Source organism: Oncorhynchus gorbuscha, linkage group LG13 (assembly GCF_021184085.1).
Source record: "Oncorhynchus gorbuscha isolate QuinsamMale2020 ecotype Even-year linkage group LG13, OgorEven_v1.0, whole genome shotgun sequence".
Lineage (NCBI taxonomy): Eukaryota > Metazoa > Chordata > Actinopteri > Salmoniformes > Salmonidae > Oncorhynchus > Oncorhynchus gorbuscha.
The window spans coordinates 84682480-84823337 of record NC_060185.1 but is presented as its reverse complement, the minus strand read 5'-3'; the positions used below and the strand labels follow the sequence as shown (position 1 = coordinate 84823337).

General features: G+C 44.0%; 3 protein-coding genes and 1 pseudogene across 6 annotated transcripts; 1 reads left to right on the top strand and 3 right to left on the bottom strand.

Annotated features, from left to right (window-relative positions):
• Positions 1-34268: 34268 nt before the first annotated feature.
• Positions 34269-58292, bottom strand: LOC123993635 (hyaluronan mediated motility receptor-like). 3 transcript variants are annotated; one of them, XR_006831485.1, is made up of 20 exons: positions 58145-58292; positions 57636-57740; positions 57407-57489; positions 52250-52327; positions 51754-51942; positions 51279-51365; positions 50859-50970; positions 50650-50715; positions 50484-50557; positions 48792-48865; positions 48223-48590; positions 47901-48037; positions 47542-47777; positions 40613-40726; positions 39853-40050; positions 38872-39646; positions 38590-38656; positions 38221-38397; positions 37845-37969; positions 34269-34561 (listed from the first exon to the last, which is right to left on the bottom strand). XR_006831485.1 is itself a non-coding variant. In XM_046295995.1 (19 exons), exons 1-19 carry the CDS (start codon positions 58188-58190, stop codon positions 37928-37930), a joined length of 3003 nt encoding a protein of 1000 aa, XP_046151951.1. In that variant the 5' UTR covers positions 58191-58292; the 3' UTR covers positions 36108-37927. The 3 variants fall into 3 exon arrangements, 1 of the variants encoding a protein (XP_046151951.1); XR_006831484.1 differs by lacking the exon at positions 34269-34561 and having other exon boundaries at positions 36108-37969; XM_046295995.1 differs by lacking the exon at positions 34269-34561 and having other exon boundaries at positions 36108-37969; positions 38221-38410; positions 38591-38619.
• A 197-nt stretch (positions 58293-58489) lies between these two features.
• LOC123993634 (cytoplasmic FMR1-interacting protein 2) lies at positions 58490-102366 on the bottom strand. The gene is made up of 30 exons (XM_046295994.1): positions 102223-102366; positions 89850-89999; positions 89531-89620; positions 88768-88845; positions 80958-81059; positions 80630-80811; positions 80015-80111; positions 79026-79154; positions 77899-78003; positions 77072-77160; positions 75977-76214; positions 75655-75807; positions 74655-74794; positions 74168-74315; positions 73830-73983; positions 70738-70894; positions 70396-70492; positions 70210-70286; positions 70005-70113; positions 68793-68912; positions 68208-68407; positions 67940-68027; positions 67688-67831; positions 67454-67544; positions 66297-66427; positions 62663-62735; positions 62308-62402; positions 61540-61778; positions 61178-61325; positions 58490-60749 (listed from the first exon to the last, which is right to left on the bottom strand). Exons 2-30 carry the CDS (start codon positions 89964-89966, stop codon positions 60582-60584), a joined length of 3759 nt encoding a protein of 1252 aa, XP_046151950.1. The 5' UTR covers positions 89967-89999; positions 102223-102366; the 3' UTR covers positions 58490-60581.
• A 1118-nt stretch (positions 102367-103484) lies between these two features.
• On the bottom strand, positions 103485-117995 carry LOC123992380 (annotated as a pseudogene).
• Positions 117996-133208: 15213 nt separating this feature from the next.
• On the top strand, positions 133209-136521 carry LOC123994165 (mediator of RNA polymerase II transcription subunit 7-like). 2 transcript variants are annotated; one of them, XM_046296687.1, is made up of 2 exons: positions 133209-133342; positions 133881-136521. In XM_046296687.1, the coding sequence occupies exon 2, from the start codon at positions 133890-133892 to the stop codon at positions 134637-134639; it is 750 nt and encodes a 249-aa protein (XP_046152643.1). In that variant the 5' UTR covers positions 133209-133342; positions 133881-133889; the 3' UTR covers positions 134640-136521. The 2 variants fall into 2 exon arrangements, with proteins under 2 accessions (XP_046152643.1, XP_046152642.1); XM_046296686.1 differs by lacking the exon at positions 133209-133342 and adding an exon at positions 133351-133627.
• The last annotated feature ends 4337 nt before the right edge of the window (positions 136522-140858 follow it).

Here is a 140858-nt window from a genome sequence, read left to right as displayed (position 1 = left end):
AAATGTATCTTTCTACCACACATTGATTCATTAAAACAGGAAAGCTTGCATTATCACCCCCCCAGAAGGTTAAAACCCATCATTTCCTGTTCTATTTGAAGGATATAAACAGTTCATCTGAGGCAAACTCCAATCAGGACAAATTTTATGACAATAGTGGACCGTCGCTTCAGCTATGCAAAGTTAGTTGACCTTGCAAAATGGACTTGAAAGGAAATTAATTTTCATTGAAATTAACAATAGGCTGCAACAATCGACAGTATTTTTGCATAGTTTGAGAGGTTGTCTATAAGACATGAAGAAATAATAATATTCTCCAAGTAACCTAGTCTCTTGCCCTACAAATGAACTAAATGTTGTCGTTATTTAATCCATAATGCAAACTCCATGGCCTGTTAAGTATTCTTACTGAATGCAATATGCAATACAGTTTACAATATGCAGTCCTGTTTACAATATGCAATACTGTTTACAATATGCAATACTCTTTACAATATGCAATACAGTTTACAATATGCAGTAGGTGGTCATGGCGCTGGAGGGCGTCAGTTTTACGGGCTCCTGACCCATTGTGCTATTTTGTGTATTTTTATGCACCGATCTTACATTTTTTTATATAATGTTTCCGCCAATAATTTCCTATGACCAAAAAGAGCTTCTGGACATCAGAACAGCTATATCATTAACCTTCATTTGGACAAGGAATCTACTTCAATGAGTCGATGGCGAAAGACATATTGATTATTCGGGACCAGGCTTAAATCACCCATGACTCGAAGGAGGAGACAGCGCTATAGAGGCCAGAGTGCGGGATACCTGACGAGAGTACCTAGGAGAGTGGATAAACCACCACTACCCTCCGTTCTATTGGCAAACGTGTAATCACTGGAGAATAAACTGGATGAGCTCCATTCAGGATGATCCTATCAACGTGATCTGAAGAACAGTAATATCCTATGTTTGTCAGAGTCGTGGCTAAACAAGGACATGGTTAATGTAAATCTAACTGTTTTTTCTATACATCGGCAGAACGGTGGCGTCGGGAAAGCTCAGGGGAGTGATGTGTGACTCTGTGTTAACGACAGCTGGGGCGCAATCTCTAATATTAAGATAGTATCTAGGTTCTGCTCTCCTGAGTAAGAATACCTCATGATAAGCTGTAAACCATACTATTAAACAAGAAAGTTTTCATTAATATTTTTCGTAGTTTATTTACCACCACAAATCAATGCTGGCACTAAGCCGGCACTCAACAAGCTCTATAGGGCCATTAGTAAACAAGAAAATTATCACCCAGAGGTGGCGCTCCTAGTGGCAGGTGACTTTCATGCAGGAAAACTGAAATTCTAGCTCTAGATCACCTTCACTCCACACACAGAGGTGCTTACAAGTCTCTCCTCTGTCTTCCTTTGGCAAATCTAACCATAACACTATCCCCCTGATTCCTGCTTACAAGTCTCTCCTCTGTCTTCCTTTGGCAAATCTAACCATAACACTATCCCCCTGATTCCTGCTTACAAGTCTCTCCTCTGTCTTCCTTTGGCAAATCTAACCACAACACTATCCCCCTGATTCCTACTTACAAGTCTCTCCTCTGTCTTCCTTTGGCAAATCTAACCATAACACTATCCCCCTGATTCCTGCTTACAAGTCTCTCCTCTGTCTTCCTTTGGCAAATCTAACCATAACACTATCCCCCTGATTCCTGCTTACAAGCAAAAACTCAAACAGGGAGTACCAGTGACAGACTCAATACGGAAGTGGTCAGATGAAGTGGATGCTAAACTACAGGACTGTTTCACTAGTAAAGACTGGAATATGTTCCGGGATTTATCCGATGGCACTAGGAGTTTACCACATCAATCAACGCTTCATTAATAAGTGCATCGACAATATCATCCCCACAGTGACTTTATGTACATATCCCAACCAGAAACCATGGATTACAGGCAACAGCCACATTGAGCTAAAGTCTAGAGCTGCGGGACAATAATCAGAACGCTTATAAAAGCTACTGCTTTGTCTTACAGCGAACCATCAAACAGGTAAAGCATCAATACAGGACCGAGATTTAATCTTACTACACTGGCTCTGACACTTGTCGGATGTGGCAAGGCTTGCAAACTATCGCAGATTACAAAGGGAAACTCAGCCATGAGCTGTCCAGTGACGCAATCCTACCAGATGAGCCAAAGAACTTCGATGCCCGCTTCGAGGCAAGCAAGACTGAAACATGCATGAGAGCACCAGCTGTTCCGGATGACTGTGTGAACACGCTCTCCGTAGCCGATGTGAGTAAGACCTTTAACCAGGTTAGCATTCACAAGGCCCCGGGGCCAGACAGATTACCAGGCTGTGTACTCAGAGCATGCACTGACCATCTGGCAAGTGTCTTCACTGACACTTTCAAACTCTCCCTAACCCAGTCTGTATCACCTACATGTTTCAAGCAGACCACCATAGTCCCTGTGCACAAGAATACCAAGGTAACCTGTCTAAATGACATTCGCCATGTAGCACTTACATCTGTAGCCATGAAATTCTTTGAAAGGCTGGACATGGCTCACATGAACACCATCATCCCAGACACCCAGGACTCAAATTTGCATACCGTCCCAACAGACCCACAGACGATGCAATCACTATTGCACTCCACACTACACTACCTACGTGAGAATGCTGTTCATTGACTACAGCTCAGCGTTCAAAACCACAGTGCCCTTAAAGCTCATCACTAAGCTAAGGATCCTGGGAGTAATCGCCTCCCGCTGCAACTGGATCCTGGACTTCCTGACTGGGCTGCCTCCAGGTCGCGAGAGTAGGCAACAACACATCTGCCAGACTGACCCTTAACATGGGGGCCACAGGGGTGCGTGCTTAGTCTGCTCCTGTACACTGTGTTCACCCACGACTGGGTGGCCACGCACTACCCAACACCATCATCAAGTTTGCCGACGACACGACCAGGGTTGGCCTGATCACCGACAATGATAAGACATCCTACAGGGAGGAGGTCATATACCTGGCAGTGTGGTGCCAAGACAACAACCTCTCCTTCATCCCCAGCAAGACAAAGGAGCTGATCGCAGACTACATGAAACAGAGGGCCAAGCACGCCCCAATCTACATCAATGGGGCTGTAGTGGAGAAGTTTGAGAACTTCAAGTTCCTCGGTGTCCACATCACTAAGGAATTGTCATGGTCCACGCAGACCAACACAGCCGTGAAGAGGGCACGACAATGCCTCTTCCCCCTCAGAAGACTGAAAAGAGTCGACATGTTCTACAGCTGCACCATTTAGAGCATCTTGACTGGCTGCATCACCACTTGGTGTGGCAACTGCTTGGAAATCGACCGCAAGGCGCTACAGAGGGCAGTGTGTAAGGCCCAGTACATCATTGGGGATGAGGTCCCTGCAATCAGGGACCTTTATACCAGGTGGTGCCAGAGGAAGGCCCGAAAAATGTTCAGACCCCAGCCTCCCAAGTCATAGACCTCTCTGCTACCGCACAGCAAGTGGGACTGGTACACCAAGTCTGGAACCAACAGGACCCTGAACAGCTTCTACCCCCAAGTCATAAGACTGATAAATAGTTAGCCCGGGTAGCTATTTGTTAACTATTGAACTACAGTTGAAGTCGGAAATTTACATACACTTAGGTTGGAGTCATTAAAACTCATTTTTCAACTACTCCACACATTTCTTACACACAGTAATTTTTCCAACAATTGTTTACAGACAGATTATTTCACTTATAATTCACTGTATCACAATTCCAGTGGGTCAGAAGTTTACATACACTAAGTTGACTGTGCCTTTAAACAGCTTGGAAAATTCCAGAAAATTATATCATGGATTTAGAAGCTTCTGATAGGCTAATTGACATCATTGGAGTCAACTGAAGGTGTATCTGTGGATGTATTTCAAGTATTACCTTCAAACTCAATGCCTCTTTGCTTGACATCATGGGAAAATCAAAAGAAATCAGTCAAGACCTCAGAACAAACCTCAGAACAAACCAGAACAACCTCCACAAGTCTAGTTCATCCTTACCAAACACCTGATGGTACCACATTCATCTGTACAAACAATAGTATGCAAGTAGAAACACCATGGGACCACACAGCTGTCATACCACTCAGGAAGGAGATGCGTTCTGTCTCCTAGAGATGAACATACTTTGGTGCAAAAAGTGCAAATCAATCCCAGAACAACAGCAAAGGACCTTGTGAAGATGCTGGAGGAAACAGGTACAAACGTATCTATATCCACAGTAAAACAAGTTCTATATCAAAATAACCTGAAAGGCCGCTCAGCAAGGAAGAAGCCGCTCCTCCAAAACCGCCATAAAAAAAGCCAGACAATGGATTACATCTGCACATGGGGACAAAGATTGTACTCTTTGGAGAAATGTCCTCTGGTCTGATGAAACAAAAATAGAACTGTTTGGCCATAATGACCATCGTTAAATTTGGGGGAAAAGGGGGGAGGTTTGCAAGCCGAAGAACACCATCCCAACTGTGAAGCACGGGGGTGGCAGCATCATGTTGTGGGGGTGCTATGCTGCAGGAGGGACTGGTGCACTTCACAAAATAGATGGTATCATGAGGTAGGGAAAATTATGTGTATATTTTGAAGCAACATCTCAAGACATCAGTCTTCAGTGAAAGCTTGGTGGCAAATGGGTCTTCCAAATGGACAATGATCCCAAGCATATTTCCAAAGTTGTGGCAAAATGGCTTAAGGACAACAAAGTCAAGGCATTGGACTGGCCATCACAAAGCCTTGACCTTAATCCTATGGAAAATTTGTGGGCAGAACTGAAAAAGCGTGTGCGAGCAAGGCCTACAAACCTGACTCAGTCACACCAGCTCTGTCAGGATGAATGGGCCAAAATTCACCCAACTTAGTTTAGAAACTTCTGGAAGTCTACCCGAAACGTTTGATCTAAGTTAAACAATTTAAAGGCAATGCTACCAAATAATAATTGAGTGTATGTAAGCTTCTGACTCACTGGGAATGTGATGAAAGAAATAGAAGCTAAAATAAACAATTCTCTACTATTATTCTGACATTTAAAATTATTAAAATAAAGGCAGAGTAGCAAAGAAAAATCCATATCTCAGACTGGCCTATAAAAATAAAAGATTAAGATGGGAAAAAGAACACAGACACTGGACAGAGGAACTCAGGAGTCGCCTCTTCACTGTTGATGTTGAGACTGGTGTTTTGTGGCTACTATTTAATGAAGCTGCCAGTTGAGGACTAGTGAGACATCTGTTTCTCAAACTAGACACTCTAATGTACTTGTCCTCTTGTTCAGTTGTGCACCGGTGCCTCCACTCCTCTTTCTATTCTGGTTAGAGACCTTTTTAGCTGTTCTGTGAAGGGCGTAGTACACAGCGTTGTACGAGATCTTCAGTTTCTTTGCAATTTTTTGCATTGAATAGCCTTCATTTCTCAGAACAAGAATAGACTGATGAGTATGAGAAGTTTCTGGGCATTTTGAGCCTGTAATCGAACCCACAAATGCTGATGCTCCTGATACTCAACTAGTCTAAAGAAAGCTTTTTTTTTTTGCTTCTTTAATCAGAAGAACAGTTTTCAGCTGTGCTAACATAATTGCAAAAGGGTTTTCTAATGATCAGTTAGCCTTTTAAAATGATCAACTTGGATTAGCTAACACACCGTGCCATTGGAACACAGGAGTGATGGTTGCTGATAATGGGCCTCTGTACACCTATGTAGATATTCCATTTAAAAAATCAGCCGTTTCCAGTTACAATAGTCATTTACAACATTAACAATGTCTACACTGTATTTCTGATCAATTTGATGTTATTTTAATGGACAAGAAATGTGCTTTTCTTTCAAAAACAAGGACATTTCTACGTGACCCCAAACTTTTGAATGGTAGTGTATTTAGCTTGTTATTGTTAGTCATTGTATATTTATTCCTTCCATTATTATTATTTTTCTATAATTTGTCTGCATTGTTGGGAAGAGCTTTAAGTAAGCATTTCACTGTTAGTTTACACCTGTTGTTTACGAAGCATGTGACAAATAAAAATGTATTTGATGCAAGTCTCTCTGGATGGAAGCATCTATGTTAGTGGTGGGAATCTTAATGCACAACATGTAAGAAGACTGGACAGTTAAACACAAGGCAACTGGGACTTTGACATTTGTGATACTGCAATGACCAACTGGTACTTATGTGAGAGAGGAGAAAGAGACCGAAAGAGAGAGAGAGAGCTAGAGAAGGAAAGGAAAAGACAGAGAATAAGAAATAAAGGGAGAAAGAGAGCTCCTTGCTCCTTGACTCTTTCCAGAGACCTTTACTGGACAATAAGTATTGATTGCTGAGGTCGGTATCTCACATCCGAATCCTGTGCACACAGATCCATTTATCTGTTCATCTGTCAGCAGCCAAGCTTTGGTGAGCCAAGGTAGACAGCAGGCCAATACATTAAAGCCTACTCAACATTGTATAAACAAATACATCAACGTTATAGGCTACCTTTGAGAGGACCGGGGGAGACCACGGCAGACTGGGGGAGAACAGGTCATCTGTTGAAGATCACTACTGCCACCTATCGGTGCTTCAATCTTTGGACTGACAATAGGCTTGGGCCTAGATGCTGTTTGGAATGGGGAGGCAGGGGTTGTTTTAGCCAACTCCTGTGGTAAAAGAGACTGTGACTGAGTTGTTTTGTAGCGAAACACACATGAGCATATTGTAACTCTGATTAACTGAAAGGGCACATCAATTAATAAATGATTCCATGTAGAATTGTTATAGAAAAATTACTAAGAAAGTGGTTAAGAATGGGATGGTTCGCTATAGGTCTGTAAGACATTAAACTACCCGCCTGACCCACCACGTCATTTCAACGTGGATAATTGGGTCATATTCGATTGAGACATTGATCAATGAGATAACAACCTACACTGAATGTACAAAACATTATGCTCTTTCCATGACAAAGACTGACCAGGTGAATCCAGGTGAGTGTGACTTGTTAAATCCACTTCAATCAGTGTAGGGGAGGAGACATGTTAAAGAAGTATTTTTAAGCCTGGAGATAATTGAGACATGGATGGTGTGTGTGTGTGTCATTCAGAGCGTGAATGGGAAAGACAAAAGGGGTATTATCATGCTACGCTTTCTACCATCGAAAAGCACCACCAAATTCCAATGAAAAAACCATGTCTGATTTTTTTGTCTATCACTGCCCTTTCAACTATTTAAAAGCACATCAAAGTTCAAATCGGAACACAATGTCAGATATTGTGTTTATTTATACAACCGACTGTGTTTCTGATCACTGTCCTTCATCTAACAGCAGAACCAAATGACTTGGATAGCAATTGAGATGACATTAAAAGTACATGGTACAATTGAGATGACATTAAAAGTACATGGTACAATTGAGATGACATTAAAAGTACATGGTACAATTGAGATGACATTAAAAGTACATGGTACAATTGAGATGACATTAAAAGTACATGGTACAATTGAGATGACATTAAAAGTACATGGTACAATTGAGATGACATTAAAAGTACATGGTACAATTGAGATGACATTAAAAGTACATGGTACAATTGAGATGACATTAAAAGTACATGGTACAATTGAGATGACATTAAAAGTACATGGTACAATTGAGATGACATTAAAAGTACATGGTACAATTGAGATGACATTAAAAGTACATGGTACAATTGAGATGACATTAAAAGTACATGGTACAATTGAGATGACATTAAAAGTACATGGTACAATTGATCAATGCCGTTTGACATTCTGTGCAGATTATTACATCAATTGAGAAGAACTCCACAGACCTGCAACGACATATGCACGCTATCGTGAACATTCTGGCTTTACATGATTACATAAGAAAACATTTATAGTTACAGTGACCTACAGTAATGTGTTACTCATTTTAAGGTGAAATGTTAGAGATAGCCCAGTGCAGTCAAAAACGTGATTTTCCTATGTTTTATATTTTATACCATGAGGTTGGAAGAATCCTGTGAAACTGTGAAAATGATGACGCCCTTTTAGTGTAAGAGCTGTTTGAAAAGAGCACCTGAAATTTCAGCCTGTTTTGGTGGGGTGGAGTTCTGGCCTGCCTTGTGACATCGCCAGGCTGTAAATTCATTAATAGACCAATAAGAAAGAGAGTTCCAACCCTCTCTGCCAATAACATCTCGTTTCCAGTTTTCCCCTCCCCACTCAGACCACTCCCAGACAATTCCTAGCTAAATTGTTGCTTGAGAAATGTATCTTTGTTAAAAAGCTATTTTTGTTTCTTTTTGACCCTTTTCATAGAAAACAATCCCAGTAAGGGACTTCAAAAAGAATTTGATATTGAGATGAACACGGCTGCACTGGACCTTTAACTTTAGACTATTTACTGTATTACACAAGTAATATTGAATTGTGTTTTGTTGACAACACAACCGAATGCAGTTCCAAATGAGACACTGGCTTATTCCCATTTTGTTTATTCACTTTTATCTTTGGTTGAGATGGAGACGTGAATTCAACATATCATTTGTTGTTGTTTTTTACCTTTATTTAACTAGGCAAGTCAGTTAAAGAACAAATTCTTATTTTCAATGATGGCCTAGGAACAGTGGGTTAACTGGTCTAGGAACAGTGGGTTAACTGGTCTAGGAACAGTGGGTTAACTGCCTGTTCAGGGGCAGAACGACAGATTTGTACCTTGTCAGCTCGGGGATTCAAACTTCAAAATACTTATTGTATTTCAAAAGTGATACTGAATTGTGTTTGGTTGTCAACACAGTCAAATATCAACATTTGAAGGAAATTAAGCTTCTGCTTTCATAGTTCCATCTGTACCACTGTCTGGCTTTAATTCCATTTTGTCACCAAGTGAATAATTGTTGTGTTGGATTCACGTCTCCATCGTAACCAGAAATCTAAGTAGGACTAATCAAATCAAACTTTAAATTACCTTTAAATAAAGTTTAATTTGATTTAGTCCTATTCTTTAACTTAGATCTTTGATGAACGTGAATCCAACATATCAATTATTAATTTGAAAACAAAATGGAATTAAAGCCAGACTAAGTCTGTGGCCCAGATGGAAATATCTAAGCTGAAGATACAGTACATTTCCTTCAAATGTTGATATTTGGTTGCATTGATAACCAAACATAATTCAATATCACTCAATTTCATTACATTTGAAATCAACCAGAGCTTGAAACCCTAGGCCTGTCTACTGTCCATTTTTTATTTGAATCCTGGGTTGAATTGAAACAATAGCTGTTAATGACTTTGCTAGGCCTAAATAGCATCATTTGTGATGTATGAGTGATAAAGTATGGTCACATTTGCTCCGTTAAACCGACCCTTTGGAATGACTTTGAAAGAGGAGATCTCTCAACAATCATTCTCACGATAGCACATTGGTAATAGTCAGTGACATCATAGCTAAGCAGGACTGGGCTTGGTTAAAACCTGGAATTCTCCAGTAGGAGATGCTGTCCAGCTTATTGTTATTTTTCTTCTGATAGTGGGCATATGTCGAAGGTCTGACATTATTTTAAAAGGTACAAATTTAACATATTTTATACAAGTTTGTCAATGTTGAAATTTGGTTTCCAGAACTTTTAAATGTAACATTTATTTATCTATGCAAGTCAGTTTTAAGAGCAAATTCTTATTTACAATGGCGGTCTACCGGGGAACAGTGGGTTAACTGCCTTGTTCAGGGGCAGAATGACAGATTTTATAATAATAATAATATATAATATATGCCATTTAGCAGACGCTTTTATCCAAAGCGATTACAGTCATGTGTGCAACATTCTCTGGGTGGTCCCGGGGATTGAAACCCTGGCTACCTACAAGCGCCATGCTCTACCAACTGAGCTATTTTGACCTTGTCAGCTCGGGGATTCGATTCAGCAACCTTTCTGGCCCTACGCTCTAACCACTAGGCTACCTGCCGCCCCCCTCTAACCACTAGGCTACCTGCCGCCCCCCTCTAACCACTAACCAGGCTACCTGCCGCCCCCTCTAACCACTAGGCTACCTGCCGCCCCCTCTAACCACTAGGCTACCTGCCACCCCCTCTAACCACTAGGTTACCTGCCTCCCCCTCTAACCACTAGGCTACCTGCCTCCCCCCTCTAACCACTAGGCTACCTGCCACCCCCTCTAACCACTAGGCTACCTGCCACCCGCCTCTAACCACTAGGCTACCTGTCGCCCCCCTCTAACCACTAGGCTACCTGCCTCCCCTTCCATGATGACAATCCTGTGGTAGAAATGTTACCCTCAAAACAACAGTTTACGTTGATGACTTTTTCAAATCCAATGTATTTTCCACATAGATTCCAAGTCACAATACATTTACAAATTATGTTGAAACAACGTTGATTAAACCAGTTTGTGCCCCGTGGTTAGTGGATACAACCTAGGTGATTCAGCAGTACGTATTCAATCAAATCAGTTCTTTTTCAAAATGAAACGCTCTCCTCACTCATATAACCACATTCTTCCAAAACCTCACCCCAACAAACCAAAACCAATGTATTGTTACTGACAGTGCTCAATATTTTCTTGATCCAGTGCACAAGTGTGGTAGGAATCCCAACATAAGAAGCATCCAAAAGAACAAATCAAAGTATATCACACATTAAAAACCTATTTTGATGTGGAATGAAACAAATGAATGTGAATGCAGTTGCTCCCTGCTCTTCTTCACAGGATAGCGTTGGCTGATCTCTCAGTTTAACTTCATCCATCTTAATGGAACATTTAAATGTTATGGATGCCTGAAATCTGAAGTATCATGGAGAAATTCATAGGATGTATATTTACTATCTGTTGTGTGTATTGATTTGGCAGCACTGGTTTGATCCTTCCATGAACATGAAGCTTTTTTAAAATTTGAATTGGATTGAGGGAGAGGGAGAGGGAGAGAGAGAGGGAGATGGAGAGAGAGACACAGAGAGAGAGGGAGAGAGAGACACAGAGAGAGAGAGAGAGAGAGAGAGATAGAGAAATAGATAGAGCGAAGGAATGGATTGAGGGCTGGAGCTAATGATTGGAGACCTGGCCACCAAGACGTTCTTTCAGGAGGAGGTTTAAGGGAGGTAATGAATCAGACACCAGAATGGGAGATGGTGTTTACCGGCGGGGGTCTCGACTGATGTGATGGATGTATTTGGAGATGGAGGGATGAGATGGAGGGAGGAGAAGAGGAGTGTTAACCACACTTAACAGAATGTGACAGGCGCAAAATGACAGGGTTAGTCCCGGAGTCAGGGCGACATGTGGTACACACACACAAACACGTTAGCAGGGTCTGAGTGTGGGAGGGGGTGGTGGGTGGAGTGGGGGGCAGACGATGGCAGAAGGGGGGCAATTTAATCTGATCCCCGGAGCGCAAATCAGTGGATGCCTCCCAAATAGCACCCTATTACCTACATAGTGCACTACTGTGTACCATGCCCCAATGGGCCCTGGTCAAAAGTAGTGCACTATATAGAGAATAGGGTAGCATTCAGGGTGCAGAAATGCCTCTGCTCCATCTCACCATTCTCCATTTGTAAGCCTGCCACACTGCCAATCAGAAACGAGACAACACTCTCTCAGGCAAGGAGACGAGACGAAGTCATCCTGGTGTCACACCGTTCGCCGGAGTGGCTTCTAGTGGAGGAGGAAATAGATGGCTATTACAGGATGAACCTGGCGGTGGTGTGTAGATGTCCTCTACTCTCCTCCTTTATATTGCGCTGTCCTTTGTTCTCCTCTCTCTTCTCCTCCTATCTCTGTCTTCCTCAGATAGGTCACATGTCACTCTGAATCTCTGTACCTGCGCTAGGCCTTCTTCCTGTCTGTGGTGTACTTACCTGTGTCTCAATGAGAATAACAGCTGTCTTTCTCTTCACATACATGTACAACCACATATACAACCAAAACCACATATACATGTACATCCACATATACATGTACAACAACATCCACATCCACATATACAACCACATCATTTACATTTACATTTAAGTCATTTAGCAGACGCTCTTATCCAGAGCGACTTACAAATTGGACATATACATCCACATCCACATATACAACAACATCCACATATACATATACAACAACATCCACATCCACATATACATGTACCACAACATCCACATGTACAACAACATCCACATATACATATACAACCACATCCACATGTACAACCACATCCACATATACATGTACAACCACATCCACATATACAACAACATCCACATCCACATATACAACAACATCAACATCCACATATACAACAACATCAACATCCACATATACATCCACAACCACATCCACATCCACATATACATCCACAACAACATCCACATATACATCCACATCCACATATACAACAACATCCACATCCACATATACATATACATCCACATGTACAACCACATCCACATATACAACAACATCAACATCAACATCCACATCCACATCTACATATACAACAACATCCACATCCACATATACATCCACATCCACAATACATCCACATATACATCCACATCCACATATACAACAACATCCACATCCACATATACATATACATCCACATGTACAACCACATCCACATATACAACAACATCAACATCCACATATACAACAACATCCACATCCACATATACAACACCATCCACATCCACATATACAACAACATCAACATCCACATATACAACACCATCCACATCCACATATACAACACCATCCACATCCACATATACATGTACATGTACAACCACATCCACATCCACATATACAACCACATCCACATATACAACCACATCCACATATACATCCACATCCACATATACATCCACATCCACATCCACATATACATCCACATTTAAGTCATTTAGCAGACGCTCTTATCCAGAGCGACTTACAAATTGGTGCATTCACCTTATGACATCCAGTGGAACAGTCACTTTACAATAGTGCATCTAAATCTTAAAGGGGGGTGAGAGGGATACTTATCCTATCCTAGGTATTCCTTAAAGAGGTGGGGTTTCAGGTGTCTCCGGAAGGTGGTGATTGACTCCGCTGTCCTGGCGTCGTGAGGGAGTTTGTTCCACCATTGGGGGGCCAGAGCAGCGAACAGTTTTGACTGGGCTGAGCGGGAGCTGTACTTCCACATATACATGTACAACAACATCCACATCTACAACAACATCCACATGTACATGTACCACAACATCCACATCCACATATACATCCACATCCACATATACATCCACATCCACATATACATCCACATCCACATATACATGTACAACAACATCCACATCCACATATACATTTACATTTAAGTCATTTAGCAGACGCTCTTATCCAGAGCGACTTACAAATATACAACAACATCCACATCCACATATACATCCACATCCACATATACATGTACAACAACATCCACATCCACATATACAACAACATCCACATATACATGTACCACAACATCCACATCCACATATACATGTACCACAACATCCACATCCACATATACATCCACATCCACATATACATGTACAACAACATCCACATCCACATATACAACAACATCCACATATACAACAACATCCACATCCACATATACATGTACCACAACATCCACATCCACATATACATCCACATCCACATATACATCCACATCCACATCCACATATACATGTACAACAACATCCACATCCACATATACAACACCATCCACATCCACATATACATGTACATGTACCACAACATCCACATATACAACCACATCCACATATACATGTACATGTACCACAACATCCACATATACAACCACATCCAAATATACATGTACATGTACCACAACATCCACATATACAACCACATCCACATATACATATACATGTACAACAACATCCACATCCACATATACATGTACAACAACATCCACATCCACATATACATGTACCACAACATCCACATATACAACAACATCCACATCCACATATACATGTACAACAACATCCACATCCACATATACAACAACATCCACATCCACATATACATGTACAACAACATCCACATCCACATATACCACAACATCCACATCCACATATACAACAACATTCACATGCACATATACATGTACATGTACCACAACATCCACATCCACATATACATCCACATATACATGTACATGTACCACAACATCCACATATACAACCACATCCACATATACAACAACATCCACATCCACATATACAACAACATCCACATCCACATATACATATACAACCACATCCACATATACATGTACATGTACCACAACATCCACATCCACATATACATCCACATCCACATCCACATATACAACCACATCAACATCCACATATACATGTACCACAACATCCACATCCACATCCACATATACATGTACATGTACCACAACATCCACATATACAACCACATCCACATATACAACAACATCCACATCCACATATACAACAACATCCACATCCACATATACATATACAACCACATCCACATATACATGTACATCCACATATACATCCACATCCACATCCACATATACATCCACATATACATCCACATATACATGTACCACAACATCCACATCCACATATACAAACACATCCACATATACATCCACATCCACATATACATGTACCACAACATATACACCCACATCCACATATACATGTACAGGTGCTTAATCTTATATACAGTGATCTTCTAAAGTATTGGGACAGTGACATAGTTTTGTTTGTTTTGGCTTTGTTGTTCAGCCATTTAAAATTATACAAAGACTTATACAATGACTTATGCAGTGACTTATGCAGTGACTTATGCAGTGACTTATACAATGACTTATACAATGACTTATGCAGTGACTTATACAATGACTTATGCAGTGACTTATACAATGACTTATGCAGTGACTTATGCAGTGACTTATGCAGTGACTTATGCAGTGACTTATACAATGACTTATACAATGACTTATACAATGACTTATGCAGTGACTTATGCAGTGACTTATGCAGTGACTTATGCAGTGACTTATGCAGTGACTTATACAATGAATTGAAGTGCAGACCACCAGCATTCATTTGAGGATATTTTCATCCATTTTGTGTGAACTGTTTAGAAATTACAGCACTTTATGTACATAGTCTTCCCATTCCAGGGGACCAAACAGATTTTGGTACAAATTCACTTGTATGTGTATTAAATTAGTCAAACGTTTGGTTTTTGGTCCTATATTGCATCATAGCATGCAATGATTACATCACGCTTGTGACCACAGCTGTTTGTTTTGGCTGTGTTTCAGATTATTTTGTGCCCAATAGAACAGTAAATAATGCATTGTGTCATTATGGAGTCACTTCAATTGTAAATAACGATAGAATATGTTTCTAAACACTATATTAATGTGGCTGCTACCATGATTATGGATTATCCTGAATGAATCATGAATAATGATGAGTGAGAAAGTTACAGATGCATAAGTATCATACCCCTAAGAGATGCTAACCTCTCCCCATTACAATAACAGGGGAAGTTAGCATGTCTTGGAGGTATGATATTTATGTGTCTGTAACTTTCTCACTCATCATTATTCACGATTCATTCATGATTATCCATAATCATGTTAGCAGCCACATTAATTTAGTGTTTAGAAACATGTTCTATCGTTATTTACAATGAAAGTAACTCCATAATGACACAATACATTATTTACCATTCATTTCTATTGGGCACAAAATAATTTGAAACACAACTAAAACAAACAGCAAATGTATCCAACAAGTTGGTAGAGTTACAAGCTTGATGTTGTCATTGCGTGCTATAGAATCAGCAGTAGTGGAATTAGACACAAGCAGTTTAACATGATGAATGATCAACACACCAGACTACAAAGAAATACAGAAAAGAAGTGTATAAAAAATGCTTTATGTCTGCAGATGTAACATATTTGAAAAACCAAACCAGTACCGTATAGAACTAGTGGATTTACACCAGCTAACCAATATGACTACATGTGATGTTCCAGGATAAAATACACCTCGAGCAGGAGGAGGAGAGTAGAGCAGAAGAGGAGGAGAGTAGAGCAGAAGAGAAGGAGAGGAGGAGAGTAGAGCAGAAGAGGAGGAGAGGAGGAGAGTAGAGCAGAAGAGGAGGAGAGTAGAGCAGAAGAGAAGGAGAGGAGGAGAGTAGAGCAGAAGAGGAGGAGAGGAGGAGAGTAGAGCAGAAGAGGAGGAGAGTAGAGCAGAAGAGAAGGAGAGGAGGAGAGTAGAGCAGAAGAGGAGGAGAGGAGGAGAGTAGAGCAGAAGAGGAGGAGAGGAGGAGAGTAGAGCAGAAGAGGAGGAGAGTAGAGCAGAAGAGAAGGAGAGTAGAGCAGAAGAGAAGGAGAGGAGGAGAGTAGAGCAGAAGAGGAGGAGAGTAGAGCAGAAGAGGAGGAGAGTAGAGCAGAAGAGGAGGAGAGTAGAGCAGAAGAGAAGGAGAGGAGGAGAGTAGAGCAGAAGAGGAGGAGAGGAGGAGAGTAGAGCAGAAGAGGAGGAGAGGAGGAGAGTAGAGCAGAAGAGGAGGAGAGTAGAGCAGAAGAGAAGGAGAGTAGAGCAGAAGAGAAGGAGAGGAGGAGAGTAGAGCAGAAGAGAAGGAGAGGAGGAGAGGAGAGCAGAAGAGGAGGAGAGGAGGAGAGTAGAGCAGAAGAGGAGGAAAGTAGAGCAGAAGAGAAGGAGAGGAGGAGAGTAGAGCAGAAGAGGAGGAGAGGAGGAGAGTAGAGCAGAAGAGGAGGAGAGGAGGAGAGTAGAGCAGAAGAGGAGGAGAGTAGAGCAGAAGAGGAGGAGAGTAGAGCAGAAGAGAAGGAGAGGAGGAGAGGAGGAGAGTAGAGCAGAAGAGCAGAAGATGAGGAGAGGAGTAGAGATGAGGAGAGGAGTAGAGCAGAAGAGGAGGAGAGAAGGAGAGTAGAAGAGGAGGAGAGGAGGAGAGTAGAGCAGAAGAGGAGGAGAGTAGAGCAGAAGAGGAGGAGAGGAGGAGAGTAGAGCAGAAGAGGAGGAGAGTAGAGCAGAAGAGGAGGAGAGTAGAGCAGAAGAGAAGGAGAGTAGAGCAGAAGAGAAGGAGAGGAGGAGAGTAGAGCAGAAGAGAAGGAGAGGAGGAGAGTAGAGCAGAAGAGGAGGAGAGGAGGAGAGTAGAGCAGAAGAGAGAGAGTAGAGCAGAAGAGAAGGAGAGTAGAGCAGAAGAGAAGGAGAGGAGGAGAGTAGAGCAGAAGAGAAGGAGAGGAGGAGAGTAGAGCAGAAGAGGAGGAGAGGAGGAGTAGAGCAGAAGAGGAGGAGAGTAGAGCAGAAGAGAAGGAGAGGAGGAGAGGAGGAGAGTAGAGCAGAAGAGGAGGAGAGGAGGAGAGTAGAGCAGAAGATGAGGAGAGGAGGAGAGTAGAGCAGAAGAGGAGGAGAGTAGAGCAGAAGAGGAGGAGAGGAGGAGAGTAGAGCAGAAGAGGAGGAGAGGAGGAGAGTAGAGCAGAAGAGGAGGAGAGGAGGAGAGTGGAGCAGAAGATGAGGAGAGGAGGAGAGTAGAGCAGAAGAGGAGGAGAGGAGGAGAGTAGAGCAGAAGAGGAGGAGAGGAGGAGAGTAGAGCAGAAGAGGAGGAGAGAAGGAGAGTAGAAGAGGTGGCTCTCTCTCACTCTCTCTCAGTGTGTGTCCGTTTGTGCAACATGTTAATTGCATCAATGATCACTCCCCGCCACTCTATGTTCCACTCCCTGCTCATATTTATAGTTGCGTCCACTTTCCATCATGTTCTTCATTATGGATCATAAATAATGGGTGTAAATGTGCCTGGGCTCCAAAATAGTCTCCATAACATTGCCAGGCGTCATTCATCTTGTATCCCAGTCATTCAGCATTACCTGTTCTGAGTTACGGCTTGTTAACTACTGTCCGTATGCACCTCCTTACCTCCACATCATGGTTTCACTAGGGAGAACACACACACACACACACACACACACACACACACACACACACACACACACACACACACACACACACACACACACACACACACACACACACACACACACACCAGCATTAACTTTTAAAGGCTTTATGGCATCTTCTTTACCCAACACACACCATCAATCTGGGTAATGTCTGTCTCGACCCCTCATCCCCTTTCATCAAATACAAAGATATGAATACAGCCCATTACAGCCTCTATTGAGGAGAGAGGGGATAAATCAGACAGGTACTTTTAGAGGGATTGGCTGGGCGAGGACAGGTTAGCCAGAGACATTCATCTAGTCTGCTTGGTTTATAGGAGGTCTCTCACCCCCGGTTTAGTGCTGAACAGTCCAAACTAAGGACACTGAAACTGAACATTTTTTGCAGTAAAAATGAAGGGGGAAAAGAAAGGAGGGAGGGATTTTTTTTGAATAGCAGTTGGCCCAACTGGTATGGAGTAAGTCGAGGTTACGTGAACCGATTGTGTATTCTGAAGATGCTTCGTCAACACAAATCTGATGCGGTTTTTCTTTGCCGTTTCTCTGATCCTCTTGTTTTCAACGATTTAAATGTCCTTTCACTCAAAACAGAAAAGTAAAGAAAATGTACTTTAGGGTGAAATCAGTTAGAAAGTGAAATGTCACATATCATTTCTACATTGAGACAAAGAGGTCAGTTAGTTTTCATTGTAAATGTGTTGGGTGCTGTTTGGGACACAGGTATTGGCCAAACAGAATACGTGACAGACAAGAGAAACAATGCTCTGCTAATCAGCATATCATATCAAAGCTCAACTTCACAGCATCACCACTCCTAAGCATTGAATGTGCTCTGGTGAATTGATTGGTTCTGACCTTAGGTTTGACAGCTACTGCAGCAAAAGCATTTCTCATTCTCCACAATCTAATACAATGCTGAAATCCCTCAAATCTCCCTCTACCTCTATTGCTCGCTCCCTCTCTCTCTAAATAACTTTTTATGGTAGCTGCAAATCCAAGTCCTCTCTCTCACACACACACACACACACACACACACACACACACACACACACACACACACACACACACACACACACACACACACACACACACACACACACACACACACACACACACACACACACACACACACACACACACACACACCACACACACAGACACAGGTTTATCTCCTGCAGCGTGGGAGTTGGACCCAGGGGAGTGATACAAAGATATCGATTAGCCGCACACGCACACAAACTTTGGCACGCGCAATCCCATTAAAGATCATTGATTAACCCCACCCACCCTCCTCCCTCGCTCCTGTCCTCCCTCTAAAGAGCCCACCTCATTACGCTCTCCTCCATTGTTGTTCTCTGCTAATCCTCCACTCCTCCGCCTAAACTTAACCGCTCCCCAACTTCTCTGGATTCCTCCCTCTCCATCTCTTGCTGCTCCCTCTGCCCCCACACATATCATAGGCTAAGTACACATATGACATCACACACACCAATCTATCTGTTTCAGGCAATAGTCAAGGTGAATTCCCACTTCTGTCAACAATCAGACTGATGCACTTCATACTCATCAACAGAGAAACAACCTTTGGTCTGTGGGGAACACAACACAAGGAGCATATTTTAAACAGGCAACACCTTATTCCTGAAACATAGTCTCATGGCAGAATTAGACGTTAAAACAAAAACAAACCAAAACACTGCTGTCCACCACTGGGATCAAACACAAAACCTGATCCAGAGCCGTAGTGGCCGGATTTGAAGGCATTTCCTGACATCCTCAGGACATGGAAAGACATCCAATTACGAAGTCACTCTTGAGCGATCTGCCTGTATTCCACAACCTTAAGGTGTAATAATGGACATTTGTTGAGGTTACTGTATGAAGTGACTCCCGAGAGAAATGACACTCAGATAAGAAACATAACATTGATAGAAAAGAGCACTCGTATCAATCCATCAAACTACCACCCACACACCCACCCACCCACCCCCACCCACCCCCACACACACACACACACACACACACACACACACACACACACACACACACACACACACACACACACACACACACACACACACACACACACACACACACACACACACACACACACACACACGTACGCACACACACGCACCCATGCACGCACACACACACGCACGCACGCACGCACACCCACCCAGCCACACACACCCACACACACCCACACACACACAGTAGCGAAGACAACCCGCTCTTCTAAATGTTGTTTTCTCTCCATCCATCTCACTAAGTACAGGTCCAAGAGGGCAATCATGAGAGTTTAAATAGATCTATTTCTATGGTGAGAAATCAAACGAGCTTGTCGTCTCATCTCTCCAGGGTGTTGTCACATTCATAACATGGAGTCATTTTCTCATTTTCTCAATCGATTGTCATAGTCACACCCTCCTCTACCACTGAGCAGAATACTCCAATTTTTCATTGTAATCGGCCAAAGATACATTTTAGAGAAGGCGTGTGTGCTTGCAAGAGCATGCAAAGAGCAGACAGTATTAAAATGAATATTACTTTTTGCATCCTGCTCTTTAGTTTCGAATGAGGGAAAGTGGATTTTTTTTAATCTCCAGAAGAAAAGCCATCATTAAACTATTCTCACTTCAAACTTTATCTTCGGGGACAAGTGTGTTTGGAAAGAGAGCGAGTGTGTGTTCTACTGGTCTGGAGAGGGGTGTCATGGCACAAAGCAGGTCGTGACAGAGGTTAGTGCTGCATTAGTAACTGTCACTGGCTGGACAGAAGAGAGCAGACAGCAGGGCACCCTGTCACACACACACATGCTCGGCCATACTGACTCTGACAGAAATGGACACTTCCCTCCGCTTCAGGCAGTACCCTCCATGTGAGTCACACCCTGTTGGCTTTGATCTGTGACACAGTGTGTGTGTGTGTGTGTGTGTGTGTGTGTGTGTGTGTGTGTGTGTGTGTGTGTGTGTGTGTGTGTGTGTGTGTGTGTGTGTGTGTGTGTGTGTGTGTGTGTGTGTGTGTGTGTGTGTGTGTTTTTACAAACCTCACAACAGCCTGGTTCAAATAGGACATTCTAAATGTTTGTCTATATGGCTTTGGAAGCTTCCGGTCAGGGTTCTATGTAATTCAACTGTAATAGGTTGAATTGTTTTCTCATCACGTTGAGATAGAAAAAGCCTGGGAAGGAAGATACATTTGTGCCTGTAGCTTCCTAAAATCCATAATCCCTAAATTGACCCACTATGGCATTTTTTTTCTACAAGAGCTTTATGTCATTATCACACTGTGTTGTCCACCTTTACAATGTTCGATTTTTAGCTTTGTACCAAACTTCAACAAAATATGTGTGTGAATGTGAGTGAGTGAGTGAGTGAGTGAGTGAGTGAGTGAGTGAGTGAGTGAGTGAGTGAGTGAGTGAGTGAGTGAGTGAGTGAGTGAGTGAGTGAGTGAGTGAGTGAGTGAGTGAGAGAGAGAGAGAGAGAGAGATACAGATAATATATTCCAATTGGCTCTACTTAAAATCTTTAACATCATCCTTAGGACTGATCACCCCAAACCACAAAGCGGTGACAAATTTGACCCCAATAACTACCGTGGGGCATGCGTCAACAGGAACCTTGGGAAAATCCTCTGCATTATCATTAACAGCAGACTCATACATTTCCTCAGCGAAAACAATGTACTGAGCAAATGTCAAATTGGCTTTTTACCAAATTACCGTACAACAGACCATGTATTCACCCTGCACACCCTAATTGACAACCAAACAAACCAAAACAAAGGCAAAGTCTTCTCATGCTTTGTTGATTTCAAAAAGCCTTCGACTCAATTTGGCATGAGGGTCTGCTATACAAACTGATGGAAAGTGGTGTTGGGGAAAAACATATGACATTATAAAATCTATGTACACAAACAACAAGTCTGTGGTTAAAATTGGCAAAAAACACACAATTCTTTCCACAGGGCCTGGGGTGAGACAAGGATGCAGCTTAAGCCCTACCCTCTTCAACATCTATATCAATGAATTGGCGAGGGCACTAGAACAGTCTGCAGCACCTGGCCTCACCCTACTAGAATCTGAAGTCAAACGTCTACTGTTTGCTGATGATCTGGTGCTTCGTTCACCAACCAAGGAGGACCTAAAGCAGCACCTAGATCCTCTGTACAGATTCTGACAGACCTGGGCCCTGACAGTAAATCTCAGTAAAATAATTGCCCTTTATGGTTGTGAGGTCTTGGGTCCGCTCACCAACCAGGAATTCACAAAATGTGACAAACACCAAATTGAGACTGCATGTAGATTTCTGTAACGATATCCTCAGTGTACAACGTAAAACACAAAAAAACACATGCAGAGCAGAATTAGGCCGATACCTACTAATGATCAAAATCCAGAAAAGAGCCGTTAAATTCTACAACCACCTAAAAGGAAGCGATCGCCAAACCTCCCATAACAAAGCCATAACCTACAGAGAGATGAACCTGGAGAAGAGTCCCCTAAGCAAGCTGGTCCTGGGGCTCTGTTCACAAACACAAACACAAACACAAACACACCCCACAGAGCCCTAGGACAGCAACACAATTAGACCCAACCAAATCATGAGAAAACAAAAACATAATTACTTGACAAATTGGAAAGCTTTGACTATGTACAGACTCAGTGAGCATAGCCTTGCTATTGAGAAAGGCCGCCATAGGCAGACATGGCTCTCAAGAGAAGACGGGCACAAAATGAGGTAGAAACTGAGCTGCACTTCCTAACCTCCTGTCCAATGTATGACCATATTAGAGACACATATATCCCTCAGATTACACAGATCCACAAAGAATTCGAAAACAAACTCAATTTTGATAAACTCCCATATCTACTGGGTGAAATACCACAGTGTGTCATCACAGCAGCAAGATTTGTGACCTGTTGCCACAGGAAAAGGGCAGCCAGTGAAGAACAAACACCATTGTAAATAAAACCCATATTTATATTTATTTATTTTCCTTTTTGTACTTTAACCATTTACACATCGTTACAACACTGTATATAGACATATGACATTTGAAATGTCTTTATTGTTTTGGAACTTCTGTAAGTGTAATGTTTACTGATAATTTTTATTGTTTATTTCTCTCTTTTTTTTCTACTTCACTTGCTGTGGCAATGTTAACATATTGTTTCCCATGCCAATAAAGCCCCTTGAATTGAAATAAATTGAAAGAAAGCGAGACAGACAGACAGACAGACAGACAGACGGGACGGACGGGGACAGACAGGACAGACAGTGTGTCAGTCAGAAATAGGGCAGGCTCCTTGCCTTTGTAGAAAGCGGACCTGGTCTTTCACTTTCTGACATACATCATCTCTTCCTGTCTCTTTGAACACACATCATCTCTTCCTGTCTCTTGAAATACACATCATCTCTTCCTGTCTCTTGAAATACACATCATCTCTTCCTGTCTCTTTGAACACACATCATCTCTCCCTGCTCTTTGAACACACATCATCTCTTCCTGTCTCTTTAAACACACATCATCTCTTCCTTTCTCTTTGAACACACATCATCTCTTCCTGTCTCTTTGAACACACATCATCTCTTCCTGTCTCTTTGAACACACATCATCTCTTCCTGTCTCTTTAAACACACATTATCTCTTCCTGTCTCTTTGAACATACATCATCTCTTCCTGTCTCTTTGAACACACATCATCTCTTCCTGTCTCTTTGAACACACATCATCTCTTCCTGTCTCTTTGAACACACATCATCTCTTCCTGTCTCTTTGAACACACATCATCTCTTCCTGTCTCTTTGAACACACATCATCTCTTCCTGTCTCTTTGAACATACATCATCTCTTCCTGTCTCTTTGAAATCCCGTCTCTTTGAACATCATCTCTTCCTGTCTCTTTGAACACACATCATCTCTTCCTGTCTCTTTGAACACACATCTCTTCCCGTCTCACACATCATCTCTTCCTGTCTCTTTGAACACATCATCATCTCTTCCTGTCTCTTTGAACATCTCTTCCTGTCTCTTTACATCATCTCTTCATGTCTCTTGAAATACACATCATCTCTTCCTGTCTCTTTGAACACACATCATCTCTTCCTGAACTTTGTCTCTTCCTGTCTCTTTGAACACACATCATCTCTTCCTGTCTCTTTGAACACACATCATCTCTTCCTGTCTCTTTGAACACACATCATCTCTTCCTGTCTCTTTGAACATACATCATCTCTTCCTGTCTCTTGAAATACACATCATCTCTTCCTGTCTGTTTGAACACACATCATCTCTTCCTGTCTCTTTGAACATACATCATCTCTTCCTGTCTCTGAACACACATCATCTCTTCCTGTCTCTTGAAATACACATCATCTCTTCCTGTCTCTTGAAATACACATCATCTCTTCCTGTCTCTTTGAACACACATCATCTCTTCCTGTCTCTTTGAACACACATCATCTCTTCCTGTCTCTTTGAACACACATCTCTTCCTGTCTCTGAACACACATCATATCTTCATGTCTCTTTGAACACACATCATATCTTCATGTCTCTTTGAACACACATCATCTCTTCATGTCTCTTTGAACACACATCATCTCTTCCTGTCTCTTTGAACACACATCATCTCTTCCTGTCTCTTTGAACACACATCATCTCTTCCTGTCTCTTTGAACACACATCATCTCTTCCTGTCTCTTTGAACATACATCATCTCTTCCTGTCTCTTGAAATACACATCATCTCTTCCTGTCTCTTTGAACACACATCATCTCTTCCTGTCTCTTTGAACACACATCATCTCTTCCTCTCTCTTTGAACATACATCTCTTCCTGTCTCTGAACACACATCATCTCTTCCTGTCTCTTTGAACACACATCATCTCTTCATGTCTCTTTGAACACACATCATATCTTCATGTCTCTTTGAACACACATCATCTCTTCCTGTCTCTTTGAACACACATCATCTCTTCCTGTCTCTTGAAATACACATCATCTCTTCCTGTCTCTTTGAACATACATCATCTCTTCCTGTCTCTTTGAACACACATCATCTCTTCCTGTCTCTTGAAATACACATCATCTCTTCCTGTCTCTTTGAACACACATCATCTCTTCCTGTCTCTTTGAACACACATCATCTCTTCCTGTCTCTTTGAACACACATCTCTTCCTGTCTCTGAACACACATAATCTCTTCCTGTCTCTTTGAACACACATCATCTCTTCATGTCTCTTTGAACACACATCATCTCTTCATGTCTCTTTGAACACACATCATCTCTTCCTGTCTCTTTGAACACACATCATCTCTTCCTGTCTCTTTGAACACACATCATCTCTTCCTGTCTCTTTGAACATACATCATCTATTCCTGTCTCTTGAAATACACATCATCTCTTCCTGTCTCTTTGAACACACATCATCTCTTTCTGTCTCTTTGAACACACATCATCTCTTCCTGTCTCTTTGAACACACATCATCTCTTCCTGTCTCTTTGAACATACATCATCTATTCCTGTCTCTTGAAATACACATCATCTCTTCCTGTCTCTTTAAACACACATTATCTCTTCATGTCTCTTGAAATACACATCATCTCTTCCTGTCTCTTTGAACACACATCTCTTCCTGTCTCTTTGAACACACATCATCTCTTCCTGTCTCTTTGAACATACATCATCTCTTCATGTCTCTTGAAATACACATCATCTCTTCCTGTCTCTTTGAACACACATCATCTCTTCCTGTCTCTTTGAACATACATCATCTCTTCCTGTCTCTTTGAACACACATCATCTCTTCCTGTCTCTTTGAACATACATCATCTCTTCCTGTCTCTTGAAATACACATCATCTCTTCCTGTCTCTTTGAACACACATCATCTCTTCCTGTCTCTTTGAACACACATCATCTCTTCCTGTCTCTTTGAACACACATCATCTCTTCCTGTCTCTTTGAACATACATCATCTCTTCCTGTCTCTTTGAACACACATCATCTCTTCCTGTCTCTTTGAACACACATCATCTCTTCCTGTCTCTTTGAACATACATCATCTCTTCCTGTCTCTGAACACACATCATCTCTTCCTGTCTCTTGAAATACACATCATCTCTTCCTGTCTCTTTGAACACACATCATCTCTTCCTGTCTCTTTGAACACACATCATCTCTTCATGTCTCTTTGAACACACATCATCTCTTCATGTCTCTTTGAACACACATCATCTCTTCCTGTCTCTTTGAACACACATCATCTCTTCATGTCTCTTTGAACACACATCATCTCTTCCTGTCTCTTTGAACACACATCATCTCTTCCTGTCTCTTTGAACACACATCATCTCTTCCTGTCTCTTTGAACACACATCATCTCTTCCTGTCTCTTTGAACACACATCATCTCTTCCTGTCTCTTGAAATACACATCATCTCTTCCTGTCTCTTTGAACATACATCATCTCTTCCTGTCTCTTTAAACACACATTATCTCTTCATGTCTCTTTGAACATACATCATCTCTTCCTGTCTCTTTGAACACACATCATCTCTTCCTGTCTCTTTGAACATACATCATCTCTTCCTGTCTCTTTGAACACACATCATCTCTTCCTGTCTCTTTGAACACACATCATCTCTTCCTGTCTCTTTGAACACACATCATCTCTTCCTGTCTCTTGAAATACACATCATCTCTTCCTGTCTCTTTGAACACACATCATCTCTTCCTGTCTCTTTGAACACACATCATCTCTTCCTGTCTCTTTGAACACACATCATCTCTTCCTGTCTCTTTGAACACACATCTCTTCCTGTCTCTTTGAACACATCATCTCTTCCTGTCTCTTTGAACACAGCATCTCTTCCTGTCTCTGCATCATCTTCCTGTCTCTTTGAACACACATCATCTCTTCCTGTCTCTTTGAACACACATCATCTCTTCCTGTCTCTTTGAACACACATCATCTCTTCCTGTCTCTTTGAACATACATCATCTCTTCCTGTCTCTTTGAAAACACATCATCTCTTCCTGTCTCTTGAAATACACATCATCTCTTCCTGTCTCTTTGAACACACAGCATCTCTTCCTGTCTCTGAACACACATCATCTCTTCCTGTCTCTTTGAACACACATCATCTCTTCATGTCTCTTTGAACACACATCATCTCTTCATGTCTCTTTGAACACACATCATCACTTCATGTCTCTTTGAACACACATCATCTCTTCCTGTCTCTGAACACACATCATCTCTTCCTGTCTCTTTGAACACACATCATCTCTTCCTGTCTCTTTGAACACACATCATCTCTTCCTGTCTCTTTGAACACACATCATCTCTTCCTGTCTCTTTGAACACACATCATATCTTCCTGTCTCTTTGAACACACATCATCTCTTCCGGTCTCTTTGAACACACATCATCTCTTCCTGTCTCTTTGAACACACATTTACATTTACATTTAAGTCATTTAGCAGACGCTCTTATCCAGAGCGACTTATCATCTCTTCCTGTCTCTTTGAACACACATCATCTCTTCCTGTCTCTTTGAACACACAGCATCTCTTCCTGTTTCTTTGAACACACATCATCTCTTCCTGTTTCTTTGAACACATATCATCTCTTCCTGTCTCTTTGAACACACAGCAACTCTTCCTGTTTCTTTGAACACACAGCATCTCTTCCTGTTTCTTTGAAGAACAACAGCTCAAATCACAAAGCCCGACGAAGTAGTTATCACAAGAATGTGAGATTATTAAAAAAAGAAAAGCTGGGCACTTTGTGGGCTTCACAGCTGACTGAACTCCATGTTCCCCTGTTTTCTGCTCAGACGGAGGAGAAGAAAAGAGACTGAACTCCATGTTCCCCTGTTATCTGCTCAGACGGAGGAGAAGAAAAGAGACTGAACTCCATGTTCCCCTGTTATCTGCTCAGACGGAGGAGAAGAAAAGAGACTGAACTCCATGTTCCCCTGTTATCTGCTCAGACGGAGGAGAAGAAAAGAGACTGAACTCCATGTTCCCCTGTTATCTGCTCAGACGGAGGAGAAGAAAAGAGACTGAACTCCATGTTCCCCTGTTATCTGCTCAGACGGAGGAGAAGAAAAGAGACTGAACTCCATGTTCCCCTGTTATCTGCTCAGACGGAGAAGAAAAGAGACTGAACTCCATGTTCCCCTGTTATCTGCTCAGACGGAGGAGAAGAAAAGAGACTGAACTCCATGTTCCCCTGTTATCTGCTCAGACGGAGGAGAAGAAAAGAGACTGAACTCCATGTTCCCCTGTTATCTGCTCAGACGGAGGAGAAGAAAAGAGACTGAACTCCATGTTCCCCTGTTATCTGCTCAGACGGAGGAGAAGAAAAGAGACTGAACTCCATGTTCCCCTGTTATCTGCTCAGACGGAGGAGAAGAAAAGAGACTGAACTCCATGTTCCCCTGTTATCTGCTCAGACGGAGGAGAAGAAAAGAGACTGAACTCCATGTTCCCCTGTTATCTGCTCAGACGGAGGAGAAGAAAAGAGACTGAACTCCATGTTCCCCTGTTATCTGCTCAGACGGAGGAGAAGAAAAGAGACTGAACTCCATATTACCCTGTTATCTGCTCAGACAGAGGAGAAGAAAAGAGACTGAACTCCATGTTCCCCTGTTATCTGCTCAGACGGAGAAGAAAAGAGACTGAACTCCATGTTACCCTGTTATCTGCTCAGACAGAGGAGAAGAAAAGAGACTGAACTCCATGTTCCCCTGTTTCTGCTCAGACGGAGGAGAAGAAAAGACTGAACTCCATGTTCCCCTGTTATCTGCTCAGACGGAGGAGAAGAAAAGAGAGACAGGTGTTGCTCAACCCCCACCTTAGGGGCCTGACCGACTTTTCTCCCAACTTCTGTCTGAATGTCTCCATCTCTTAGTCTAGGTGTCGTTCTATATTTGATGTGTGGAGTGTGTGTGTGTGTGTGGTGTCGTTGTGGTGTGTTTGAAGCCAGAGTGAGGGTGTGTGTGCCTGTACGTGATTGTGTGTGTTGTTCCATTACATCTCCATCTCTCCAGCTGCTTTGCTCCCGTTCCCCTGAGGAGCCTCTTTCAACACTAGCCAGCGTCAAACCTCTCCTTGGTTCCACATTTAACACTCTCCCTCTCACTCTGCCAAGGTGCTCTGTCACTTTCTTCTCCTCCTCCTCTTTCATCCCTCTCTTAAAGAGGCTTATCTTTCATTACTCTGTTTTTTTAGCAGACCTTGAGGTCCTCAGTCCCGGACATCTGTCCGCCTCAGAAGAATCCTTCCTTCTTGAATATTGTGACCTCAGTGCTTTGTTAGAATAAAGCGTGTCAGCCACGGACGTGCTCATAGCTGGTCCTTTCATAGACACAATCTATAGCCATGCAGTACCTCTCATCGTCCACTAGTGGTCAGCAGTACCTCTCATCGTCCACTAGTGGTCAGTAGTACCTCTCATCGTCCACTAGTGGTCAGCAGTACCTCATCGTCCACTAGTGGTCAGCAGTACCTCTCATCATCCACTAGTGGTCAGTAACAACACTCCATGTAATAGGCCTCTGCTGTCATAAACACAGACTGCAGTCAAAGCCCTTTACCTCAGCACGAGCAGCACAGGGGCTCCTGGACCAGCCATTCCATGTATTTGATCAACTCCAGCGCTAACACACGTTATTCATCCTGTCAGCCAATCATCAGGCCCTTGACTAGGTGAATCAGGTGAACTGGTTCAGGCCCTTGACTAGGTGAATCAGGTGTTTTACCCCAGTGTTTTACCAAAAAGGCTAAGATGTTTCCACATCCACGGCCCGGTTCGTGACTCACTGGGCCATGGCCTCTGCGGACCTGCTGTCTTTTGGCCAGACGAGGACGCTGCGGACTTTTCGGACGGCCTTTCCATAACAATAAGTGACTCAACACCATCCACGGTTAACACCTCGCAAAGCAACTGTTGAAGATGCAGAGGATGTCGATTCTGCTCTTCACAGGTGTTTAGTGTCACACTTCCATATAAATAACACGAGAGCTTAACATTAAAATAACTGGAGACACTCGGGTGCTGCTACGGAAATAGCCCATATAAATCTCCCAGTATCTCTTATAGCAGCTCAACAGACAGCTCATCAAAGCTCAAAGGGTTTAATGACAGTCAGGAACATATCTTTTTCAGCTTATGCTGTCAAACAAAGGCCTGGCTGAGGGGAAGAGAGAGAAAGAGAGGGAGGGGTGGACAGTCATGCGTTCTCTACCTGTTACCTGCCTGCTCTTCTCACCTCGCCTGACTGGCTGGCTGTTTCTCTGTACTGGCCTAGCTCCACCACAGGTAAATGGGTTCATAACAGGGTTGGGCTCAATTGCAATTCAATTACAGTCAATTCAGGAAGTACACTGAAATCCCAATTCTCTTCCATGCTTTTCAATTAAAAAATAATAATTTGGAATTTAATTTAGGGGAAGAGAATTGGAAATTCTAATGGAATTGACCTATACCCGGGTTCATAACCTCTTTACATTTCTCTGTCTGTCCATCTGTCTCAGGGTATTTATAATGTCTATCCTGGATTAATAATGAGTTGATTAGTTGAATCAGGTGTGTTGGTGCTTTGGCTGGAACAAAACCATGCACACCCTACCTGTCCCTGTGAAATGGGCAGAGACATACTCACTCTCTCTCTCTGTTGTATACTGGGTCTTATCTATACTGCTCTCTATGTTCTCTCACCCAGCTCTTTTTCTATTGTATATGTCTGTGGTACTATGGTCTCTCTCCAGATTGTATATGTCCGTTGAAGTATGGTCTCTCTCTCTCTCCAGATCATATATTTCTGTGGTACTATGGTCTCTCTCTCTCTCTCTCCAGATCATATATTTCTGTGGTACTATGGTCTCTCTCTCTCTCTCTCTCCAGATCAGATATGTTTGTTGAACTATGGGCCCTGTCTTTTGTTACTGCTGATCCTGCCATCCACCGGGTGAGAGACAAACAGGTGCCTGTTTGTCTCTCACCTGGTAGATGCCCTGGTCTGTGGGGAACAAGGGATCCTCTAGAACCCCAACAGAACCCCCAGAGACCTACACCTACAACTCCTCATCTGTGAGACTGAGACCAGGGGTTGATTTGGAGGATGCCACTATGTTCAATACATGTTGCTCTTATTATAAGCCAACATTTTGAAAGAGAGGGTATATTTCTAAAGGGATACTTCAGGATGTTGGCAATGAGGCCCTGTATCTACTGCCCCATTGTCATATGAACTAGTGGATACCATTTATGTCTCTGTGTCCAGTAGGAAGGAAGGAAGTTAGTTTTGCGAGCCAATGCTAACTAATGTTAAATGACTGGAAGTCTATGGGTATCTGCTGGCATGCTTACCTGTAACCTTGAATAAGTCTGTAGCCCCCCCTGTCCACACTCCTCTCTCCACCCCCCTGTCCACACTCCTCTCTCCTCCCCCCCCCCCTGTCCACACTCCTCTCTCCATCCCCCCCTGTCCACACTCCTCTCTCCACCCCCCTGTCCACACTCCTCTCTCCATCCCCCCCTGTCCACACTCCTCTCTCCATCCCCCTGTCCACACTCCTCTCTCCATCCCCCCTGTCCACACTCCTCTCTCCATACACTCCTCTCTCCATACACTCCTCTCTCCATACACTCCCTCTCCATACACTCATCTCTCCATACACTCCTCTCTCCATACACTCCTCTCTCCATACACTCCTCTCTCCATACACTCCCTCTCCATACACTCCTCTCCATACACTCCTCTCTCCATACACTCCTCTCTCCATACCCCCTCTCCACACTCCTCTCTCCATACACTCCTCTCTCCATACCCCCTCTCCACACCCCTCTCCATACTCCTCTCTCAATACACTCCTCTCTCCATACCCCCTGTCCACACTCCTCTCTCCATACACTCCTCTCTCCATACCCCCTCTCCATACACTCCTCTCTCCATACACTCCTCTCTCAATACACTCCTCTCTCCATACCCCCTCTCCATACACACTCCTCTCCATACACTCCTCTCTCCATACACTCCTCTCTCCATACACTCCTCTCTCCATACACCCCTCCTCTCCACACTCCCTCTCCATACACTCCTCTCTCCATACACTCCTCTCTCCATACACTCCTCTCTCCATACACTCCTCTCTCCATACCCCCCCTGTCCACACTCCTCTCTCCATACACTCCTCTCTCCATACACTCCTCTCTCCATACCCCTCTCTCCATACCCCCCTCTCCATACACTCCTCTCTCCATACACTCCTCTCTCCATACTCCTCTCTCCCCCCCCTGTCCACACTCCTCTCTCCATACACTCCTCTCTCCATACACTCGCATAGCTTTTCATATCGATCTTTTGGAACCACTCCTAATTACCACGTTCGTGTGAGAAATCACGATAAGGATCGTGTGAATTCTCCAGATTATACTCTCTCCTAGAACATGATCTATGTGGATCTATCCAGATCCCTCATTATATTCTCTCCTAGAACATGATCTATCCAGATCCCTCATTATATTCTCTCCTAGAACATGATCTATGTGGATCTAAACAGATCCCTCATTATATTCTTTCCTAGAACATGATCTATGTGGATCTAAACAGATCCCTCATTATATTCTCTCCTAGAACATGATCTAAGTGGATCTGACACCTCAGTTAAAATCCCTTTGACTTGTCTGAAGTTAACTTTACTTTAGAGGTAGGAAGTTGTGACACACCTGTCAGACCTCTTCTCTGAAGGATGTGGAGAGCCTTATTAAACAAGACTAAACGGATTGTGAAGATCTGATTACACGCCCATTAAGTCTCTGTTAAACAGCCAACAGTCTAAATAGTATTTTGAAGGAGTGGAGGTTTGCTGATATGCTTCACTTCACAGCTTTTGGGAACTCTCTCTCTACATACCCATCCCTTTTTCTACAAGCACTCTCTCTCCATCCATCTGTCTTTCTACTTTCCTCTCTCCCTCTACTTCAAAGGGTCCCTGTCTAAGAGGAGCAGACAGGGTTGGAGGGTGAAGCAGGAACGTCCGTGAAAGGACCATAAAGATCAGAAGGTGAAGAGAGGCATTGTGGAAGAGTGCTGTCGTACGCCAAGTAGCTTCAGCCACCTGCAGAGCTACTGCAAATCATATCTTACACTATTGACAAGAGTGCAGACTAACCTCAAGTGCTACTGGTGGAAGGATGGATAATGTAAATCTAGTATAGAAAATTGGGGGGAGTAGAAAAATGAAATGACCAGTAACCTTTGGGTTGGAATGTCGACAGCAGGTCTTAGATCCAGTGTGGTAAGTTAGGAAGGAAAAGGAAGGAGATAAAGGTTTTTTACCCCCAGATTCTTGAGACAAGACAATGTCTGCAGAGTGTGATGGGATTGCAGTCATAGAGTGCCCTCTACTGGCTACAGAGGGATATAGCTGTTAACATCAGGAGAGAAGCAATAGAGCAATGTATTTAAAGAACTGGGACATTGAGGTTTTAGCCAGTGTGAATTTACCAACGTACCCCATTAAAACATGGGGATTATAAATAATGATATGCAACAATGTCTAGATTTAGAACAATATTCAAAATTCACTGACTGTACAAAACATTAGGTACTCTTTCCATGACATACTGACCAGGTGAAAGCTAGGATCCGGTTATTGATGCCACATCATATCAGTGTAGATGAAGGGGAGGACACAGGTTAAAGAAGGAGGTTTAAGCCTTGAGGGCTCCCGAGTGGCACAGGGGTCTAAGGTACTGCCTCTCAGTGCTAGAGGTGTCACTAGAGACCCTGGTTTGATTCCAGGCAATATCACAACTGGCCGTGATTGGAAGACCAACAGGGCGGCGCACAATTGACCCAGCGTCGTTAGGGTTTGGCCGGGGTAGGACGTCATTGTAAATAATAATGTGTTTAACTGACTTGCCTAGTTAAATAAAAGAAAAAAGAAATGAGACATTGATTGTGTATCTGTGCCATTCAGAGGGTGAATGGGGTATGGTAGTCGGTGCCAGGCGCACCAGTTCCAGTATGGTAGTCGGTGCCAGGCGCACCAGTTCCAGTATGGTAGTCGGTGCCAGGCGCACCAGTTCCAGTATGGTAGTCGGTGCCAGGCACACCAGTTCCAGTATGGTAGTCGGTGCCAGGCGCACCAGTTCCAGTATGGTAGTCGGTGCCAGGCGCACCAGTATGGTAGTCGGTGCCAGGCGCACCAGTTCCAGTATGGTAGTCGGTGCCAGGCGCACCAGTTCCAGTATGGTAGTCGGTGCCAGGCGCACCAGTTCGAGTAAGTCAAGAACGTCAACGCTGCTGGTTTTTCACACATCAGTTTCCTGTGTGCATCAAGCATGGTCCACCACCCAAAGGACATCCAGATAACTTCACAACTGTGGGAAGCACTGGAGTCAACCTGGGCCAGCATCCCTGTGGAACGCTTCTGACACCTGGGAGTCTGTCCCGAAGAATTGAAGGTGTTCTGAGGGCAAACATGGATGCAAGTCAATATTGCGAAGGTGTTCCTAATGTTTATACATTAGTGCATATGCTCTTACTAGCATGTACGCTGATTCACAGTAATGTCAAATCAAACTAGAATAGGAGTCTAGAAGCCTTGGATGTTTAATACATTTAATTTCTTTATTTCTAACACTTTTTAAACAATCAAACAGGTCCCTGGCAGACAAGGGAAAGGTATAACAAAGTAATTTCAACAGGCTTTGTGTGGGATGATCCCACCGGGATCCCTTATCGAATACAACACACTCGGTACATCAATACATTGAAAACAATCCTCCCGCTTCTCTCAGAGTGAAGGAGAAGGGCAAACATTGAGTTTTATTTAGAAAAAAAAAAAAAAGTGTTAGTATTTTGGAAGAACGTAAAAAAGTATTATCATTTTAAAGTCAAGAGACGTTTCCGCCTCTGGAAAGAAAATAACCAAAAATGTTGATTACACAAAAAAAGTCATGCTAAAATAATTCTAGCTGAAACGTACAGTGCCTTCAGAAAGTGTTCAGAACCCTTCCCCTTTACCACGTTGTTACGTGACAGCCTTATTCTAAAACGGATTAAATTCATGTTTTTCCTCAATCTACACACAATATACCATCATTACAAAAAGAAAACAGGCAAAACATGTTTTGCTCATTTATTCAAAATAAAACTGAAATACCTTATTTACATATGTATTCAGACCCTTTGCTATGAGACTCTAAATTGAGCTCAGGTGCAGCCTGTTTCCATTGATCATCCATGAGATGTTTCTACAACTTAATTAGTCCACCTGTGGTAAATTCTATTGATTGGACATAATCTGGAAAGGCGCACACACACCAGTCTATACAAGGTCCCACAGTTGACTGCATGTCATAGCAAACACCAAGACAGGAGGTCAAAGGAATTGTCCGTAGAGCTCCGAAACAGGATTGTGTCGAGGCACAGATCTGGAGAAGGGTACCAACACATTTCTAAGGTCCCCAAGAACACAGTGGCTCAGTCATTCTTAAATGGAAGTTCAGAACCACCAAGACTCTGAGCAATCGTGGGAGAAGGGCCTTGGTCCGGGAGGTGACCAAGAACCCGATGGTCACTCTGACAGAGCTCCAGCGTTCCTCTGTGAAGATGGGAGAACCTTCCAGAAGGTCAACCATCTCTGCAGCACTCCACCAATCAGGCCTTTAAGGTAGAGTGGTCAGTCGGAAGCCACTCCTCAGTAAAGGGCACATGACAGCCTGCTTAGAGTTTGCCAAAAGGCACCTAAAGGACTCTGACCATGAGAAACAAGATTCTCTGGTCTGATGAAACCAAGATCGAACTCTTTGGCCTGAATGCCAAGCACCACGTCTGGAGGAAACCTGGAACCATCCCTACGGTGAATCACGGCGTTGACAGCGTCACACTGTGGGGATGTTTTTAAGCAGCAGGGACTGGGAGACTAGTCAGGATCGAGGGAAAGTAGAGCAAAGTATAGAGAGATTCTTGATGAAAACCTGCTCCAAAGCGCTCAGGACCTCAGACTAGGGCAAATGTTCTCCTTCCAACAGGACAACGACTCTAAGCCCACAGCCAAGACAACGCAGGAGTGGCTTCGGAACAAGTCTCTGAATGTACTTGACTTGAACCCCATCGGACATCTCTGGAGAGACATGAGAATAGCTGGGCTCCGACCCTCCATCTGACAGAGCTTGAGAGGATCTGCAGAGAAGAATGGGATAAACTCCCCAAATACAGGTGTGCCAAGCTTGTAGTCTCATACCAAAGAATACTTGTGGCTGTAATTGCTGCCCAAGGTGATTCAAGAAAGTACTGAGTAAAGGGTCTGAATACTTATGTAAAATGTGAGTATTTTTTATTTTAAAAAGCTGTTTTTGCTTTGTCATTATGGGGTATTGTGTGTAGATTCAAAGAAGAAAAACTAAAGAGGTAACATGAAAAAGTCAAGAGGTCTGACTTTCCAAATGCACTGTGTATTTGCATGATGTCTGGAGTTACTGCTTCCACAGAACGTGGAGGCTACATTTCAAGCCGTCTTTGAAAAGCCAGTCAGGTAAAAAGCTTGTGTCTTAATAAAAAGTGGCAGTGTTGAATTTTGAGACAGACTTGAATATGCAAATAAGCCCATATGCAGAGGGCTTGTCTACATTTTCTAATGCTCTGTATAGTAATAATAATTCATTATATTTTGTAAAGTGGTTTCTTGCATCATACAACACAATACAATTTACAGTCACCTATTTGGCCCACGGTGTTACAGACCAGGTACAAAATCATTTATTAATGTCAAGCTCTTGATAATGTAAGTCTCATGCAATGTAGGCCTGCATTGACCACCACATGTAGGCTATGTCATAGAAATCAAAAGTTATTTCCATGTGAAAATGTTATGGGATTTGCTCCATTGGTTTTGATGGAAGGCCTACATAATGCTCCAATAACCTATTGGCTACTGTCTAGATCTGTAAGGCTACAGCCTCAGCACTAAACCATGCAGGACGTTACACATAATTCCCACAACGTTTAAGTTTCCGTTCAAAAAAGGGCTCGTCGCCCCCAAAGTGTTGGAAACATTGATAATAGTTAACTCATGTAAAAAAAAGGCACCATGTCCGTAAAATATAAATAATGTAAAATATATATATATATATACACTTTGTCCTCCGATGAGGGGAGGGGGGGGGCTGGCAGGTGGTGGTAGTATATTTTAGATTTAAAAATGTCTTCTGAAGTTTGCAATTTCAACTTTGAAATTTCAGACTTGATTTTCCCTCCCGAAAAATGTATCAACCCCAAAAAGAATGTCCAATAATCATGATCCACATAATAATTCACATTTCCTGTTGCTGCAGGACTATTTGCCTGCTGTAGCAACCTGGCTCAAATGAAGACCCTATATCTGTAGCGAGCTAACCTGACTTACAATGTTAAATAGGCATTAGTGGACATTTCTGTCAGTTCTTGGGAGGTTCAACTAGAAAAAGCATTCATAAAATGCATGAAGACTTCTCCCCTGCACAAACAAAAACAGCTGTGTATCACAGGTCAGACCATGTTGTTGTTGCAAGTCCACTATGGGAGGACGAACTCTAGGCAAAGGCAGAGGCAGAGTAGAGGTGATGCCATTGATAGACAACTTGAACAAACCACAATGCAGCCGATGTGATTGGATATTCTCTGTCAAACAATGTTTATGTGCCGTTTGTTAAGTCTTAAAAAAGAGAATAATACATCAATTTAAAAAATGTCCAAAAGCTGTCAATTACCCGCTAAAGGAAATGCTGGTGTGTCTGAGAGGTGTGGCAGCAGGTTCTCCTTCCTGTCCTGGTTGTTGAAGGCTTTTCTGGGGTCAACCCTGACGGGACACCTGGGCACGCAGCTTAGACAGCTCCTACACACACACACACACACACACACACACACACACGCTTTACAATCATGCGTGACTGTAGTACACCCAAAAAGCTTTTGGCAACACCCAGTCCCTTTGTGGATTTAAAAGAAGTAGATATATGAAAACAATACATGGTGAAACTCCTACTGCACAATTTGGTGGCAACTAAAGTGTAATTGTTACTATAATTATATTTTGTTTACTTTAAACAATATAGCCCATGCTTATATTTAAATCTGCAAACTGACCTGTTTGAGGGAAATGTTCTCATCTTTGAGCTTCACCACGTGTCTGATCTTCTGTTTCTGGTTCTGGTAGCCCAGCAGACGAGCGTAGGCGTCCGCTAGCCGTGTTAGCTCCTCCTGGTTCGCCCCGTTCTCGTTCAGTAGCGATTCCCGCTCCGCAGTAAACCCATTCAGCTGCTCCTGCAGGGCCAAACCAACCGGAAGCAGAGATGGGGGAACATAGAATTTTTCAAAACTGTGAATGGGCCCGTCTTTAAGTCAATGACCACTTCTACTCATACTACTTCTTTGGGGGAATATAATTCAACATTGACAACACATAAGAAAACACTCAGATGAAGTACATTTCCCACAACGCAGCAGTGGACTGACCTGGAAGGGCCTGACCTTGGCGTAGAGCTCCTCGTACCGTCTCCTCCAGTGTTCAGTCTCTGCATCACTGAGAGAGTTATAACAGTGTATTTAAAGCCTATTGTCTGATAATACCATTGTCTTCTACTTGATGGGTCCATATTCATAGTCTCAGAGTAGGGTGCTGCTCCAGAATCAGTTCCCGCCTGTCCATGCAATTGTACTTATTTATTAATTAATCTAAAAAGGGGAAACAACCTTAAGACAGTTCATGAATACAGGTCGGTCAGTGGTCCTCCTCACCTCTTGTCTCGAGTCTCCAGCAGCATTCTCTGGAAGTCTCCTCTGTTCCTCCATCTCCCAATAGAGAGTCACCTTCTCCTGGACCACCACATCCACCTGGCTCTGGAGAGAAACCTCCTGGACCACCACATCCACCTGGCTCTGGAGAGAAACCTCCTGGACCTCCACATCCACCTGGCTCTGGAGAGAAACCTCCTGGACCTCCACATCCACCTGGCTCTGAAGAGAAACCTCCTGGACCTCCACATCCACCTGGCTCTGAAGAGAAACCTTCTCTTCCATCAGTTCTACCTGGTTCTGAAGGCCCTGTTTGTCTATTTCAAACGTTGCTTCTGTTTTCAGATCATCCCTCTCTTTCTCTACCTCATTCATGTGGTTCTCTAGAGATGGCAGATATTTCTTTACCTGGTCCTCCACCTTCTCCAACTGGTTTTGAAGACTCAGTTTCTCCTTCTCTACCTCCAATACCAAGCACTGAAGAGTTAGCTTCTCCTCCTCTACCACCTCCACCAGTCTCTCTCGCCCCCCCACCTCCTCTGACATCCCTTGCACTTCCCCCTCTCCTTTCTCCTGCTCCAGTAGCCTCTGCACCCCCTCTTTAGTTTGCTTAAATAGCCTTTGAAGCTCCTCTTTCTCCTCTCTAGCTTGCTGGAGTAGCCTTTGCATCTCCCCTTTCTCCATCCTCTCCTCCTGCAGCTGTCTCTGCACCTCCTCCTCATCCCTCTTCATTTCATCATCTCGCTGAGCTAGACGTGTCTGTACCTCCAACAGAATTCTAGAGATGGGGGGAGAGAGAGAGAATGGACAGGGAGGGGGGGGAAGAGAATGGACAGGGGGAAGAGAGAATGGAGGGGGAGTGAGAATGGACAGGGGGAAGAGAGAGAATGGAGGAGGGGGAGTCAGAGGGGGAAGAGAGAGTCAAAATCCCATCAACATGCACATTCAATCACCAGATATTGAAAAGCCTTATGATGAGCTCACCTTGCATACTCCTTTCTGGCTTTCTCCTGACCCCGCTGGTTAGCTATATGTTTCTCATGTTCCTCCTCCATCTCCTCCCTCAGCCTTTTCACCTCCTCCTCCTGTTGATTCACTCTCTCCATCTGCTTAGTCACCCTGTCTACCTCGTCCTCCAGCGCTCTACTCCTATCCTCTGCTCCCTTCAGGGCCTGTCTGGTGCTGGTGGAACAAAATACACATTTTGATGTCTAAAAGACGATTTAGGCTCGATCCGGAAATGCAGTGCGGAGGCTCTGTATGGAGGCTGTGACAATTGTGGAGGCTCAGGAGGCCAAATCAAGCTCCGTACGGCGATACCGTACGGCATTGTAACAATGCTGAGGGCTCTGTATAGCGCCGCAGGATTGATTGACAGTAGGTGGGGGCAGTATATCCTGTATAAAACACAAACACACTTTCTTGACAACTTCATTCATAACAGCTCAGCTCCACGAAGCACAAGAAGTAGGACTGTCTTGAACGGTCCGTAAATGCTGTTCTGACACTGTAGATTCTGGATTGACCACACAAATTGACTTTACAGAGCCATGACTGCTAACACTTTGCCTCAAAGTTAAAGGGACAGTTCACTTAACATCTGAAACTGCATTTTTTAATCTGTCAAAAGATCACTCTTGTTTCACTAAAGTTAAATGTTTTTCCTTGTGAAAGGTGAGTGAAAAACAAAACTGTCCCTTGAAGCACATTTGTACTAGACAACAGGGCAGGGGCAACTCCTTACCTCTCCAGTTCCGTGGCCATGTGTCCTATCTTGCTGAGGGAGGTGGTGTGTTCCTCCTGCAGCCTCCTCGTTTCAGCACCGTGCACCTTCAACGCTTCCACGGCACTGCTTCTCCTGGAAGGAGATGCAACGCACACCGTTGCACTTTGAGCAAAGGTGAGGTGCATTATCCCTAATCTTGATAACAAGGCTCGACATTAACACTTGTCCGCTTGCCCGGGACAAGTAAATCAAAATTGTCGGGCAAAAGTAGAATATAGATTTAAGTTGTCTGAATGGAAAAGTAGAAAAATAAAATAAAAATCCCAGTATGAAACTTTTACGCAGATCAGAAATAGGATCAGATCGACCTCTGGATGGATGTTTTAGTAACTGCAGACCGCTTTAGAGTACAACTGCATTGTATCTTATTGAAATCACCAGGGCCGGTTGCTAGGAGCTACGCCCAGGCATACATTCTAAGCCTAGTAGGGAGCAGGTGTAGGGTGTTGAAGGTTTCTGATCAGTGATAGATGAACCAACAAACAGATGGGCTGTACCCCCTCCACTTATTAGCCCAGCCAGAGAATTACGGCGATTCGGTGAAACAAAATCCCATTGATTGATGAATCTATCACACAAGTCATGGGTGTTTGGTCGGGAGCAGGCTACTACACGAGTGAAGAGGAAAATAATACACTCGTTGAGATGAGCAAACTAGACTAAAGACGATAATGGGCATTCAACCTCAGCGAACATTTTCTCAACCGAATTGTAATCAAATATCCAAAACGGAGATTCAATGACAACCACAACCTGACATTGTTTGATTTAGTGAAGACGGGTACCCCGTGGCCCGACACTCCCCGCGAATGTGAGATGCCTTCAAATACATTAGCCTACTTTATTCCAATATTTTCATCATTCAGTGATAATCATTACCATAGAATATTATAGAATATTTTAGCCTTACAAGGTTATAGATACGCATGTCTTAATTAGTCGTCTTGCTTAGAAGTAGCCTACCACTGCAATTTGATCCCTGATTAATTGAACGAGGCAATTATTTTATGAAGACAAAAAGCATTTGGTTGTAATGTTGCAGTATTTTATAGGCTATGAAGGGTGGCTAACCATCCTCCAGAAGAGCCTTAAAGCGGCAGTGATATATTTTGAGACAGACTTGAATATGCAAAGAAGCCAATAGGCAGAGTGAAGCCTACATTTATGTCTGATTCCCTATGGTTGCAATAATAATGATAATAATGCATTTTATTTGGTGGCTAAAAAAAGCCCTGCATGGAGACACGTGATGCCGCGGAGCTGAGCAGAAGTTGACAAACCGAGCTCTTCAAAGTTATTCTATTTTTACCTAAATAACAACGTTGAAACAATATTCTAACATCGGCTGAAAAATTGTCAAGTACTTACCTTCCCAAAGAGCCATGGACCGCCGACCGAGAGGCAAGAAGGACGACCAAAACGTCGTTGATTCCCAAGATAACGATAACGCTTACAGCTAGCAAGATTAGCATTTGCCCTCATAACTCAGACGACAGTTCCAGACTGTTGCTCTCAGCAGCCTCTTGCGAGCCTGCCGACATGCTGGCTACTCTCCTCCAGGAAATTCAGGATGGTAACAGAGGTCTTTCTCTGAAATCGATAAGAAATCGGCTGAACTCCATTCTTCCATTGACGACCTGAAATCCTCCATGAATGATCTCCTTTTGAGAACGACTGAGGCAGAGCTGCGCATTAGCACAGTTGAAGATACCATCGCTAGACATGACCAGGTCTTGACACAACTGCAAAAGGACAATGCCTACCTCAAAAACAAGGTAGATCAGATGGAGAACCAGAGTAGACGTAGTAATATCCGTGTGGTGGGATTGAAAGAGGACAGCGAGGGCCGTGACCCGGTCCGTTTCTTCACTCAATGGATCCCGGAGGTCCTAGGCATAACCAACTTCACCAAGCCGCTGGAAATCGAACGCGGCCACAGAACATCAGCGCCGAAACCCCGGCCAGATGAGCCCCCACGAACCGTCCTGATCAGGTTCCTCCGTTTCCAAGACAGAGAGAAGATACTGCAACTCGCAAGAGCCAAAGGGGACATCACCATCGATGGAAAGAGGGTCAGCCTTTCCCAGATATGAGCGCGGACCTCGCCAGACACCGCAAGCAGTTCAGACCTGCCGCCAAAGCTCTGAAGGAGAAGAACATCACCGGCTACCTCATCCACCCTGTGCGGATGAAAGTTCAGTACAAAGGCCGAAGCAATCTCTTCAACACACCGGGAGAAGTGCACACTTACTTCAAAGAACTGAGCAACGTCTGAGTCTGAGCCAGGACGGTCTCTCTTGGGGATAAAATGCAGTTTGTTTGTTTTCTCTTATCCGGATTGAACTGCTTTGTACATTTTCAACTAACCGTATCTTCCCGGGGTGAGTTCTATCACATTTACAGGAGAGTATATTTTGGTTTAGTCCATATCTACTGGGCGAAGCAATAAGTGGGTTTAGGCCCACTGCTTTCCCCCTCATTTATGTTAATCTTTCGTAAAGTGACTCAAGCAGCCCTTACCGTGGGCAGTAAATATTCAGCCATAAATATCTATTCACAACGTTTGTTTTCAATTTAGAGAGCTCGCAGGTTTTAGTTTACGCCAAGGTTTAGCTAGTAAGAGCAAGATGGAAAGCGAGCAGCAACGTATCTCTACAAGTGTATTCATGTTTGATTGTTGGGACTGTTGTTCTAGTCTGACAATCGGAGTGGGATTTTTATTATTTTTTTCTTCCTTTTTTCTATGTTTATTGTTTCCTCCCTAAAGAGACACACAGGTCACTTTTGTGCTCAAACCAAAGTTGAAACATTTCCTAATTATCTGCATATGATAGATTTCTATTCAGTTACATATTTGAAACCCAACCTATGCTTAATCCTCTAAAATATGTCACATTCAACGTAAAAGGTCTTAACAGCCCGATTAAAAGTAAAAAGAGTTTATACATACCTTAAGAAATTAAAGGCTGACATTGTGTTTTTACAAGAAACACATCTTACAGCCAGTGAACACAAGAAATTGAAGAGGGAATGGGTAGGACAAGTTTTTGCATCCTCTTTTAACTCCAAAGCAAGAGGAACTGCAATTTTGATAAGTAGACACATCCCCTTCTGCGTCTCTGATCCCTCTGGCAGGTTTGTTTTGGTGCAGGGGCATATGTTTTCAGAGTCTTGGACGCTATTGAATATTTAGGTTCCTAACTTTGATGACCATATGTTTATTCAGAATGTCTTCCTTCAGGTTGCTCAAGCACCACCAGGATGGCTACTGGTTGGAGGAGATTTTAATTTTTTTAGATACAGTTCTTGATAGGTCTTCTGATAAATCCTCACTTCTTACCAAAGCCGACAAGCTCACCATGTCATTCATGAAAGATCTCAATTTACTAGACATCTGGAGACAGTTGCACCCACAGGATAGGGACTACTCTTTTTATTCACACCCACACAAGACACACACACGCATAGATAACTTTTTACTTTCGACACAACTGTTTCATAGAGTGTTAGATGTCGAGTATCTCCCCAGATTGCTTAGTGACCATTCTCCTCTGGTATTCTCAATCTCCATTCCTACCAAGGTAAATGGAGCATATAGATGGACAAATTCTACACTTCTAAAGCAACCTGAATTTTGTGCATTAATCAAAGAGCAGATCAATATTTTTACTTTGACAAACAAACCCTCTGCTCCTGACAGCATCATTCTTTGGGACACATTGAAGGCCTACCTGAGGGGACAGATTATTTCCTATACTAAAGGGCTGAAGAAAAAACACTGTGCGGAACTGAGTGCTCTTGAATCTGAAATCTCAGAGCTAGAGAAAACCTACCAAAGAAGCCCGACTAAAGATCTATACAGGCTTTTGGTAAATAAAAAACTTAAATATAATATTCTGAACACATATCAAGCTGAGAGGGCCATCACTAAATCAAAACAGCGTTATGAGCTTGGAGAGAAAGCTCACAAAGTATTGGCATGGCAACTGAAAGCAGAGGAAAGTAAGAGGACAATTAATGCCATAGAAACTCACTAAAGAGATATCTTTCGACCCTACTGAAATTAATAATACTTTTAAGAAATACTATGAAGACCTCTACACTTCCCAATCAAGCGATGATCTATCAGAGATAGACTCCTTTCTCTCCTTCTCAACCTCCCATGCCTGTCAGGGGAAGACAGCAAGCGCCTGAGTGAACACTTCTCAGTCCCTGAATTGTTGGAGGCCTTCCCTCCAGAGTTCTATAAAGAATTTAGGGGGCTGTTGGTCCCCTACCTTATGGAGGTACTTAAAAAAGCCAGAGAAGACAACTGCTTTCCAGAGTCGTCCTCTCAAGCAGTGATTACTGTAATCCACAAGAAAGGGAAAAACCCGCTAAAGTGCACCTCCTATGGACCAATCTCTCTCCTTAACACAGATTGTAAACTGGTCACCAAGATGCTATCTAAGAGACTGGAGTCATGTCTTCCCCTGTTGGTCAACCCAGATCAGACTGGCTTCATAATTAATAGATTGTCCTCCAATAATCTCAGAAGGTTCTTTGATATAATTCACCTTGCTAACAAAAACAATACCTGGTGTCCCAGTCTCCCTCAACGCTGAAAAGGCCTTTGATAGGGTTGAATGGCCATACCTCTTTCGCGTCTTGGAAAAGTTTGGTTTAGGTACCGTGTTTGTAAATTTGATAAAAATCACTCTACAAATCTCCTAAAGCTAGGATTGCTACCAATGGGATTACTTCCTCCTCTTTCCCTCTTTATAGGGGGAACAGACAAGGTTGCCCAATTAGCCCCCACCTCTTTGCCCTCGTCATCGAACCGTTGGCTGAGGCTATTAGAACGTGCCCTAACATACATGGCTTTGAGGTGGGCCCCCATACCCATAAATTATCACTCTTTGCGGACGACCTTATCTTATTTCTAACAAACCCAGAACACACCCTCTCTCACTTGCAGATCCTACTACAGTGTTATAGTTCTTTCTCTGGATATAAGGTCAATCTCGATAAAAGCGAAATCTTACCGTTGTCTGTCTTTGACCATCATACCATCAAGCACAAGTTTCCTTTTAGATTGTCGCCTATGGGCTTCACATATTTGGGCATAATGGTGGATGGTAATCTGAACAACCTCTATAAACTCAATCTGGCCAGTTTTTTGCAAAAGGTGGAGGTTGACCTTTGTAAATGGATGGACTTACCTCTCACTCTACTGGGTAGAATCAATGTAATTAAAATGAATGTCCTGCCCAGGTTTCTATATCTGTTTCAATCTCTCCCTATCCCTGTTCCCGCAGCATTTTGTTCCTCTCTTGACAAGCTGACCAGACGGTTTATCTGGCACGGCAAAACCCCTAGGGTTGGCCTGGATAAACTGACCCTTGATTACAGTCAAGGGGGCTTAAACCTCCCCAATTGTAGAATGTACTACTGGGCTGCACAGTCTAGCCCTGGCTCGGAGAGGGACCATTGTCAAACCTCTCTCATGGTTGAACATTGAAAAGCTTGAGGTAAATGATGACACTGGGGCAGATCTGTTTTACAAATGGGACAGAAAATCTATAAAAACCATCACAGACAACCCTTTAATCATACATTCTGTCCTGGCATGGTGCAAACTGCATGAGCTGTTCGGACGAGGGGGATTCCTTTCCCCTAAAACCCCTTTATGGAACAATAGATTGATCCCTATGTTTTTCCAGAATAGTAACTTTAGACCATGGTCTGATAAGGGAATCACTCTTCTGGAACATTGTTACGAGGAGGGAGTTCTTATGTCTTTTGATCAGCTGAAACAGAAATACCACTTGCCTAACAGGGACTTCTTTAGCTACCTACAACTACGAAACTTTATTAGGGTGACTCTCAAGGGACAATGGAACCTACCTAAGATGTCACCTATTGAACAACTCTGCCACGCAGACCAACCACTATTCAAGACCATTTCCCGTGTTTACAATGCTCTTATGTCAGGACTAACACTGCCTGGGCTAGATAAACCCCGACTTAGAAGGGACAAAGATCTGGGTATTGATCTTGATGAGGGTCTATGGAGTGACCTATGCAGGGATGGGGTTACATCCACATTGAACTCCAGATACAGACTGATCCAGTTTAATTTCCTCCATCAGCTCTATATCACCCCATCTAGACTGCATAGGTTCAACCCAGATATCTCCTCCCTATGTTTTAGATGTGGCTCAGATGAAGGAACATTCCTCCATTCCACTTGGCAGTGTTCAAAACTACACGGTTTCTGGCAGGGGGTATGCGATACCATATCCTCAATTGACAGGGTTGCATTCCCTGTAGACCCGGAGGTCTGTCTACTGGGTAACTTTACTAACACCAATCTTAGGCAAAGCCATACTATAAAGCTAACAGAAATATTGCTAGCGATTGCCAAGAAATGTATTGCCTTGAAATGGAAATTGGATTCCTCCCTGCCAGTTGCAATGTGGCTTTCGGAAGTTAGTTGTATCCCTTTGGAGAAAATCACTTACTGCTTGAGGAATAAATTAAAGACATTTTACAGAATTTGGCAAACTTTTATTGACTATATGGAGAATCTCCCCCCACATCTCATTGATTGAATCTATATATAATCCTCACATAATGTTTCACACGTAATGTATATTATGTAGCCTATGGCAGGTGAGCCAATGTCTCTGTATTTTTTAAATGTATTATTATTGTATGTTTGTTTATATAACTATAATTATAATGTATTTTTGTTACGTTCGTCTGTTACTGTCACTTTGTCCTATCGTTGTCCAATATCTTTTCACTTTTGTATTGAATGTTCTTAATTGGAAAATGCAACAAAAAAAATATATAAATTTTTTTTTAAAGCCCTGCATAATGAGTAACCCCCCCATCCTCCTCACCTGTCTAGCAGTGCTCTGGTCTCAGTCAGTTCCCTCTCCATCTCAGTCTTCACCTGCTGGAAACTCTGTAAGGCCTCCTCTCTCCTCTTCTCCTCCTCCTCCCTCCTCTCTTCCTGCAACTCCAGAACTGACAGCTCCACTAGAGCCTCCTCCAACTTATCCTCCAACTGTTTCCTCTCGTCCTCGGTCTCCTCCCTAACTCTCTCCAGCCCCGAGGCCAGGGAGGCTGCACGCTCCTGGGGAGAAAGAAAGACACAGAACCAGTAAGTAGTGGAGGTGAGTATTCTACTCTGCAGAGTCAGGTGTGGGATTTTAAATGGGGGCCATATTGGAGCCAAGTCACCTCCAACGCCACTAACCTTTTCCTTCTTCAGCTCCTCAGTCAGGGAGGTGTGTGCCTGCGCCAGCTGCTCCTGCACCTCCTTCTCACTCCGCCAGTTCTCCTGCAGGAGGCTCAGCTCTGCAGTCAGCTCCTCCACTCTCCCCTGGCCCCTATCTAAAGACAGATACACAGACACTTGGTATAGAGCCAACACTGATAACAGCAACCTGGAGACATTTCCCCAAAACCCTGATTCTTCCTGATAAATCTGCTTAAGATAAGTTTTAGACCCATTCTTCCCATTAGTTTAGGGTATGTCGGTATTAGAATTAGAGAGTAGGCTGTATGTATTCGTTTACTTCTCTCCTCCTCCAGGATTTTGCACTTCTCTCCTAGATGAGCTATTCTCTCATCCAGCTCCTTCACGGTCCTCCTCAGCACCTCCCTCAGACGCACTACCTCCGCATCCTGTTGCCGCACTGCACTCTGGGAGTCAGACACTTCCTGGTTGGCCCGCTGCATCTGTGTTTCCATATCTCCCAATGCCTTCTGGGAGGACGTCAGCTCCGCCTCTCGCCACTCCAGAAGCTTCTCGGTCTCCTGCAATGCATCCCGGGAAGCCTGCAGGTCCTGTTGACCTTTCTCTGACTCCTCCTCCTTCTGACGGAGAATGTTCTGAGAGATCCTGAGCTCCGCGGTGCACTGCTCCAGCTTCTGCTCAAGATGACTGAGAGAAAAGAACATGGCATGAGGTCAAATGCTTTTGTTTTGCATGTCAACCAAGACCATTAGGAAACTGATGTCATCCATTTCAACACAGAGAGCCATATAAGAAGAGGTCGAGAGGACAGCATTCTTCACAAATAAAGCCATTTATTTAAATTATTCTGAAAGCAGTTGTTCAGGGAAGAGATGTGCATTTGCTCACCCCAGTTTCTCGTGCTGAGACTCAGACATGCTGTTCTCCATCTCTGTCTTCTCACGAAGCTTCATACGCAGGTCCTAAGGAGACATAACAGTATGTTTTAACAGTTTAGAACTACCTCTAAATGATCATTTCCACACTCCGATGTAAGCACGATCATGGGCGATTCAGGTAGTTTCTCCATACACATTTCTTCCTTCAGTAAACAGTATTGTGTTAGGATAGATACAGTTGAAGTCGGAAGTTTACATACACCTTAGCCAAATACATTTAAACTCAGTTTCACAGATTCCTCACATTCCCAGTGGGTCAGCAGATTCAATACACTCCATTATTATTTGGTAGCATTGCCTTTCAAATGTTTAACTTTGATTAAACGTTTTGGGTAGCATTCCACAAGCTTCCCACAATAAGTTGATGCATTTTGGCCCACTCTTCCTAACAGAGTTTGTGTAACTGAGTCAGGTTTGTAGGCCTCCTTGCTCACACACACACACTTGTTCAGTTCTGCCCACAAATTGTCTATAGGATTGAGGTCAGGGTTTTGTGATGGCCACTCCAATACCTTGACTTTGTTGTCCTTAAGCTATTTTGCTACAACTTTGGAAGTATGCTTTTCCTACCTCATGATGCTATCTATTTTGTGAAGTGCACCAGTCCCTCCTGCAGCAAAGCACCCCCACAACATAATGCTGCCACCCCCGTGCTTCACGGTTGGGATGGTGTTCCTCAGCTTGCAAGCCTCCCCCTTTTTCCTCCAAACATAACAATGGTCATTATGACCAAACAGTTCTATTTTGTTTCATCAGACCAGAAGACATTCCACCAAGAAGTATAATCTTTGTCCCCATGTGCAGTTGCAAACTGTAGTCTGGCTTTTCTATGGCGAATTTTGGAGCAGTGGCTTCTTCCTTGCTGAGTGGCGTTTCGAGTTGTAGATATAGGACTCGTTTTACTGTGGATATAGATACTTTTGTACCCGTTTCCTCCACCATCTTCACAAGGTCCTTTGCTGTTCTGGGATTGATTGGCACTTTTCGCACCAAAGTACGTTCATCTCTAGGAGACAGAACGCATCTCCTTCCTGAGTGGTATGACGGCTGCGTGTACCCATGGTGTTTATACTTGCATACTATTGTTTGTAAGCTGAACGTGTACCTTCAGGAATTTGGAAATTGCTCCCAAAGATGAACCAGACTTGTGGAGGTCTACAATTTTTTTTCTGAAGTCTTGGCTGATTTCTTTTGATTTTCCCATGATGTCAAGCAAAGTTTGAAGGTAGGACTTAAAATACATCCACAGGTACACCTACAATTGACTCAAATTATGTAAATTAGCCTATAAGAATCTTCTAAAGCCATGGCATAATTTTCTGGAATTTTCCAAGCTGTTTAAAGGCACAGTCAACTTAGTGTATGTAAACTTCTGACCCACTGGAATTTGTGATAGTGAATTAGAAGTGAAATAATCTGTCTGTAAACAATTGTTGGAAAAATGACTTGTGTCATGCACAAAGTAGATGTCCAAGCCGACTTGCCAAAACTATAGTTTGTTAAAAAGAAATTTGTGGAGTGGTTGAAAAACGAGTTTTAATGACTACAACCTAAGTGTATGTAAACTTCTGACTTCAACTGTAGATAGGATATATACACTAGATACATGTTTCTTCCCTCAGTGACCAGTATATGTTTATACCTGGATGTGGTCGTTGGCTGTGTCCAGGTAACCCTTTAGAACATTGACCTCCTCTCTCAGCTCCTGGATCACAGCTGAGACAGGGATACAGAACATTGTTAGAATGATGCTTTCTAATTATACAGAAAAGGATGGGAGAATGGACACACAGAGACAAGCTACTTACCTTGCAGTGAACCCATCTCATTCTCCAGCTCCTCGTTGTGGACTTTGGTGTCGTGGTGGAGGTCCGCTGTGAAAACGAAACATTACATTTCAAAAACATTTCTCAGAGGCACAGCACTTCAAGCTAAACATCTTTTAAATAGATGTGCTGTTTATTATGTTTAAACTAGGCAGGCTAACGGTGGTGTCAGTGAGGTCAGGTGGTCTCACCCAGGTCCTCGTTCCTCTCCCTCAGGGTGGTGAGTGTAGCTCTGGCTGCCTCCAGGTCTGTCTCCAGCAACATCACCTGGCCCCCTGTACTGATCTGCAGGAAACTCAGCTCCTTATAGGACAACACAAATGTCACTCAACCAACCACACTGCTCAGAGACACTACACATGCAGGAAACACAGCTCCTGAACAAAAACACAATAGCAGCACACAATTTGATTTAGAGCGAGATGTACGCAAGGCAAACACCCCTATACAGAGAGGATAGTGAATGGTGTGTGAACAGGGACACTGAGTAACCAAACATTGCAGATAGAAATGCGATGAATAGAGCCGACGTGTAACTTACTCTACATAGCGTATTTTAATGTGAATGTAAGAAAACCCTGCGTACTACTGACGTGTCCCAGGTGTCGTACCTTGTCCTTGACATCCAGTTTGTTTCTTGCCTCCATCAGCTCCATAGACATAGACTGGAATCGCTTCTTAGTTGCGTCTGCAGAAACCTAGAGGAACACAACGACAACACAGTCAGACATTTACAAAACAAGGTACAAACAGAAAATGTGAACATTTGTTATTGGACAAGCTAGGGTGGTAGCCGATAGCAGGGTGGAAGTATTGTTTTGTCAACTAGACCCAGATGACACATAACCTATAACCATAACAACCAGTTTATAGCTTTTTAACCCTGTAGCTAAAGACTTTTGCTTTAAGACCATTGGGCCAGTTGCCCAGACACAGATTAAGCCTAGTCCAAGACTAAAAATAATTCTAAAAGGAGATTCTCCATTGAAATAGCTTTTAACTCCAGGATTAGGCCAAATCAGTGGAAAAGCAGCCCATTGAGATGAGCATGCCAACTCTTGATTGTACCATCAAACACCACATGACCTTGTTCTTGAAGAAGTCGTTAGTCTTCTTGAGCTCAGCCAGCTGTCTCTCCAGGGTGGTGACGTTAGCTGCCAGACCAGTCTTCTCCCTGACCACAGACAACAGCTTGGCCTCCACCTTCCTCAGCTCCTCCTCCAGGGTTACCAGGCGCCTGTCCTGCTCCCCACGCTGCTGCACCAGGGAGCGGATCTACAGGAGGGAGGAGACGGTTAGTGTGTGCTAAAGCAGTGAATCAAACAAGAGGCTTCTAATGTTGACATGCATGAAACCAAAACTTTTACGGTTAGATCCGCTCCCTGGTGCAGCAGCAGTGGTTAGTGTGTTAGATTGAAGAATGAAGGCATGCAGCAAGGTAGGTGACAGCTGCTGTGATAACTAAAACTTAGCCAATGATAAATCTTGTCACAATTTTTTTTTCTTCAACGGGTAACAGTTGCGACTATTGCGACAGACAAGACATATTTGCTCCTCAAAACACTCTGTATAACTATACAACCTCTTTCTCCAGGAGTTTCTGCCGTTTCATCTTCATCGATTGGTCACTCTTGTCTTTCTTTGACATGGACCCGTCAACCTGGGTGAAGGAGGAATGGACCAATTAATCGCAAAGGAAAACCAAGGGATAGTTCAGGATTTTGGCAATTAAGCTTTTTATCCATCAGATGAACCCATGGATACCATTTGTATGTCTTTGCATTGAATTTGAAGGAAGATGCCAACGAGTGTTATTGCTAACCAGCATTAGCACAATTACTGGAAGTCTATGGGAACAGCTAGCATGCTTGACTTTCAGTCATTGTGCTAACACTAGTAAGCATTGGCTTCCTTTATACATACCGGACACAGACATAAAAATGGTATTCATGAGTTTCTGACTAAGGAAGTCGATAAAGTGCTTCACTGCCAAAATCTCAAACTATCCCTTTAAAGCACCAGGGTGTATTCATTAGTCGGATTCCACTGACAAACATTTTTGCAACACAAAGCGTTTTGCAAGGAAAACTAGAGTTGATCAAGTACAAATTCAGGTAGGTCCCTCCATTATGTTTGCTTCCTCAAGTAAATTGTCTTATGTCACTGTAGAGCCTCCAGCCCTGCTCAATACGCCCTTTTGTTCCCCCTCCCACACATGCAGTGATCTCACCTGGTTTAAATGGTGTCTGGAGACAAAACCTCTCTCATCGTCACTCAATGACTAGGTTTACCTCCACTGTATTCACATCCTACCATACTTTTGTCTGTACATTATACCTTGAATCTATTCTTCCGCGCCCAGAATCCTGCTACCTTAACTCTCTGTTCCGAACGCACTAGATGACCAGTTCTTATAGTCTTTAGCCATACTCTTATCCTACTCCTCCTCTGATGATATGGAGGTTAATCCAGGCCCTGCAGCCCCCAGCATCACTCCCATTCCCAGCTGCTCTCATTTGATGACTTCTGTAACCGCAAAAGCCTTGGTTTCATGCATGTTAGGACATTAGACATTAGAAGCCTCCTCCCTAAGTTTGTTTTATTCACTGCTTTAGCACACTCTGCCAACCCGGATGTCCTAGCCGTGTCTGAATCCTGGCTTAGGAAGGCCACCAAAAATCCCGAAATGTCCATCCCTAACTATAACATTTTCCAACAAGATATAACTGCCAAAGGGGGTGGAGTTGCAATCTACTGCAGAGATAGGCTACAGAGGTATGTCTTACTATCCAGGTCTGTGCCCAAACAATTTGAGCTTCTACTTTTAAAAATTCACCTTTCCAGAAACAAGTCTCTCACCGTTGCCGCTTGTTATAGACCACCAGCCCCCAGCTGTGCCCTGGACACCAAAGGTGAATTGATTGCCTCCCGATCGCTCTTCAGAACTCATACTGTCAAGTGACCTAAACTGGGACATGCTTAACACCCCGGCTGTCCTACAATCTAAGCTAGATGCACTCAATCGAACAAAAATTATTAATGAACCTTCCAGGTACAACCCCAAATCCGTAAACATGGGCACCCTCATAGATATCATCCTGACCAACCTGCCCTCTAAATACACCTCTGCTGTCTTCAACCAGGATCTCAGCGATCACTGCCTCATTGCCTGCGTCCGTAATGGTCTGCAGTCAAACGACCAACCCTCATCAATGTCAAACGTCCCCTAAAACACTTCAGCGAGCAGGTCTTTTTAATCGACTTGGCCCAGGTATCCTGGAAGGATATGGACCTCATTCCGTCAGTAGAGGATGCCTGGTAATTCTTTAAAAGTGCTTTCCTCATTATCTTATATAAGCATGCACCATTCAAATAAAATGTAGAAACAAGAACGGATATAGCCCTTGGTTCACTCCAGGCCTGACTGCCCTTGACCAGCACAAAAACAACCTGTGGCGTACTGCATTAGCATCGAATAGCCCGCGCGATATGAAACTTTTCAGCGAAGTTAGGAACCAATATACACAGGCAGTTCGGAAAGCAAAGGCTAGCTTTTTCAAACAGAAATTTGCATCCTGTAGCACAAACTCCAAAAAGTTCTGGGACACTATAAAGTCCATGGAAAATAAGAGCACCTCCTCCCAGCTGCCCACTGCACTAAGGCTAGGAAACAAACACTATCACCACTAATAAATCCACCCCTACACCGGTCAACAGCTCTGCACCCCCCACAGCAACTTGCCCGAGCCTCCCCATTTCTCCTTCACCCAAATCTACATAGCTGATGTTCTGAAAGAGTTGCAAAATCTGGACCCCTACAAATCAGCTGGGCGAGACAATCTGAACCCTCTTTCTAAAATTATCCGCTGCAATTGTTGCCACCCCTATTACTAGCCTGGTCAACCTTTTTCGTATTGTCCCTCTTCAAGGGGGAGACACTCTAGACCCAAACTGTTACAGACTTATATCTATCCTACCCTGCCTTTCTAAGGTCTTTGAAAGTCAAGTTAAACAGATTACTGACCATTTCGAATTCCACCGTCCTTCTCCTCATTGCAATCTGGTTTCTGAGCTGGTCATGGGTGCACCTCAGCCACGCTCAAGGTCCTAAACAATATCATAACCACCATCGATAAAAGACAATACTGTGCAGCAGTATTCATCAACCTGGCCAAGGTTCTCGACTCTGTCCTTCACCGCATTCTTATCGGCAGACTCAACAGCCTTGGTTTCTCAAATGACTGCCTCGCCTGGTTCACCAAATACTTCTCAGACAGAGTTCGGTGTGTCAAATCAGAGGGCTTGTTGTCCAGACCTCTGGTAATCTCTATGGAGGTGCCACAGGATTCAATTCTAAGGCCAACTCTTTTCTCTGTATACATCAATGATGCCGCTCTTGCTGCTGGTGATTCTCTGATCCACCTCTACGCACACGACACCATTCTGTATACTTCTGGCCCTTCTTTGGACACTGTGTTAACTAACCTTGTGGCGAAATCTGCTCGGAGCCTTCACAGTGCACTGCCACTTTAAGAGCGCATGAGCAGTAAGGAAGGAGGAAATAAAGAGAGCTTGTTCAGCTGTTTGGGGAGGAGCTCTTGGGAGGAGCGACAGTTTGATTGTGTGTGCTGCAGAAGTTGTTTGTTTTCAGCGTTTGTAGTTTATAAAGTATTTAACTCAATCATCGGTGTGATCGCTTTAGATCGTGGTTGTTTTTGTTTGGGACCGCGCCCGTCATGGATCGCATGGATTAGTAGCAACATTGTTGCGAAGTTTTAACAAACAAACCAACAAACCATCGGACAGTCAGACACCGGCAGGCCTGAAGACCACAGCTAAGATTGATATTTTTCTCTCTCTTTCCCTTCGCTCTCATTCCAGTGCTTTACCCTGCAACAGACTCTCTATTTGTTAAATGCACTGCCCATTGAAGTTCATTAGAGCTGGACTATTATTTCCCTGCCAGAAGTATTTGATGATCATTTTAGTAGGTTACTTGCAAGTTGTATATTATGTGAACTGTATTGAGGTGGGGTGTACTAATGACATGTGGCCGAGAAGACTGGACATTTTTAAGGCCTTTGTTGTGTCGATGAACACCCCCCACATTCATACCCTCTGCACTCACCCACTAGAAAATAATACAGATTATTGCAAATCCTATGTTGATGACTGGGTTCGTTCTTGTATGAAGTTGCTGTTGAATTGCTCTGCCATTATTAGTATTAGTATTATTGCATGAGGTATTCGTGTTTGGGTTACCCCTGTGTTGTGATGTGGGTTTTATATGGTGTGTATTCTTTCTCTCCACTGGCTATCTGGTAAACAGGCTACACTCTAGGCAGTCTCTTCTGCTGATGTGTGTGGGTCTGGTAGTGGTACTCTCTATTCTACTCTTTTCCTTTCGGCATGGTTAATACCTGCCTGGCGCCCGAACAAAATCTTTCTTTACCCCTCTTAATAAATACCGCTACAACCTCCAGACGAGCTTCAATGCCATACAACTCTCCTTCCGTGGCCTCCAACTGCTCTTAAATGCAAGTAAAACTAAATGCATGCTCTTCAACCGATCGCTGCGGGCACCTGCCCGCCTGTCGAGCATCACTACTCTGGACGGTTCTGACTTAGAATATGTGGACAACTACAAATACCTAGGTGTCTGGTTAGACTGTAAACTCTCCTTCCAGACTCACATTAAGCATCTCCAATCCAAAATTAAATCTAGAATCGGCTTCCTATTTCGCAACAAAGCTCCCTTCACTCATGCTACCAAACATACCCTTGTAAAGCAGACTATCCTACCGATCCTTGACTTTGGCGATGTCATTTACAAAATAACCTCTAAAACTCTACTCAACAAATTGGATGCAGTCTATCACAGTGCCATCCATTTTGTCACCAAAGCCCCATATACTACCCACCACTGAGACCTGTATGCTCTCGTTGGCTGGCCCTCGCTTCATATTCGTCGCCAAACCCACTGGCTCCAGGTAATCTATAAATCTTTGCTAGGTAAAGCCCCGCCTTATCTCAGCTCACTGGTCACCATAGCAGCATCCACCCATAGCACACGCGCCAGCAGTTATATTTCACTGGTCATCCCCAAAGCCAATTCCTCCTTTGGTCGCCTTTCCTTCCAGTTCTCTGCTGCCAATGACTGGAACGAATTGCAAAATTCAATGAAGCTGGAGACATATCTCCCTCAATAACTTTAAGCATCAGCTGTCAGAGCAGTTTACAGATCATTGCACCTGTACATAGCCCACCTGTAAATAGCCCATCCAACTACCTCATCCCCATATTGTTTTTTGCTCCTTTGCACCCCAGTATCTCTACTTGGACATTAATCTTCTGCACATCTATCACTCCTGTGTTTAATTGCTAAATTGTAATTACTTCACCACTACGGCCTATTTATTGCCTTACCTCCCTAATCTTAACTTGTTTGCACACACTGTATATAGACTTTTCTATTGTGTTATTGACTGTATGTTTGTTTATTCCATGTGTAACTCTGTTTGTCACACTGCTTTACTTTATCTTGGCCAGGTCGCAGTTGTAAATGAGAACTTGTTCTCAACTGGCCTACCTGGTTAAATAAAGGTGAAATAAAAAAAATGTAAAGGTTTTCCGTTGCAAGAATCGGACTAATGAATAGACCCCAGTACTTCAAGGTTATCTTGATGATGTGGCTGTGCCAACCAGGGACAATGTGATTATTGTGTGAACACCAACTTACCAGTCCATCCACAGACATGGTCCTACAGACAGCCACAGGTGACGTGGGCACATCTTTAGGAGATGGTGGTAGGATGCTGGGAGCTGAGTTGGGAGGGAATTTGGAAATTAGAATGGTGTAGAAAGTAAAAACACATCTAGGTTTAATGACAGTCTAATCATAGATCTATTGTCAATAGTATGAGGTATTTTTTTGACAAAAACTTCAGTTGTTTGACAGTTAAACTTACCAACACTGGCCTTGAGCAGTTTGAAGCGCTCTGACCGGAGGAAAGAGGCAGGTCCTTTCACCTCTCCTGGTTTCAGCTCGTAGGTGCCCGGTGCTGGGGCGCAGCCTGAACAAAACGTGTTGAAAACAAGACAGCCTGCGTTTACACAGGTAGTCCAATTCCCATATTTTGCTAAATTATTGTTAAAAAAATAACGGATTGGTCAAACGACAAATTAGTGAGAAAAATAGTAGAATTGGGCTGCCTGTGTAAACGCTGTGGGCTGGCTATCTAATTAGCTAACCAACATGTCATGGCATGTAGCTAACGGAACCGACATGGATATTTTGCCCCTTGCTTGAAACGGAGTAAGGTTTGGCATTCCTAGCTAGCTAGTAAACAATGTTATACAAAATATTGTTGGACAGCTAGATCAGCGATAACGTTATATTAACTGTTTGGCAAAAGCAACACGTTAAGTTAGTTGGCTAGGTTCGCTCAATTAAATCATTATCAATGCTTTAATTTACCGATATTTTCATTGAATCGCTTCACTGGAGCTCTTGAAAAAGACATGGTTTGGAAGAAATAGTTCACTAGAAAATAGGTAGTTCCAGTTTAAGTTATAGCTGGTCACGATAAGTGCCAGAGCAGCGCTCCAAATTCAAAACATCAACACAAACGGAGCCCCTTGAAATTTCAAAACCAGTTACGTCATAACCAATCAAAAAAGAGACGACACATACTTAACCAATCAGGGCAGAGGAAATTAGACTTCCGCCAGCGCCCACCAGCCCCTCATGATCGCTATGGCTATATTCAAATATATTTAGTATTTTTTAATTACAATGAACACGGTCATACATGATTCTTAATAAAAATGTTAGTTAGACATTTATTTAATGGAAATACAACAATTGAATTTCCTTTTGCAGGACCATTCGTTGTACATCTTTATATTCTTATTTTCTCATTTTTGTATTTCAAAACATGATCACTTGTACAACATTATCATTAATATCATCACAAAAACCTAAGGTCACAAATGTATCCGTAATGACAATATTTCGCTTTTCTTTTCATGCAAAAGGTTCGAAAATGATTGATAACCTTTACTTAACATATTCACCCATTGAATGAACAATAAAAGTGTAGTTGTGTGAATAAATAAAACAAAAAGGACCATTGGAACAATAACAAAAAATTAAACAAAGGGGAAACTGAAAATGTGGTTGCTCCTTCATTGATGTAACGATCATTTTCCATCATAAGAATAAAAAACTGGGACAAAATATTTTGATAACACTGCTTAAGCTAAAGGGGGAAAAAAGTCAAACAATAGTGAATACATTTAGGAAAGGTCTCTTTCTCCATTTCTGGTTTGTAGTTCGTACCTAAACTGGAGAAAGGCAACTACTTGATTCCTTTATGTCTTCTTCTATAGGAGGGAATGAACTCTACAGGAGTTCGCTTGGTCCCATTCACTCTCTGAACAAATCTAATACAGTAACATCATCCTGGCCTCTTTTTTTTTTATTTTACAATCAAGTATTTCTAATGTTTTATTACATTAAAAAAATCAAATAAAACACATTAGCGCAGATGATGTCAATAATTAGTAAAATGATAAACAATAACACTAAGCGCACATACAGAATATAAAAACATTTCAATAAACTGACAAGACAGTAGGTGAGGTTTACATCAGAAGAGGCAAGTTATACCAAGGATGAAAAATGAAATTATCTATAATTAATTCAAAACAATAACAATTACAACACTCAACTTATTTTTTTTAGTTCAGTGAAATTTACAATGGAACAGAATAAAAATATACTCAAGAGGCTAAAACCCCCAAAATATGGGTAAAAATAAATAAAAGCAACTCAGAAAAGCAGTCAAGTGTCCTTGTTATGCAGTCAAGTGTCCTTGTTGTGAAACAGTAGGGTTGTGTGAGGAGAGAAGAGGTGAGGTGTGGCTAACTACTCCTATGACACTGGTTTACTATGCTTGGGTATGTCCAGGGAGATTTGGGCTGCATCCAAATGGAACCCTATTCTCTATATAGTGCATTACCTTTGACCAGAGACCTGTAGGCGCTGGTCAGAAGTAGTGCACTTTATAGGGAATAGGGTTCCATTTGGGGCACTCCTGTGTTAGCTTCTGAGATTCATTCATTATTTCGTTGACTTGTGCGATGATCATATCATGGATGTTATGGGGGGAAAATGACACTGATGACATTGGTGTTATTAAGTATCATCGGAATACTTAGCACCGGTGTGGACTTCAATAAGCAATTCAATAGCCGTTAGGTTTGCTTTCGTATGTAATCTACGAAATAATAATCTCAGGTTACAGGTCATTTCAGAATCTGATTATTTGTATGCATTGAGGTTTTGGAGATGATTCCAGCATATCTATCATCTTTTATGTAGGTTGATTGTTGTTGCTCACTAAATGGTTTCTCAGAGATATCTGATAGACTGTTGATTGTGACTAGAGGGGAAGCAGAGTGGTACTGTGATCTGTAACCACTCAGGATTGGCAGTTGTGTGTTACGGAGGCCATCCATGTGACATATCTCTTGGGACAGGAGAAGGCATGCTGGGTGTGAGAGTCACATGGGTTGAGAACAGAAAAACATCTCAAAACACCCACAACACGAAAACTAGACTGTGGTTTTGGGCCAAACATATTCAGAGTTCAGAAAACTCAGTTTGAGATTTAGACTTTTTAATGGACGCTATGTTCCCACCAAAAGTTCCAAGACGGTTGCATTTTAGAATGCAAATTGGAATGTCATTGGTATGGAATATTTGGTGCCAAAATGGTGTACAGTCATACAGAACTCTGGAATCCTAAGGCTCTGAGCGTCTGAGTAAAAGACCAAAGAAAGGCAGAGCGTGTGGTGATGATTTGGGTTGGTGTGTGTGTGTGTGTATTTGTACTGTGTGTGTGTTCCTCTCAGCACGTTGTGGCCAGGGACTGGTGTATAGGTGGCTGGAAGCAGCGGACATGCTCCACGGTGGAACTATCGGTCTCCACAGCCTTCATGTACTTGTTAAGGATGGCAAAGATCTCATTGTTCAGGATCTGGTACTTCCTGATCCGATCAGCCATCTTCTTCAGCGGCTGTGGAGAGAGGGAGAGAGAGAGAGGGAGGGATAGCGAGAGAGGGAGGGTTTGAATCGTATGATAGAATTAAAACCACAGTCCACAGACCAGGATTGTAGTAGCCAAGATCTTGCCACAAAGATGAGCTTCCTCTCCTCATATCAATCTTTCTCGTAAAAATATAAATAAAAATGACCAGCAGTTGACATATCCCTAAATCAGTGGAGGCTGCTGAGGGGAGGACAGCTCATAATAATGGCTGTAATGGAGCGAATGGAAAGGCATCCAACACATGGAAACTATGATGTATTTGATACCATTCTACTGATTCCGCTCTCCAGCCATTATGAGCCTGTCCTCCCCAGTGCCCTAAATCGCTTCTTATTTCTGTGCTAGCATGCTGGTTAAAGTGTGTAGATGCGTGCGTAGCGTCAGTGTGTACCCACCACGTTCTTGATGATCTCATCCTTGCCGTCCTGCCTCTGCACCTTGAGCAGGTGGTAGCAGAAGTCAAACAGGTCGAAGCGGCGCTGCTGACCCAACAGCACGATGATGGAGCAGCCTGCCCAGTTCAGCCCGTCACCAAAACACTGCCTGCAGAGGACACGCACAGGGACGGCTTGCTGTCACTAACTTAGTAAGTACTTTGCATTTGTAGAAAACACTTTACAAATCAAGCTTGATTGATGGGTTTATCTACTACTGTAAATCTGCAGTAAAGTCTTTGGTGCCCTGAGAGGACTACAGTAACTAAATTGTTACTGTGTTTGAGTGTGTGTACACTGCCTTGCCCCCTACAGTAACTCACTCTGCGGTGAACTCGTGAGTGCCGACGGGGATGCAGTAAACAAACTGCATGGCGCTCCAGAGGCGGTGGAACTCCATACACTCGTCCACGTGCATCACTCCATTGGTGGGGGGCGGGCCTCGCCACACGGCGTCCTGCAGGAAACTACGGATCCTCGTAAGGATCACCTCGAACATGGACAGGCCACAGCAAAGACGCTCCTTGGTCAACAGATCTCCCTCACGGGCTATAGCTATTTGCTGAGGAAAGGAAACATTTGGACAGGAAGGGAGGAGGAAAGGATACATTAGCAGAGGAAGGAAGAAGGAAAGGATACATTAGCAGAGGAAGGAAGAAGGAAAGGATACATTAGCAGAGGAAGGAAGAAGGAAAGGATACATTAGCAGAGGAAGAAAGAAGGAAAGGATACATTAGCAGAGGAAGGAAGGAAAGGATACATTAGCAGAGGAAGGAAGAAGGAAAGGATACATTAGCAGAGGAAGGAAGAAGGAAAGGATACATTAGCAGAGGAAGGAAGAAGGAAAGGATACATTAGCAGAGGAAGGAAGAAGGAAAGGATACATTAGCAGAGGAAGGAAGGAGAACAGGGAGTAAGGAGGAACAGGTCAAATAGGGAAAGTAATTGCCTTGGAACTTTGGTGCCAATATGGCTGCCCTTTCAAATTCTACATTTCAAACCAAGATTGCTGAAACTGTCTAATGGCTGTGGGCCAGGACAGAGAGCTAGGTTATGAGGTATGATGGTGATGACAAGAAGGTAGAGCTCACCTGAGGGGTCCCCAGCCTCTCGATGAGGGGCACCAGATGGAGTGGAGCATACTTAGCCTCCAGCCTCTTCATCCTGACTTCCAGACGCTCCCCCTCTACACACACACACACACACACACACACACACACACACACACACACACACACACACACACACACACACACACACACACACACACACACACACACACACACACACACACACACACACACACACACACACACACACACACACACACACACACACACACACGTTACTACACCAATCACATCAGACAGATATGCATAACAATATTGAAGTCCTTATCCCACCCATCTCAATCTGGATCCACACGCCTGGACCTGTATCACATACCTTTGATGTAGACCCTGGGGAGGATGTTCTGGAAGGGAGCTGCATGAAGCAGGTCACACACCTCCTCCTGGGACTGTGGTTAACACACACACACAGACAGAGGCAGAGAGAGGTGACATTGAACACCAGCCAACATCTCTCCTGGACACATGTACACTACATGGGGTAGTTAGTGGTGATGGGAGGGAGGTGTTATACTCATTAGTAAGGAGTGAAGTCAGAGGTACATAAGCAGTGATAACGTGTGTTTAAGTGAGAAAGTAGTAGGCTAGTACAGTTATGATGAGATAACCCTAGGCATGTGTATGACTCGTGCACTAAGTACAGTACAGTCATTGATCTGGTCACCCCCCCCCCCCCCCTCCCCTTAGTCGCACTACAGGCTACTGTCACACAGGTCTGGCTAACCAATAGGAATGACTGGAATATGGAATCAGCAAACGACAAGAGATCCAGATCAGGAAAAGCTCCACTAAAACACTATGGAAGACAGGATGATCTGCATGCTGTGATCCACCAGTACAAACACCCACCCACCAAATCCACCCACACACACCCTGAGGCAGTCAGAGGGAGAAACGGACAGACAGACAGACCAGAGGGTATGAGGGTGTAAAGAGTGACAGTCAGACGTTGAGAGAGAAGTCAGTGTTGACAGAGAGTATGGAGGTAGAAGTGAAGTTGAGCACAAACTCAGCAAAAAAAGAAACATCCCCTTTTCAGGACCCTGTCTTTCAAAGATATTTTGTAAAAATCCAAATAACTTCACAGATCTTCATTGTAAAGAGTTTAAAGACTATTTCCCATGCTTGTTCAATGAACCATAAACAATTAATGAACATGCATCTGTGGAACGGTCGTTAAGACACTTAACAGCTTATAGACTGTTGGCAATTAAGGTCACACTTGTGGAAAACATAGGACACTAAAATGAGTCTTTCTATTGACTCTGGAAAACACCAAAAGAAAGATGCCCTGGGTCCCTGGCACTGCAGATGTGGCCAGGGCATTAAATTGCAATGTCCATACTGTGAGACGTCTAAGACTGCTCTACAGGGAGACAGGACAGACAGCTGATCGTACTCGCAGTGGCAGACCACGTGTAACAACACCTGCACAGGATCGGTACATGACACCTGCGGGACAGGTACAGGATGGCAATAACAACTGCCCGAGTAACACCAGGAACACACAATCCCTCCATCAGTGATCAGACTGTCCGCAAAGGGCTGAGAGAGGCTGGGCTGAGGGCTTGTAAGGCCTGTTGTAAGGCAGGTCCTCACCAGACATCACCAGCAACAACGTCACCTATGGGCACAAACTCAACGTTGCTGGACCAGACAGGACTGGCAAAAAGTGCTCTTCTCTGACGAGTCGCAGTTCTGTCTCACCACCCCTGGTGGTCGGATTCGCATTTATCATCAAAGGAATGAGAGTTACACCGAGGCCTGTACTCTGGAGCGGGATCGATTTTGAGGTGGAGGGTCCATCATGGTCTGGGGCAGTGTGTAACAACATCATCGGACTGAGCTTGTTGTCATTGCAGGCAATATCAATGCTGTGCGTTACAGGGAAGACATCCTCCTTCCTCATGTGGTACCCTTCCTGCAGGCTCATCCTGACATGACCCTCCAGCATGACAATGCCACCAGCCATACTGCTCGTTCTGTGTGTGATTTCCTGCAAGACAGGAATGTCAGTGTTCTGCCATGGCCAGTGAAGAGCCAGGATCTCAATCCAATTGAGCACGTCTGGGACCTGTTGGATCAGAGGGTGAGGGCTAGGGCCATTCCCCCAGAAAGGTCTGGGAACTTGCAGGTCCCTTGCTGGAAGAGTGTGATAACATCTCACAGCAAGAACTGGCAAATCTGGTGCAGTCCATGAGGAGGAGATGCACTGCAGGACTTAATGCAGCTGGTGGCCACACCAGATACTGACTGTTAGTTTTGATTTTGACCCTTCCTTTGTTCAGGGACACATCATTCCATTTCTGTTAGTCAGATGTCTGTGGAACTTGTTCCGTTTATGTCTCAGTTGTTGAATCATGTTAAATATTTACACATGTTAAGTTTGCTGAAAATAAACACAGTTGAGAGTCAGAGGACGTTTCTTTTGTTGCCGAGTTTACTTTACAGACAGCCACCCAGAAACACACAGGTCACCTCTATCATGGGAGCCAAGGACATGGAGAGATACTTTAAGATAATCACTTTTTATTATCAATTTATTTCCAATAATGATAGAATAATGATTGCAATCTTGGATTGTTCTTTATTTCTTACAATAATTTTAAAACCTCAATCTTTGGCTTTCATGGTCCTCCGGAGGTAAAACTTTGTGTGTCAAAGTAAGATGGTGAATATAAAAACAGAGAAACATGGCAGCCCAAACCAACAGAGAGAGAGATGGAGATCAGTCAGGGTGTGTGGCAGCCCAAACCAACAGAGAGAGAGATGGAGATCAGTCAGGGTGTGTGGCAGCCCAAGCCAACAGAGAGAGAGATGGAGATCAGTCAGGGTGTGTGGCAGCCCAAACCAACAGAGAGAGAGATGGAGATCAGTCAGGGTGTGTGGCAGCCCAAACCAACAGAGAGAGAGATGGAGATCAGTCAGGGTGTGTGGCAGCCCAAACCAACAGAGAGAGAGATGGAGATCAGTCAGGGTGTGTGGCAGCCCAAGCCAACAGAGAGAGAGATGGAGATCAGTCAGGATGTGTGGCAGCCCAAACCAACAGAGAGAGAGATGGAGATCAGTCAGGGTGTGTGGCAGCCCAAACCAACAGAGAGAGATGGAGATCAGTCAGGGTGTGTGGCAGCCCAAACCAACAGAGAGAGAGATGGAGATCAGTCAGGGTGTGTGGCAGCCCAAACCAACAGAGAGAGAGATGGAGATCAGTCAGGGTGTGTGGCAGCCCAAGCCAACAGAGAGAGAGATGGAGATCAGTCAGGGTGTGTGGCAGCCCAAGCCAACAGAGAGAGAGATGGAGATCAGTCAGGGTGTGTGGCAGCCCAAACGAACAGAGAGAGAGATGGAGATCAGTCAGGGTGTGTGGCAGCCCAAACCAACAGAGAGAGAGATGGAGATCAGTCAGGGTGTGTGGCAGCCCAAACGAACAGAGAGAGAGATGGAGATCAGTCAGGGTGTGTGTTTTTTTATACCAAAGACAAGACCTAGATTCTTACCACCTGTAGTAGTTTGCCAGCGTGTAATAAAGAAGAGTTGCAATTCAGATACAGCCAATATCAACATTTCTGGAGGGTGAAACTTTATTGAGACGAAGATGGAAACAGATATATTCAACCAGACAGAAGGAGGAGAAATAGCCTGACATGTATCAGTGCCTCTTTCTGAGTGAGAGTGAGAGAGAGAGGAGAGTATGAGAGAGGGAGCGAGGGAGGTGATGACGATGGAGAGTATGAGAGTATGAGGGGATGAGAGTATGAGAGTATGAGAGGGGATGAGAGTATGAGAGGGGATGAGAGTATGAGAGGTGATGAGAGTATGAGAGGGGAAGAGTAAAGGAGAAAGAGAAAGGTATACAGGTGAAGCAGAAAAAGGTGGGAAAAGGAGGGAAGGACAGAACAGAGGAGCAGAAGGGATAGAAGTGAAAGAGGAGAAGAGGAGGAGGGACTCACCAGAGCTTGTTCGATGAGCAGACAGAAGAGGATGGCGTTCCCCACCTCTCTGAGACTCTGGAAGACATCCGTCTTCAGCTCTGCGTACTCTATAATGTCCTTCAGCTGGTGGTGGAAGAACTCCAGGATACCTGGCAGGGAAGGACAATCTATCAATGTATTTTATAAAGCCCTTTTTACATCAGCGCTGTTACAGATACCCAGCCTAAAACCCCAAAGAGCAAGCAATGCAGATGTAGAAGCACAGGGGCTAAGAAACTCCCTAGGAAGAAACCTAGAGAGGAACCAGGCTCTGAGGTGTGGCCAGTCCTCTTCTGGCTGTGCTGGGTGGAGATTAGAAACCTAGAGAGGAACCAGGCTCTGAGGTGTGGCCAGTCCTCTTCTGGCTGTGCTGGGTGGAGATTAGAAACCTAGAGAGGAACCAGGCTCTGAGGTGTGGCCAGTCCTCTTCTGGCTGTGCTGGGTGGAGATTATAAACCTAGAGAGGAACCAGGCTCTGAGGTGTGGCCAGTCCTCTTCTGGCTGTGCTGGGTGGAGATTAGAAACCTAGAGAGGAACCAGGCTCTGAGGTGTGGCCAGTCCTCTTCTGGCTGTGCTGGGTGGAGATCATACAAGTACATGTGGCCATTAAGGCCTGAACACAGTTAAAAGTTACATCTTCAAAGTGAAAAGAGTTCAATGTGAAAACAACAGATCCGATCACATGGAGTTATACTATGAAAGGGACTGTCCTTGACTGATAAACACACATCAGTATCATTATGGAACATCCAGGTATGGTAGGATTATGAACTGCAGCATGTTGACTATGACGATGTATATTCCGTCACTGTGCTCTCTATGACCGAGATCAGGCATACAGGAAGTCCATTAAATGTTCAGTACAGCCTGTTACGGTACAGAACACCCCTAATCTACCTAGCCTATAATTCCTGGTCATAAAGAGACATGGTAAACCTGCAGATCTCATTTGATCTGTCAGATGACTGTAATATGATTGGGCAACAACAGGAAGTTTTATTGTCTGGGACCAACTGGGCTTCAAACCTGGGTTGTCTGTATGAGTCATGGCTGTGTTAGCCCTCTGAGATAGCTGAGATAGCTGAGATAGCCTAGACATTCACTGAACTACATCTGACTACAGTACATCAACCGACCTGGGGATCCGTACTCGTGGCGCGGCAGGCGACAGATCTTGGGCATTACCTCGATCAGAGTCTTCACATACTGCAGGATAGTACCCTGCAACTAGAGAGGAAAGAGAAGAGGAAGATGAAGAGGGAGAAGGAGGGTAAAAAGATGAGATTAGTTGGATATAGTGTTTTTAACAGAGCGCTGGTATGTAGGAGTACATTCAGACAATAGTAAAAGACACAAATAGCCCATAATACCAGGCTCTTGACTATCTTGAGCAGTTCCTCCATCACCACGGCGATGCCCTGGTAACCAAGGAGACGGCAGATGGTTTTGAAGTGGGGCGGGCCTACGAAGTTCCTGTAGGAGCTATAGATGTGGGAGTAGGCAATGTTCAGAGGCTGGGGGAAGGTGAAAAACAACACATCAGAAGCATGCTCTCAAAATAGGTCCAAATGTTTCTCATTTATACAATTGTACTCAAATAGGAGACCGTATACAGTACATACCTTAGACCCATACAGGTAGTACGGCTGCACGTTCGCCGGCTTGTCTCGCTGAGGCTCCTGGGTAAAGGGGATGGCAGTCCGCACGAAGCTGAGGAAGGTAAGGGGTCATAAGGGGTCATGAGCAGGAGTCCACTTAGGTAATAACTAAATGGAATATAGATAAACAACTGCTGAACCTAAGCGATGTTTTGGTAGACCTGCAGAGAACTGTAAGCTAGGGAACATGTCCAAGACTATCAATAAGGACCCCCCCCCCCTCCCCACTGACCGGTTGGTGGAGCCGTTGTAGCAGTAGTTGGGGAGGAAGTCAAAGTTGAGTTCCCAGAAGACATGGAGCGTGATGCGTCCGTAGGGGGCAGACACATTGTGGTTGGCCTCGCGGAACATGGCGTCGAAGCTGTCCAGGGTCATGTGCTTCGAGAGCAGACGATGAGTCAGTCTGTTGATGTCCATCAGCCACTCCAACTCCTGATGGGTGGAGTGGTGTGTGAGAGAGAAATGTGGGGTAGTGGGTGAGAGAGGGGGAAAAAGAGAGAGGGGGGTGGGGTAGTGAGTGATTGAGTCATGGGAGAGAAAAATCAACATCATAAACAACATCAACTGCTGATGGGTGGAATGGTGAGACAGAATAAAATCTGGTAATATAATGTGGCCAGTAGGTCATGGGCCCCAGAGGACAGGAAAGGGCCTATGAGAATGAGCCTAGTGTGTGATGTTACCAAGGACTGACAGTATGCTATCTGAGAGAGTACATATGACCCAGGATTGGGAGTGTGAAGGAGGGTTGGTTGTGTGTGTGTGTGTGAAGGTTGAGACCACAGTATACAGTATGCCCCTGCCCTGGTGTTCTCACCACAATAGAGGTGAGGTCTTCACTCTCAAATCGACTGATGGCCTGGTCCAGAGACTTGTACATGGCTGCTGAGATCCTCTGGGTGATCAGACGGTTCAGATCGATGGAGCGACCCAGGAGCTGGAGAGAGAGAGAGGACATGATGAGAGGGAGGGGGGGGAGTGAGTGAGTGAGTGAGTGAGTGAGTGAGTGAGTGAGTGAGTGAGTGAGTGAGGAGTGAGGGAGGGAAGAGAGCGAGAGAGGGGGGAGAGGATGAGAGAGAGGTGTTGTGTGATTTAATGTTCAAAACTGACCATGTAGTCAGTCTCACAAAGATCTCTGAAAGTGTACCGCAATGACAGGTATGACAGGGCGGCGTATGACAGGGAGGCGCATGACAGGGAGGCGCATGACAGGGCGGCGCATGACAGGGAGGCGCATGACAGGGAGGCGCATGACAGGGAGGCGCATGACAGGGAGGCGCATGACAGGGAGGCGCATGACAGGGAGGCGCATGACAGGGAGGCGCATGACAGGGAGGCGCATGACAGGGAGGCGCATGACAGGGCGGCGCATGACAGGGCGGCGCATGACAGGGCGGCGCATGACAGGGAGGCGCATGACAGGGAGGCGTATGACAGGGAGGCGTATGACAGGGAGGCGTATGACAGGGAGGCGTATGACAGGGAGGCGTATGACAGGGAGGCGCATGACAGGGAGGCGTATGACAGGGAGGCGTATGACAGGGAGGCGTATGACAGGGAGGCGTATGACAGGGAGGCGCATGACAGGGAGGCGCATGACAGGGAGGCGCATGACAGGGAGGCGCATGACAGGGAGGCGCATGACAGGGAGGCGCATGACAGGGAGGCGTATGACAGGGCTAGGGTGACCAAGTTTAAATACCCAAATCCAGGACAGAGGGATGATTTTTCGGGACATTCGCGGGACAGTGTAGCCAACACATTAATAATCCCCCCCCACACACACACAAAATAAATCTCCCTCCCGCTGCACCGAACTAGCTAGCAAGCTAATTGAAGCACAACTAATAAGCATAGAGAGCCTCAAGTTTTACGAAATGACCTGATATCTGTCGGTCTAAAGCGGCTATTTCCTTCCTTTGTAGCGCTCCATTAGACACATGCTTTTTGTAAGTAACAAAGGGCTAAAAGGCGGGTCTATGGTCACCCTTGCCAGGGTGTATTCCAGGGCGATGTAAGACAGACCTACCTGTACGTGTCTCTGTTTGAGCAGCGTCTCATAACGGTTGGAGGGGGGATAGGGGATGATCACACCATAGTTTTTACACTCTGCCCTGAAACGCTTGTCCAGGAGGACACTGTGGAGCAAAAACACAACAACATCCTTCACTGCTTGATTTAACCCCCCCCCCCCCCCCCATATCAACAGGATTCAGTTTCCAGCCGTCTCTTACCTTCCAGACATGGCTTTGTAGTAGGCAAATATCTGGTCAGCCAGCTTGTAGACAAACTGATCGAAGCACAGGTTCACCTGTAGGAAAAACAGCATCCGTAACTCACTACTCTTGTGGGGATTGGCGATGAATTACTTGTCATTATTTGATTTCTGAGGCGGCCATCTTTGTTCCGTGCTAGTTTACCTCAGCCTCTATCTCATCGTAGAGGAACTGTTTCTTGAACTTGGTCAGAGCGTAGTAGCCACTGTCATTGTAGAGGTCCAGAGGGTACAACACATACCTGGGAGAAACAGTCAGGATGGCATCAGCAGGCACAAACACACACAGACTCAGCATGGACACAATGACAAGAGAGACAACAAACACCATCTTTCTGTCACTTCCTCTTTCTCACCACACACACACACACACACACACACACACACACACACACACACACACACACACACACACACACACACACACACACACACACACACACACACACACACACACACACACACACAGGTCTAAACAGGGTTTTACTCCATCATGGATGGCTCCTTGGTCTCCAGAATGTGATCTGTGAGAATCCAGGGCATGGACATCTCGATGGGGAACTGGATCCTGCGACCCATGGTCAACTCCAGGAAGAACTCTCTGAACCACAGCTGAGACAGGTCACAGCAGTGCTGCAGCGCCTCTGGAGGATGGGAAGGGAATAACATGACATTATTATACATTATTAGAGGAAGCACTTTCTGAACCACATTTGAGACAGGAAACAACAGTGCTGCAGTGTCCCTTTTCACTCGGGGTCCCCCTTCCAGCATTGTGGAAAATCCCCCCCAATTAGATTTCAGCGTGGGCATCGACCTTATGTAGTGAAAGCAGTGCTGCACCACCTCTACAGGTGGTTAATAAAATTATATTATTATAGGAGGGGTGGTGAATAACATGATATTATTACAGGAGGGGAGGTGAATAACATGATATTATTACAGGTGGTGAGGTGAATAACATGATATTTTTACAGGAGGGGTGGTGAATAACATGATATTATTACAGGAGGGTTGGTGAATAACATGATATTATTACAGGAGGGGAGGTGAATAACATGATATTATTACAGGAGGGGTGGTGAATAACATGATATTATTACAGGAGAGGAGGTGAATAACATGATATTATTACAGGAGAGGAGGTGAATAACATGATATTATTACAGGAGAGGAGGTGAATAACATGATATTATTACAGGAGGGGTGGTGAATAACATGATATTATTACAGGAGGGAGGTGAATAACATGATATTATTACAGGAGGGTTGGTGAATAACATGATATTATTACAGGAGGGTTGGTGAATAACATGATATTATTACAGGAGGGTTGGTGAATAACATGATATTATTACAGGAGGGTTGGTGAATAACATGATATTATTACAGGAGGGTTGGTGAATAACATGATATTATTACAGGAGGGTTGGTGAATAACATGATATTATTACAGGAGGGTTGGTGAATAACATGATATTATTACAGGAGGGTTGGTGAATAACATGATATTATTACAGGAGGGGTGGTGAATAACATGATATTATTACAGGTGGTGAGGTGAATAACATGATATTATTACAGGAGGGGTGGTGAATAACATGATATTATTACAGGAGAGGAGGTGAATAACATGATATTATTACAGGACGGGTGGTGATTAACATGATATTATTACAGGAGGGTTGGTGAATAACATGATATTATTACAGGAGGGGTGGTGAATAACATGATATTATTACAGGAGGGTTGGTGAATAACATGATATTATTACAGGAGGGTTGGTGAATAACATGATATTATTACAGGAGGGTTGGTGAATAACATGATATTATTACAGGAGGGGAGGTGAATAACATGATATTATTACAGGAGGGGAGGTGAATAACATGATATTATTACAGGAGGGGAGGTGAATAACATGATATTATTACAGGAGGGGAGGTGAATAACATGATATTATTACAGGAGGGGAGGTGAATAACATGATATTATTACAGGAGGTGAATAACATGGGAGGTGAATAACATGATATTATTACAGGAGGGTTGGTGAATAACATGATATTATTACAGGAGGGGATATTATTGGTGAATAACATGATATTATTACAGGAGGGTTGGTGAATAACATGATATTATTACAGGAGAGGAGGTGAATAACATGATATTATTACAGGAGGGGAGGTGAATAACATGATATTATTACAGGAGGGGAGGTGAATAACATGATATTATTACAGGAGGGGAGGTGAATAACATGATATTATTACAGGAGGGGAGGTGAATAACATGATATTATTACAGGAGGGAGGTGAATAACATGATATTATTACAGGAGGGAAAGGTGAATAACATTATATTATTACAGGAGGGGAAGTGAATAACATGATATTATTACAGGAGGGGAGGTGAATAACATGATATTATTACAGGAGGGGAGGTGAATAACATGATATTATTACAGGAGGGGAGGTGAATAACATGATATTATTACAGGAGGGGAGGTGAATAACATGATATTATTACAGGAGGGGAGGTGAATAACATGATATTATTACAGGAGGGGAGGTGAATAACATGATATTATTACAGGAGGGAAGGTGAATAACATGATATTATTATAGGAGGGAAAGGAAAGAAAAAAGTACAAGGTGAGGATTGATCATGACCTTGAGGGTGGTAGTGTAAGTGTCACATCCTGATCTGTTTCACCTGTTCTTGTGATTGTCTCCAAACCCCTCCAGGTGTTGCCCATCTTTCCCATTATCTTCCCCATTAGCCGCTGTGCATTTATACCGGTGTTCTGTTTGTCTGTTGCCAGTTTGTCTCGTCAAGCCTACCAGCGTGTTTGTCCTATTTCTGTTTTCTTGAGCACATGTTTTCTAGTTATCCCGGTTTTGATCATTCGTTCTGTACCCTACGACACGGCCCTGGATTACAGACCTCTGCCTGCCCTGACCCTGAGCCTGTCGTTCTGTAACCTTTGACACGGCCCTGGATTACAGACCTCTGCCTGCTCTGACCCCGACCCCGAGCCTGTCGTTCTGTAACCTTTGACACGGCCCTGGATTACAGACCTCTGCCTGCCCTGACCCTGAGCCTGTCGTTCTGTACCCTACGACACGGCCCTGGATTTACAGACCTCTGCCTGCCCTGACCCTGTCGTTCTGTACCCTACGACACGGCCCTGGATTACTGACCTCTGCCTGCCCTGACCCTGAGCCTGTCGTTCTGTAACCTTTGACACGGCCCTGGATTACAGACCTCTGCCTGCCCTGACCCTGAGCCTGTCGTTCTGTACCCTTTGACACGGCCCTGGATTACAGACCTCTGCCTGCCCTGACCCTGAGCCTGTCGTTCTGTAACCTTTGACACGGCCCTGGATTACTGACCTCTGACTGCCCTGACCCTGAGCCTGTCGTTCTGTAACCTTTGACACGGCCCTGGATTACTGACCTCTGACTGCCCTAGACCTATAGTTCGCCTGCCCTGTTTTATAATAAACATGTTATTCTAACTGTCTGCATATGGGTCTTATCCTGAGCCCTGATAGGAAAGCGTGTGTGTGTGTACATACCGCTGAAGTTGAGCAGGTGTGTGAAGAAGAAGGAGTGTTTGTGGAAGTCTTCTATAGCCAGTACTATGGGTCCATCCAGACTGCTGCGTAGAGTCTTCTTAGAACCACTCTTATCAGCTATCAACGACTCCAGCATCGTACGAACCATGTACAGCTAGCGAGGCAGGGAGAGAGAAAAAAACTACATAATACTATTCTTACCATTTCCCTTCAAAGTCCCTGTACTTGATCCTGCCCCTACAACCTGCCTCTATCCCTAACCAACATCTGTCTCTTCCATCCCCTGTTCCTAATTCCCCTAGCCCTCTGTTATCCTTCTCTCTCTCCCCCTGGTGTACCTGTGTGCTCGAGGGTCCCACAGCTCTGCGGGGCACCTTGATGTCGAACCCTCCCTTGGGGTCCTTCTCCCCCCTGAGACAGGGGTCATTGGGAGGCTCCCGAGCCCCCTCCCAGTCACAGATGGTCTTACGGATTGCCTGCAGGACACTAGAGAAAGACCAAGGGTTATCAGAGAATCAGCATTATAGGAAATGACTATCTGACGTAACCCAAATGGAACACTATTCCCTATGTAGTGCCCATGGGGTTAGGGTGCCATTTAGGACAGATTAGTTAACTACTGAAGGTCCATGGTTATTCTGTCTCAGCAAACAGTGAGAATTGTGCCATATGCACACGAGCCTTTGAGGGGACTTGAACCTTTTTTTCAAGGTGTTTTTTTTATTTATCAAGACCACCTAGAAAACAAGATGTTACAGAACATATTTTTCTCTTGCCTGAAATGTGTTACTAGTTGAACAGGAATGAGTGCAGCCAGCATGGTACCTGATGAGAACGTTCTTCTTCTTGCGTACGGCCTGACGTAGAGGCTCTCTGAGGGTCATCTGGGCAAAGTCCTGTAGGGCTGCATAGATGGTGTTCCTTATGGCCTGGTTGAATACGCTCTCCATACGACCCATCAACACCTACAACACAGATACCCTCATTATCGCCACATCCATAATAATATACAAAGAAAATACTAATATCACCACCACCACCCCCCCCTCCATCACCACCATCACCCCCTCCACCACCACACCCACCACCACCACTTCCATAATATCCCCAAAAATACCAAATAGCACCATCACCACCCCCTCCACCACAACCTCCACAACCACACCCAGTTCCTCCACATCCATCACAACCACCATCACAACCACCACCTCCATCATCATCACCACTACAACCAGCCCCTCCACCACCACAACAAAATACCAAATACCTCCAACATCATCCCCACCATCACCACCTCCATCATCATCACCACCACCTCCATCATCACCACCACCTCCATCATCATCAACACCACCATCACCACCACCACCCATTACCTCCACATCATCACCACCACCTCATTCACCATCACCTCCATCATAATCACCACCATCATCACCACCACCATCATCACCACCACATTCACCACCACCACATTCACCACCACCACATTCACCACCACCACATTCACATTCACCACCACCACATTCACCACCATCATCATCATCATCATCACCACCACCATTATCACCACCACCATTATCACCACCACCATTATCACCACCACCATTATCACCACCACCTCCATAATCACCACCACCATCACCATCTCATTCACCATCATCACCACCACCACCACCACCTCCATTACCTCCATCATTATCACCACCATCATCATCACCACCAATGTAACCACATTTCAACCAAGATGCACGGTGGTGAAATGCTGCTATGTTACTATTCTGTAAGTATCCCAACGATGTCATGACAAAGCTGTGTTTCTGACCTGCAGTCCCTTGATCATGGCGATGACCTCGACCAGGGCAAACTTCTCCTCAGAGGTGTAGTTGTAACGTGTAGCTCTCTCATACTCCTCTGCTGTGCCAGGACAGTCCTTGTTACAGAACTTATCTGTCGGGTGGACCAACTTCCACGAATACTGAGAGAGAGAATATGGTGTCAGAGTAAACTGAAAATCACAGGACCTGGTAAAAATACAATGACTTATTCATTTATTCATTTCAATAATTATATTTTTATGGGACCAAGAACGGACTACACACTGCCCCTTCTTTGACACACACACACACACACACACACCTACTCACCACTTCCATGACGTGTGTGCTCCACTTGGACAGCAGCTGTAACCCTCTGAGTGCCAGGTCAAACAGTTCCCTGTACTCCTCATCTGATTTCTGACTGTCCAGGCCTGACCCGGTCACTACCTCACTGTTACTGTAGCGAGCCAGCTCAGAGATGAACCGGATGTGGTCATCACGAATCTGAACCATCTGCTCACACAGGTTGTACTGGGGAGAAATGGAGCTCTGGGTACACGTCCACCTGTAGGAGGGAGGTTAAAGGTCAGGGTTCACACAGGTTGTACTGGGGAGAAATGGAGCTCTGGGTACACGTCCACCTGTAGGAGGGAGGTTAGAGGTCAGGGTTCACATAGGCTGTACTGGGGAGATGGAGCTCTGGGTACACGTCCACCTGTAGGAGAGAGGTCAGAGGTCATGGTTCACACAGGCTGTACTGGGGAGATGGAGCTCTGGGTACACGTCCACCTGTAGGAGAGAGGTCAGAGGTCATGGTTCACACAGGTTGTACTGGGGAGAAATGGAGCTCTGGGTACACGTCCACCTGTAGGAGGGAGGTTAGAGGTCAGGGTTCACATAGGCTGTACTGGGGAGAAATGGAGCTCTGGGTACACGTCCACCTGTAGGAGGGAGGTTAGAGGTCAGGGTTCAGGCTGTACTGGGGAGAAAGGCTGTCCACCTGTAGGAGGGGGAGATGGAGGCTCTACTGGGGAGACTTCCACCTGTAGGTGAGAGGTTAGAGGTCAGGATGCACACCCAGGTTGTACTGGTGGAGGTGAAGCTCTGGGTACATGTCCACCTACAAGAGAGAGAGTCAGGGGTTAGGGGGGGGGGGTCAAACTCATTCCATGGAGGGCCGAGTGTATGCTGTTTTTTTCTATTTCCTTTCAATTTGTGTCCAATTAAGACCTAAACAGCCAGGTAAGCAAATTTCTTACTAATCAGTGACCTTATATCATCAGTCAAGTACAAGGGAGGAGTGAAAACCTGCAGACACTCGGCCCTCCGTGGAATGAGTTTGACACCTGCGGGTTAGGAGCTGGGGTTCAGGACTTGTTAGAGGTCTGAATTTATGAGTTTAAAGATGGCTGATGTTCTTACTTGGACTTGTTCTCCTCGTAGTGGGCGCTGGTCTCTATGTAACGTGATAGTTCTATCTGCATGTCTCCAAACAGAGGCACCACCTGCAGCTGAGGCATCAAACAAGACACAGACACAGAGAGGGCTTCAGTCAGGAAGGAATCAAACAAGACACAGACACAGAGAGGGCTTCAGTCAGGAAGGAATCAAACAAGACACAGACAGAGAGAGGGCTTCAGTCAGGAAGGAATCAAACAAGACACAGACAGAGAGAGGGCTTCAGTCAGGAAGGAATCAAACAAGACACAGACAGAGAGAGGGCTTCAGTCAGGAAGGAATCAAACAAGACACAGACAGAGAGAGGGCTTCAGTCAGGAAGGAATCAAACAAGACACAGACAGAGAGAGGGCTTCAGTCAGGAAGGAATCAAACAAGACACAGACAGAGAGAGGGCTTCAGTCAGGAAGGAATCAAACAAGACACAGACAGAGAGAGGGCTTCAGTCAGGAAGGAATCAAACAAGACACAGACAGAGAGAGGGCTTCAGTCAGGAAGGAATCAAACAAGACACACACACACAGAAAAGGGGTTTCAGTCCGGAGGAGGGTGATCAAAGAATATCACGATGTGAAGGAATCAAACAAGACAGAGCCACAGGAAAAGGGGTTTTAGATGGCTGATCAAAGAATATCACGATGTGAAAGTACAGACAGAGCCACAGGAAAAGTTAGATGGCTGTTTTGGCGTGGAGCACACACACACACACACACACACACACACACACACACACACACACACACACACACACACACACACACACACACACACACACACACACACACACTGACCTTGAAGAATTTGTCGATCTTTCCCAGGTTGATCCTCTTCTTGGCGTCTAGTTTGTAGATGTTACTGACGTTACCGTCCATCAGATAGAGACCAAAACCCATCACCTGACACACAGACACACACACACATACACACAGTGATATTATACAAAGCTGGATCAATGATATTTGACGGACATTCAGATATAACTCTACATATTCTGAACACTACTGGAAGCTACAGTTGAGGACCGCTAAGCAAGAGTAAGGAGGCTATTAGCATTTTAAGATCCAGACAGAGACAGGTATCTAGAGAAAGGCAGGTAGTTAAGATCCAGACAGAGACAGGTATCTAGAGAAAGGCAGGTAGTTAAGATCCAGACAGAGACAGGTATCTAGAGAAAGGCAGGTCGTTAAGATCCAGACAGAGACAGGTATCTAGAGAAAGGCAGGTCGTTAAGATCCAGACAGAGACAGGTATCTAGAGAAAGGCAGGTCGTTATTAAGATCCAGACAGAGACAGGTATCTAGAGAAAGGCAGGTAGTTAAGATCCAGACAGAGACAGGTATCTAGAGAAAGGCAGGTCGTTAAGATCCAGACAGAGACAGGTATCTAGAGAAAGGCAGGTAGTTAAGATCCAGACAGAGACAGGTATCTAGAGAAAGGCAGGTAGTTATTAAGATCCAGACAGAGACAGGTATCTAGAGAAAGGCAGGTAGTTAAGATCCAGACAGAGACAGGTATCTAGAGAAAGGCAGGTAGTTAAGATCCAGACAGAGACAGGTATCTAGAGAAAGGCAGGTAGTTATTAAGATCCAGACAGAGACAGGTATCTAGACAAAGGCAGGTTGTTAAGATCCAGACAGAGACAGGTATCTAGAGAAAGGCAGGTAGTTATTAAGATCCAGACAGAGACAGGTATCTAGAGAAAGGCAGGTAGTTAAGATCCAGACAGAGACAGGTATCTAGAGAAAGGCAGGTAGTTATTAAGATCCAGACAGAGACAGGTATCTAGAGAAAGGCAGGTAGTTATTAAGATCCAGACAGAGACAGGTATCTAGAGAAAGGCAGGTAGTTATTAAGATCCAGACAGAGACAGGTATCTAGAGAAAGGCAGGTAAGACAGAGAGTTACATGAGGCTCTTACCTTGAGCAGCATGTGTTTCTCGCTGGGCGTCAGGTACATCTTGTTCTCATAGTAATCAACACTGATGTTGACAATGTCTGCTAACAACTCCTCATAGCCAGGAATCACCTCCAACTGCTGCTGCAGACACTACAGAGAAATATACACACTATTACTGCTGCTGCAGACACTACAGAGAAATATACACACTATTACTGCTACTGCAGACACTACAGAGAAATATACACACTATTACTGCTACTGCAGACACTACAGAGAAATATACACACTATTACTGCTACTGCAGACACTACAGAGAAATATACACACTATTACTGCTACTGCAGACACTACAGAGAAATATACACACTATTACTGCTACTGCAGATACTACAGAGATAAATATACACACTATTACTGCTGCTGCAGACACTACAGAAAGAAATATACACATTATTACTGCTATTGCAGACACTACAGAGAGAAATATACACACTATTACTGCTGCTGCAGACACTACAGAGAAATATACACACTATTACTGCTGCTGCAGACACTACAGAGAAATATACACACTATTACTGCTACTACAGACACTACAGAGAAATATACACACTATTACTGCTGCTGCAGATACTACAGAGAGAAATATACACACTATTACTGCTACTGCAGACACTACAGAGAGAAATATACACATTACTGCTGCTGCAGACACTACAGAGAAATATACACACAATTACTGCTACTGCAGACACTACAGAGATAAATATACACACTATTACTGCTGCTGCAGACACTACAGAGAGAAATATACACACTATTACTGCTACTGCAGACACTACAGAGAGAAATATACACATTACTGCTGCTGCAGACACTACAGAGAAATATACACACTATTACTGCTACTGCAGACACTACAGAGAAATACACACACTATTACTGCTACTGCAGACACTACAGAGAAATATACACACTAGTACTGCTACTGCACCACACACACACACCTGAGTGATCCTGTTGTGATTGGCTAGGAACATGGAGAGGTTCTGTGACTCCTGGATGGACTGAGGGTCAGCCATCTTCCTCAGGAACTGAGCCGCCCTGAAGACAAATAATACCACAGATCTATATCTGTAGCAGCACCTCACAGCTTCTGTTTTACTGAGCCGCCCTGAAGACGAATAATACCACAGATTTATATCTGTAGCAGCACCTCACAGCTTCTGTTTTACTGAGCCGCCCTGAAGACAAATAATACCACAGATTTATATCTGTAGCAGCACCTCACAGCTTCTGTTTTACTGAGCCGCCCTGAAGACAAATAATACCACAGATCTATATCTGTAGCAGCACCTCACAACACTGTTTAACATGAGTCAATTGGGTGCATCTCAATAGTGGGGTAAATTGGCCCTGTTACTCCGTCACTTTCCTTCATTTGAGCTAATGTGAAGGAACCTAGACAGGTGAAAGCAAACCCCCCCTTAGCCTCTACTACACTGCTTTCCCCTATCCTGTGTTTTCAGGATCAGTGCAGGTATAGGATAGGTGATAGGGAGAGGAAGCCACTGCAGGCTATTGAGATGCACCTCCTCATTGTGTCTGTCTTCCCTCCGTACCTTTTATAGGCAGAGTGGTCGTTCTTGACACTGCACTTCATGTTCTTGAGTTCGTCGAGCACAGCGAACATGTTGATGAACTTGCCCAGGGTGAGGAGGTAGGCTTCAGAGACAAAGTCTTTCCTCCGCTCAGCGTGGCAGAGACGCTTCACCTCCCCGCAGAAACGCTCGATGGCCTTACGCTGCAGGGGAGGACAGGGGAAAAGGAGACTCTCAGATATATTTAGGACTGATATGATTGACTGACAGAGTTCTAATTAAAATATGATACATTTAATGGGTTGTTCATTCATTTTATTAATGAATCTATCCATCACTGGTCTCTCACCTGGAAGTACATGAACTTCATGAGCTTGGTGACCTCTGGTTCCAGCACCTCCACAGTCTTCTCATAGATCTCCACCCTGTTGGGCTGCTCGTTACACTTCACCTGGAGAACACAGAGGGGAAAACAGCCTGCTCACTCAGATCTCCCTAACGAGCGATGAGATGATAAAACGAAAATTATCACCACAGACCACAGCTATCAGACATTTTTCTTATCGTTCATTACAATAAGCAGCCTATAATAAAGAAATGTGAAATGTAACTGTTTTTCTGGGTCATTTGTGATGTTTTATTTGTGTTTCCCATGATTGTGTTATACAGTCGTGGCCAAAAGTTTTGAGAATGACAAATATTAATTTTCAAAGTCTGCTGCCTCAGCTGTATGATGGCAATTTGCATATACTCCAGAATGTTATGAAGAGTGATCAGAGTGATCAGATGAATTGCAATTAATTGCAAAGTCCCCCTTTGCCATGGAAATGAACTGAATCCCCAAAAACATTTCCACTGCATTTTAACCCTGCCACAAAAGGACCAGCTGACATGTCAGTGATTCTCTCGTTAACACAGGTGTGAGTGTTGACAAGGACAAGGCTGGAGATCACTCTGTCATGCTATTTGAGTTTGAATAACAGACTGGAAGCTTCAAAAGGTGCTTGGAATCATTGTTCTTCCTCTGTCAAACATGGTTACCTGCAAGGAAACACGTGCCGTCATCATTGCTTTGCACAAAAAGGGCTTCACAGGCAAGGATATTGCTGCCGGCAAGTACACTGCTCAAAAAAATAAAGGGAACACTAAAATAACACATCCTAGATCTGAATGAATGAAATATTCTTATTAAATACTTTTTTCTTTACATAGTTGAATGTGCTGACAACAAAATCACACAAAAATGATCAATGGAAATCAAATGTATCAACCCATGGAGGTCTGGATTTGGAGTCACACTCAAAATTAAAGTGGAAAACCACACTACAGGCTGATCCAACTTTGATGTAATGTCCTTAAAACAAGTCAAAATTAGGCTCAGTAGTGTGTGTGGCCTCCACGTGCCTGTATGACCTCCCTACAACACCTGGGCATGCTCCTGATGAGGTGGCGGATGGTCTCCTGAGGGATCTCCTCCCAGACCTGGACAAAATCATCCACCAACTCCTGGACAGTCTGTGGTGAAACGTGGCGTTGGTGGATGGAGCGAGACATGATGTCCCAGATGTGCTCAATTGGATTCAGGTCTGGGGAACGGGCGGGCCAGTCCATAGCAAATCAATGCCTTCCTCTTGCAGGAACTGCTGACACACATGAGGTCTAGCATTGTCTTGCATTAGGAGGAACCCAGCATATGGTCTCACAGGGGATCTGAGGATCTCATCTCGGTACCTAATGGCAGTCAGGCTACCTCTGACGAGCACATGGAGGGCTGTGCGGCCCCCCAAAGAAATGTCACCCCACACCATGACTGACCCACCACCAAACCGGTCATGCTGGAGGATGTTGAAGGCAGCAGAACGTTCTCCACAGCGTCTCCAGACTCTGTCACGTCTGTCATGTGCTCAGTGTGAACCTGCTTTCATCTGTGAAGAGCACAGGGCGCCAGTGGCGAATTTGGTGTTCTCTGGCAAATGAAAAACGTCCTGCACGGTGTTGGGCTGTAAGCACAACCCCCACCTGTGGACGTCGGGCCCTCATACCACCCTCATGGAGACTGTTTCTGACTAAGCAGACACATGCACATTTGTGGCCTGCTGGAGGTCATTTTGCAGGGCTCTGACAGTGCTCTTCCTGTTCCTCCTTGCACAAAGGTGGAGGTAGGGGTCCTGCTGCTTGGTTGTTGCCCTCCTACAGCCTCCTCCACGTCTCCTGATGTACTGGCCTGTCTCCTGGTAGCGCCTCCATGCTCTGGACACTATGTTGACAGACACAGCAAACCTTCTTGCCACAGCTCGCATTGATGTGCCATCCTGGATGAGCTGCACTACCTGAGCCACTTGTGTGGGTTGTAGACTCAGTCTCATGCTACCACTAGAGTGAAAGCACCGCCAGCATTCAAAAGTGACCAAAACATCAGCCAGGAAGCATAGGAACTGAGAAGTGGTCTGTAGTCACCACCTGCAGAACCACTCCTTTATTGGGGGTGTCTTGCTAATTGCCTATAATTTCCACCTGTTGTCTAGTCCATTTGCACAACAGCATGTGAAATTTATTGTCAGTGTTGCTTCCTAAGTGGACAGTTTGATTTCACAGAAGTGTGATTGACTTGGAGTTACATTGTGTTGTTTAAGTGTTCCCTTTATTTTTTGAGCATTGTATATTGCTGTCAGTAAGAATACACCTAAATCAACCATTTATCAGATCATCAAGAACTTCAAGGAGAGCGGTTCAGTTGTTGTGAAGGGCGCCCAAGAAAGTCCAGCAAGCGCCAGGGCTGTCTCCTAAAGTTGATTCAGTTGCGGGATCGAGGCACCACCAGTACAACGCTTGTTCAGGAATGGCAGCAGGCAGGTGTGAGTGCATCTGTACACACAGTGAGGTAAAGACCTTTGGAAGATGGCCTGGTGTGAAGAAGAGCAGCAAAGAAGCCACTTCTCTCCAGGATAAACATCAGGGACAGACTGATATTCTGCAAAAGGTACAGGGATTGGACTGCTGAGGACTGGGGTAAAGTCATTTTCTCTGATGAATCCCCTTTCCGATTGTTTGGGGCATCCAGAAAAAAGCTTGTCCGGAGAAGTCAAGGTGAGCGCTACCATCAGTCCTGTGTCATGCCAACAGTAAAGCATCCTGAAACCATTCATGTGTGGGGTTGCATCTCAGCCAAGGGAGTGGGCTCACTCACAATTTTGCCTAAGAACACAGCCATGAATAAAGAATGGTACCAACACCTCCTCCCAGAGCAACTTCTCCCAACCATCCAGGAACAGTTTGGTGATGAACAGTGCCTTTTCCAGCATGATGGAGCACCTTGCTATAAGGCAGAAGTGATAACTAAGTGGCTCAGGGAGCAAAACATAGATATTTTGGGTCCATGGCCAGGAAACTCCCCAGACCTTAATCCCATTGAGAACTTGAGGTCAATCCTCAAGAGGCGGGTGGACAAAAAAATGTTTTTAAATCATTCTGACAAACTCATTGATTATGGAAGACTGGGCTGCCATCAGTCAGGATGTGGCCCAGAAGTTCATTAACAGCATGCCAGGACGGATTGAAGAGGTCTTGAAAAAGAAGGGTCAACACTGCAAATATTGACTTTTTGCATCAACTTCATGTAATTGTCAATAAAAGCCTTTGACACTTATGAAATGCTTGTAATTATACTTCAGTATTCCATAGTAACATCTGACAAAAATATCTAAAGACATTGAAGCAGCAAACTTTGTGGAAATTAATATTAATGTAATTCTCAAAACTTTTGGCCACGACTGTATGTACAGTGCCTTCAGGAAAGTGTGCACAGCCCTTGACTTTTTCCACATTTTGTTACATTACAGCATTATTCTAAAATGGATTAAATAAAAAATATTACATCTACACACAATACCAGAATGACAATGCGAAAACGGGTTTTTCCGACTTCCACCGAAGTTGTTCCCTCTCCTTGTTCGGGCGGCGTTCGGCGGTCGACGTCACCGGCTTTCTAGCGGCCAGCGATCCATGTTTCAGTTTTCCTTTTGTTTTGTCTGTTTACACACTTGGTTCCCATCTCATAATTATGTTCCTTATTTAACCCTCTGGTTTCCCTTTCTGTTTTGTGCGTAATTGTCTTTTGTGTGTTGGAATTCGAGTCCTGTTTTGTAACGGGATTTTTGTTCCGTTCTTGGATTGAGGAAATAGTGTTTTTTGTGTGTCCTGACTCCTTCGCTATCTTCTAGATAGACTCTGACAGTGGTAAATTAAATTGATTGGAGATGATTTGGAAAGGCACACACCTGTCTACATAAGGTCCCACAGTTGACAGTGCATGTCAGAGCAAAAAACCAAGCCATAAGTTTGAAGGAAATGTCTGTAAACCTCAGAGACAGGATTGTGTTGAGGCACAGATCAGGGGAAGGGTACCAACATACAGCTGTACCACAGCATCATGCTGTAAGGATGTTTTTCAGCGGCAGGAACTGGGAGACTAGTCAAGATCAAGGGAAAGATGAACGGAGAAAAGTATAGCGAGATCCTTGATGAAAACCTGCTCCAGAGCGCTCAGGACCTCAGACTGGGGTGAAGGTTTACCTTCCAACAGCACAACAACCCTAAGCACACAGCCAAGACAACGCAGGAGTGGCTTCGGGACAAGTTCCTGAATGTCCTTGATTGGCCCAGCCAGAGCCTGGACTTGAACCCCATCGAACATCTCTGGAGAGACCTGAAAATAGCTGTGCAGCAACTCTCCCCATCCAACCTGACAGAGCTTGAGAAGATCTGCAGAGAAGAATGGGAGAATCCAGGTGTGCCAAGTTGGAGCGTCATACCCAAGAAGACTCTAGGCTATGATCACTGCCAAAGGTGCTTCAGAGTAAAGGGTCTGAATACTTATGTAAATGTAATTTCCGTATATTTTTTATAAATTAGCAAACATTTCTGAAAACCTGTTTTTGCTTTGTAATTATGAGGTATTGTGTGTAGATTGATGAGGAAAAAAACAAAGCTGTAACGTAACAAAATGTGACAAAAGTCAAGGGGCCTGAATGCTGTCTATTGCTTGTGTTTCTTGGCCCAAGCAAGTCTCTTCTTATTGGTGTCCTTTAGTAGTGGTTTCTTTGCAGCAATTCTATTCTGAACAGTTGATGTTGAGATATGTGTTACTTGAACTCTGTGAAGCATTTATTTGGGCCGCAATTTCTGAGGCTGGTAACTCCAATGACTTTATCCTCTGCAGCAGAGGTAACTCTGGGTCTTCCTTTCCTGTGGCGAGCCTCATGAAAGCCAGTTTCATCACAGCACTTGATGGATTTTGCGACTTGCACTTGAAGAAACTTTCAAAGTTCTTGAAATGTTCTGGATTGACTGACCTTCATGTTTCTCTTTGCCTATTCGAGCTGTTCTAGCCATAATATGGACTTGGTCTTTTACCAAATAGGCCTATCTTCTGCACACCACCACTACCGTGTCACAACACAACTGAATGGCTCAAACACATTAAGAAGGAAAGAAATTCCACAAATTAAACTTTTAACAAGGCACACCTGTTGATTTAAATGCATTCCAGGTGACTACCTCGAAGCTGGTTGAGAGAATGCCAAGAGTGTGCAAAGCTGTCATCAAGTTAAAGGGTGGCTACTTTTAAGAATCTCAAATATATTTTTATTTGTTTAACACTTTTTTGGTTACTACATAATTCCATATGTGTTATTTCATAGTTTTTATGTCTGTTATTCTACAATGTAGAAAATAGTTTTAAAAAATTAAGAAAAACCCTTGAATGAATACGTGTGTCCAAACTTTTGACTGGTATTGTATATCCCTATAAGATACAGTGGGGGAAAAAAGTATTGATCCCCTGCTGATTTTGTACATTTGCCCATTGACAAAGAAATGATCCATCTATAATTTTAATAGTAGGTTTATTTGAACAGTGAGAGACAGAATAACAACAACAAAAATCCAGAAAACATTTTTGACATGCGTCATCTCCCTTTAAGAGTGTGCCCCTAATCTCAGCTCGTTACCTGTATAAAAGACACTTGGGGGACAGAAATCTTTCTGATTGAGAGGGGGTCAAATACTTATTTCCCTCACTAAAATGCAAATCAATTTATAACATTTTTGGTTGTTATTCTGTCTCTCACTGTTCAAATAAAGCTACCATTAAAATTATAGACGGATCATTTCTTTGTCAGTGGGCAAAAGTACAAAATCAGCAGGGGATCAAATACTGTTTTCACTCACTGTATGTGTATATTTATGTTGTATTATACAGGGCATATTTGTAAAATAGACGTAGGTCTCAATATGTCTACCCTGTTAAAATAAAGACCGTTTTTAATATGGGTAATTGTTAATGGGACAATTGATGGCTACAACTGGTGCACATTAAAGTTAAACTTTTCGTTCCATTTATCGTTATCGCATCAATTCAGGCAATTTATCACGATATGGAGTTTTGCCCATATCGCCCAGCTCTACCCCTAACCTTAACATTTATGGGGATGACAAATGGACCCTGTGTGTCACAAATGGCCTCTATGGACCCTGGTCAAGAGTAGTGCACTACATAATGAATAGGGTGCTATTTGGGAAGCAAACAAATTATGTGTCCCTGAGGCTACAAATTCAGCTCTAATACATTACAATACTATTAACAGCATCCCTTTCTGGCTGATATACAGGTAACTGCCAAAATAAAGGAAACACCAACATGAAGTGACTTAATAGGGCGTTGGGCACCATGAGCCAGAACAGCTTCAACCTTGACGTAGATTCTACAAGTGTCTGGAACTCTACTGGAGGGATGTGACACCATTCTTCCACCAGAAATTCCATAATTTGGTGTTTTGTTGATGGTGGTGGAAAACACTGACTCAGGCGTGGCTCCAGAATTTCCCATAAGTGTTAAGTTGGGTTGAGATCTGGTGACTGAGATAGCCATGGTGTATGGTTTACATGGTGTATGGTTTACATGGTGTATGGTTTACATGGTGTATGGTTTACATGGTGTATGGTTTACATGGTGTATTGTTTACATGGTGTATTGTTTACATGGTGTATTGTTTACATGGTGTATGGTTTACATCATTTTCATGCTCATCAAATCATTCAGTGACCACTCCTGCCCTGTGGATGGGGGCATTGTCATCCTATGGGGGCATAGTTATGGTAGCCAAAATCATGTCCAAAATAATGACATGCCCAGCATTTTTAAGTGTTTCCTTTATTTTGGCAGTAAAGTAGACTGTGGTTGTAGAGTGGTGAGTAACGTGGTAAAAATAGACTAATTTGCATGTTTAGGGTTGAACTGTTCTAATGAGAAAAAGACAGCTGAGGAATGTGTGGTGAAGTCAAGGGTTATTGAAAGAACACCCGTCTACCCTTCTCATTGCAGAGTAGGCTTGGGCGGTATAAAATATACCGGAGTACTTGGAAATAGCCACGGGATGGTTTTGCAATACCTTTTTAGTTTGTTAATACATTTGAATATTTGTAAGTACTTTTTATGTAAATACCTGCAGTCAACTTGTGCAATATGTTGTGTTCTTCATTTCACATAATTTTTCATGATGAAGCTTACCGGTAGTCCCCAGTCACGTGGTGTTTGTTTACAAGCACACAACCATGAGAGACCAGAGCCTTTTGAGTCAATCAATGTTGTGCAGCACACGCCATGGTAATCTAGCTATAGTATGGAATTCACAACTAAATGTTTGCCAGCTAGAAATCTTATAACTATTAAGTTAACAGCCTAAAATATGCTAAATGCTCTGTAGTTGTGCATTTAGTTTGCTAATTTAGTAGCTAAGTAGATAGCTTCTTCCAAAATCAAGCATCGCTTGGTAACAGCAGAGAATCCCCTTCTGGATCAAGGGCCTTGCTGTCTTATATTTGTTTTGTGTGTTCAGCAAACTGAGTAGCATTTTTTAAGTTACTAGTATACTTTTATGAGCTGGGATATCTGATCTGCAAATAGTTTATGTCAGAGACTGTATAAAACGTTGGCAACATGCTCGTTAGCATTCTCTTTGGGATACCGCCCAAGCCTATTGCAGTGCCTTTTCTTTGTTTATGCTTTCACTATCTTGTGATTGTGTGAAAGTGAGCAGAGAGAGATAAAGAGAGAGACAGTGACAGAGAGAGAAAGAGAGAAAAGCGAGAGAGAACGTTACCTGTGGTATAGCTCTTGAGCAGCTTCTCCAGGTGTAGAGCATGACAGCGTACTCATGGCCCTCCTCCAGCATCTCATTCTGGTGAGAGAGAACAGGTTTATACGCATTAGACATACAACACAGACCATCCTATGATGGATGCACCAAAACATATGCATATTTTCTTGATTAATCTTCACAAGTATGTTTCAAACATAAAATTGTTATTAAGATAGTCTGTTATAAAATGCTTTCTGTGTAATATCTCCTCACACTTGCATTCACTACGGTGAATATTCTCTAGTTTGAAATACACTTTAGACAAATGAGTAACCTCAGGTCTCTGTTGGAAAATAGATAATTTATCTGAATGGAACTTCCTGATTTAAAAGTTTATTTAAGAAACAGTTTCCTCTTCTGTCAGTCAAATCACACTCCCTATTCATTACATTCAGGAAGAGGTCTAGCCTAGTGACTGCCTGATTCATCCCTCAGTGTGTATGTATGTGTGTGTGTGTATGTGTGCGTGTCAACAGAAACCGCTAACAAGGCCAAACCCTTAGTGCAGAAATGACAATAAAACACCCAAACACAAGGCTCTTTTGTGGTGGGTGTGTGAATGTGTGAATGTGTGTGTATGTTAGCCAAGAGTTGAGAATAATGATGAAAAGGATCTGAGAACCATTCCCTAACTGTTCCCATTGAAAAACTAAAGTATCCACAAAGCACAGAGGCCCAACTCCAATATCCGTTCCAAACCAATCCCTCCAGGTTGCTTCCTCACCATGCTAGAGTGGACAGTAGCCTGCTCGATATAGCGAGCTATCCCCGTCACAAACGCATTCCTGTCCTCAAAGTTTGTGTCGAAGTTAGCCTAGAGAGAACAAGAAAGAGAGAGAGTTTAATACTCTTGCAATTAATTAGAAATCTCAGGTGTGTGTGTGTGTGTGTGTGTGTGTGTGTGTGTGTGTGTGTGTGTGTGTGTGTGTGTGTGTGTGTGTGTGTGTGTGTGTGTGTGTGTGTGTGTGTGTGTGTGTGTGTGTGTGTGTGTGTGTGTGTGTGTGTGTGTGTGTGTGTGTGTGTGTGTGTGTGTGTGTGTGTACCTGGTACATGATGGATGAAGGTGGAGGTTCGATGCAGGGCTGCTGGTCAGGGAGGGGCAGCTCCTCCAACAGATCCACATTAGACAGAGCATCCTCCAGGGTCACGTGGGTCGTCATGGCTACAAGAGGTCACTCACACAACCGGCCAGTCTGACAGAGAGCGAGAAAGAGAGAGAAGCAAACCACAAACTCTCAGTAAAAGAAAGAAAGAAAAAAAGAGGACAAATCCCAATCTAAACCAGTATAGATTCCTTCCACCAGGAGAACTGTCATACATTGGCTGCTATTCACTCATTTCCTCTTTAGGAACCACTTGCTACAGCACATATGTCTGTCTGTGCACCTGTCTGTCTATCTGTCTGTCTACAATCTGTACATCTGTGTGTGTGCTTCCCTGTCTCTCCACAGTGTGGGCACTGGGCATGGCATGTTTCCCTTTTACAACTGGCAGATAAATGTCATCAGACAAACAGCCTTTGTGACACCATGAAAAGACAATAGTGAGAACAAGACATGTTGTAATGCTAGACAACGCTGTCATTCTTGAGAGCGAGAGAGAGAGAGCGAGAGAGCGAGGAGGAGCAGTAAATTGCCTGTGTTTAATTGTCGTTCAGACATGATACTGCTAAATGTTACGTAGCACACTGGTATACATGTTCTGTCTGCTCTGCACTGAAATCAAACTGCTGAGTAGGCTAATTCACATGCAGACAGGTAGGTCATTAACACTTGATTGAAGATTGACAAAAATGGTGCTGAAAGGCCCACCTATAGCTTACCAAACAGCGGTGCTGAAAGGCCCACCTATAGCTTACCAAACAGCACTGCTGAAAGGCCCACCTATAGCTTACCAAACAGCACTGCTGAAAGGCCCACCTATAGCTTACCAAACAGCACTGCTGTCTCCCTACCAAGGAAGGTTCCCCCAGCCCAGTCAAAACTGTTCGCTGCTCTGGCTCCCCAATGGTGGAACAAACTTCCTCACGACGCCAGGACAGCGGAGTCAATCACCACCTTCCGGAGACACCTGCTGAAAGGCCCACCTATTTAGCTATTGTAAAACAGCACTGCTGAAAGGCCCACCTATAGCTATAGCTTACCAAACAGCACTGCTGAAAGGCCCACCTATCAAACAGCACTGCTGAAAGGCCCACCTATAGCTTACCAAACAGCACTGCTGAAAGGCCCACCTATAGCTTACCAAACAGCACTGCTGAAAGGCCCACCTATAGCTTACCAAACAGCACTGCTGAAAGGCCCACCTATAGCTTACCAAACAGCACTGCTGAAAGGCCCACCTATAGCTTACCAAACAGCACTGCTGAAAGGCCCACCTATAGCTTACCAAACAGCGGTGCTGAAAGGCCCACCTATAGCTTACCAAACAGCACTACTGAAAGGCCCACCTATAGCTTACCAAACAGCACTGCTGAAAGGCACATCAATCAATCGACTACACTATTGCTCTCTTGCACACAGAAGCCTTGTATACCTGGATTGTCAAGAAGACCATAGATCCTTACAGCCAGTCTGGGTCTGAGCAGGAACAGTGTGTATGTCCCAAATGCCACCCTATTCCCTACATAGTGCACTATATAGGAAATAGGGTGCCATTTTGGACGACACACTGCGTCTGGCCCGGGGCTTAGCCTCTACATCATGTGCCTCTCAGGAGTGTGTTTTTAAGTCTGACCTGATTGACAAGCCTGATAAAAATCGTCTTAATTTCCTCCAGCCAGAAGAAGGAGCAGTAAGGGAGTCAAAGGGGGGTGAGGAGGGAAGAGCCCAGCTAACAATTCTAGGGAGAGAACGTTTTTGTAATGTTACCCGTAATGTTTGAGTGTCACGTTTTCTGTTAGTAAAGAGAACATTCTATGTTCGCAAAAACCTTCTGAGAACATTTTAGCATGTTTGTGTTACAGTTAGTGTCATGCCGAACTTCTCTAGAACATGGTTACAATGTTCTCAGAATCTTCTGAGGGAGAATATTACAATGTTCCACCAAACCATGGTTGTCATGTTATCAGAAAATACAATATTAAAATGTTCTAGATACGTTTCATGGGAAGTTACAATAACATTAATGTGTCCAGTTTTCTGAGGGTTATAAAAATATTCCATAGGGCCTCCCGAGTGGCGCAGCAGTCTAAGGCACTGCATCGCAGTGCTAGAGGCATTACTACAGATCCGGGTTCATTCCCGGAGTCCCATAGGACGGCGCACAATTGGCACATCATTATCCAGGTTAGGGGAGGGTTTGGCTGGGTGCCTAAGGGCTGACCCCGGTCCCCAGTTGAACACTGTATCCTCTGACACATTGGTGCCTCGTGTGACATACATACATACATACATACATACATACATACATACATACATACATACATACATACATACATACATACCATACATTGGTGCCTCGTGTGCCATAAAACCATACATACATACATCCGACACATTGGTGCCTCGTGTGCCATAAAACTATACATACATACATACATACATACATACATACATACATACATACATACATACATACATACATACATACATACATACATACATACATACATACATACATACATTGGTGCCTCGTGTGCCATAAAACCATACATACATACATACATACATACATACATACATACATACATACATACATACATACATACATACATACATACATACATACATACATACATACATACATACATACATACATACATACATACATACATACATACATACATACATACATACATACATACATACATACATACATACATACCAGTCAAAAGTTTGGACACACCTACTCATGCAAGGGTTTTTCTTTATTTTTAATATTTTCTACATTGTAGAATAATAGTGAAGACATCAAAACTAAATGAAAATTAAATAACTTAAGGAATTATGTAGAAAACAAAAAAAAGTGTTAAACAAACCAAATAAATTTGAGATTCTTCAAAGTGGTCACCCTTTGCCTTGACATATTTGCATACTCTTGGCATTCTCAACCAGATTCGCCTAGAATTATTTTCCAACAGTCTTGAAGGAGTTCCCACATATGCTGAGCACTTTTTGGTTGCTTTTCCTTGACTCAACTCCTCCCAAACCATCTCAATTGGGTTGAGGTCAGGTAATTGTGGAGGTCAGGTCATCTGATGCAGCACTCCACTCTCTTTTTTGGTCAAATAGCCCTTACACAGCCTGGAGGTGTGTTGGGTCATTGTCCTGTTTGAAAAACAAATGATAGTCCCACTAAGCGCAAACAATGCTGGTTAAGTGTGCCTTGAATTCTAAATAAATCATTGACAGTGTCACCAGCAAAGCACCTCTACACCATCACACCTCCTCCTCCTCCATGCTTCACGGTGGGAACCACACATAAGGAGATAATCCGTTCACCTACTCTGCATCTCACAAAGACACAGTGTTTGGAACCAAAAATATCACATTTGTACTCATCAGACAAAAAGACAGATTTCCACCCGTCTAGAGTCCATTGCTCTCTTCTTATTGGTGTCCTTTAGTATTGCTTTCTTTGCAGCGATTCTCTTCTGAACAGTTGATTTTGAGATGTGTGTTACTTGAACTCTGTGAAGCATTTATTTGGGCTGCAATTTCTGAGGCTGGTAACTCTAATGACTTAATCCTCTGCAGAGGTAACTCTGGGTCTTCCTTTCCTGTGGCGGGCCTCATGAGAGCCAGTTTCATCATAGTGCTTGATGGTTTTTGAGACTGCACTTGAAGAAGCTTTCAAAGTTCTCGAAATTATCCGGATTGACTGACCTTCATGGCTTAAAGTAATGATGGACTGATGTTTCTCTTTGCTTATTTGCCATAATATGAACTTGGTCTATTACCAAATAGGGCTATCTTCCGTAAACCACACCTATCTTGGAGAGGTCGACCGATTATGATTTTTCAATGCTGATACCGATCCCGATTATTGGAGGACCAAAAAAAGTCGCTACCGATTAATCGGCCAATTTAAAAAATAATCTTATAAAAATAATAATAATGAAAAATTACAACAATTCTGAATGAACACTTATTTTAATTTAATAGAATACATCAAAATCAATTTAGCCTCAAATAAATAATGAAACATGTTCAATTTGGTTTAAATAATGCAAAAACAAAGTGTTGGAGAATACGTAGAATGTATGCACACATGACTGTAAGTCGCTTTGGATAAAAGCGTCTGCTAAATGGCATATATAAGAAAAAGTAAAGTAAAAGTGCAATATGTGTTATGTAAAAAAGCTAACGTTTAAGTTCCTTGCTCAGAACATGAGAACATATGAAAGTTGGTGGTTCCTTTTAACATGAGTCCTCAATATTCCCAGGTAAGAAGTTTTAGGTTGTAGTTATTATAGGAATTATAGGACTATTTCTCTTTATACCATTTGTATTTCAAATACCTTTGACTATTGGATGTTCTTATAGGCACTTTAGGAGTGTAGGAGGAGAGGAGTGACTGTAGACGGAGGAGGAGAGGGGCTGGGTGTAGGAGGAGTGACTGTAGACGGAGGAGGAGAGGGGCTGGGTGTAGGAGGAGTGACTGTAGACGGAGGAGGAGAGGGGCTGGGTGTAGGAGGAGTGACTGTAGACGGAGGAGGAGAGGGGCTGGGTGTAGGAGGAGTGACTGTAGACGGAGGAGGAGAGGGGCTGGGTGTAGGAGGAGTGACTGTAGACGGAGGAGGAGAGGGGCTGGGTGTAGGAGGAGTGACTGTAGACGGAGGAGGAGAGGGGCTGGGTGTAGGAGGAGTGACTGTAGACGGAGGAGGAGAGGGGCTGGGTGTAGGAGGAGTGACTGTAGACGGAGGAGTGACTGTAGACGGAGGAGTGACTGTAGACGGAGGATGGGGGAGGAGGGGGCTGAGTGTAGGATGAGGAGTGACTAGATGGAGGAGGAGAGGGGCTGGTTGTAGGAGGAGTGACTGTAGATGGAGGATGGGGGAGGAGGGGGCTGAGTATAGGAGGAGGAGTGACTGTAGATGGAGGATGGGGGAGGAGGGGGCTGAGTGTAGGAGGAGGAGTGAGATGGATAGAGATATCTAAGCCATTCCTTATCATCATCTCCAACCCTATACAGGATGAGAAGCTCGTCTAAGGCACGTGTCAAACTCGTAGAGGGTGGACTGTCTGCGAGTTTTCGCTCCTCACTTGACATTAATTGATGAATTAAGGTTACTAAACAGTAAAGAACTCCCCTCACCTGGTTTAGGTCTTGGTCTTAATTTAAAGGAATAACGAAAAACCTGCAGACACTAGGCCATTCATGGAATGAGTGACACCCCTGGTCAAAAAGAGCAGTGAGAGTAGAGAGATGTGGACATTCATTTATTTGTATTCCTTTGTGATATGCATTTATGACTGCGGTTGAGAGTCAAGTTTAGATTTCATGCAAATAAAGCACATTTGAGAGGCAAAAAGGAAGTATGATAGCAAGAAAGAAAGGAGAGAGAGAGAAAGTGTGTCACGTCCGGGTCACACAACTCAATGGGTTTCCCTCGGGGCATTCTCAGAATTTTCTACCATCCTCGCCTCATACTGAGCGCACGAGGCACATGCGCACACACACACACACACACACAGTTTATGAGTGACATAGTGGAACACAGACAGAGGAATTCATATTCAGGGAGAGATGATGGTCGGGACTGCGTGTGTGTGGGGGGCACACAACCATCCTCGCACTACAACAGTAACTCCCTCATGATGTCACAAATCTACATTCCAACTAACTAATAACAATACACACCTCACAAATATTCCTGAGCAAAATACATTTGGGAGGTCACATGACCCAACCTGGTGACAGATTCAGAGAAAAGAGAGGGCCAAGGAATGTTGCCTAGTAGGTCCCTTTCCTCAGGCTTCAATAAACTCAAGGTGGTGGTAGTGGTAGTGTGTAGACTACCATCTGTGGTTGGGATTCAAGGTGGTGGTAGTGGTAGTGTGTAGACTACCATCTGTGGTTGGGATTCAAGGTGGTGGTAGTGGTAGTGTGTAGACTACCATCTGTGGTTGGGATTCAAGGTGGTGGTAGTGGTAGTGTGTAGACTACCATCTGTGGTTGGGATTCAAGGTAGTGGTAGTGTGTAGTGTGTAGACTACCATCTGTGGTTGGGATTCAAGGTGGTGGTAGTGTGTAGTGTGTAGACTACCATCTGTGGTTGGGATTCAAGGTAGTGGTAGTGTGTAGTGTGTAGACTACCATCTGTGGTTGGGATTCAAGGTAGTGGTAGTGTAGTGTGTAGACTACCATCTGTGTTTGGGATTCAAGGTAGTGGTAGTGTGTAGTGTGTAGACTACCATCTGTGGTTGGGATTCAAGGTAGTGGTAGTGTGTAGTGTGTAGACTACTATCTGTGTTTGGGATTCAAGGTAGTGGTAGTGTAGTGTGTAGACTACCATCTGTGTTTGGGATTCAAGGTAGTGGTAGTGTGTAGTGTGTAGACTACCATCTGTGGTTGGGATTCAAGGTAGTGGTAGTGTGTAGTGTGTAGACTACCATCTGTGGTTGGGATTCACCAGGATTGGTGGTAGTGTAGTGTGTAGACTACCATCTGTGGTTGGGATTCAAGGTAGTGGTAGTGTAGTGTGTAGACTACCATCTGGGTCAAGGTGGTGGTAGTGATTAGACACCATCTGTGGTGGGATTCAAGGTAGTGGTAGTGTAGTGTGTAGACTACCATCTGTGGTTGGGATTCAAGGTGGTGGTAGTGTAGTGTGTAGACTACCATCTGTGGTTGGGATTCAAGGTGGTGGTAGTGTAGTGTGTAGACTACCATCTGTGGTTGGGATTCAAGGTGGTGGTAGTGTAGTGTGTAGACTACCATCTGTGTTTGGGATTCAAGGTAGTGGTAGTGTGTAGTGTGTAGACTACCATCTGTGGTTGGGATTCAAGGTAGTGGTAGTGTGTAGTGTGTAGACTACCATCTGTGGTTGGGATTCAAGGTGGTGGTAGTGTAGTGTGTAGACTACCATCTGTGGTTGGGATTCAAGGTGGTGGATTAGGTGGTGGTAGTGTAGTGTGTAGACTACCATCTGTGGTTGGGATTCAAGGTGGTGGTAGTGTAGTGTGTAGACTACCATCTGTGGTTGGGATTCAAGGTAGTGGTAGTGTGTAGTGTGTAGACTACCATCTGTGGTTGGGATTCAAGGTGGTGGTAGTGTAGTGTGTAGACTACCATCTGTGGTTGGGATTCAAGGTGGTGGTAGTGTAGTGTGTAGACTACCATCTGTGGTTGGGATTCAAGGTGGTGGTTATTGATAACTGGCCATGCAATCACCAATGAATCGGTGCTCAGTTTATCACTTAATCGTTCAAGAATTGAGAGGGAATAAACCAATAGGACTAGAAACAGGGGGTCAGATAGCATCTATATTAACACAATGATGATGTCAGCCCGCAGCATGTGTAATGGCTACCCACACAATTGGTTAATGAAATACGGACACATTCCTTCATCTTTCAGTAGCTTCAGCCCAACATCACACACACACACACACACACACACACACACACACACACACACACACACACACACAGTCCATCTCCAATAAGCTACCAAGGAAAGGGCTAGTCCATATTAATATACAGCGCATTCTGAAAGTATTCAGACCCCTTCCGTTTTTCCACATTTTGTTACGTTACAGCCTTATTCTAAAATGGATTAAATGAAAAAAATGTCCTTTTCAATCTACACACAATACCTCATAATGAGAAAATGAAAACAGGTTTTTAGAAATGTTTGCAAATCTATTAAACATAAAGAACAGAAATAGCTTATTTACATAAGTATTCAGACTCTTTGCTATGAGACCAGAAATTGAGCTCAGGTGCATCCTGTTTCCATCAATCATCCTTGAGATGTTTCTACAACTTGGTTGGTGTCCAACTGTGGTAAATTCAAACAGTTAAGAGAAATTAGGACGAATGTAGAATCTTCTCAGTGTGCCGGACAAAGCATTTAACTATCAAGTACTTAAAGTATTTGAGGATTACTAGAGTGACTGTGGGTGAAGAATTTGGCTCCCAGCAATAAGGAATCTTTTAATGAAGGAGAGAAAATGATAATGTAACTGAATGTGTGAACACTATATACAATGACAGCATTTTGGCAATAACAAGGAAACCCAAAGTGCCAAAGGCTGGGCCTAATGTGATACAAAATAAGTGTGTCCCCCCCACAGGTGTAGAAGGAGGCTAAAGTAATTCCACTGTCTAAAAATAGTAAAGCACACGTTGCTTGCTCTAACAGCCTCCCAATCAGTTTGCTGCTTGTTCTTAGTAAACTGATGGAGAGGATTGTGTTTGACCAAATACAATGCTATGTTTCAGAGTACAAATGAACTGCAGACTTTCAGCATGCATATAATAATATAGAGAAGGGCACTCAACGTGGTTAGAGTGTTGGACTAGTAACCGAAAGGTTGCAAGTTCGAATTCCCGAGCTGACAAGGTACAAATCTGTCATTCAGCCCCTGAACAGGCAGTTAACCCACTGTTCCTAGGCCGTCATTGAAAATAAGAATTTGTTCTTAACTGACTTGCCTAGTAAAATTAAAGGTAAAATAAATAAAAAATATTTTAAAAAACTGTACTGACTCAGATGACAGATGATTGGTTAAAAGAAATAGATAATAAGATGACAATTGGAGCTGTATTGTCAGATTTCAGTGCAGTCTTTGATGTTATTGATCATACATTGTTATCACATGTTTGGAGTGTTATCTATCCAATAGAACCCAGAGTGTGTTCTTCAACGGAAGCTTCCCTAACGTCCGATATGTGACCGACCTGCTCAAATTGGTCTAATGTAGCAACATTTTATAAGGGTTTTTACATTAGATAAAAGTAGAGACTCAAAGCTACAAAATGGTATATCATACACTACAGTTAAGGAACAATGGGAAAATAATTCTGCTAGGAAAGTTGATAAACTTGTAAACTCACTTTTGAGAAAATGGCCGTTGAATGTTTTGGTACCACTACTGGAGAGCCCTTCCTTGTCTGCCCCCATTCAGCATCGTTCACACACTCTTAAGCTTTAGCCCCACCCATCTCTTGAAGGTTTGATTCGAGTGTTCTGTAGTAACAACAGCAGTCAAGCATCCAAGCTAACTAGCTACTTCCAGACAAATGAGAGAACTGCTCACGGAACATTACTCGCCCTATCAGAGCTGGTTAGGCTGTTTTGTTATCCAGAGTGTTGGTAACTGCAACTGTGCTGTCAGATTGTCCGTTTGTAAATTCAGAGCGTTTCGCTCTCGGAGCGTTCAGTGCGCTTTGGCCGATGAGTAGGGTTGATCCGAATGTTCTGACCTCTCAACGGCAGTCAAGCACCAAGGTAACATTGGCTTGCTTGTTAGCTACTTCCAGACAAATGAGAGAACACACCACTCTGACCATTTTACTCTCCCTAGCAGAGCTGGTTAGGCTGTTTTGATGTTATCCAGAGCGTTGTTGACTATAAATGTGCTGCTGGCAACAATTTAATTACGCTTTTTTGCCGACGTTTACCGACACCGGCCATATTCATCAGTTATTCTGCGCTCTGGCACACTCACACTCAGCGGAGGGTGAAATCAGAGTAGATGACCAGACTGAATTTAAAAACGCATACAAAATGGTTAACAATGAACCATAATCCCAACTCATGGAGTTACTAGCCTGCATGAATCTGCAGGTAGCTAACCAACTGGATTCAATGTTAGCTAGCTAACAGTCTATAGCTAGCCAAGCAAATGGCTCTGAGATACGAATAATAAGATAATACACATAGAGTCAGCTAGCGAGCCAGAAAGCTAATGTTAGCTAGCTAATAGTACACTTTAACTTGAAATGAAACCACTTTCTGTCAAATTTAGAAACATGTATTATCTGAAAATGTAGCTAGCGAGACTATCATTCATGGATGGATGTGTCTCCTGTTGGATGCCATGGTTGTCCTTAGTTCGAAGATGTAATCCGGAGACCATCCATCTCCTTAGCTACCATACTCGAATTCCACTGACTTCAATATTCGGTCCTCCAGAAAGTGGAGAGAAACACTTTCTGGATACGTGTAAAAAATATATATACATTAAAAAAAAACATTTTAAAAGCCACGTTAGACAGGATTACCTAAACTTACTGACCAGCTCAAATAGACAGAACCATGCTATATGGCAGACCAATCCAAACTCATCTCTCGGCATGTCCAGCCCACTCATTATCTCAGCCAATCATGGCTGGCGGGAAGGTTGCTAACTTTTCTGTGGCTAAACCAACTAGGCTCGCAATTTGTATTTACAGATGGCATACAAGTTTGGTATTAAGGCACATGAAAGTTCACATGTTCGCGAAGACATTTCTGCCAAAAACTTTTTAAAATCAAAATATGTTTTATGTTCAAACGGTTCTCCTGTGAAGTAGTGACCCACAACATATGCCTAGTTTCCTGAAATGGGTCACATATGTACAGTGCGGTGTCCCTCAGGGCATTTGCCTTGGGCCGTTACTCTTAGCTATTTGATTTGCTACTGGTCTTACACAAAAGGTAGAATGGCTATGTACATGGATCAATCCATATTCTACATGCCAGCACCCAAAGCCAGTGAGCTCACTGAAATTGTAAATAAGGAGTTACAGTCAGTATTCGAAGGTGATTAATAATAAACTGGTATTAAATACATTTAAAACTAAATGCATTGTATTTGGTTCAAAACATTCTCTAAGACCTAAACTGGAGTTGTACATAAAGGGTGTGACCATTGATAAAGTTGAGCTAAACTTCTAGGTATAACATTGGATGGTCATTTACCATGGTCAAGTCATAATGACAAAGTTGTTGTGAAGATGGAGAGAGGTATGTATGTTACATAAAAAATATGTTCAGCATTTTTGACACAAGAAAATCAACTTTACTTGTAAAATGGTTATTAATTACTTGAGAGGTGGGGAAAAAAACATTAATTTGAGGTTCGGGAATCGATAGGCTACATAATGGAAGACGGTGAACCTGCCATCCGTGCATTTGGCTAGAACAGCATCATGGGCCTGGGTTGGAAGGACGCGTCGTACAATGAACATTTGCCTACATTGTAAACCTGCCTTTTGTCAATGAGGTGATGCTTAACGAAAACATTGTAACAAATTGCTGATAGCCCACTTAAAAGTCCTATTAGAAAATATATTATGAACAAAAATGTAAAAATGCAACGTGCAACAATTTCAAATACTATGCTGAGTTACAGTTCACATAAGGAAGTCAGTCAATAGAAATACATTTCACATGACTGGGCAGGGGCACAGCCATGGGTGGGCCTGGGAGGGTGTAGGCAACCCACTTGGGAGCCAGGCCCAGCCAATCAGAATGAGGTTTTCCCCACAAAAGGGCTTTATTACCCCCCCCCCCCTTAAAACAATGTTGGAGGTGGTTTATGATAGACAAATTATCATTACATTCTCTGGCAACAGCTCTGGTGGACATTCCTGCAGTCAGCAAGCCAATTGCATGCTCCCTCAAAACTTGAGACATCTGTGGCATTGCGTTGTGTGACAAAACAGAACATTTTAGTGGCCTTTATTTGTCCCCAGCACAAGGTGCACCTGTGTAATGATCATGCTGTTTAATCAGCTTCTTGATGTGCCACACCTGTCAGGTGGATGGATTATATTGACAAAGGATAAAATGATCACTAACAGAGATGTCAAAAATGTGTGCACAAAATCTGAGAGAAATAAGCTTTTTGTGTATATGGTACATTTCTGGGATCTTTTATTTCAGCTCATGGGACCAGCACTTTACACATTGCGTTGATATTTTTGTTCAGTGTATGATTAAAACAAATCTAAACTATAAGGAATTTAGTCTACGGGTAGAGCACACGTTAACCTCCACTAGCTGTAGCCAATATATCTATTGGAACATTTACCTATAAAATAACTATTGTATAAATGTTGTGTTTTATTAAGACAATCAAATGTACTGTGTGATATTCATATCTCCCGTAGTATTTTCATGTAAAAATTAAGAAAACTCATTTTTTCTTATAGCCTCTGCCACCCCACCCATCTCTGGTAGTATGACGCTATCAATACACTGCCTGAAATAACGGGGGGGTTCATTCACATCACGGAATAAGTGAAGAGGCAAACGGTCGCCAAAATGAATGATCGAATCCGATCCGTTTGTTTTCAATGTAAAAAATAAAAAAGACATTAATTGCTTCCAATGGTAAAATGATGGTGCACCATGCAAGAGAGAGGAAACACACCGCAGGTACTCAACATCCATCGCAGCCTCCCGTCGAGAAGCGAGCGTAGGCTACCCGCACATATTTGCCGTGTGCTGGCAGCATATTCCGTTACATTTTGCACTTACCTGCAACTTGCATGTCCGTCCAGGAAAATTTGGGCGGACAATGTCTAACTCCGCGACGAAAATCCAGTGTTTTACTGACGCTTTTTCTGGCCTTTTCTCCGACTGATGATCTCGATTCTCTTAGCGCCTATCCGTTATAATCCACCCCACACAAAGAGCAGAAAATGGCTGCAAGTGCATTTCCTTAAAGAGACAGTAACTCACACACAGGCAGGAGGATGGAACTGTGGTGCTGAATATGGCCAATGTTGTTGCACAGACCAACACTCTACCTTGCGATGAGGCTATTGTATCGTCAAAATGAAACAATGTATTTGCAATGTCACCTATCTATCGCTATTCTCTACAAATTATTCCCATTGAAATGATATCATAGCCATTAGGACAACATTGAAACGTGCTTCACATTCTTCCCCATTTCCATTTGATTGGATATTGCAGGATATTACTTACTTACCATGCACCGCACAGGCAAGTCAATGACCCGGTTTCCAGGACAGATGGTGTCAAACTGAACTTTGATCACATCAACTACACAGGATACAGCGTCCAGTCCTTGACATAACTGTATAGGCCTAGTATGCCATAGAGGCACATGTGTTTTTAGAAGAAAACTAAAAAAAAAAAATTAGTATTTCATTCAGTCACCTTACAATGGATTGTATAGAGATTTCATGGAATAGCCCTAAAACTGCATAGGTACCCTACTGTATGGAGTTATCTGTATCTATCTACTCCTGTATATGTCGATATATCTCTATTTATCTATTATATTCATCTAGATACATCCATACTCCCACAGAGATCATTACTATGCCAGTTCTTGGGGGTATTACTATGTCAGACCTCGTTGTCACAGCAACCAGAGCATGCTTGTAGGGCTGTCTGGAACCCCCAGACTCAGTTCATACTTTATCAGGGCAGTGTGTTTGTGTGTCTGCGTGAAAACACTGGATACATTAAAACCACCTACAGTTAGACTACTACAGTTACTGTATAGACAAGTGAACTGTAATGAGTATTATTCATTGTGGTTATTTGGCATTAGGACTGCAGTAGCCTGCTATACAGAGATCCTAGTACATAAGAACGTCTGTAGATGATGGGAATAGCCTGCATTATGACATCATGGGTAAATGGGTTGTGGGTGCCCTCTGATGGTCAGACTTTGAGCGACAGACAGTAAAATCAAACTAAAGTAAGCTTATGAAACAACTAATTAACACAATAGACAGAAAAAATGTATCAAGACACAAGAGAAGTAGATTTCTACATTTTATAAAAATTTGATTTGCTACAAAATAAATAGAAACTTGAAGGAAATTAATAAATAACATAAACACAGCTAGCTAAGTATATTTCATACAGTATCTTCAGTTTGGTTGAGCAAAATGATTCTGGCATGATTCACCGCGGATAGCTGGTTTGCACACCAGGTTTGGCTGAAAAGCTTGTTTGTTCAGGCTCAGAGGTCTGAGAGCAAGGCCAGCTCGTGCAGCAGGAGAGCAAAGGAAGGACGGTCGTCTGGTTTCTACACAGGAAAAGACAGATCAATCACAAGACATTATGTAAGGTACAGGTGAACCAACCTACCAAGCTGAATCAGTAAGGTACAGGTGAATCAACCTACCAAGCTGAATCAGTAAGGTCCAGGTGAACCAACCTACCAAGCTGAATCAATAAGGTCCAGGTGAACCAACCTACCAAGCTGAATCAGTAAGGTCCAGGTGAATCAACCTACCAAGCTGAATCAGTAAGGTACAGGTGAATCAACCTACCAAGCTGAATCAGTAAGGTCCAGGTGAACCAACCTACCAAGCTGAATCAGTAAGGTACAGGTGAATCATCCTACCAAGCTGAATCAGTAAGGTACAGGTGAACCAACCTACCAAGCTGAATCAGTAAGGTACAGGTGAACCAACCTACCAAGCTGAATCAGTAAGGTACAGGTGAACCAACCTACCAAGCTGAATCAGTAAGGTACAGGTGAATCAACCTACCAAGCTGAATCAGTAAGGTCCAGGTGAACCAACCTACCAAGCTGAATCAGTAAGGTGCAGGTGAACCAACCTACCAAGCTGAATCAGTAAGGTACAGGTGAATCAACCTACCAAGCTGAATCAGTAAGTTCCAGGTGAACCAACCTACCAAGCTGAATCAGTAAGGTACAGGTGAATCAACCTACCAAGCTGAATCAGTAAGGTCCAGGTGAACCAACCTACCAAGCTGAATCAGTCAGGTACAGGTGAACCAACCTACCAAGCTGAATCAGTAAGGTACAGGTGAACCAACCTACCAAGCTGAATCAGTAAGGTACAGGTGAACCAACCTACCAAGCTGAATCAGTAAGGTACAGGTGAACCAACCTACCAAGCTGAATCAGTAAGGTACAGGTGAACCAACCTACCAAGCTGAATCAGTAAGGTACAGGTGAACCAACCTACCAAGCTGAATCAGTAAGGTACAGGTGAATCAACCTACCAAGCTGAATCAGTAAGGTCCAGGTGAACCAACCTACCAAGCTGAATCAGTAAGGCACAGGTGAACCAACCTACCAAGCTGAATCAGTAAGGTGCAGGTGAACCAACCTACCAAGCTGAATCAGTAAGGTACAGGTGAATCAACCTACCAAGCTGAATCAGTAAGGCACAGGTGAACCAACCTACCAAGCTGAATCACTAAGTTAAAGGTGAGTCTGTCCACTGCAATATTTCCTAAACTCGGTCCTGCGGACCCCAAGGGGTACAACCCCCCCCCCCAACTACACACCCCCAACTACACCTACACTCAACTACACTCACCCTCCCAACTACACCCACACTCACTCAACTAACCCCACCCACCCACCCACCCAACTACACCCACCCACACTACACACCCACACTACAACCACACCCACCCACACTACAACCACACCCACCCACACTACACCAACCCACACACACCCACCCAACTACACTACACCCACCCGCACTACACTAACAGTACAGGTGAGTCAGTAAGCTACAGGTGTGAAACAGGTAGGTCCTTCCCACCACCCTCCTTCCAGCACCACTCCATGAGGAGGTGCACAGCCTCTGGGGCCTGTCTGGGTTTTAGCAGCCTCAGACCTGCATTCAGGGCCTCCACCACCTCAAGATTAGACCGGTTCTCATAGGGCAGACGCCCCTCAGTATACACCTCCCACATAAACACACCTGGAGGAGAGGAGAGGCGAGAAGGGGGAGTAGAGGGGAGGAGAGAGGAGTGGGGAGAAGGGGAGGGCAGGAGAAAAGGAGTGGGGAGAAGGGGAGGAGAGGAGATTCAACATTATTTCATCATACCTCTAATATGATAACGGTTTAGACCTACCAAAGGACCAGACTCTCTCAGAGAGGATGAATAAACCTACCAAAGGACCAGACTCTCTCAGAGAGGATGAATAAACCTACCAAAGGACCAGACTCTCTCAGAGAGGATGAATAAACCTACCAAAGGACCAGACTCTCTCAGAGAGGATAAATAAACCTACCAAAGGACCAAACGGTCTCAGAGAGGATGAATAAACCTACCAAAGGACCAAACGGTCTCAGAGAGGATGAATAAACCTACCAAAGGACCTGACTCTCTCAGAGAGGATAAATAAACCTACCAAAGGACCAGACTCTCTCAGAGAGGATAAATAAACCTACCAAAGGACCAAACGGTCTCAGAGAGGATGAATAAACCTACCAAAGGACCAAATGGTCTCAGAGAGGATAAATAAACCTACCAAAGGACCAAATGGTCTCAGAGAGGATAAATAAACCTACCAAAGGACCAAATGGTCTCAGAGAGGATGAATAAACCTACCAAAGGACCAGACTCTCTCAGAGAGGATGAATAAACCTACCAAAGGACCAGACTCTCTCAGAGAGGATGAATAAACCTACCAAAGGACCAAATGGTCTCAGAGAGGATGAATAAACCTACCAAAGGACCAGACTCTCTCAGAGAGGATGAATAAACCTACCAAAGGACCAAATGGTCTCAGAGAGGATAAATAAACCTACCAAAGGACCAAATGGTCTCAGAGAGGATAAATAAACCTACCAAAGGACCAGACTCTCTCAGAGAGGATAAATAAACCTACCAAAGGACCAAACGGTCTCAGAGAGGATGAATAAACCTACCAAAGGACCAAACGGTCTCAGAGAGGATGAATAAACCTACCAAAGGACCAGACTCTCTCAGAGAGGATAAATAAACCTACCAAAGGACCAAACGGTCTCAGAGAGGATGAATAAACCTACCAAAGGACCAAATGGTCTCAGAGAGGATAAATAAACCTACCAAAGGACCAAATGGTCTCAGAGAGGATGAATAAACCTACCAATGGACCAAACGGTCTCAGAATAAACCTACCAAAGGACCAGATGATAAATAAACCTACCAAAGGACCAGACTCTCTCAGAGAGGATAAATAAACCTACCAAAGGGACCAAATGAATCTACCAAAGGACCAAATGGTCTCTCAGAGAGGATAAATAAACCTACCAAAGGACCAGACTCTCTCAGAGAGGATAAATAAACCTACCAAAGGACCAAACGGTCTCAGAGAGGATGAATAAACCTACCAAAGGACCAAACGGTCTCAGAGAGGATGAATAAACCTACCAAAGGACCAGACTCTCTCAGAGAGGATAAATAAACCTACCAAAGGACCAAACGGTCTCAGAGAGGATGAATAAACCTACCAAAGGACCAAATGGTCTCAGAGAGGATAAATAAACCTACCAAAGGACCAAATGGTCTCAGAGAGGATGAATAAACCTACCAATGGACCAAACGGTCTCAGAGAGGATGAATAAACCTACCAAAGGACCAGACTCTCTCAGAGAGGATAAATAAACCTACCAAAGGACCAGACTCTCTCAGAGAGGATAAATAAACCTACCAAAGGACCAAATGGTCTCAGAGAGGATAAATAAACCTACCAAAGGACCAAATGGTCTCAGAGAGGATGAATAAACCTACCAAAGGACCAGACTCTCTCAGAGAGGATGAATAAACCTACCAAAGGGACTCTCTCAGAATAAACCTACCAAAGGACCAGAGAGGATGAATAAACCTACCAAAGGACCAGACTCTCTCAGAGAGGATGAATAAACCTACCAAAGGACCAAATGGTCTCAGAGAGGATGAATAAACCTACCAAAGGACCAGACTCTCTCAGAGAGGATGAATAAACCTACCAAAGGACCAAATGGTCTCAGAGAGGATGAATAAACCTACCAAAGGACCAGACTCTCTCAGAGAGGATGAATAAACCTACCAAAGGACCAAATGGTCTCAGAGAGGATAAATAAACCTACCAAAGGACCAAACGGTCTCAGAGAGGATAAATAAACCTACCAAAGGACCAAACGGTCTCAGAGAGGATAAATAAACCTACCAAAGGACCAAACGGTCTCAGAGAGGATGAATAAACCTACCAATGGACCAAACGGTCTCAGAGAGGATGAATAAACCTACCAATGGACCAAACGGTCTCAGAGAGGATGAATAAACCTACCAAAGGACCAGACTCTCTCAGAGAGGATGAATAAACCTACCAAAGGACCAAACGGTCTCAGAGAGGATGAATAAACCTACCAAAGGACCAGACTCTCTCAGAGAGGATGAATAAACCTACCAAAGGACCAGACTCTCTCAGAGAGGATGAATAAACCTACCAAAGGATCAAACGGTCTCAGAGAGGATAAATAAACCTACCAAGGGACCAGACTCTCTCAGAGAGGATGAATAAACCTACCAAAGGACCAGACCTCAGACTTGCTGCTGAACTTGCAGTACTTGATGACCTCAGGAGAAGACCAGAGAGGGGGGGAGGGGAGATGGGAGAGGGGAGGGAGGGAGGGAGGGAGGGAGGGAGGGAGGGAGGGAGGGAGGGGGGAGGGAGGAGGGAGGGAGGGAGGGAGGGAGGGAGGGAGGGAGGGAGGGAGGGAGGGGGGAGGGAGGGGAGAGGGGAAGAGAGAGGGGGGGGAGAAGGAGGGAAGGGGGAGAGAGATGGAGGGGGAGAGGGAGGAAGGAAAGAGGGGAAGGGGGAGAGAGAGTGCAGAGGTAATAATGACATACTAATGCAATTATTGGAAAATACTTCAAGGCTGAACACAACATGGTACACTGTGGTTGCCTGCCACATTCTCCTCCAGGTAGTCCCTCCTGTCTGGACGTTTTCAGGGTGTGGTGGAGCTGCCTGCCTATTAGTAATAGCTGGGGCTGCTACACCTGGGTACCTCATCACACAAGTCTACCTTACATCACCACTTATGTCATCACAGTCCTAATGCTTTTAGAATAGAAAAACACATGCCAATTCTCACGATCATGCATATGCGTTGTTTAAGCATATCATTATTACACAGTAACTTATCTATAACATATAAGCGTCTGGTGTGTTATCTGCCTTGTGTTTGCTCTTTAGAATTGTCATGTAATTCAGGACTAGGAAACTTCCATAGAGATTGTTAGAGGACTCATCTGCCCATGCTGTAACAGACACTATAATGGCACAGATGCAAAAATGAGTCCTCTAACTATCTCTATGATACCATCCATAATCAATAACCAAACAAAATTGCTGCTGGCTGCCTGGAGACAGAAGCAGCAGGTTAACCTCTGACCTTCTGAGAGTTCCGCAGGGCTCTGAGAGCTCTCTCTACCCTGAGAGAAAGGATGCCTCAGTCGTGTGATCAGACCTGCAGAGAATACACATATGCACAAACCCACACACACACACACACACACACACACACACACACACACACACACACACACACACACACACACACACACACACACACACACACACACACACACACACACACACACACACACACACACACACACACACACACACACACACACACACACACACACACACACACACACACACACACACACACACACACACACACACACACACGTTGAATGTCAAGATGAAACTATATTTGCATATACTGGGAGTTAGATAATGTAGAGCGATTAGGCTATTCTGCCTCAACAATAGAACTCATGAACTATTGTTTTACAGGCAGTTTCCTCTGTTGAATGTTGATGCAAGGAAACGATTCCACGCTATACTAAGGGAAGAACATCGGGGCCATAGAACGTATAGAACCATTTCAAACTACATTAACGCTCCTCTCCCATCTCCCTCTCTACTGTGGGAGATCCACGTGTGCTGGTGAAACCTTACATGACCCCTGAAGATGCCTATATCTCAACGGACTAACAAACACAGTTTTGTGGTGCATGTCCAAATAGGTCACACTGGCCTGGCTGTAAACAGATGTATTACGTAGCTCAGGTGAGCCACTGATAACGTAAATACCTGCAGCGTTGTGTTGGTGGTACTGGATGAGCTCAGGAATGGTGCTGAACAGGTATTTCTCTGCCAGGTAAAACGTGGACGTGTCCTCTGCCTCTGACTGTCTGATCTGGTAGCGCTTCACCCGCGGGTTCTTCTGCCTGTTGGATCTGAACATGATTCATCATCATGTAACTATGCCATATATATGCAGTTCAAACAAACAGACACCCCACCACTGTTTTGGTAAAAAGCTGAGGGATGGGGCTGGAGACATGTAACCACTTTCAAATTCATAGACCGAGCTCGGGATGTCCCAATACCAAACGCTGATTGCCCCTTTAACTGACTGTCATTGAAGCTGAGTGCCATGGCTGAAACAGGCAGTACTTACCCTGGGGCTTTAGTGAAGACAGACACAGTGTAGACGCCTGCATGCCTGGAGTCTCGCACCACAAAAACTCCTTCCTTACCCTGCACAAACAAACACAACATTTTATTTCAGTAGGATGAATCATATATATAATTGTGTCTGTTGAGTCCATTAGGTTGAATTTGGTGTATGTCATACCATACTTGAGTGATGTGGAAATTGCCTTTACAATGTCAATTTATGGGAATAAGGCTTGACATGATAACACAGTGAGACTCCCCAAAGGAGAAGAGCTTGTAATAGACAACACCCACTCTACCCTCCCACTGTCACACTACACAACCCTCCCACTCCCACTGTCACACTACACAACCCTCCCACTCCCACTGTCACACTACACAACCCTCCCACCGTCACACTACACAACCCTCCCACTCCCACTACACAACCCTCCCACTCCCACTGTCACACTACACAACCCTCCCACTCCCACCGTCACACTACACAACCCTCTCCTCCCACTGTCACACTACACAACCCTCCCCTCCCACTGTCACACTACACAACCCTCCCACTCCCACTGTCACACTACACAACCCTCCCACTCCCACTGTCACACTACACAACCATCCCACCGTCACACTACACAACCCTCTCCTCCCACTGTCACACTACACAACCCTCCCACCGTCACACTACACAACCCTCCCACCGTCACACTACACACCCTCCCACTCCCACCGTCACACTACACAACCCTCCCACTGTCACACTACACAACCCTCCCACCGTCACACTACACAACCCTCCCACCGTCACACTACACAACCCTCCCACCGTCACACTACACAACCCTCCCACTGTCACACTACACAACCCTCCCACTGTCACACTACACAACCCTCCCCTCCCACTGTCACACTACACAACCATCCCACCATCCCACTCCCACTGTCACACTACACAACCTTCCCCTCTCACTGTCACACTACACAACCTTCCCCTCCCACTGTCACACTACACAACCTTCCCCTCCCACTGTCACACTACACAACCTTCCCCTCCCACTGTCACACTACACAACCCTCCCTCTCACTGTCAGACAACACAACCCTCCCTTCCGCTGTCACATTACACAACCCTCCCCTCCCACTGTCACACTACACAACCATCTCCTCTCACTGTCACACTACACAACCCTCCCCTCCCACTGTCACACTACACAACCCTCCCTCCCACTGTCACACTACACAACCCTCCCTCCCACTGTCACACTACACAACCCTCCCTTCCACTGTCACACTACACAACCCTCTCCTCTCACTGTCACACTACACAACCCTCCCTCCCACTGTCACACTACACAACTCTCCCTTCCACTGTCACACTACACAACCCTCCCTCCCACTGTCACACTACACAACCCTCCCTCCCATTGTCACACTACACAACCCTCCCTCATACTGTCACACTACACAACCCTCCCTTCCACTGTCACACTACACAACCCTCCCATCATCACACTACTCAACCCTCCCTCCCACTGTCACACTACACAACCCTCAAACTGTCACACTACACAACCCTCCCACTCCCACCGTCACACTACACAACCCTCCCACTCCCACCGTCACACTACACAACCCTCCCCTCTCACTGTCACACTACACAACCCTCCCACTCCCACCGTCACACTACACAACCCTCTCCTCTCACTGTCACACTACACAACCCTCCCCTCCCACTGTCACACTACACAACCCTCCCACTGTCACACTACACAACCCTCCCCTCCCACCGTCACACTACACAACCCTCTCACTGTCACACTACACAACCCTCCCCTCCCACTGTCACACTACACAACCCCCTCTCACTGTCACACTACACAACCCTCTCACTGTCACACTACACAACCCTCCCCTCCCACCGTCACACTACACAACCTTCCCACTGTCACACTACACAACCCTCTCCTCTCACTGTCACACTACACAACCCTCCCCTTCCACTGTCACACTACACAACCCTCCCCTTCCACTGTCACACTACACAACCCTACACAACCCTCCCCTCCCACTGTCACACTACACAACCCTCAAACTGTCACACTACACAACCCTCCCCTCCCACTGTCACACTACACAACCCTCCCCTCCCACTGTCACACTACACAACCCTCAAACTGTCACACTACACAACCCTCCCCTCCCACAGTCACACTATACAACCCTCCCACTGTCACCATGCACCATGTCTCATCTGTCTGTAAAATCCAGCATGACATATTTACAACAGGAAATCCTGGACCTGAGTAAACTGCACCGCAGTTTCATATGTCATGTTTCACTCTCTGTGTTTCTGTGTGTCTGTGTGTCTGTGTGTATGTATGTATGTATGTATGTATGTATGTATGTATGTATGTATGTATGTATGTATGTATGTATGTATGTATGTATGTATGTATGTATGTATGTATGTATGTATGTATGTATGTATGTATGTATGTATGTATGTATGTATGTATGTACACAACCCTCCCACTCCCACTGTCACACTACACAACCCTCCCACTCCCACTGTCACACTACACAACCCTCCCACTGTCACACTACACAACCCTCCCACTGTCACACTACACAACCCTCCCACTCCCACTGTCACACTACACAACCCTCTCCTCCCACTGTCACACTACACAACCCTCCCACCGTCACACTACACAACCCTCCCACTCCCACCGTCACACTACACAACCCTCCCACTGTCACACTACACAACCCTCCCACTGTCACACTACACAACCCTCCCCTCCCACTGTCACACTACACAACCATCCCACCATCCCACTCCCACTGTCACACTACACAACCCTCAAACTGTCACACTACACAACCTTCCCCTCTCACTGTCACACTACACAACCTTCCCCTCCCACTGTCACACTACACAACCTTCCCCTCCCACTGTCAGACAACACAACCCTCCCTCTCACTGTCAGACAACACAACCCTCCCCTCCCACTGTCACACTACACAACCCTCTCCTCTCACTGTCACACTACACAACCCTCCCCTCCCACTGTCACACTACACAACCCTCCCTCCCACTGTCACACTACACAACCCTCCCTTCCACTGTCACACTACACAACCCTCCCTTCCACTGTCACACTACACAACCCTCTCCTCTCACTGTCACACTACACAACCCTCCCTCCCACTGTCACACTACACAACTCTCCCTTCCACTGTCACACTACACAACCCTCCCTCCCACTGTCACACTACACAACCCTCCCTCCCACTGTCACACTACACAACCCTCCCTCCCACTGTCACACTACACAACCCTCCCTTCCACTGTCACACTACACAACCCTCCCTCCCACTGTCACACTACACAACCCTCCCACTGTCACACTACACAACACTCCCACTCCCACTGTCACACTACACAACCCTCCCTCCCACTGTCACACTACACAACCCTCCCTCCCATTGTCACACTACACAACCCTCCCTCCCATTGTCACACTACACAACCCTCCCTCATACTGTCACACTACACAACCCTCCCTTCCACTGTCACACTACACAACCCTCCCATCATCACACTACTCAACCCTCCCTCCCACTGTCACACACAACCCTCAAACTGTCACACTACACCCCTCCCACTCCCACCGTCACACTACACAACCCTCCCACTCCCACCGTCACACTACACAACCCTCCCCTCTCACTGTCACACTACACAACCCTCCCACTCCCACCGTCACACTACACAACCCTCTCCTCTCACTGTCACACTACACAACCCTCCCCTCCCACTGTCACACTACACAACCCTCCCACTGTCACACTACACAACCCTCCCCTCCCACCGTCACATTACACAACCCTCCCACTGTCACACTACACAACCCTCCCCTCCCACCGTCACACTACACAACCCTCTCCTCTCACTGTCACACTACACAACCCTCCCCTCCCACTGTCACACTAAACAACCCTCCCACTGTCACACTACACAACCCTCCCCTCCCACCGTCACACTACACAACCCTCTCCCTGTCACACTACACAACCCTCCCCTCCCACTGTCACACTACACAACCCTCTCACTGTCACACTACACAACCCTCCCCTCCCACCGTCACACTACACAACCTTCCCACTGTCACACTACACAACCCTCTCCTCTCACTGTCACACTACACAACCCTCCCCTTCCACTGTCACACTACACAACCCTCTCCTCTCACTGTCACACTACACAACCCTCCCCTTCCACTGTCACACTACACAACCCTCCCCTCCCACTGTCACACTACACAACCCTCAAACTGTCACACTACACAACCCTCCCCTCCCACTGTCACACTACACAACCCTCCCCTCCCACTGTCACACTACACAACCCTCAAACTGTCACACTACACAACCCTCCCCTCCCACTGTCACACTATACAACCCTCCCACTGTCACCATGCACCATGTCTCATCTGTCTGTAAAATCCAGCATGACATATTTACAACAGGAAATCCTGGACCTGAGTAAACTGCACCGCAGTTTCAAATGTCATGTTTCACTCTCTGTGTGTTTCTGTCTGTCTGTGTGTATGTATGTATGTATGTATGTATGTATGTATGTATGTATGTATGTATGTATGTATGTATGTATGTATGTATGTATGTATGTATGTATGTATGTATGTATGTATGTATGTATGTATGTATGTATGTATGTATGTATGTATGTATGTATGTATGTATGTATGTATGTATGTATGTATGTGTGTGCGCGTGCACATGTGTGTGTGTGTGTGTGTGTGTGTGTGTGTGTGTGTGTGTGTGTGTGTGTGTGTGTGTGTGTGTGTGTGTGTGTGTGTGTGTGTGTGTGTGTGTGTGTGTGTGTGTGTGTGTGTGTGTGTGTGTGTGTGTGTGTGTGTGTGCGTGTATGTGTGGTGTGCATATATATATATTTTAGGGATTACAAAAACATGCTTTCTCTCTAGTTTCAGTTTTGTCTGGTTGTAATTCTGATAACCTTGCTTTTTGATTGAATCAAGCCCAACATGTCTTTCTTCTGTCTTCCGTAGTACAGTTTAATACCAAGATGAAGATGGTCGGCGTTGTTTTACCTCTGTCATCAGAAGTTCCTCAGCTCTCCCTCTCGTTATGTCTTTGTTGTATCATCTGAAAAAAAAGAATGTGAATTAGAAACAACAAAGACAACCAATAAGATGTCTGAAATAAAAGGCTGAACAGGGTACAATTGTTATTTTATACATTATAAATAGTCAGGAAAATCGTATTTGATATATATCAGACTCACTCAAACCTGTTGAAGTTGTTGCAGGATTTCTCCGCTATATACAGTACATGCAAGGTACAAAACCTGAGTTTCTGTTGAAGGAATGGACAAAATGGGATGAATACTGTAGGTGTGTACAACTATAAAACCAATAATACATATTACAGATAGGACCACAGGGTTGTCATAAGGTTATCATATGGCATAGGGTTGTCATGGGGTTGTCATAGGGTTGTCATGGGGTTGTCATGGGGTTGACATAGCGTTGTCATATGGTTATCACTCTCTCCTTACCCTCTGTGGTCTTGTACCGTCCACCAGTTATGGTGGGAACTGTCAGTCAGGATGTACTCCTGGTCTTTGTGAAGTGGCAGGTCTGTGTCTTTATGGGGACTGTAGTTTTGTAGCGCTACCACCACATCACCCTCTGGCCCGGGTCAAAGAGCCGCCGCTAGCGGCACGATGTAAGGGAAACATTGATCATTAGCATTAATGTGACTCAGCAACATACTGTACATTTACAGGCACAGTGAAGTAAATAGAGGTGACTTATAATGCATATTTACCTGTGGGTCCGGGGTTGGAGGGAGAGGCGATTAAGTAGTGATTAAGTAGTGATTAAGGAGTGATTAAGTCATGATTAAGTAGTGATTAGCATTTTTACTTTTATACTTTACACCACTGGGTGGAATTGTTTTAAAAAGGTGATACTATGAATCATTTAGCTATTTGATTTAGAATTTTAGGACCCCTATAGGTATCAAAATGTCAAAGACACACATTTTGGTTTCTTCTGACCATATGACATTCTCCCAATCTTCTTCTGGATCATCCAAATGCTCTCTAGCAAACTTCAGACGGGCCTGGACATGTACTGGCTTAAGCAGGGGTACATGTCTGGCACTGCAGGATTTGAGTCCCTGGCGGCGTAGCGTGTTACTGATGGTAGGCTTTGTTACTTTGGTCCCAGCTCTCTGCAGGTAATTCACTAGGTCCCCCCGTGTGGTTCTGGGATTTTTGCTCACCGTTTTTGTGATCATTTTGACCCCACGGGGTGAGATCTTGCGTGGAGCCCCAGATCGAGGGAGATTATCAGTGGTCTTGTATGTCTTCCATTTCCTAATAATTGCTCCCACAGTTGATTTCTTCAAACCAAGCTGCTTACCTATTGCAGATTCAGTCTTCCCAGCCTGGTGCAGGTCTACAATTTTGTTTCTGGTGTCCTTTGACAGCTCTTTGGTCTTGGCCATAGTGGAGTTTGGAGTGTGACTGTTTGAGGTTGTGGACAGGTGTCTTTTATACTGATAACAAGTTCAAACAGGTGCCATTAATACAGGTAACGAGTGGAGGACAGAGGAGCCTCTTAAAGAAGAAGTTACAGGTCTGTGAGAGCCAGAAATCTTGCTTGTTTGTAGATGACCAAATACTTATTTTCCACCATAATTTGCTAATAGATTCATTAAAAATCCTACAATGTGATTTTCTGGATTTCTTTTCTCATTTTGCCTGTCATAGTTGAAGTGTACCTATGATGAAAATTACAGGCCTCGCTCATCTTTTTAAGTGGGAGAACTTGCACAATTGGTGGCTGACTAAAAACTTTTTTGCCCCCCTGTATAGGTAACAGTTGTCGTGGACAACCTGTTGAGACATTTAAGCATATTTGAAAAAACTGTGTCATGGCTTATTTATAAATGAATGTCGTTGTAAAGTGTTCCCAATGGTCAGTAATTAGCATTCCAGTCATTAGCATTCCAGTAATTAGCATTACAGTCATTAGCTTTCCAGTGGTCTTACCTGGAAGGGGTACTTGTTGCTGTAGGGGATTGGGACTTCACTGCACACTATCTCCACACACTTGATCCTGGAGAGCTCAATGCAACCTTTCTGGCTGGGCTTTTTCTAAAGATGAATACAGTTTTCTATTAACATCTTCACAACTTTCCATTTGCACATCAAACAGTACAACCTCCATAAAGCAACTGTCATGTAAAGGTCATATTCCTTCATAACTCAATATCTGATTTTAAAAATTACACTGCTGAAGTGTAAAATGTAAAATAATTTCAACTAAATGTAATTCTTGCCAGCAATTATTAAACAAACAAACCACACAATTTATCAATAAACATTGTACATGCCCCAGGGCACTGTTCAGAATAAATCAGGTCCTGGGTGTCCAAGACAAATAATCTTTCCTTGTAATTGCAGGGCGACGTCCTTCGCTTCTGTTAAGGTTTCTTGATGAGAGTCCCCTTCAATATTACTGTGGGGAGCATAGTGAACACAGATACCTGGCTAACATTGAGAGACAGGGAGAGAGAAAGACAGTGAGGTGGGCTGTAGAGTTAGACTGAACACCGATGGAGGAGTGGAGAGAAGGAAAAGAGTGTTGGGAGTTAGTGTCGTGTGAGTTTCCGGTGTAGACATAGGTAAACCACTTCCTTGAGCATGACAGAGAGAAAGAGACCAACTCTCAGACACATACAAACTCATTCTGCAAAGATACACACTCAGACTAAGATGCACACACACACACACCCCACACAGGTCAAAACATCACAAACTGCATGGGTGCACAGAACCACAGGGCCTGAGCAGCTCTCTCCCCAGAAATGAGGCTAAACACACACTTACAAAACTCAAAACTGCCAAACTAATGAAAACATTTGAGTAAATGAGTGATACAAAGTATATTGCTTCCACACCAGTGTGGTTCTTGAGTTAATTAAGCAATTAGCATACCCTCATGCTTAGGGTCATGTATGAAAATGCTGGGCAGTCCATTATTTTGCCTACCATGACTATGGTAGGATGACAATACCCCCATCCACAGGACAGGAGTGGTCACTGTATGGGTTTATGAGCATGAAAATGATGTAAACCATATACCATGGCCCTCTTAGTCACCAAATCTCACCACACTTATAGGAGATACAAGAGCCACGTCTGAAACAGCGTTTTCCACCACCATCAACCAAACACCAAATAATGGAACTTCTTGTGGAAGAATGACATCACATCCCTCCAATAGAGTTCCAGATACTCGTAGAATCTGTGCCACGGTGCATTGAAGCTGTTCTGGCTTGTGGTGGTCCAACACCCTATTAAGACACTTCACGTTGGTGTTTCCTTTATTTTGGCAGTTACCTCCATATACACACAATATACAGTACAGGTAACTGACTAAATAAAGGTAGATGCCTGATTAAAGGCCCAGTGTTTTATATATATTTCCCCACCATGAGGTTGGAATAATACTGTGAAATTGTGAACATTTTGATAATGCCCCTTTAGTGTAAGTGCCGTTTGAAGAGACCAGCTGAAATTTAAGCTTGTTTAGGAGGGATGGAGTTTTGGCCTGCCTGGTGACGTCACCAGGCAGAAAATAAGTTAATAGACCAATAAGAAAGAAAGTCCCAAACCTCTCTGCCTATAACAGCTAGTTTTGCCCTCCCCACTCAGACCACACCAAGACAGTCCGAGCAAAATTATTGCTTGAGAAATTGCTCTTCGCTGAGAAGCTATTTTTATTTATTTTTGACCATTTCTTTTTTTGCATACGTTTTAGCCAGTAATTCTGCAAGTAGCACTCAACAGGCCAAAAGTGGTCCAGGAAAATTACTGTGTGTACATGATGTGCCTCTTGCTAGCTGTCACTCATATGGCGAGAAGCTGAAGCTCATTGGATGAACTCGAATTGCTAGGGGCTGGTCCAGGAAATTGTTTTGAGCTAGGGATTTTGTGGCTAATTGCAGTAAGACAGTAAAAATGCTCATAGTTTATGCATGTATGAATTGCACATTGACACATCCAGCTCAAAGTTTAAAAAATATTTAGGAGTCACCAAAGTTCTGGAAGATGTCTTTAATTGTTAACCAGAAATTATTTGATATAGAGATTCATATAAGGGGTGTGTCTAATCCTGAATGCTGATTCCAGACATGGTCTATTCCAAACTAATGGTCTATTCCACAAATTACCACAGGCGGTATCTAAGATGTTAAAATGCCAATTTATAAACTTGATCTCCACAATAAAAAGCATCTAGACATTATCTCAAATTATCTGCACTAACATTTCATTTTCAACAGAGGACATTTGTATAAACCTTGCTGTCTGTCTCTCTGACATTTGCAACACTATTTCAATATTCAAATTCGATCTCCAGCTTTCGCATAGACAGGCAGGCAGCTTTTCTCAGCCGGTTGAAATTATGAATCTGCATAAATTTTATGGACATATGCAAAGACAAATCAATAGAAAACAGGTCAAATAGAACTAAGTGCAGCTAGTCTGCAGCAGTGGCGACCCATCATTCAGGGCACCTGTTCAGCTTAAAAAAAGGGGAAAAAGTGTTGCCTCGTTAAGACAGATAGAACAATGAGCCAGATGTGTCACTGGATGTATACATCTGAAGCTTCGGGTTGGCATTTTCATTCACCACCAAATGTGGTGATGAGAGAAAGCCAAGTGGCCGGCAGTAGGAGAAGATGGTGGTTTCCACTAGTTACCACAAACACAAAGTTCATAAAAAACTAAAATGAGCTTTGGGACGTCCCTACACAACTCACTGGGCACAGAAGTCAATTCCTTTTCATGTTTGTTCAACATAATAGCATTGAAATGACGTGGAAACAACATTGATTCAACCAGGTGTGTGGCCAGTGGGTAACCCTAACACCTTACCTTAACCCTAACCTTAACCCTTACATGAATCATTTTACAGGGGGGGGGGGACATCCCAAAGAACCCAGAGAGTACATACCGACTCAGAGATCAGCTCAGAGATATTAGAGAAAGGAGGAGACAGGAATCCAATTGGGCAATGGAGTATAACATAAGACCCCACCCAGCAGACTGTTGACCAATCGAGTTCGCATTGTCATGATTCGTCACGCTTGCTAAGCTAATCGTCATGCAATCCCTTCTCAAAGTCAGGGTAGGGTGGTGCTTTCAAGACAACTGGGAAGTTGGAACTCTAGAAAGATGCCCGAGTTCCTGACTTGGAATTCCGAGTTGGATGACCATTCAAAATCATATTCACTACAGAAGTGATACCTCTTAGCCGTTGAGTTAGCAACAGCAGATGCAACGAGGGTTAGGAAAGAACAGACAGAGTATCCAGTCTATCACCCAACAACGTTACTACAACTTATCCAATAGACAACCAGAGACATTCTTCAAAGGACAAAGGACTCGGTTTGGCAACACGGCCTTCAATCTACCACCAACCTACTGAAGCGCAGCTCAGAGTAAATATTTATTGCATTTTCCTTTTCCAAATGGGTGGTAATTTATAATGCATAAGATACTGTATTTACGATAGCACAGCTTTTTCCTTTGTTCCTCAGTCAGACTCTTTCACTCAACCCATCCCCTTCTCCTTTGTGTAACAAGCTGTCATATCTGTTCCGCCCGCTAGGGATGTTTTCCTTTATGACGTCATTTGTAATCAAGCTATGATTAATTGTGTGTATGTGAATTCTGTGTGATTAGTTAGGTATTTAGTAAGTAAATAATTAAACCCCATTTTGTATTGCTGATTCAACTTGTTAGCCAGGGTTCTTGCAGATAACCAAGAATTTACAACTTTCAGATTATGAGACTGAAGTAAGAGGACGATTGATATTGATTGCTATTGACGTAAAATATTACTAGGTCTTTAAGAGTTTATTCGGAAGATAACAGCTCTATAAATATTATTTGTGGTGCCCGACTCTCTAGTTAATTACATTTACATGATTAGCTCAATCAGGTGATATTAATTACTGAGACATTATTTTATATAATAGCATGTTTTATCAATTAATCCGGCTTAGCCAAAGACACGACACCACGCTCCCATCCTCATCAACAGGGCTGTTGCGGAGACGGTGAAAAACATAAAGTTCCTAAGGTATACACATCTCTGATGATCTGAAATGGTAAAATCACACAGACACTGAGGTGAAGAAGGCACGGCAGCAATTCTTCAACCTGGGACCTTTTTTCTTCTTTCTTTTTCCAATTTTTTGTTCCTTAGTTTTTTTTTTTTAGCTTTTTTTCATATATATTTAATATTATAATATTCTTCTTTTTTTTACCCCTTTTGCTTCCCAATTTCGTGGAATCCAATTGGTAGTTACAGTCCTATCACTGAAACTCCTGTACAGACTCGGGAGAGGCGAAGGTCGAGAGCCATGCATCCTCCGAAACACGACCCTGACAAGCAGCACTGCTTCTTGACACACTGCTCGCTTAACCCGGAAACCAGCCTCACCAATGTGTCAGGGGAAACACTGTGTACCTGACGACCATGTCAGCGTGCATTGCACCCAGCCCACCACAGGAGTCGCTAGTGACTTGGGACAAGAACATCCCTACCGGCTAAACCCTTTCCCTAACCCAGACGACGCTGGGCCAATTGTGCGCCGCTCCATGGGTCACCCGGTCGCGGCCGGCTGCGACAGAGCCTGGACTTAAACCAGGATCTCTAGTGGCACAGATAGCACTGCGATGCAGTGCCCTAGACCACTGCGCCACATGGGAAGCCTCTTCGCAGTGTTCTACAGGAGCACCATTGAGAGCATACTGTCGGGCTGCATCATGGCCTGGTATGGCAACTCCACCACCACTGACCACAAGGCTCGACAGAGGGTGGTACACTCAGCCGAAGGCACCATTGGATGCTCAATGCCTACCCTCCAGGACACCTACAACACGCAGGAAGGCAAGAACATAATCAAGGACCTCAGCCACTCGAGTCATGGTCTCTTCTCCCTGCTTCCATCACTCAGGCGCAGCCAGTATAGGAGCATCATGGCAAAAACTGTCAGACTGGCCAATAGCTTCTACCCCCAGACCATCAGGCTGCTGAAAAGCTACTAGGCAGCCACCTGCTCAACCTGTCCCCTCATGCCCTTCAGACTTCCTACCCACACTGTTGGAGCTCGGCGAATATGAATTTCACTGCACCCTGCGATTACATCTGCGACCCTGTGCATCTGACTAATAAACTCATCTATCATCTATCATTGGTCTATATATCAGAGCCCCATCTGTTTCGAGCCCCACCTGTTTAGCTAAAGAAATATATATATTTTGGGGTTGCCTGTTTTGCATGTAATTTTGGCATTAATACGTGTCGCATATCAGTTTGCAAATAATGTAAAAACAAATAATCATTGAGTTAATAAAGCAGAATACAAACATGGTCTCTTTTTTTGCTTTCTTGAGTAAGGCAGTTACAAAATGCAGGCGTTTCAGGCTAGCTCAGTGTTTTCTATGGTGGTGAGGCAGCCAGCGGAAAATACGGAGCGTAGGGGTTGGTAATGTTCTCTAGTTGAGCTGTGATTGGCTCAGTGTTTTCTGTGGTGGTGGGGCAGGGGTTGGTAATGTTCTCTAGTTGAGCTGTGATTGGCTCAGTGTTTTCTGTGGTGGTGGGGCAGCCAGCGGAAAATACGGAGCGTAGGGGTTGGTAATGTTCTCTAGTTGAGCTGTGATTGGCTCAGTGTTTTCTGTGGTGGTGGGGCAGGGGTTGGTAATGTTCTCTAGTTGAGCTGTGATTGGCTCAGTGTTTTGTTACTCATGGCGACACTATGTCACTGCAAAATCTACGGGGAGAGCTTGAACATTCAAGCCCCTTGGGTGCTGCCATAGAGTTTAATTAGAAGTGCCCATCCAAGAAGGCTCAAGGTCATTGGCCACAGATAAAATTACATCAAATAACTTATATAGACTGTAGTTTTGATTGGAATGATCATGTTAACAAACAAACTCTTAGCCAGCAAGCAAGAAACGCAGTCATCATCATGAATCAAGTTGACAATCTACAGGCAAATCATTTTCAATCCTTGTCATATGAAGAGAAATGATAGATTAAACGTATCAGTGGTCTTCGGCCATTGGACATAAACATTACCCAACAAGTTGGACATAAACATTACCCAACAAGTTGGACATAAACATTACCCAACAAGTTGGACATAAACATTACCCAACAAGTTGGACATAAACATTACCCAACAAGTTAGATATCACGAATTCAACAATGAGTGGTTTGGAAGGAATCAGGGCTAACTGCAAGTGTTGCAAAGCCATCACTAGCCTGCTAGTGGAGATATCACGAATTCAACAATGAGTGGTTTGGAAGGAATCAGGGCTAACTGCAAGTGTTGCAAAGCCATCACTAGCCTGCTAGTGGAGTGGGTGTGTGGTCCGAGTCTGGGTTTAAGTGTCTCTTTTCCAAGCATAAAAGGATAAACATTTAACACTATGGGCCAGAAAATGTTGACTACATTGGCCATGCTGTCAATCCAACATGACTTCCGCCGCATTCAAAACAACTGGAAAACCTCAGACTTCAGTGATTTCAAGACAACTGGGAACAGGAGAAAAAAAAGAGCTCTGACAGGGAAAATACATTTTGAACGGTCATCCAGGATTTCCAAGTCAGGATCTCTGGCCTCTTTCTCAAGCTCCAACCTGAAGATCACTGACGTCATGATTCAACCTTGTTTAAAAATTTAAAAAAATTCCCAATTGTCTTGAAAGCTCCATAAATCCAGAAAATGTATGTTGTTTAGTAAACTGTTAGTAGCCCATGTGCCTCACCATAATAATTTGGTCCCGTTCCCCCTCATAACTTAGCCTACTTTTCTGATTTGGTGGTGCACATGTAACCTATAGCCTGTTTTAAAGAAATGTAATCATTAAATATTGTAAGAGCTTTCATTATCTTCTTATATGCCCCCTTTATTTGTCCTAAGGTTCTGACTTGGTTTACAGGGAGAATATATTGTAAGAACGCCCATGTTCTGAATTCTGTCGCTGTACATTTCAAAAGTGCTGAACAAATAGTTCTATTGACTACGTCTGTCCTAGCTCACTCATTAATGTCTTAATCAAAATTACGGAATGCTTCTTATCTGTTCATCATCCCCTTATGCCATAGTTTGTACATCTCAATTGTCAATAGAAATCACATTTGTCTATGTAAGTCATTCATATCAGCTATGTTTTTTTTAAAGACAGTAAATGAGGCTGAATCTCTGCCAGACAAGGCTTTGCTGATACTGAAGTGTAGCAGTGGTAAGGATTCACTCCATGGTGCTGGAAAAAAAAGCTTTATGTAGGACCTAACAGTTTGTGGGCACCGTTTGTCACTGTTATAGTGCAATTTATGTATTGTTTGGTGTTGTTTATTTTTTTATTTCACCTTTATTTAACCAGGTAGGCTAGTTGAGAACAAGTTCTCATTTGCAACTGTGACCAGGCCAAGATAAAGCGTAGCAATTCGACACATACAACAACACAGAGTTACACATGGAATAAACAAAACATACAGTCAATAATACAGTAGAACAAAAGAAAACAAAAAGTCTATATACAGTGAGTGCAAATGAGGTAAGTTAAGGAAATAAATAGGCCATGGTGGCGAAGTAATTACAATATAGCAATTAAACACTGGGAATGGTAGATTGGCAGAAGATGAATGTGCAGGTAGAGATATTGGGGTGCAAAGGAGCAAAATAAATAAATAAATAAATATCAGTATGGGGATGAGGTAGGACGATAGATGGGCTGTTTACAGATGGGCTATGTACAGGTGCAGTGATCTGTAAGCTGCTCTGACAGCTAGTGCTTAAAGCTAGTGAGGAAGATGTGAGTCTCCAGCTTCAGAGATTTTTACAATTAGTTCCAGTCAGGGGCAGCAGAGAAATGGAAGGAAAGACGACCAAACGAGGAATTGGCTTTGGGGGTGACCAGTGAGATATATCTGCTGGAGCGCGTGGTACGAGTGGGTGCTGCTACAGAGACTTGAAGCGAGGGCCAACCAACGAGAGCGTACAGGTTGCAATGGTGGGTAGTGTATGGGGCTTTGGTGACAAAACGGATGATACTGTGATAGACTGCATCCAGTTTGTTGAGGAGAGTGTTGGAGGCTATCTAATAGATGACATCACCGAAGTCGAGGATTGGTAGGATGGTCAGTTTTACGAGGGTATGTTTGGCCACATGAGTGAAGGATGCTTTGTTTGTCACGCCTTGGTCATTGTATCTTGTGTTTTTGTTATATGTTTGGGTAGGCCAGGGTGTGACATGGGTTTATATGTTGTATTTCGTATTAGGGTTTGTATTAATTGGGAGTGTGTATTATTAGGGGTGTGTCTAGTTAGGCTTGGCTGCCTGAGGCGATTCCTAATTGGAGTCAGCTGATTCTAGTTGTCTCGGATTGGGAACCGTATTTAGGTAGCCTGAGTGCGCGTTGTATTTCGTGGGTGATTGTACCTGTCTTTGTGTTGGTCACCAGATAGGCTGTATTAGTTTCACTCGTTTGTTGTTTTGTATTCTCAGTTATTTCATGTACAGCATTTTCTTCATTAAATGTCATGAGTAACCTACACGCTGCATTTCGGTCTGACTCTCTTCAAACAACAGACAAACGACATTACAGAATCACCCACCACGATTCACAGACCGAGCAGCGTGTGAACTGGCAGGATCTGAAGGAGGACGATATGGATTATACTACGTGGGAAGAAATCGACAGGTGGGCGGCCGACCCAGTGCGAGTGCAGGAGCACGCCTGGGATTCCCTACAGCAATGCGAAGAGGGCTATACACGGATGGAATCGAAAAGGAGAAGGAGAGCACGGCTATACAGAGCGAAAACCGTAGGTAACGGGGAAAGCGCAGAGAGAGAGTGGCAGAGTCAGGAGTCAGACCTGAGCCTACTCTCCCTGTTAATTGTGAGGAGCAGCAATATGAGGACTTCTGGTCTTGGGAGATGATATTAGACGGAAAAGGACCCTGGGCGCAGCCGGGAGAATATCGCCGTCCCAAGGAGGAAATAGAAGTAGCTAAAGCGGAGAGGCGTGAGTATGAGGAGGCAGCACTGCAACGCGGTTGGAAACCGGAAAGTCACCCCAAAACATTTATTGGGGGGGGCTAAAAGGGAGAATAGTTATGCCAGGTAGGAAACCTGTGCATACTCCCTGTGCTCACCGTTGGGCTAGAGAGACCGGGCAGGCACCGTGTTATGCTATGGAGCGCACGGTGTTTCCAGTGCGGGTGCAGAGCCAGCTGCGACTTATACCAGCCCTTCCTATTGGCCGGGCTAGAGTGGGCATCGAGCCAGGTAAGCTTGGGCAGGCTCGGTGCTCAAGAGCTCCAGTGCGCCTGCACGGTCAGGTCTATCCAGAGCCACCTATCACACCAGTCCTCCGGTAGCAGCTCCCCGCACCAGGCTTCCTGTGCGTGTCCTCGCGCCAGTACCACCAGTTCCAGCACCACGCACCAGGCCTCCAGTGCGCCTCGCCTGTTCAGCGCCAGCCAGTGCTTTTCTCCCCTCCTGCGCTGCCGGAGTCTCCCGCTTGTTTAGCACAACCAGAGCTGTTCTCTTCTCCTGCGCTATCGGAGTCTCCCGCCTGTTTAGCGCAGCCAGAGCCTTTCTCCTCTCCTGCGCTGCCGGAGTCTCCTGTCTGTCCAGCGCCACCAGTGCTCCCAGTCGGCCCAGCGCGTCCAGTGCGCCTCGCCTGTTCAGCGCAGCCAGAGCCTTTCTCCTCTCCTGCGCTGCCGGAGTCTCCTGTCTGCCCAGCGCCGCCAGTCGGCCCAGCGTCACCAGTCTGCCAGGATCCGCCAGAAGTGCCAGTCTGCCAGGATCCGCCAGAAGTGCCAGTCTACCAAGATCTTCTAGATCGGCCAGACAACCTTAATCATCCAGGTCCACCAGCCAGCCAGGATTTACCGGAGCCTACTACCTGCCTGAGCTTCCTCTCAGTACTGAGCTTCCTCTCAGTACTGGGCTCCCTCTCTGTACTGGGCTCCCTCTCAGTACCGAGCTTCCTCTCAGTACCGAGCTTCCTCTCAGTACCGAGCTTCCCCTCAGTACCGGGCTTCCCCTCAGTACCGGGCTTCCCCTCAGTACCGGGCTGCTTCGGTCCCGGGCTGCCCCTCTGTCCCGGGCTGCCCCTCTGTCCCGGGCTGCCCCTCTGTCCCGGGCTGCCCCGCTGTCCTGAGTTGCCCCTCTATCCTGAGTTGCCCCTCTATCCTGAGTTGCCCCTCTATCCCGAGTTGCCCCTCTATCCCGAGTTGCCCCTCTGTCCCGAGTTGCCCCTCTGTCCCGTGCTGCCCCTCTGTCCCGAGCTGCCCCTCTGTGCTGCCCCTCTGTCCCGAGCTGCCCCTCTGTCCCGAGCTGCCCCTCGGTCCCGAGCTGCCCCTCGGTCCCGAGCTGCCCCTCGGTCCCGAGCTGCCCCTCGGTCCCGAGCTGCCCCTCAGTTATGTGGTGATCAGGGTGAGGACTATTAGGCCATGGTCGGCGGAGAAGGTGGATTATCCTAGGACGCGTAGGGGAGGAACTAGGACATTTATGGAGTGGGGTCCACGTCCCGAGCCAGAACCGCCACCATGGACAGACGCCCACCCGGACCCTCCCTATGCTCTTGAGGTGCGTCCCGGAGTCCGCACCTTAGGGGGGGGGGTTCTGTCACGCCTTGGTCATTGTATCTTGTGTTTTTGTTATATGTTTGGGTAGGCCAGGGTGTGACATGTTGTATTTCGTATTAGGGTTTGTATTAATTGGGAGTGTGTATTATTAGGGGTGTGTCTAGTTAGGCTTGGCTGCCTGAGGTGATTCCTAATTGGAGTCAGCTGATTCTAGTTGTCTCGGATTGGGAACCGTATTTAGGTAGCCTGAGTGCGCATTGTATTTCGTGGGTGATTGTACGTGTCTTTGTGTTAGTCACCAGATAGGCTGTATTAGTTTCACTCGTTTGTTGTTTTGTATTCTCAGTTATTTCATGTACAGCATTTTCTTCATTAAATGTCATGAGTAACCTACACGCTGCATTTCGGTCTGACTCTCTTCAAACAACAGAGGAACGACATTACATTGTTGCGATATAGGAAGCCGATTCTGGACTGGAGATGCTTAATGTGAGTCTGGAAGGAGAGTTTACAGTCTAACCAGACACCCAGGTATTTGTAGTTGTCCTTCGTATTCTAAGTCAGAGCCGTCCAGAGTAGTGATGCTGGACGGGCGGGCAGGTGCGGGCAGTGATCGATTGAATTGCATGCATTTAGTTTTATTTGCGTTTAAGAGCAGTTGGAGGCCACGGAAGGAGAGTTGTATGGCATTGAAGCTTGTCTGGAGGTTAGTTAACACAGTGTCCAAGGAGGGGCCAGAAGTATACAGAATGGTGTCGTCTGCGTAGAGGTGGATCAGAGAATCACCAGCAGCAAGAGCAACATTATTGATGTATACAGAAAAAAGAGTCGGCCTTAGAATTGAATCCTGTGGCACACCCATAGAGATTGTCAGATGACCGGACAACAGTCCCTCCGATTTGACACACTGAACTCTATCAGAGAAGTAGTTGGTAAACCAAGTGTGGCAATCATTTGAGAAACCAAGGCTGTCGAGTCTGTCAATAAGAATGTTGCGATTGACAGAGTCGAAAGCCTTGGCCAGGTCAATGAATACGGCTGCACAGTAATGTCTCTTATCGATGGCGGATATGATGTCGTTTAGAACCTTGAGCGTGGCTGAGGTGCACCCATGACCAGCTCTGAAACCAGATTGCATAGCGGAGAAGGTATGGTGGGATTTGAAATGGTCAGTAATCTATTTGTTAACTTGGCTTTCGAAGACCTTAGAAAGAGAGGGTAGGATAGATATAGGTCTGTAGCAGTTTGGGTCTAGAGTGTCACCCCCTTTAAAGAGGAGGATGACCGCGGCAGCTTTCCAATCTTTGGGAATCTCAGACGATACGAAAGAGAGGTTGAACAGGCTAGTAATAGGGGTTGCAACCATTTTGGCAGATATTTTTAGAAAGAGAGGGAACCAGATGCAGTAATCCAGACGGGAGATGAAAGTGCCTGGATTAGACCTGCGCCGCTTCCTGTGTCCAGATTGTCTAGCCTGGCTGATTTGTAGGGGTCCAGATTTTGCAGCTCTTTCAGAAAATCAGCTATCTGGATTTGGGTAAAGGAGAAATGGTGGGGGATTTGGCGTGTTGCTGTGGAGGGTGCCGGGCAGTTGACCGGGGTAGGGGTAGCCAAGTGGAAAGCATGGCCAGCCGTAGAGAAATGCTTCTTGAAATTCTCAATTATAGTGGATTTATCGGTGGTGACAGTGTTTCCTAGCCTCAGAGCAGTGGGCAGCTGGGATGTGTTGTGTTGTGTAGTGGCTTTGCTGGCATGCATCAAAAGATGTTGGGTTTGCCCCACCAAGATTTACATGCTAAAATCGCCACTGGTCTGCAGTCTTTCCAGCTTCAGTTTGAATAATCCTGTTTTTTTATTTTGTTATTTTTATTTTATTTTATTTGTCACATGCGCCAAATACAACAGCTGTAGACCTTACAGTGAAATGCTGACTTACAGGCCCTTAACCAACAATGCTTTAAGAAGTGTAAAACAATTAAGAGTAATGTAAAAAAAAATAGATAAGTTAAAAAAAATGAAAAAGTAACAAATAATTTTGCTGTTTTGTTGGCTAGCTCCTTTGAACAACAGTGTCCTGACAAGAGAGCACGTTTTATATGCCAGGTTCAGTGTTGCCATGTTTGTGATTTTCTGGCAAAATTGTGCTATTTTGAAAACGATGTTGCAGGTGAAAATGTATTGTTCACAACAAACAAAAACAAAACAAAAAATATATATACTGTATATACACACAAACATACATACATATATATATATATTTGCGAAAAATACATGTATATATATATATATTCATAATGTAAAAAATAAATATATATAAAAAATATATACATAAAAAAATATATATATAGGTTGTCGAGTCTATGGTTGTTGCAAAGGCTTGTGTGTAGCCTACTGGTTAAATTCGTGTCTTTTCGCACAAATTAAGCAGCACATAAATTTGTGTCTTTTCTCAAGAATTAAACCACACAAAAATGCACAAAACGCACCAAATCTGCTGAAACACATGATGTACATATATGCACGAATTGAATGTAAGGTTGGGCTGGTTCTTCGGGATGCAGGTTTTGCGGCTATTTTTAAGTTGCACTGCGGCCGCCATAGGAGTTCTCTTAAAAATATATATATTTCACTGTGACCTGCTGCTGACTTTCGGGCAGTGAGGCTGGCTGTTGCTGAGTGAGTGCGTGGTGGGGAGGGCCGGGTGTGTGAGTGTGAGTGAGTGAGTGAGTGAGTGAGTGAGTGAGTGGAGTGAGTGAGTGTGAGTGAGTGAGTGAGTGAGTGAGTGAGTGAGTGAGTGAGTGAGTGAGTGTGTGTGTGAGTGTGTGTGTGTGTGTGTGTTGAGAGAGCACTACAGCTATTGGCAGCTAATGAACCTTGTTTTAGCAGTTGTAGGTAGGCCATTTTGATTGTCATTATGGTGACACCCACCTATTTCCAACCATTCAAGAAATAATGGAGACAAAGCACCAGAGCGCATTATATAAATTCGCTCAGAGGTTTTTAAAACTGCATTCTAATGTTGACTTTGTTTAAGGAAAACGCTATCAAGCAAAGTGTTTTATGCATGCATAGTTCTTGGGTCTCGGGGGCTGCCCGAGCGGAAATTTGAAATGGAAGTTATGATGATGCGTTTGCCTCTGTTGGCCATCAAGTAGCCTATTCATGTATATGCCATTGAAGGCTACCATTTCATACAATACATATGTTGAAATGACGATATCACTGAAGTCACTGCAAATCCATTTGTGCCACTAGTGTAGCCTAACTTGAGCAATTTAATAAATAGCCTCTCACTTACGTGATATTATTGAAATATTAAAGGAAATATTTAGTTAATTAAATTGGAAGTTATCAAAGCTCTATTGCGGATAAGTTGATAAAACGCATTAGATTGACGGTAACAGTAGTCAGATTTAACTACAGGTAAAAATACATCTAAAAAAATAAACACTGTCTGTTGTTGTCAAGCATTTTCAGTTCATAAATGTATTATCAAATAAAATACAATAACACTTGATTTGTCACATGCGCCGAATACAACAGATAAACGGTCTGATATACCACGGCTGTCACCTTACGGTGAAATTCTTACTTACAAGCCCACAAGACCAGCAATGCAGTTACAAAAATATTTGCTAAATAAACTAGATATTAATGCATATATATTCATATTTAATTCAGTGTTTGAAATTATGAACACATCCTCAGTAGCCTATTCCAGCAGGCTATTTGGGAACAGGCACTTCTTACCTCAAAATCGCCTCGCTATTCATGTTGAATACATTTGTATGTTATTTTGAAGCTGCTAAATCGTTCAGTTTACATCTTGCCTACATCTTGTCTAGGCTACTGTAGACTATCTGAAAATAGATGCCTATGAGGGGTTATAGGCTACCTGCATGGCAAAGTTGAATTACAATCATAAACCCAGATTTTAGTCTAGCCTATGCCTATTGAAATGACAAGTGACAAGTCAATCTGGCAAATGGGCCATTTATAACGGGCTGTAGTCTTAACATCTGTCACATAATAACAGCACAATTGCCAGAAAATTGTGTGAGATTTCGACATCCTCTGACCAACTTTCATCACTCCAACTCTCCTGTCGGATTAATCTATACAATAGTCATGCACATGCACATGTGCAAAGGGGATTTATTTAAACTGGTTACCAACGTAATTAGAGCAGTAAGAATAAATGCTTTGTCATACCAGTGGTATACAGTCTGATATACCACGGCTGTCAGCCAATCAGCATTCAGGGCTCGAACCACCCAGTTTAGAACAGACCATATACCAGTGGTATGATATATATATGTTTTACTGTTCGACTTCACGTTGGTAACCAGTTTATAATAGCAATAAAGCACCCGGGTGTTTGTGGTATATGGCCAATATACCACAGCAAATTGCTGTATCCAGGCACTCCATGTAGGGTCATACAGAAGAACAGCCCTTAGCCGTGGTATATTGGCCATATACCATACCCCTTGTGCTTTATTGCTTAATCATAGCAGTCAAATTGGTTAAATCGGGATCCATTGCTAGAAAATGATCTGGGGAGTTTATGAAGGCAAATGATCTTTTCTCTAAGATATATTCCAGTTCCTTTTTGGGGGTCATGTCATAGCTCCAAACAGTTAGTCTTTTGAAGAGAACCGAATCTTGCTTCTAAAGCCGTTACAAGTTACTACGATATTCCTTCTTAATTGGCTTGATAAGGTTATGGGAAAAGGATTTAATGCATAAATATGGCTACTTCTCTCTTGCTGTGAAAAAAGTGGGCTAGTTTTCAGGACTTTTCTGTACTTTTGAGTGGTCATTGGGATAGATATATGAACTGGACCTGGCAACCTTGGCCAGGTGAAACCCTGCAACATTATACCGGGAAAAAAGACATAACGACAGGTTTGAATCTCAGGCAACCGAACCGATAGAACGAACGACCAGCCGGCTTGGGTAGAAAACCTAGATTTTTTTCGGGACTAAATATTTTGGAAGGATAAAATTGTATGAATACATTTATAAAATAGCGTGTTTAATTAAAACATGTAAATCATTATTTGAATATGTTGGTAACCCGTTGTGTAAAAGTGATAATGCCCTCGAAGCCGGTGTTTGGAGGATATATTATCAGGGTTTGCCGGCCGGAGACAAACACCCATGCCAGTAAATCCTCCAAACATCGGCTTATCGGGCATTATCACTTAAATAAACAGATGTATTGGACCATTAAGACACTTTATGTTGGTGTTTCCTTTATTATGGCAGTTATCTACTTGTATGTTGACCATCACAATGAGCCTTTAATTTATGTCAGATTGAACATCGCACTTTTAACCTCTCTTACGCCACTTTTTTACAAACCTTTACATTGTACAAGTGTGTTGGATGAAACACTTAAAGAAACTTGCCAAAATACATCAAATGAAGCGACCAGTCTGTGAAAACCAATCAAATCGTGCATTACTGACGAGAAACTGGCCAATCCGCACTGCTAACAAATCATGTCAATCAAAAATCCAACCAATGGGATGGGATGACAGGGGCATGAAAGGGAAACGAGAAGCCAAGTCGCGCAAACACATTTCTTGTGAAAAGCGATACCGTTAGTTGTGGTGGCGAATTCAGTCTATATTAAATGCAGCAATTGATGACGCGATAGAAAGGTATGTTTTGCCTTTGTATCATTCCTTGTTGTGAAATGACTTCCAAGTCTGCCAAGCTCACATGTTAGCTAGCTAACGTTAGCTCGCTAGATACTGAATCACCTGAAAATACTGTAGCTAGCTAGATTGTTCACAATCCGTTTGTAGGCTTGTAAACTAGCGCATTAGTCCCCCTTGCTCAGCAGGTTACCTTTAGACAACGTAGTCAAGCTGTCCGACGTAACGTTACACACTTCTAACTACGCTAATTAGCTAACCAGCTAGACGCGCATGCGTGACAACAAGGTGGGTATCTCACACAGCTCGCTACTGTTACCAGATTAATAGGGGAAACTCTATAAATTGTCATAAATATCTTTGATAATACAGTCTATATAGAGAGGTAAGCCATCCTCGTTGTAAATCAGCAGGATAATAGCCATCAGGTTCTTTCCTCAGCTTATTTGTTATCAATGATAAGACGACTATAAAGGCAAAGTGGGATGATGAAGTAATGTTGGAGGCTATAATAAATGTCATCTCATCTTCCTCTATCCAGGCCTCCACCATGGGTGAACCACAGCAGGTGAGTGCCCTACCTCCCCCTCCCATGCAGTACATCAAGGAGTACACTGACGAGAACATCCGCAAGGGGCTCGCCCCCAAACCCCCTCCTCCCATCCGAGACACCTACATGATGTTCGGCAACCAATTCCAGTGCGATGACCTGATCATCCGACCGCTGGAGAGCCAGGGCATCGAGCGGCTCCACCCCATGCAGTTCCACCACAAACGGGAGCTCAAGAAGCTCAACATGTCCATCCTGGTGAATTTCCTGGATCTCCTGGACATCCTGATCAAGAGCCCTGGCAGTATAAAGAGAGAGGAGAAGCTGGAGGACCTAAAGCTATTGTTTGTCCACATGCACCATCTGATCAATGAGTACCGTCCGCACCAGGCCAGAGAGACCTTGAGGGTGATGATGGAAGTGCAGAAGAGACAGCGCCTGGAGACTGCAGAGAGGTTCCAGAAACATCTGGAGAGGGTCATGGAGATGATTCAGGGATGCCTGGCCTCCCTGCCCGATGACCTGCTGCAGACTGAGGCCTCGAGTGGGGTAGGGGATGGGGCGAGGGGTGGTGGAGCGTTGGGGTTGGCCGTCAGGTTAAAGACTGAGCCCATGGAAGTGGAGGAGGCTGGGGCTAGCTGTATGGTTGTTGGACCACAACAGGACAAAAGCATGGGTGGTGCTGCTAAGAAGGACAGAGTATGGGACAAGGATGCAGCAATGTGTAGTATTATCGACGAGATTGCCTGAGTTTTGTATTTAGGGCTGGGGTCTCTATAGAAGGCTGCAATGATGAAGAACGTTCAGATAGAAATGTGTTCTGTAAAACAGATCGTCTGTTGTGATTCGAGTCCTCTTCATTATATTTCTATATGTAATGTTCAGAATCAAAATGATTCACCTTGCTGAATATAGGTTTCTCTTGTTTTGGTTTGTTTTTATTGCTGTTATTGGTCTGTTTAATTGTGTCGTATGCTTCATCTAGTTCTGATCACATACGCTGTGCATTTTTTTATAGTATTTTTCATGGACTATGAAGTGTCATGGACATTGAGAACACACCTTCCTTGTTCAGAATTGTTTTGGGTTATCATTAACGTTTGGATGCTCTTTAAAATACATAATTTGACAAGTTAATAAAGCAACTTCCAAGTCCTGTAACATAATTGATTAGTTATATTTTATATGATTCATTTTCACAATCATGGTTGACTGTTTTATTAGATAATTAGGCCTACCACCTGTTTTAATCGAAGACTGGTTGTATTATATCACTAGTTGGTCCTGCTGATTCCTTTCAGGTTGTCTTAAAACTGATTCCTGACTAGAAACCACTGTTTTCTACTTCCAGTTATATTTCATACCTTAGATGAGTCCGTGTGTGTGAACGAACAAAGTGTCTATAGGTTTAGGAGCTGAATCACTGCATTACACTATGTAGTCTAAGAATTCTGAAAAGATCTTTCACTATGATCAAACCTGAACTCTATTCACATGTCATAACGTAATGTGATTGAATGTCAGTGATACTGCAACAGTCTTTGTTAGCCGACGGATTTAGTCTGTGAAGCTTTGTGTGTAGCAGCTTGCTATGTAAGCTTATACTTGTAGCAATGTGAGCTAATGTCTCAGACAGAGGCGTGCTACACTACCTCAGTCTCTGTCACTGTTTGGCTGGAGAGAGACAGAGAGGTTAGTGTGTTGTGACATACAGACACTCCGGGATGAAGTTTCCCCTAGCCTAGTAAACAGCATGAGCTGGTACACACCCAAACATTTTAGTAGATGGTGCCGACTGAGCCAGAGTAAACTGTATAGAAATAGTCTCTCACTATGTAAATTCTCCCAACAATTTAGTGGGTAAATCACAAACCTTTTGGCAACACAGTGCCCTGTACCCTAAAGAAGGCACTGTTTCTGAAATGGGAATTTGCCCATTCAATTACTGGGATCATTTACATAGTGTATGACTAGGTCTGTGCAATGTAACTACTAAAACATGCAGTAACGTGAGATTGCTCATTGGTGGTGACAGACAAAGAAATTGAAACCTTATAGAACATGGGCTGAGCTAGTACTGCAGGCAAGCCTTTGTTGTGTAAGATAAGGTGTGAGCCAGCGGAGGCTGGTGGGATGAGATACAGGAGGACACTAATGGGTGGAATGGCATTAATGGAATGGAGTCAAACGTGGTTTCCATTTGTGTTTGATACCATTCCATTCTAGCCATTACAATGAGCCCGTCCTCCTATAGCTCCTCCCAACAGCCTCCACTCATTTGAGTATGTTAGTACATTAGTCCCATAGACAGACAGATACACTGAACCCCTAGGATGATTCTAATTCCCTTATTAGGGCATACATACGAGCATTGAATTGATGTGGTGTTTGTTTTGGATCAATGAGGACAGATATACCGCTGCCCGTGAAATGTGAATCTGAATTTCCATTCCTGTGTTATGAAAACATGTTTTGTTATTGAACTTGTTGGGAAATAATTGCCTTGTTTTTCTGTATTTAATGTAGCCTAGATACTACTATCTCTGATTCAACATGGCTGTGAAGTCTGTAGTCACATCAGACATGTTTTATTTCAACAGAAACAGAAAGCACAATACATTACCTAACCAGTCGGCCCTGTCTTTGTGCAGAGCAATCAAAACAACACTACTGCCCCAGATATCGAACTCCTACTCAAGTCAGGAGAGGCCTACATTTTCAAGTGGTTGCTATAGAATCATAGACCGTCTATGAAAGACATAGGGGATGCCTTATGTGGGTCTGTAGCTGCTAGGTGGGAAGGCTGTTGTTCCGACATTACTTTAACACGCCTGATTCAATGATTCAGCTAATCAAGGCACTGAGGAACCCAATTGATTAGCTAAATCAGTTGTATTAGCACTGGTCTGGAGCAAAAACCTGCACACCAAGTAGACTAGCTCAGCTTTCCAGGAGGAGAGTTGGTTACGGCTGACCTGGGCTAAAGGCTGGGTGTCCTATCATCAGATTGACTATGTTTAGATATGTCGGTCTTTAAATAAATGGCCTTATTGGCCTACCTACCTGCATGTTGTAGGGATGGCTCCAATCCCTTTTTTGTGTCCCAAATGGCATAGTGCACTACTTTTGACCAGATCCCATATTCCCTACATAGTGCAGAGCCCTGGTCAAATGTAGTGCCAAATATAGGGAATAGCTCTCGCGTGGCGCAACAGTCTAAGGCACTGCATCTCAGTGCTAGAAGTGTAATTACAGACCCTGGTTTGATTCCAGGCTGAATCCCGTGATTGGGATTCCCATAGGGTGGCGCACAATTGGCCTAGCGTCATCCGGGTCAGGGTTTGGCAGGGGTAGGCCGTCATTGTAAATAAGTATTTGTTCTTAACTGACTTGCCTAGTTAAATAAAAGGTTAAATAAACAACATAGGGTGCCATTTAAAACACAACCCTTATCTTGGCCAGAGACACACGCCCAGAGATTTACCCCAAAACTGGAAAGGTGTTGTGATGGAACAGGGATTAAACCCTAATTAGGCTAACCCTGACATACATAATGTGTGTTTCCTGTGCCATGGAGAACAAAGGGGGAAAGGTCAGAGAGTTTACAGCTTTATTTAGACTATTGTAGGACGAGGAGGGGGAGCTAGCTGAAGAACTGTACATGGAACCGGTGCCCCTGTATGTAGGCTTGCTACTATTATTTTATTGTTGCGCCTTAATTATTCGTTATTTTATTTCAGTTTATTTTAGTAAATACTTTTTAACACATTTTTTTCTTAAAACTGTATTGTTGGTTAAGGGCTTGTAAAGTAAGCATTTCACTGTAAGATCTACGCCTTTTGTATTCGGCGCATGTGACAAATACAATTTGATTTGGGTTATATGGGGATGCCAATTTAGCCTGCCCTGCTGTTATAAAACACATATCTTTGTTGGGTTTAAAGGAAGGCTGTAGTAATCATCTAATATGTTTGTTGTTGCACAATCACTCATGGACAGATGAAACGGTGTGAACATGTCAAGGCTCACATAGAATGATGTGATTACAAGCAGCAGTTGTTCCTGTTTGGGGTTTGTGCCGTTGATTATTTGGACAAATCCAGATTGGGTGAAGGCGGTGCGTGGACTAACCTAGCAGGCGTTAAAGAAACAAAAGATCCTCTGGCAACCGCACAGGTCGTTGGGTTGTCACAGCTGCAAAGTCATAAACCGCGCCTGTTTCTAGCATTTCTCTTATTACATTTTAAATCACAGGAGGTTGGTGGCACCTTAATTGGGGAGGACAGGCTCATGGTAATGGCCGGAGCGGTATCAGTAGAATGGTATCAAATACATGCCATTCCATTTGTGCGTTATTATGAGCCGTCCTCCCCTCACCAGCATCCCAGGTTTTCAACCTAACCTTAACCACACTGCTAACCTTATTACTAACCGTTACCTTAAACCAATTTTATGTTTCATGAATTTTGACAATAGCCCAATTTTGGCTTTGTGGCTGTGGTGATTTGTGACAAACCCTGGCACAGACATCTTGAAAAGAAGAAAAAAACCTGTCAGGGGAGGTTCTCTTCTGCACTGTTCAACCAATCCAGTAAATGTGGAGGAGGAGTTAAGATGGAGTGTTGCCTCGTTAACACAGACAGATGTTTCATTGGATGTATAAATCTGAAGCTTCGGGTTGGCATTTTCATTCACCACCAAATTTGGTGATGAGAGGAAGCCCAGTGGCTGACAGTGGGAGAAGATGGGGTTTCCACTAGTTACCACAGGCACAAAGTCAAAATAGGCTATATCGTAAGAATTCATGAAAACTAAAATGAGCTTTGGGACGTCCCTTCCCTACCCACTGGGCACAGATGTCAATTCAACGTCTATTCCACATTTGTCCAGTGAGTAACCCTAACACATACCTCTTACCTTAACCCTTACATGAACCATTTTATGCCTCACCCAGCAGACTGTCGACCAATCACCACGCAATCCCTTCTCAAAGTCAGGGTAGGATGGTGCTTTCAAGACAACTGGGAACTCAGAGAAATATGAGATGTAATCGTGACATCAGTGAATGTCAGTTCAGAATGTCGGAGCTCTAGATAGTTGCCAGAGTTCCGTACTTGGAATTCCGAGTTGGATGACCGTTCAAAATAATTTATCCCAGTTGGAGCTTGTTTTTTCCCAAGTTTACAGTTGTCTTGAATGCACTAAAGTCGGAAGTCTAAGATTTCCGAGTACCGAGTTCCCAGTTGTTTTGAACGTGACAAATGTTCAGAAACCTTCCTATTGTCCTTGAAAGTATGTAATATCACTTTTACAAACCTATAGAATATCACAGAGATCATGTGATTTATCTCAAATCTCTGAAAAGATTTGTAATGTACTTCTGGTTCATGATATTCATGCTAATGTTGGGTTTTTGAGCTAGCGCCCAATTGACGCCCATTCACTACTTAAAGGAGAGCTCACCTTGTCCCAGAATAGGCCATAATGCACCGTGTCGCCAATTGAAGACGCATGGGCAACGTAGACAATGGCCATTAATACGATTCCAATGGAGTATCCCATCTCCTCAAAACTATCTCTGGCTAGTTTAAACTGGTGCAGTAAAAATGGGCTATATCTTACACATTAATGAAAACAAAACTTAGTAACATGCTGGACTTCAATACGTCATTCTAGCTTCTGTGTTATCTGAGAAAATTGATCTGTTAATTACTTTCGCCTCGTTCATTTTTTTGTCCCAGCTTTCCACTCGTCCCAGCTCCCCTCTATGTCTGGGCCAGGTGGTGAAGGTAGGTAACATGACCTCCTCCACACTGATCCTCACCCTGGGGGCCAAACAAAGGTGTGTCCTCAGCCCCCTCCTGTATGCCCACGACAGCATGGCCTCACACAGTTCCATCTCCATCAAGTTCGCTGACGACACAACAGTAGTAGGCCTGATTCCCAATAAAGTTGAGATGGCCTACAGAGAGGAGTTAGGCACTCTGACGGCGTGGTGCCAGGTAAACCTTCCAACAGAACAATGACCCTAAGCATACAGCTAAGACAACGCAGGAGTGGCTTCGGGACAAGTCTCTAAATGTCCTTGAGTGAACCAGCCAGAGCCCGGACTTGAACCCGATTGAACATGTCTGGAGAGACCTGAAAATAGCTGTGAAGCAACGCTCACCATCCAACCTGACAGAGCTTGAGAGGTACTGCAGAGAACAATGGGAGAAACTCCCCAAATACAGGTGTACCAAGTTTGTAGTGTTATACCCAAGAAGACTCAATGCTGTAATCCCTGCCAAAGGTGCTTCAACGAAGTATTGAGTAAAGGGTCTAAAAACTTATGTAAATGTGATATATATATTCTTTGTAAACCTATTTTTGCAAAAGTTTGGACACACCTACTCATTCAAGGGGTTTTCTTTATTTTTTACTATTTTCTGCATTGTAGAATAATAGTGAGGACATCAAAACTATGAAATAACACATGGAATCATGTAGTAACCAAAACAGTGTTAAACAAATCCAAATATATTTTAAAATTGAGATTCTTCAAAGTAGCCACCCTTTGCCTTGATGACAGCTTTGCACACTCTTGGCATTTTCTCAACCAGCTTCATGAGGTAGTCACCAGGAATGCATTTCAATGAACAGGTGTGCCACGTTAAAAGTTCATTTGTGGAATTTATTTCCTTCCTAATGTGTTTGAGCCAATCAGTTGTGTTGTGACAAGGTAGGGTGGTATTCAGAAGATAGCCTTATTTGGTAAAAGACAGATTCCATATTATGGCAAGAACAACTCAAATAACCAAAGAAAAACATCAGTCCATCATTACTTTAAGACATGAAGGTCAGTCAATCTGGCAAATTTCAAGAACTTTGAAAGTTTCTTCAAGTGCAGTCGCAAAAACCACCAAGCGCTATGATGAAACTGGCTCTCATGAGAACCACCATAGGAAATGATCCAGAGTTACCTCTGCT

What these genes read in the sequence shown, in the direction of transcription:
- LOC123993635 (XM_046295995.1), bottom strand. Translation starts at nt 58,190, where the DNA reads ATGTCTTTTTCAAGAGCTCCAGTGAAGCGATTCAATGAAAATATCG. An exon ending in TCTCAGCACGAGAAACTGGG is followed by an intron (nt 48,591 to 48,791) that starts GTGAGCAAATGC and finishes CTTTTCTCTCAG; the next exon opens with TCATCTTGAGCAGAAGCTGG. An exon ending in ACCAGAGCACTGCTAGACAG is followed by an intron (nt 40,727 to 47,541) that starts GTGAGGAGGATG and finishes ATCTCCTTCCAG; the next exon opens with GAGAAGCAGTGCCGTGGAAG.
- LOC123993634 (XM_046295994.1), bottom strand. Translation starts at nt 89,966, where the DNA reads ATGACGACCCACGTGACCCTGGAGGATGCTCTGTCTAATGTGGATCTG. An exon ending in GACCACTCTGCCTATAAAAG is followed by an intron (nt 80,112 to 80,629) that starts GTACGGAGGGAA and finishes ATTTGTCTTCAG; the next exon opens with GGCGGCTCAGTTCCTGAGGA. An exon ending in ACTACCTGTATGGGTCTAAG is followed by an intron (nt 67,832 to 67,939) that starts GTATGTACTGTA and finishes ACCTTCCCCCAG; the next exon opens with CCTCTGAACATTGCCTACTC.